This window comes from Eutrigla gurnardus, assembly GCF_963514095.1.
Source record: "Eutrigla gurnardus genome assembly, chromosome: 14".
Classification (NCBI taxonomy): domain Eukaryota; kingdom Metazoa; phylum Chordata; class Actinopteri; order Perciformes; family Triglidae; genus Eutrigla; species Eutrigla gurnardus.
This window is the reverse complement of record NC_139937.1, coordinates 3,865,690-3,987,585: the sequence shown is the minus strand read 5'-3', so window position 1 is coordinate 3,987,585 and position 121,896 is coordinate 3,865,690. Positions and strand designations below refer to the sequence as shown.

The window sequence follows — 121,896 nt, the reverse complement described above, 5'->3', positions numbered from 1 at the left end:
ACAACATGAACCAAAGCTCTCCGACCAGACTCAAACCATGGATGTTGCGGTTCGTGTTCGGGGACCTAAACTAGGCCTGAGTGTAGCTAGGCTAGCTATGTAGGAAGATGTGCCGATTTACAATCGCATCAACGGAGCTCCGATTGGCTGGTTGTTCCTCCAAATGTGCTCATCAACGAGCACAACACCGTTTTGAATCCCCCAACAATGTGACGTGTGCAGTCATTCAGATGACCAGGCTACCCTTACCCTTCTTCTGAACCCCACCGCGGATCAACTGTTTCCCCCGTCCGTCGACGCCACCCTCTTCTGTTAATAGTGATAGCTGCTGTAATGGCGGGAGGTGTGAAAAATCTGTGGCCTGTTCTCTGTGGCGTCACGGTTCTAAGAGACTGTGTCAAATTTAGGCCTCTCTTAACGCAGAGCTAGCAGGGAGTCAAGGTCTTAAGCCAGTTGATGTTTGGCCTGTGTCACTCTTGATTGAAGAGGCAATCGGCTATGTATGTCCACAAGTGGGTGCACCTGTCCTGATACTAACATTTATTAGCGTTCAGCAGCTAATTGCAGTGTCAAAGTGTCAGCACGGTCGTAACGTTTTAAGCAGGGTCGGCGTGTGTCGAGCCCACGTCTTCCCGAGTCAGCTGTCTCCCGTCGCTCAGCTACCATACAGTGAAGTTATATTTGACCAGATATCATGTACTGCACCACAAGGGTGATGAGAACATGACCATGCCATTGTATTTTCACAGTGCTTACTATACAATCATACAATCGCTGTCCTGTCCATACAATGCCACTTTGAGAACTAATTATTGTTGCATTGTTGAAGCACTAGCTTTGTAACACCATTGCATGTGTCTTAAATGTTCCTCATAGTAAAATCTAAATAACCAACAATCTGGACAGTGTCTGTGCCATTATGACTTTACATTATTTTATACAGGCAGTACGAGTGTCATTTTCAGCACCATGAACAGAAAACACCTTTCTGATGCTTTCTGATGCCTCGTGGACTTCAAACCTTCCCATCTCACTTGATGACCCTTTTATAAATCTGCTCCACTCTCCGCAGGTTCTCAGCATCTTGTTTTTCTGAGCTTATCTTCTAAGCCATTTTCTCTCCCCACTCAGCCTTCATGTGTTCCCTCTTTCCCCTCTCTCATTTATTTCCAATGGAGAGCATCGATTGGCTCGTTTGAACCCCTCGGTCTGGGCTGATATTTCACTCCTGTCCTTCCCTCCATCGTGCTTTACTCTTCTCCCTCCATCATTAGTCCTGCCCTCCGACCATTCAAATACAGCATGACTCCAACGTGATGGGTGGAGATCCTGATTGAAACAAGCACTCACTATTGCACACGGACCAACTGGACGGCACAAACATGCATTGACATCTGTAAAAACACATTTGTGTAATTATTGCCAACTTGAAAAGTCGCTGATTGATTTCTTGGCTCCAAATGTAATTATGTGTGTGTGTGATTAAACGTACCTTTTCTTTTTATGAGAATGCACTACACAACCTCCTCTATTGAATTGGGCTGTTTGTGGGGCATTAACAATAAAAATCATTTTTGAGGGACTACACGGAGTGGCTGGCGATGTTGCTGATATCACTTCAGAAACCATCGGTGTCTGACCGGAGACGAGGCCGGATCTAATGCCACACAGAGCTGATTCAGAATGAGAACCCAAATATCAGCATTTGTTCCCAGGCGATCAGGTGAGTGTTATTGCATCACATGAAGTCACTGCTGAAACAACGTGGAGTATCACTACTATGCAGCATCATGATTTTACAACAATCTCTGAAAGAATGCACCAAGAATAGACATTTTCTTCCATACACCCTCATCCTGTTATATGCCTGGAGGGCTTGGCCAGTAAGTCATTGGTCTATTTGTTTATCTTCATACATCTCTGCACACTTTTGAAGCCAATCATGATCCAAATCCAAAACGCTTCCTAAACTAGTCCATAGAAGAGGTTTACCATCGAGAATGTCCTCGCCTTTCAAGGTCTAAAACTATAACGTGTTCACAAGGTAGAAGCACAAGGACGTGAATATACAGACGCCACCTGAAAATGAAAGCAAAAGGGCCAAAAAAAACCCCATAAGCTTGATGAATAATGTAATAATGTAAGGAGCCGGCATAATAAAAGGTGATATTCTGTGGATAAAATAAATCACAGCGCTGCACAGATCTTGAATGATCACCTGGGGCTGATTTAAGTGCTTTCCCCCGCGTGTTCAGCATGCACACAGCCTCCCGCCCGAAGGTGAGGACATGTTTCCATCTGCTGATCCTTCTGAGCATTGCAATGGGCTCCGCGGTTATTTGGAGGCCAGACTGAATCCAAAGGCCACCCTGAGGGAAGGAGCCCCTGCTGTCAAAATGAGCAGCTCGAACTCAACGCAAACTTACCTGGAAAAGCTTTCCAATCATTGTGTCTGTGTAAATGTAAAGAGTCGACAGAAGCAACACTACTAGAGATTTCTTTCAGCCTCCGAAAACACTAATAGGTATATACAGAAACTCTGCTTCTGAAACTGAAACACTGCTTCTCTTTATTTTTATTATTTGTTTTTTAAACTTTCCATGTGTCACTGGTAAAAAAAACAGCATATTCCATTGCAGTTTCATTAAAACAGATAGAAATGCAATTGAAGATGATTTACAAAATATATACATTAAACTTATACACATACATACACACAGACAGTTATACACCGTTATACTCAAACATCCATTTTTGCATACGGTGGGGTCCAAAAGTCGGAGTCCACTACCAAGAAAGGTACGTTTCAATGATTAAAAGTATAAAACAGAGGTTCTTCCAAAGCTTCTTATTCAGATAAATAAGAGCTGGCATAAATCAAAAAGTAATATATTTAAAGAAATGCAACAAATACTAAAAACAACTGCTTTTCTACATTACGTCTATATTATTAGTGTGTAATTACTATTGCAGTGAGTAACTGCAGTGTGATATGATAAAGGACTTCCTGTCAACTTGTTAGAATAGTATATAACACTACTGAAGACAGCCACAATATCCTCCACTAAACTGCACTACACACTGACCAGAGAGCTGCCACTCCACAGCGTGGATCATCACTTGAGGCTTAAACCCTTCCTTTCCATCATAACAATGACTCAAAACCATCATCAAGTCCACACAGTATAAGTGTGATGACTCTCCCTCTGTGGTCACCTCACCTCAAACATCTGTGACAGACAAACTGGCACCTCAAGACACCATAACGTAAGCATTGCTTGGACAATATAGATCCTGAAATCCTACAAAATAATTGAATAAAAATGTCTTTCACCTCATGCACCACAAACAAAACATAATGCAATATTTTGAGAAATAAAGTATTCCCACACTAAATAAAATAATAAATTTAACTTTCTGTTCATTTTCGATATGTTTATTTCTGGAACTGGACACAGGCTTTTGGACCCCACTGTAGCATCTGTGTGTTGATGTATTTGTATATACCTGATGTATATATTGCACCATCCATCTACATAGAACCAAATCAAGAACACACGACACTCAAACACAACAAAACCGTCCTCCCCGATCAGTCCTCAAGAACTGGCCATGCAAGTCAACATAAAAGCCTGTTCCGATAAACAAACACCTAGCATGGCCAGTTACTGATGAACGTTTTACCAGGAGTGAAGAAAAAAAGGAGAAATACTCAAAAATACACAAGAAATAACAGAAATATTGTACTTCTTGGAGGTTGTGACATCAGTAATTCTATATAAAAGCCCCAAAGCACAGATCAATAACGGGGCCTGACCAATGCTAAGGGTAATCGTCTATGCTAATGGTAACCATGGCAACAACATGTGGCTGGATGGACAGTTGAGACAGTGAGTTTAAATTTGACTCAGGATTCAGGAGCTAAAGCCTCCAACGTGGGACCGAGAAAGTTTGCTTCGTCACCGTTCAGTGAATGTTCCTCTTATGTACAGTGAGAGCTGGGACTGATTTCCAAGTTTACTCGTGACATCTATCTTGAGTGCAACTTTCAGAAATCAGGACTCCCGCTGAGAGCATCCCGTTGTGTCTGCTCGCTGTGCTAAAAGCAGCCGCTTGCATTTCTATGCTGCAGAAAAAATACAAAGCGCTTCATGACAGAGGACTTAATCACAAGTACAAACACTGCTACAACGCTGGGTCGCATTAGGTTGAATGCCAATTAGCAGCACTTACTTAACTCTCGTGGAAAAATTAGTCAACAAACAGCAGTCTAAAGAGGCCAAATGATCTGGGTCGGCACACACTTGCAATATTCAAGAGGATCTGAAAAAAGAATAGTTGGAATAGCAAGTCATAGTGGCAGCATATGCCAGACACTGCAATGACAAAAGAGAAACCGATAACCTGCAGGTATAAACCGCGTACAGGAACAAACAAAGTCATTGTCTGGCAAACTAACACAACCCAGATTAGCAGCAGTGTCCTCATGGTGATTTACCGCCTTCACACCAATCTCTGTGTCATGTAGCGTTTACATTGTTCATCATGGCTGTCTCTCTCCTGTGATCCACTCATCCTTCAGGCTATTCCCTCGCCATCTTCCTCTCCTGTATTCTGTCCTTGTCCATCAGTCTTCCTCTGCAGCCTTTAACCACCAGAAGACACACTCCTGGTCGCTGGCTACACAACCTTTTTTCTTTCAGTCCCCCGCCACCCTCAACACCACATGTTTAGATTACCCACACTGCACCGCTCTATGCCTCCTCTTGCTTGAACTCGATTGCTCCTCCGTTTCTACTGCTGCCATATCCCACAGGGACACCTGCTCCATTGTTCACATTTGCCTCTAGTGACTCAAAGCTCTTCTCTTCCAGCGGCTTGCCGATCCAGGCGCCGAAGCCGTGGCTGCTGAGAGCTCGGAAGAACTGCTGCTTGGCGAGCTGGAAGGACATCGCCGTCATCTTGGCCTGGGCGTAGGAGGGCAGGTTGAGGAGGTCGGCGCGGCCACACCGCTGGCACAGAGAGCGGAACAGAGAGAACAAGTTGGACTTGGACACTCTGGACACGCTCATCTTGTTCCTGGAGGGAAGACATTAAAGGGTTGTTTAGTGAGAGTGTTCATTAAACAAGGAAAACATCCCAGTTTGTCTGGCAAGCTGGCATGACGACATTTCCTCTGATCATGCAGCGTTTCCTATTCAGCTTACTTAACTGCCTGCTGCTCACAGTTTTGGGTGATTTAATTAAAATGTAATTCGGCTTGTGGTTACTTGACAGTTTTTACTGAAGCAGAGCACTTAAAATGATCCCCCAAAAATGTGCCAAGTATATTTTTTTGAGTATATTTTGGAAAGTGTTTATTTCATAGTTGGCCACATCTCATATTTCTTAGGGACACACAACGAACCCAACTTCACAATGATGTTTGATTAATGTCACGATGATCACCGTTATAGTTAGCCACTAGAGAGAGACAGCAGGACTACACTCCTGAAATAAGACCTTTTTAAGTGGACAATAACAGACTATATGAACAAACGTGTGTCGACATCAGGAGAGATGGGATTTGGTTTTGTTACATACCCGTCCAGTTTGCCTTTGGTCCCGTCCAGCACCTCCACACTGTGCTGGTCTGGAAAGCTCCAGTTCACACTGGACTCCTTGGTCTTGCCTGTGTGCCGCGTCGAGTCATACACACTCACCCGGCCCACCTGAGTCCAACCAGGTTGGTGAGGGGAAAGGGGACAAAGAGAGCACATTTTGTTCCATCAGCCTAATTGAGCCCTTCAGTGTGAGTCAGCAAATTAGAGCCACAGCATCTAAAATGAGTTGTGTAATGCGTGTGTCAGTAGGACGGCCGCGTTGATTAGACATGCTAGAATTAACAGACTTCACTGATTTGTGATTTTAAGTGTTCCAAAACAAGGAACAAGCTGAATTATGCTCAACTGCCAGCTACTATTTCATTCCATTCCATTACATTTCGCCCGGCGGTATGAGAGTGACCTACCTGCTTTGTTGTTAATTGATGGATGAGCCAAATTTATAGAAGACAAGCGATGAAAAAAGTTGTGCAGGCACAGATAGGAGCGTTGGCAGCTTAATTAATAATTTTTTGAGAATGACCTCAATAATCCTGATTAATGTCCACAATTGACATTGCCAAAGAGCGGTGCAGTTACCTCTGGGTGATTTAGCATGAAGGGAGGAGGGAGACTTTGGGTGAATGCTTCACCGTCTCTGGCCAGCCGACAGCAAACAGCCCGTGTGAGGTGCCCGTGGCTGTACAGATAGCCTGACGGGACAGAATAACACGGTGGAACAGAAAATCTTAAGATGAGGAGCAACAGAAACGTGGGAATTCCTCCAATTTCACTGGCATTACCTCTCAGTAATACATTTTAAAACAATTATTATATGTATATTTTACCAAGTGTGATGGACTTCAGGTAGATGGGATGCAGGAAATGGGTGAGCAGCGCCCCCTGCAGACCCAACACGTTCCAGCGCAGGATCTTATCACTGCAGCTCATGGTTCGCAGCCTCTCACCGTGCTGGATGCCGTCCCAAGTGGGCACAATGGCACTCGACTCCACTGGGATGGTGCCCTCACCTGGCACAAGCAAAACATAACACACGGACAAAGGTCACAGGTCGTGTGCGTGTGTGTGTATGTGTATATATATATATATATATATATATATATATATATGTGTATGTTTATATATATATATATATATATATATATATATATATATATATATATATATATATATATATAGTGGTGGGCAAATTTCTTTAATTTCTTTAATCTAGATTAATCTCACTGTAATCTTGGAATTAATCTAGATTAATCTAGACTAAAATGGCTCATTTGAATTCTGCCGAAGGCATTCATTATATGTATGTGCTACCTAAATAATGACTAACTAATTCCGCATCGCACAAGGTGCAAACAACCTTAGTCTTGTCGAGGTTTCCATTGGGAAGCTTCTTAAAAATAATTTTCCCTGAAGCAAACCTTCATAGCTGCATCCATGTCAGCACGTCACGTTTGATGTGGTAATTTCACAGTAGGCATACACAGGTTCCAAATCTGACTCGCCCCCTACAGTGGAATTCGGCCAGGTATACATCCGCGCTAAAATAAAAGTGAAAGTCATCATAGCTTGCTTTGTATAGACCCAGCTCCCAACCCAACTTTGAGAATAGAGAGATTAACGGCTTTTTTTTTTTGTCGCTCGATAAAAGTCTTGCGTTAACAGGTATATATATATATATATATATATTATTTTATTTTTTTTCTGAAGAAAGATGTGTGTGCATTTCATCTCTCACCGTTCTCCACTTTGGTGCGTAGCTTGCCCTGCTTGGCATTCTCAAACAGAGGCTGATGTCCCTCCACTTCATCCCCTGACTCACTGCAGGACTTGTCAAACAGAGCACCATCCCCACACGGTGCAGTGCTATGGACGAGAGAAAAGGCCGAAACATATGGTATTAATATGACACGCAGTCTGCAAGAGGAGGCAGACCACATCCGAGTGGTGGACACGACAAGATGGAGAGCGAGTGGGGGGGGAGGTGAGCGAGGAGAAAGAAATCCCACCTGATGTAGAGGTGAAAGGTGATGTCAGGTTTGATTCGCAGCTTGTTACTCTCCGCTGTCTCGAATATACTGTCGTCTGTGCCATCATAGTGCTTGAGCAGCTCAATGTACAGAAACCTGGAAAGAAAGGAGACGGTGAGTAAGCCTTATGAATAATGTCCTGCAGACGGAGTCTTGGAGAAGAGTGAGTTTTTTTTACAATAGGGAGAGAAAAATGTATAAAAAGCGAGATCTATTTTTACCGAACAAATCCCCTTCTGGAGATGATTTCAGCGTGGCAATCGTTAACAGTGTCCCCTTTTAGGCTCAGCTCCTCCCCTTTAACACAGCGATTTCCTGACAGAAACAAACAAGACACATTTAATGTCAAAGTGCAGAACAATGCATCGCCTCTTGGTTCTGCAGTGGCCTACTTCTGTTTTAGCTCTCTGAGAGTACATGCCTCCAATTACAAAAATCCTCATCATGGAAAAATGCAGTGACAGGTAATTTGTATGTTGCAACACAATTGCTTATACTCCCTGTTATTACCAACTGCCTTTGCTTCATTGGTTTTATGCTAAGGAAATGGATATACCAGTTCCCAGGCTGACAACAGTCCCCAGGCCCTCCCCCCTCCTCATGACGATGGTGGCCAGAATTTTGCGTCCCAGAAGGCTGTGCTGGATACGTGTGGTCAGGGCGTTGAAACGCTGGTGACTCAACATTGCTATCTGGTCATGCAAAGTGCTGCCACTCACTGGAAGCTAGAGAAAGGGATGTATACAGGACAGGCAAAATAGAAAAAGGAGATGAGGATTATTTAACATTCGGTTTGTCTGAAATTTATTTGACCTTGCAATCCAATGATACATGTGAAAAACTACCATAGTAGAATATTAAAGCTTTCCAAACATAGCCAAAGCTGCTGGAGTATATTGTAGCAAAAAAAACAAACAAGAAAAACACGTGTAATGTTTGTACATCTAATGTTTGGATGCTGTCTCAACAAGCTCACCAGCTTTCTGTAAATGCTACAAAGCTAAAGCCTTCCAGTGAAGAGAACCAATTCAGTTAATGTGAAGCAAACATCTCTTATACTCTCCGTATAGTTGACTTTAGCTCTGTTTTAACTAAGGTTACATGCTATTCTAAATGTGCATATGTTGTCATTTTGTAAGCAGATTAGTCAATTACATGCAGGTGTTGACTGTAATTCCATTATGTCCTGCCTTATCCCCATGTTGAGGCAGAGAAGCTGCATGTTTGGTGATAGAAATTGTCAATGATTGAAAACTCATTACCTCGGCTGGGATAAGCTCCCCAGTGCGGGCTGCCCTCTCAGCCTCTCCAATCAGAACCCGTAGAGCAGCATCTGCTGCTTCCTGTTTTCCCTGCTTCTTGTTGGACGCGCACACTGGAGGGAACCAGCGTCCGCCCAGCTTGGCCTGGTAGGTGAACCTGAGCAGGGGCAACGACAAAGGTGATCGGAGGAGGATTTAACAGGGTTTTCTCACACATATATGCAAGATTCATGTATTTTCCTAACATGTCAGGTGTTAATAAAATAAAAGAGATCCAGGGAAATCAGGCAAAAGGGGCTCAATGTTTAAAAACTTTGAATTATTACATAAATCCTTTTATAATCCTATAAAAAGATATAAATAACGAAGAACAACTGGATAGTAAGAGATGATTTTTATCCCGTGTGTATATGTTTTTATGCATTCGTTCATTTCACATACTTAGGTTCATGTGGTGGCCCAGACTGGCCCACAAGTCGGATTTCAGCAGCAAAGCCACGGGCTCTAGCGTACTCCAGCAGACCTGACACAGCGTTGTTGTTCAGGTGGTTAATGAGGTCCCCGACCCCTGCCTCATGTGCTGCTCGCAACTCATCTGCAGTCAGAGGGGGCAGAGAGGGACATGTAGTCCCAGTACCACTGCCATCACTATCACTGGAAGAGCCCAGGGGCAACTGAGGCTGCAAGGAGAGAAGGGAGTAGGGGGGGGGGGGGTGTTAATGAGCTATTGGAGAACACCAGTGTGACAGAGCCACAAAAACATTTCTTACAGCCTGAGTGATCGGTTGTTTTTCTTTTATTCCACTCATATCGGGGATATGCACAGCCCCTCTCTTTCCTCCCAGATGCACCACCAGAGTTCATATCTGCTTCTCACTCGCTCCTCACCTTATTGAGCTGCAGTCTCCCGTCAGCCATTAACTCTTTGACGGCCTCTTCTGCTGCCAGTTGGCGGGCTGCCTTCTTGCTTGGAGCTGAGGCTTCTGCAAACAGGCTTTCTCCAACCTTGACCCTGTACATGAACCTGAATACAAGGCAGAGACAGTTAAGTGTGTGTGTATGTGTAGCTGCAAAAAGAGTAGAGCCTATGGTGTACAAGTGATCAAGATGGCCGCAACATTTTTAGAAAGTGTCCAGAGGAACACAAACATTTTTATTGAATCTACCAGCTGGCTGCCTAAAGGGAAGGATCGTAAAGAGAAAGAAGAGTGAACAGACAGAGGGGATATTGTGTCTTTGTCAGCTGACTACAGTACCGAGTACAAATTGAACAGAAATAGCTGATCAACTGCTTCCCTGAGGAGTGACTTTCAGTGTGGGGGAGAAGAGTATCCAAAAGGACAGATTCAGGGGGAGGTGAAGGAGCCAGTACCGTGGGTCATGTGGTGGTCCTGCCTGCCCAGTGATGATAAATTCGATGGGGTTGCTGCTGCGCTGGCTGTACTCCATCAGGACAGACACCGGATTTTTCCCACCAGGCAGAGAGCGGGACAGTGGCTGGCGAGGTCCCTCTACTGTCCCCATCCCTTCCACACTAGTAGTCCCAAAAATCCCCCCTGTGCCTTCAGCTGGTCCCTGGGAGGCAGTGGAGGAGATACAAATAATTACAATTAAGGCTGTATGTCTTTGGTGGATGTAGTTTTGAAAATAATAAAACTTGGGTTGGAAAATAATAAACAAAATGTTGGCTTCTACAGTACAACCTCATGTAGTGCTCTCTATTCAGATGTTACATGCATGACCAATCAATCTCAAGTGTTTAAAGCCAGATTTGGGTCTTGATATGGATGATGGTGCCTTATTTTCACTAGAAACGCACCAATCGATCAATTGCCAATCCAAACCAGCTGGTTTTCAGCTGATTGGCCATGACCGACCGGCCAATTTCATATTTTTTAATTTTGGCTGGGAGTAACGAGACAGACACACACACACACACGTCGGTGAGTGAAGAGGTCAGAAAGCTTACAATTTGTCTGCAGCTGAAAGTCCAAATAAAATTGGTGGAGGAACAAGCATCAAAATATTTTAATCAACGAACTTATCAGATACACTTATTATTATAATGAATTATAATGAATTCCCATGCATGCTGAATGGCTAATGATAAGGTTAAAATGCATTATGGTGCGTTCATTCTCTGCACAGCTAAACTGAGTATTTGCTGAGGGAAGCCGGAAACATATCATGATGTTTTCAAATTGTTCTAAAATGTTGTTTTTGGGGAGAAACTTGGAATAAATACAGTGTTTTCAGGAGTTGTTTTCAGAGTAATTATTTTTGTCAGTTTAGACTGAATAAACAGTTCAAAATATTTTGGGGATGTGGGGAGAAAAAAAAACGTTGCTGTCAATTATAGTTCTAAGAAAGAAAAACCTGAAGCAGCAAAAATCGGAATTGGCAGGTGCGTCTTTTTAAAAATAAATAAATAAATTAAATAAAATTGGCCAAGAAAATTGCAGATGGTGCATCTTTCATTTCTGCACATTCAAACAAAAACTTACACTGGTGTCTGGGAGCAAATCCATCACTTGGTCCGCACTAACAGTATTTCCCTCGTCCCCGGTACTTGGCCCTCCCTGCATCTCCCCGATCAGAATGCGCAGGGTGGCAGCAGCAGCATCCTTCTTTGCAACCTTCTTACTGGAGGCTTCGGCGACAGGAAACAGACGCCCGTTGAGCATCACCTGCATACGAAATCTGAGAGAGGGAGATGAGATCGTATGTGTGTGTGTATATGTAGAGAGAGCGAGAGAGAGAGATGAGACACAGTGATCTGCCAATACACAATTAATTGAACAGCTTGATTGAACAACTACTGTGTTGCATAACAAGCAATATAATTGCCATTCTTAATTGGAAGCCTCATATGTCTTGTTTAAGGCAGATTTATTTCTCTCAGACTTTGAATCGATAGGTGTACCTGGTGCTTTACAGAAGGTAACAAACATGTGGAGGGAAAAACGAAAAAACTACACCTATCAGATAATAATAATAATAAAAACAACCATTTTGTCAGTTGATACATGGTTTGGGTATGCACTCATCCAATTATTTATTTCATGATACCTTAACTAAGAGCAACTGCTTTGATATTCTCACTCACTGATGCTCTGTTTTTCCCACATTTACAGTTTACATGAAACTAATTGGGTCAATACTTTCCTCAATTAAACTTGACTTGAACTACTTGAACAAACAGAAGGCAGCGTGACTAACCTCGGGTCATGAGAGGGTCCTGATTGGTCGAGGAGCAGGAACTCACAGTTCTGGCCCAGATACTGGGCATACTCCATGAGGCCACTGACGGGGTTCTTCAGCCTCACCTCCTGTAATTTGGCCCACAGGTTCTGGGGCGGTGGAGCAGCCAGCGACACAGCTACAGTTCCCACAGAGTTGGCCTTCTCTGCTGCCAGTTTCCCAGCGTCCGTCTCTCTTCGAATGGCGTTGAGGAATTCTGGGATGTCGTCAGTAGCCCACTGTCCTTCGTTGGTCTCTTCATCTTTAGACGGGGTAAGGGAGGGGGGCTGGAAGGAGGATTGGGCATAGGTAAAGGATTGATAAAAGGTAAAGGATTGATAAAATCAGTTTATAAGTCAAGTTTTAAAAACTTACCAAAATACTTCTAGGAAAAAAAGAGCTTCTTTTCCCCCCTAAAAGTTGGTTCAACAATGAGCTTTGCATGAAGACTGAATACAGCAATTAAGTGTATTTCCCAAAATGTTGAAGTTTCTATAATCTATCATCTTTGTAGAGACTGTGCTGTATATACTGCGGGAAATATTTTTGATTAGGCTACCTAGATATTCTTGACAGTCATCAAAGTTGAACTATCTAGGTCAAATGCATCCTGTTCTGTTTTGAAATGTAATCCACATTTATGTGAATAAATAGTTGCTCTTACATTTCTCTTTCCGGCATGTGGTATTCTATATTAGTATCAATGTAGACTTTAGACTTTATTGTCCCCGAGGGGAAATTATTTTCCAATTCGCCGTACAGTTTATGGGCAGCACACTGACATTTAATACACATATGGACAAACACATAACATAAACATGCATACAGTAGAGTAGATACAGTATATGGCAGAGTGAGGCTATTTTATTATGTTTCCTTTTGTTGAAGGCTGCCATGGCTGCACATGTAGATCACCTTAATATCATTAGGTGAATACAAAGCACAGAAATGTTACGTACCGCTTCACTCTGACTTTGCTCTGACAGCCAATCCTCGGGGAGGACTGGTTCTAGGCTTGGTATTGGTGGTAATGGTGATGGCGACAGAAAGATAGACTCTCCTCCCTTCTCATCTCTACTGCGGACCTCCAACGTCTGATCCACCTCAGCACGGCTGCTCTTTGCGGCTTTGAGGCTCCTTTCCATCCTGTCTCTGCGGTGGGTGGAGAGCTCCCAGGTGGGAGGGTTAACTTCATTATTCTTAATGACTTCACCTTGCTTCTCCAGTGAGTAGAGGGTGGGATTGACCTGCTTCGTACTCTTAAGACCCAGATTTTTGGCTATGACAAGAGCAGTTGCCTCCCTTGAAGCGAGCAGGTACTGCAGAACGCACTCCTTTTGTTCGGCCATTGTGGGGAGCGAGAGTTCCAGATCAGGTGAGCTGGTAGCGATGGGTCGTTGCTTCTCCTGGTGCTGACCTTTTTCTGGTGACTGGGATTTTTCAGAGTCAAATGACTCTGATGAGGAGCAGTAAGAACAACTGGATTCTGTGTCAGAGTGTTCTTTGCTTTGTCCCCTGTTTTCTGCTGTTCGCTCAACCTTGGCTTCAGGTTCTGGAGGGTGTCCTGAGCTAACACACAGATGGGAAGTTGGACTTTGTGCTTTCGAGTAATGATCTTCCTCGCCTCTGAGAGGTTCTCTGTAAACACTCCACTCAGGAGGGAGGAGTCCCTGCTTGGAGGCTTTCTGTGAGCGCTCCAAAGAGTAGAGGGCCTTGTTGACAATCTTTTTGGGCAGACGCAGTTTTTTGGCCAAGGATTTTGCAGAGATACTCTCACGTGGCTTCAAAGCGACCAAAGCCCTGTGAACCTGATCCTGGAGACCAGAAATGCGAGAGATGTCACCTTGAGCAAAGCTTGAATTTGACGAGCTGCGGTTTGCAGAATGCCTCTCAAACCTCTCTCCTCCTCTGTTGGGCCTGTCTCGATTAAGGGACAGACTCTGATAACTGTCACACAGAGAGTCAGTTGAGAAGTGCCACTTCCTGCTGGAGTGTTGGACGTGGTTTGTAGCTTGTAACTGGTTTTGATTCAGGTGTCGAGGGCCTGGGGTGCCTCGCGAGGCTCCTGGATGAACAAAACTGTAGTCCTGACTAAACCCTCTACCCCTTTGGCTGTTGTTGGGGTATGATGAATATCTACTGTGGCCTGACTGGGGCTGGTATGAGGCACTAGGCCACCTGTCGGGTACCACTCCCCCTCCCCCTCCACGTGGACTGGCTCTAAACTTTGGAGCCTCAGAGCTCTGTCCTCTCAGGAACTCTACCTGTTGGTTCAGAAAGGAATTGGGAGCAGGACAAGGACTGTGATTCTGTGAGCTGTTGTGGGCATCTGGTTTAGGGGCCACTTTACTGTACTTTGGTATGGGTGGGGCAGAGGGGGTGAGGGAAGGAGATGGGGGTGGCTGTATGGGCACTATGGGACGGGTAAAACTATTATAGTAACTTGAATACGGGTTCTGCTGAGGACCAGGTCTAGGGTAGAGTGAGGCTGGGCCAGGCCTGTAGTAATTCCCCTCGGCCTGGGAGTCAGGTGGCGGATGCCTGTGGAAGTGTTCTTTGTAAGGCCCTCCTCTACCTCTGCTCATAGCGCAGGGGTTGCGCGTGGAGGGGGCCGGGGCAGCTTGATGTGCAGCGTCTGTATGAGTGGACGTCCTCCAGCACAAATATTGGCACCTGATGGAAAGTCAGGACAGGCCAATTGCAGCTGAGCGCCTGAAATACAAAGAAAGGACAATGTCAAGAGAATATGAACATGGACAAATAATTTACAGTGTAAAACTGACAAGTTCAGTCACCTGCTGGCAAAACTCCAACCTATCCAAGTGTCCTTGAATCAGTCGCTAATTCTATACCAGCTTCAACAATTTGATCCTCAACTCTTCTTGAAATGCAGTACAAAATAGACAGTGGACTATATAATGTCTGAGTTATACGGAAAAAGTGAAGATTGCATCCAGAGGACAAGCTATCGTACAGCAACACTGTGAACGTTGGCGTGTATATCTTCAGACTAAACCCTAGCCAGTCTACAAGGAGACTCGAGGGTGACTGTCTCTCCCCGTCACATTGAAACTTAATCTCAAGGTAAAAGGATGGTAATAAATAATTCAGACCTCCTTGTGACTATTCTGTTTTATTTCTGGCCTTACGAATTATTGCTGGATCTGGATCCATAGCGGATGGGAAAGTGAGACATCTATGCAGACAAAAAGGACAGTTCCAAGGGCACAAACACAGGGCTGCTTGTTGACAGAAAACCGTGCAGTCCTGACTACGATGAGAAGGTTTTGCAGAGCTTGGTTTATTTCTTACCACTGAAATAAAAACATACATGGAAACATTCAGTAAATAGAAATGATGATCCTAAAAGTGCATTAGTCCATAATTCCAATGTCCTTTGATACCACAAACATTGATTCAGCTTCAAGTGTCATAACTGACAACACTCAATAATGTCTATATCAGTGCAATAGACAAGGAGGAGACACCCAATAATGAGTCAGGTTTCACCCCTTCTGACCCAGTCAGCATCGCTGGTCTGTCACATTGAGCTGAGCAGGCCTGAACACTGCCACATTAATAGAGAACATCATAGTGTTGGTTCATCACAATAATAGGGGCCGACAGCGCCAGCAGCCCAGGGGGCCAAACGGGGCTGGAGCTGACACATCTTGACCCTGATGCAAGGCAAGAGCTGACAGCCAAAATAACAACTCTTTTTTTCTTGGATGCAGTCAATGACGCTCCACTCCGTTTTGAGCCCGGGGACAAGCATAGGCTCCTAGACCGATGAATCAACTATTTTGCACACGCCACACCGTTATGTTAAGACCCAGCAAAAACCCCAACAACGGACAGGATGTTCAAAGTTAGACTCAGACCTCTATGTCCACTGTGGACCTAGCAGTTGAAAAGTAAACCTGGTACACACTCCAGAGTGGGTTCACATACATGCAACACAAACACATCACCACAAGGCCCAGTGGGCTCACAAGAGGATTGTGGAGCTCACCTGAAGTAACCCAAAAGAAAGTTGCAGCAGAGAAACACAGTGGGATTTTAACGATGCTGCTCCCAATGACCAGCTGACACGCAAAAAGAAAAACAGCAGCAGAGAAAACACGTGAAGCAAGCGCGACAGATCAGAACACGTTGTGATTGTTACTTATCCCGGCGGGGATGAGCAGGTCTGTCCTGCAGCTCCGACGATGGGGGCACCGGGGACGTCGCGCGCTCATATATGCGGTTACGTAACGAAAACAAAAAAAACGCGTTGCCATCTATTGAATCACGAAAGTTGGGAGGAAACGCACGACAGAGGACAGACACGACTTAGGTTTCGATTTCACTTCTAAAGACAAGTTAGGTTTCTAGTTCTGGTCACGTGACCCGCAGAGGCCAGAAGGGGCAGACAGACTGACGCACACACACACACACGTAAAGATGGCAAATGTCTATTAAGCGTAAAAACAACAACAACTTCTAGACGTATAGATAATCTTTTGCTGTGCTTTAGTAAAAAAAAAAAAAAAAAAACATCAATGTGTTACTGTGGAGCTACAAGGGCATCCTGTGTTGAACACACGCGGTGGCAGAGGCAGCAGACGTCACGTGATCAGGTCCTCCAAATACATCGGAGGAGGGATGATGCTGGAGTAATGCAATACATTTCGGGAGATACAAATATGACAGTGGTACGTTGAGATCTTGTTACAGGATTGTGATAGGATTAAAAACACAAAAGCAACGTAAGAGTACTATGAGGTGAAGGTCACTATCAAAAAGAAGTGTAGTACGGACACGCGTTGGGTCTAAACCACAATGTAGCATCTTTCACACGTGGATCTAGTAAAACACACAACAACAGTACAGTTGAACCTGAAAGGCAGAGCAGCGAGGAGGCGCCAAACTACCATCCATGTGAGGGATTTCTACCCTTTCTGTTTCTTGTTCATTTCATGAAATCAAATCTGCGCATTCAAAACAAAAATACTGGACACATTGCGTTAAAGTAAATGTCCAAAAGCTTTGAAGCCACGTGGGTGTTAGGATGTGTTAAGTCACACAGTTCTACACTTCATCATACAACATGAGCCATTCAGGAAAAACAAAAGCAACTTAACCGAGGATAAGTCCCCATTCATCATATATCAACAAATAGTCGGCAGCGTGCTAACGCTAAACTCTCGGTGGGGTTTAAATGAGTGGAAAGAGAAAGACGACATATTTTAATAAGGGGACGACTATTTTAGGAGGACTAATCGCCCAGGGATGACACTCAAAAGCCCTCGCTGCTATATCTTGCTTTTGTTTTACGTATTATTTTTTTTAAAGGGCATTACGTCGTTAACTTGAACAGCTACAGGTTAAACGTGTTGCATAAAACCACGTGTAGCAACACTGAAGCCCCTGACTGTGCTACTAAAACCACAGCAACACCTAACGTCGTCCCTCCTCCGGCTAACGTTAGCTAGCATGCTAGCTTGTGACTGGCACTGCACCATTTCCAACTATCGCCCGCCGCACAGCCAATCCGTTGCTGCTCACGCAAATAAACACAAACCACGCTCCCCCGAGCATTTACAGCAATGTAAAGACCCCCAAGGCGCCCGAACTCTTTACCTGAACTCAGAGTGTTTCTCTTGTTGGCGTGCGGTGTTTTAATGTGGTGTTGCCATGGACAAACAATCAAAGAAGTGGCTCGCGAAGAAGAGACGCTTATTGCTTGCGACCGACACAGAGATACGCGTCGCGTGTGGATGACGCGGCCACGTCCGGCAAGGTTCGAATATGTCTCGCCTGCGTCCTTCGCAGCTTTAACAACTAAAGTTTTGAGTCGGATATCTTCACAGAAAAACATGAACTCAGTGTTCAACTTTCACCAGAATCCCAATGTTATTTTCACGTTATATTTAAATATAAAGAGTGGTGCAGAGATGACGTACTTCTGTTGTCCGACCTCGGAAGTCGCTCTGGTTCCCTCAACAAAAAGCCACTGCGATTTTTCCAGTGGATTTTTTAAATGTGATGTTAAACCAATTTAACGGACGTTACAAACAAATCTATAGTACAGTAAATTATATTCGTGGTATATATCCCTGACAGATTTTGACAATTTACTTACACGATTAAATAATTCATGCATGTTTTGAAGAGAAAAACTATTCAACTAAGAAGCAACATAATCCTTGTTAATCAGCTAGATGTATTCAATTGTGCAAATTAATTGAACTTACTCATTTGCGTATTTGTGCTTAAACATTTGCAATTTGTTAAAAGAATGAGGAATTCAAATCTGTTGTGAACCCATGCTTCGTGGTTTGTAGGTTTACTGTTTTGAAAACATTCGTTGTCATTTGAGAATTGTGCAAAAGCAGTTGAGAAAATCTATTAAGTAAAATTCTGACCTGTAGGTGTCTTCTACCACCTTCTTCGGTAAAAACAAGTCAACTGATGTGTGTAGAATTTTGAACGTACAATAAATGTGTTATAATATAACAAGCTTTTAGGAGACCTCAATTTATGTCTTGAAAAATACACTTTGCCAACATATCCAGTGGGTGTCACCATTACTCTGTGAATGATTCCACTCGGATTCTACCAGGAACAGTAAAAAGCAGCATTTGAATATTAGAAAAATGACACACTCTAATAGGGTAACTTGAAACTGTTGTTTTAGCGATATAAAATTGAGTGGGTGTTTTTTATAAAATTTCCTCGCCATGTGCTTATTTTTCTCCCTTCATTTCTTTCCCACACTTTGAGTTAAAGCCTGGATTAGACTCCTTTATAAATTGGACCCAAAGACTCTCCAAAATGAAAAGGCATGGTAAAATAACAGAAGAGGACTGATGCGATGACAGCTAAGCACGTATCAGAAAGTCTGCAGGAATGAATGAGCAGACAAGCATGAAGGGTAAACCTGAGCCGGGGTAAGCCCTCAGTATCAGACTCCGACACACAGCATCTCCTTCTTCAGAGGAGTCTTCATTTCACTGCATCCCTCGCTCTCCCTCCCCTCCCCTTCTCTGCCAGTATCACACTCTCTCCACTTGTTTTCTACAACCTTTCTTCCTCTTCAGACCCTGCTCCCTATCTCAGTCTCCCATTTTTCACCCTTCCTCTTCCACTCTTTCTCTGTTTGTACACAGGAATGCAGTATGTGGCAGGCTGTGGCTCTTTGGCTGTTGATATTTGCTACTCTGCTTCGGGGTGAGTGACTTTCATTTGTGCTTTGAGTGATACTGTGTTTGAGCAAGTGTGTGTTTTCTGCATGTGTTGTATATAAACCGTATGTGTTTTGACATGTCTCGTTCCAGCATGCACTCAGCAGCTCATTTCAACACCAGGAGAGAGTATGTTGGGTTGCTGCCAGACGGAAGGCATTTTAAAATGAGCAAGCAACAGTATGAAATGCAATCATCTTTGACATCTGATTACATTGCTGAGCTATGCATATTTTTGCTATATAAGAGAATACTGTAGATAGATAGATAGATAGATAGATAGATAGATAGATAGATAGATAGATAGATAGATAGATAGATAGATAGATATCTTGAAAGAAAGAGAAGGGTGATTATGAGGTTGCTATGGTTAATTTACTATGGCTGGACATAATGGACAGTGGCGACTATTAATCTGAATTACAGGCAGACCCCATGTGGAGTCATATTGATATTAATGAAGGTCTAGTAAATGAATATAGATTTGACACCATGCAGTAAGTGTATTAATCTTAGCCCATTACTGTCGAGTGGTATGCGCTATTAGCAGCTATTTAAAGTGTATATTCGTTTTGAAAATGCTTGTTATAACGACAGCTCCTTCCACATCAAAGTGATTGCCCCGTGGAGCGCAGATAAAAAAGTGAACCGGAGCCTTTGGTGGAGTTATAGGCCGAGGAGAGGAAGACAGTTCTTTGCTGTCATCGCTGTGAGTGCTGGTCTGTCCGGGGTGTTTCAGTGTTTAACGGCCGCACTATTTCCTGCATGAAATGAAACCGACATTTTTACAGCAGTAGGAAGGGCTGTCTGCTGGTGATCAATCAGAGGTGTAATTGATCAGGAGGAGCATAGTGCTTTCTCTCTGCTCCCCTGCCTCCTTCCCACTCGTTGTCTCACACATTTTCATTCTGTGTTCTCTCCTCTTGTCCTGTGTAATCCACCGTGCCGTATATCTCTGTTACATTTTCCTTTGCCTCCAAAAGCTCACCCTCTGGTTGTACCTCCATTGGAGCATGTCTACTGTCTGTTAGTGTCTTCTTCTCTTCAGTTCCTACATCACAGTTACAATCCATCACTCATTGTAATCACACGCTCTTTCTCTTGAGTGCGTCCCGCTTCTCTTCCCCGACACAGCTTTCTCCTTGTAACCGTCACTTGTTTCTCTTCTTTTGTGATTCAACACTCCCATATTTCCCCTCACCTCCATCCTTTTCCCCTCCATTGAACTCCCTCCTCCTCCCCTCTTCAGGATCAGTGCAGGGTCCTCACCAGCGGGTTCTGCTCAGGGAGCTGCTGAAGGACTACAACCCAATGGAGAGACCGGTGGCCAACGACTCCCAGAGTCTCACCGTCCAGTTCTCCTACACTCTGATGCAGGTTATGGATGTGGTACGCACGACACACCTGCATCGATCACATAGTTATACACCCAAGTGATACATTCAAACAAGAACACACTCATAATACTGTTTCCCAGTGTATCCCATGTGTAAATGCATTCTTCAGGAGAAGCTGATACAAAGTCTGAATCAGTCAAATCTCCCAAACTTGAAGTGTAATGCTACCATGTGTGTCCACGGACAACATTTCCCAGAAAGATGATATGAAAAAGAAGAAATTCCAGCTAGAAAGATTGAAGATGTCCACTTGATTATTCAGAGTGTTAAAGTATTGCATTAGCTTTAGTTTTAGAACAAGGATTCATGTCCTCCGTCACTTAAACTGGAATGATCAATTCAAATAACCTTTATTGTAATGAATGCTAAAGTGCTCTCCTCTGATATGTCTTGTGTTATGCAAGGATGAAAAGAGCCAGATCCTCACCACGAATGCCTGGCTGCAGATGGTGAGTGTGATGAATCAAGTATGTGGTACTGATCTGTGTCATGGAAATCCCCTCATCACTCACACGGCCTTAATATGAATATCATGAGACTTGTCCGACCTCTTTCTCTCTGTCAAGGCGATCTTATTTACATAGGACCAAAACATCACCATTTTGGCAAAGAGGGCTTCACTGTAGAGTGTATGACGCTTTCTACCCTTAAACCCTCGATTTCAGAAAGAGCAACAGAGGACGGATCCTTCTTCCGGGACACACAGGCATGCACAACATGTGTGTGTGAGTGTGTGTGTGTGTGTGTGTGTGTGTGTGTACAGAGTAGACTCACAGAGTAGACCAATAGTTCAATAACCATGTGGAAAATCAGATGGTGACGTTGTCATGTTTATTCATCACCATTATTCTGATATGCAGAAGCAGGGTTTTCTGGCTTGTGTCTCCCAGCAGTGGTACGACCACTACCTCCAGTGGAACCAGTCAGAGTATCCTGGAGTTAAGAACCTCCGTTTCACTCCCGACCAGGTCTGGACTCCTGACATATTGCTTTACAACAGGTATGTGCAGCACACACACACACACACACACACTCACACACACTCTCTCCCCCGGTGTCGGGAGCTCTACACCATCTCATCCCTGTGTTACTATCCTCCAGTGCTCATGATAAGTTTGATGCCACCTTTAAGACCAATGTGCTGGTCAACTCCAGTGGCTTCTGTGAGTATCTGCCTCCAGGTAAGATCAACTTCATCAGCACGTTGTCCTCAAACTACGGCAGTCATTCACACACATGCAGCCTAATTCATGCTGCAGCAGATTAATCCCTAAAAATGTTCATGGAAACGTAATCTTTTTTTATTCACATACTTCCAGATGAGATTTTTTTTTATCTTTGATGATTTAACTTTGATATTAAAGGTTGAGTTTACTTGAAATTTTGACCTGATAAACTATTGTTGACCTTCTCAACCTATAACTTCCCTTTGACTTTGAACATTTTTTCCTCTTTTTTTCCCCAAGGGATATTTGTCAGCACATGTAACGTGGACGTGCGGTGGTTTCCATTTGACATCCAGCGCTGTGAGCTGAAGTTTGGCTCCTGGACATTTGACGGCTGGCTGCTGGACCTCCAGATGAAGGAGGCAGATGTGTCGGGATACATGACCAACGGGGAGTGGGACCTTCTGGGTGAGACCGGCTGTCGAGGCCCCCGGAAGACAAACAAGTGTTGCTTGTCAACAGTGCTTACATTACTGCCACAGATTTTAGAAGTTAGAGTTTGCCTTACCAATATTTCATTGAATGAAAATACTAAAATAAATAAATAAAATTGAGTAATATAAATAACATATTCTGCCTCCCTGCAGGCAGCATCATTGATTTTCATAAAAGCAGCTCTTTCCTTCTGCACTCTACTTCTCTACTATTCAATAACACCCTTTTATGACTTTCATCACTGGTGTTTTTTTATCCATTATAATGCCATATTTGCTCCATCTGCGCATGTCTCTGCCCGTCAGAGGTTCCTGGGGGCCGTCACGAGGTTTTCTACGACTGCTGTGCGGAGCCGTACCCCGATGTTACCTTCGTGGTGACCTTGCGAAGGAGGACGTTGTTTTATGCTCTCAACCTCCTCATCCCCTGTGTGCTCCTCTCTTCCATGACCCTGGTGGTCTTCCTGCTTCCCGCCAACTCGGGGGAGAAGATCAGCCTGGGTGAGGAATAACAAGAGGAGGCTGGAGGAGAACAGGGGGTGAGGGATGGCGTTAGGATGAGTACAGGTGAGAAAATATGAGATGGGGAAAATAAGAGGCGTGACTGCAACAAGATAAGATATATTTCTTTCTACTGCTTCGTTTATGAAAACATGGGCTTCTTTATTCTTATAACATCTCTGTCAACATTACGGGAAACTATCCATCAGCTATGCAGAGCTTTTGCTGTGTCCAGAGGACTGAGGTGGAGGAGAGACAGAGACAGGGCCAGAGACTAAAATCAAATGAGTTTTTCTTGGGGTTGTCAGAAAGGCAGACGACGGTAGTCAAGGAGTACATACCAAATAAACTGTTCCACAGCACAGTCGCAAAATGTCCTTTTCTTGAGGGTTCGCTCTTCTTTTTCCTTGCAAACTCCTCCTCCCTGGTGTCCCCCTCCAGGCATCACGGTTCTTCTTTCTCTGACTGTCTTCATGCTGATGGTTGCAGAGATTATGCCCGCCACGTCAGATTCTGTCCCCCTTATAGGTCAGTGTCTATCCGTGTGTGTGCATGTCTGTGGGTGTTTTTGGTCTATTGTCATTGTTCACCAACACCTAATGAGTGAAATGTGCCCTCCCCTCCTGTCTGCCCAGGTCAGTACTTTGCTAGCACCATGGTGATCGTTGGGATGTCCGTAGTGGCCACAGTCATCGTCCTTCAGTTCCATCACCACAACCCCAACAGTGGACACATGCCGCGTTGGGTGAGTTCAAAGACCTAAAAATAAAATAGTGCAATCAAATGCAAAATAAAATAACAAAAGACTGCTTAAACACAGCGGTTAATAGCATGTAATAGTATCCCATCTCTTAGTTCCCGTTAAATGCCTTGTAGTTCCAGCTTGTACAAGGATATTTGATCAAGGTAAAACCTGCATTGCATAATAATGTGACCAAATAAGGTCTTGTATGAGATTTACTTTGTCCAAGGCAGATGTTTGTAATGTTCCTAACAAGAATAAAGGTTAACAATTCAAATTTAAACTGGAATAAAATGCTATATCAATAAAACTGGATGAGGTTGAACCTGGAACCTGTATGTTAAAGGTCAATTAAGACCATAAACAAACATTTAAGTTCGTCATTTGAAGTGTTTTTATCTCCTGTGTGTCAGGTGCATTTGGTTCTGCTGCAGTGGGTTCCTTGGTTCCTGCGGATGAAGCGTCCTGGAGAGGGAGCTGAGCCGCCTCTCTCCAGCTGCCAAGCAGGCTATCAGAGCAAGACCCTGTCCTCTCCCACCACCACCGCCACCACCACCACCGTCCCCACGCCAGTGCCCTCCATCCTCCCCCAGAGCCTCAGCTCCCTGCAGGCCAGCCTGGCTCAGCTCAACCACCCTCTGTCATACCCCCCGTCCCACCGACCCCACCCTCAGGCTGTTATCCCCCCTCATCCCATCCACAGAGAGGCCAGCCCCAACCCACATCCACAGCCCAACGGCCATCTGCTTTACATGGGCTTCCAGACGTTCCAGACCACAGCAGAGCTGGAGCCAGTTCAGAGGAGCAGAACCACAAGTTACGGGAGGGTTAACAATGGAGTAGGGGGAGGAGATGGAGAGGGTGCAGCAGCAGGAGGAGGACCACCTGGAGATACACCCATCCATCAGCACCTCCAATCCTCCATGTTAGGGAGCCCCCCACAGGACACTCCGCTGTCCCCAGACCCTGACCCATCAACCACATCCTGCGGCCTGGACGCTGTGGCCGGAGCAGGGAGATCAGCCGCTTCACATACCCAGAACGGTGCGAGTCGGTCTGTGGCAGTAGACAACCAGCTGCAGGCTCTTCTGGTGGAAGTGCAGTTTTTAGTGGAGCGCGTTAAGGAGCAGGACCGGCAGCTCAGTTTGTCGGAGCAGTGGCAGTTTGCCGCAGCTGTCATCGACCGCCTGTGCCTGGTGGGATTCAGTGTTTTCAACATCATCTGTACCATCGCTATTCTCATGGCTGCACCCAACTTCGGAGAAGCTCTGTCAAAAGATTTCCTCTGACGGAAAAAAAGAGCGATTTGATGGGGGCGGGAGATGTGCAGGATTTGTTGGAAGCACAATTGCTGTGAATGATCCTTGACACGCAACAGCAAATATTTCATATTCAGTAAGCTGGAGTGGACTTCAGAAATGTTATGCCATTATATTTTGCCATTTTTCCTCCTGATGATGCTCACATTTAATGTTCACACATTCTTTTTTAAATGGTTTCTATGGAAGTCTGACTGATCTCATTGTTTCTCCCAAAAGGCAGTTTTCCAGTCTTCTCTCTCGTGAACGAACCATCGCATTGATCATTTCGGCACGTTTTTTCACAACTGAAACCTTCAACAGAGCAGCAAGTGCTTGATTTGAATGTGGATAATTGTTTGTGGATTTTTAATGTTTTAAAGTTTGACAGTGTTAAATGAGAAATGAATAGTTTTGTGATTAAGGATTCTAAAGGAAAATTGTGCATTTAATAAGGAAGCATGACTTTACCACATGTTCTAAAGTAGGCTATTTGTACTGTCGCCTATGGAGGCTACGCAAAGATGCTCAGTAGAGAAACTGGAAAATGACGTGCATTTCCTGACAGACCAGACTCTCTTCTGTTACGGCTTCCACAAATACTAGTTACATTGTGGTGCACTGTTACAGATTTGATATTTATAATGATTTTTTTTTGAGAATTTCAATTAAATGTTCAAGGATTCCTTTTTAAAAGGTTGTCAAAAATAATTGTACCCCCATGAACACTCTTTATCACCATGATTCAGCCTGGACATCATGTACTGGGACGAAGACATTGGTGATTGATTTCTTCACGTTAGCTGCATAGTGCTTCCTAAGCAGAAAACCCTCCGTCCATCGAAGAAACACGCTGCATGCTGCCACAGAGGTTGGTTTTTCTTTTCTTTAACCTTTATTTGACCAAGATAAGTCCCATTAGGATTAAAAACATCATTTTCAAGTGAGTCCTGAACAAGATATTCAGAGCACAAGATAAAAATGAGCAATTGTAAACAGACAGAAAACAGCAGACAACACCTCAGTATATAACATCCCAAGGAGATGAGTGCAAGAGCAATACAAGTCATGCATCCAAAACCAAGTTCAAGCGCAGACACACAACGATTCAGTCTCCTCCTCTTTCAAAGCCGATTACTAATTCATTTCTATCAAATTAAACTGTGCAATAGCTGATATGAGCTCAGCTGAGAGGGTTGTTTATAGTACTCTCTCTCTCTCTCTCTCTCTCTCTCTCTCTCTCTCTCTCTCTCTCGTTTACAATTATGGGATGCACTGTGAGTCACAGCTCCGGTTTTATGCTTAATGTGAAACAATATTGTCCTTCTGTGCAACCACAGATAAGGTTCAGATTGCAACGACTCAGCTTTTCAAGAGTCCTTTTTGCACTCACATACATACACACACACACACACACACACACACACACACACACCATCTCTACCCTGAATGTAAATGGCGCCACACATTTGGAGAAGTGTTGGACATGAATGCCAGTAATCTGTGACAGACTGAGCTGTAAACATGAAATAAACGGCCTCGTCTTTTGTACTCTCTCAACGTGCATCATATGTCCTATATTCTCTGGCTGCCATCCCTCCGATTGGAGTTGAAAAAGGACGCAGAAACAGAGGACAGGATGAGTAAGGGAGAGGCGGGTGTGAAAGGAGAAAAGAGCCAGAGAGAGCAAAGGCACGATGGAAGTAATGAAGTGCAGCGATAAAGAGAGCAAAAGGAAGAAAGAGACAGAATGAGGGATGGAGGGGAGGGCTATGCAGAGGCACAGACATGGAAACAATGCAGGATGAAAGAGTGCAGAAAGAAAAAAAGATCTGAGTGGTAGTGCATGGCTGAGAGAATCAGAGGAGGGGGGGTAAGAAATTAGCTGAGAAAGCCAAGTGGAGCCGATAAAGTTTTTAACTGATTGCTCATTAATGAGAGAGGGAGAGGAGGAGGAAGAATGGAGAGGAGGAGAAGGAGGAGGAGAGGAGTGACTCTCCCCTCCTTCTCCTCCGGGATGCTGCTGCTAAACTGCACTAAGACCAGGATTAAGGGGTGACGGGACATCTTGGCAAAGAATGCATTAAAGGGTCTTGGCCAATGTAAAATGACTGACTGCAATAATGCAACACTTTATGATGATTGAATTTGGCTAATTGCTGTTTTGGCATGTGTTATTTCAAACCTTCAGCCCCGGGGCTATTAATCAGCCTGTAAACCTTTCATAAGTACAGCGTATGTGCAGGCCGGGCGGTTCACCATCCAACACAGCGGAGAGATGCAACACAGCACAGGTATTACATCTAAAGATACCCCCTCCTCCGAGGGCCCGGTCCTCCCCCTGCTCTGGTGTCCACAGCTCCGAGTCCCACAGACCAGCGGACCACGATGCAGCAGGCAGGAGAGTGGGACGCAGGGGGATTTGGTATGAAAGGGCCCCGCGACGTGTTGCTGCAGTTGTCGCACACATTTGCACCCACGTCAGAAGCCGAGCAACAAACCCCCTCATGCACCAAGTGGCCAAAGTCAGGATGCTGCTGCAGACCTAATGCAGTAACCACACATAGTCCCAAAGCTCAGTCTCTCTCACTCTCACTCACACACACACACACACACACACACACACACACACACACACACACACACACACTAAACTGCTGTCACTTCAGTTCTGTGTTTGCTCATGTGGGAAAAATAAGGGGCGGGAGAGAATATTAAAGATGATAGAAATAGTGAACACAATGTGCCGCATTGAAATATGGTTGAATTAAACTTTAGTTTGATTTCAGTATGTTCAAATGAAAGACGGCTGTGACACAATCATGCAATATTTTCTCAGTTTACCATGATTTTTCAAAGTCAGTCCCACTTTGAAGAGGAGGAATATCAACATTCCAGACAGTTGCCAGACCATCATATGTCCCACCGTCCTTGTGACCGGCTGAAAGTTAACACTTTGCAGCACCCAAATCTCAATTAAAGCTACCACACAATCTACTTGTTTTGGTTTCTTTTTTTTAAATTCAATTATCCGTAAAGGCTGTTACGAAACCGATCGTCACTGAAGCCCGTCCGTTTGTAAAACTCCTCTCAGGACATGCTTTCTGCCCCGTGGTGTTCTCTTCAGAAGTCCGATGTCTCCAGATAACATCCCAGAACACCAACGGTCAATACCTATTAATTACGATGCAGGCCCTCGATGCCGATCGATATGGAATGGCCATTTCACTGCCTGTTGGGTAATTGTTTCCCAGATCTCATTAAAATACATTGAAGTCGTGGAAGGACAGTGAGGAAGAGGGGAAGCAGATGTGGGTACACCAAGTGAACGTGGGAGAACCAGAGTGTAACGTCGTCATAGGTAACTCTCACTCACACACAAATAAAGGGGGAAAAACAACCAAATTTGCATCAATAAATCGGTTTATTTAAAAGAATATGTTACAATTTCTTACAGTAAGCGACGTAACCAAACACTTTGTCTTAAATTTTACATTTCAACATGTCAAAGAATCTGCAGGGTGTCAATCTCCATCCTTTTCTTAGCGCGACTCTCAGAAAGCCAAACCATATCAGGTGAAACACTTGACAATAGAGAAGCTGAATTTAACATAGTATCTTACTGAAATAAATAAAATGAGTGACGCTGAACTTATGTCTGGATGAGTTGAGAGAGAGAGGGAGAGGGAGAGGGAGGGAGGGAGAGGGAGAGAGAGGGAGGGGTGAATGCACACTTGAGAGGGCAGATCAGACCAAATCGACCACGTCAGACACGGCCCAGTGAACGGACAAGGGTTCTGGGAAATGCAGTCAGCCTTAGGGTTGCAATTCTCTCAGTTCAAGGCTCAACATTCAATTAAACCTCCTTTACGCATCCAGAGGTCTGTTGGAGCTCATTAATCACCCAAAATGCCTTTTTGTGAACAGCACCATCATTATAACAAGAGCAACTGATGTCAATCTACGACTCTTTACTTGCTTGTAGACGACAAAAAGACAAAAGGAAATACTTTTGATCTTCTCATCACGAGCTAAATAGACGGACATTCACTGGCATCAGATGCTGATCACAATTTATTTATTTTTTTTCATCTAATGTAAGGCAGCGCAACACAGGCCTTTGCTTTGAGCATCGGTTTGATTATCTTACAAGTCATTTTGCATAAATGATCCATATTATGATATATTGATTTTGGAAAATATTCTTATTACTACCATGATAATAAGCCATAATCACACAGCACTAATAGGAGGGTTTTGTAGAAGCTAGAAGCAACTGAACATTGTAGCATTCCTCAGATTAAGAAAGACATTACAAGTCCTTCCAAATGAGTTAATTATGCAATACATATTTCGATCAGATGAGTAAGGTAGTACCACCAAAATATTGCAATTAGCAATGATTAATCCTTAACGGCAGCTTGGAGTCACATTTTAATTACATTTTTTTAAAGCCTGAAGTCATTATTGCATCGTCAGATAATAATGTTCTACCTTATTGCATTATTTTTATTAGATATGAGAATGTTAACCGGGCTCATTTAGAGGGACATTGAGTGACATTACATTGCAGAGCTGTGATCAGTTGCTACAAAGCCTTAAATGAATGTGACAGTTCATATCTGTCATGTTGATGAAGTGTGCAAACTGCCCTTACTTTTCTTTTTTTGGGGGAAAAGAAATCCTCTTCTCACTTCACCTGAATCTGGAGTGCAAAAGTGGTTCAGCAGTACAGCGCAGAACCAGCTACAGAGATAAATAGTGCTGCAAGTGGAAAGGCCTTGTGAATTACAGGCCTATTATAAATCCTGTGGGAGCTCTCAGCAACAAAGTAATCAGGGCCTGCAGGAGAGCAGAAAGGAGGAGGAGGCCCCCTGCTGTCTCTTATGGGTAATACATTGCCACTAGGACAGTGGCCTCAAACATTTGCATGGAGTGTTTCACGTAATACTATAAATACACAAGAGTTTAATGCATGACACGCAGCTCATGCCATTTGAGGATGCAGTAGATACTCAAACTGTAGTCAGTCAAAAAAGAGTGTGAACTAAGCGCAGGCTAGTTCAGGTATTATGAACACTATCTGCGTCATTTCCCACATTTGGGGGTTGTTAATACTGTTCGATAAAGTGCAACATTAGTCTTAAGTTTAACGTTGTTCCTGCTCACGTGTCAAATCATCACAGCCGTGTCTCTGAAGGGATAAAAAAATGTCCACTTTCTCTCCCTTCTCTCATTTGCCACATTACAATGTTAATAGTTTTCTTTTATAAATGCAAATTGATCAGCAAACAGATGAAAATGTATATAATCAGCTGTGACTTACATTCTAAGGGCCTCAATTTGGTCGGCCCCTTGCCTGTTGGGGCTCCATAGTTAACATGCACAAACACGCTAACGAGTGGCCAGAAAAACAAAGAAGACGCTGCTGCTTTGATCCATAAACGGAGAAACTAAGTGTCTTCCTGTTGTCAAGCCTCAGTATCGCTTATCGGTGTTATCTGTGTTTCCACTGCCAGCATTAACAGCTTTCACTTTCCTTTTAGTCCAACAGTATTTCCACTTAAGCTTTCTATTCCCGGTAGGACTCCTTAAGAGGAGGGCAAAATCCTCCTCAAGCACAAGTCATAGTCCACTTCAAGTCCCTGCCAATAAGAAGAAGGATCACACGAGTCCAGGACCTTAAGTCTAGAGAGACCACCTTTCTTTTTGACGGAGCTCTGTTGAATGCATGATTATGGTGCACTGGATTCAAGAGTTCTGGTTCATGTGTCTGTAGATTGTTGGTTTGCATGAAGAGGGGTAGCGTCTCAGGTTGTAGCTGATGGCGTGTAAATGATGTGTGGTTAATAGCTGAGTGTGGCTGGGTCTGGGGCTAGATGAGTGCTGAACTGAGCCGAGTCCGTGACCACGGTGTCTAGTTAAGAGGTAACGATCTCCCTTCCGACGTGCCGCCATCCCTTCTGTGCCTCAGCAGCTGGAAAATATTCTGAAACGGAAGCAGCAATCAGGAGGAAGACGCCCACAAACTCAGAGACAGAAAACCAAAGAAATGGATAAATGGTAGACCGGACAGAGGCAGGCAGAGCCTTACCTTGCCACACATACCATCTTTACTGCAGTTCTTATTGTCCTTGTCTGTAGCCTCCTCTTCCACCTAGAAACACACACATTGCAGGTATGAGGGAAGGGCATGAATACATCTCTTGCAGTAGAGCAGGTCAGTCTGTTCATAGATGGTCCTTACCTCCTTCCTCCACTTCAGCTCACAGAAGACTCTCTCAAAGCACTCGTGCATGTAGTTAAACTGATCGTGGACCAAATAAGCAGAGAGAAACAGAGATTCAGATTTAAAAAGACAAGTATGTTCGATGTCTGTAAGGTTGACATAGTTGCCTTTAAAACTAATTGCTAGATATTTTGGGGAACGTGCTTATTCGCTTTCTGGCGGAGCGTTAGATAACAAGATTGATAACATTCTCCTCCTGTACTGTTAATATAAGGCTTGGCTTAGCATAAGGACCGAAAACAGAGGGAACCAGTTTGCCTTGCCTTGGTAACAAAATACACTGATTAACAAGTTACATGTTTAATCTGCACAAAAACGGATGTGGAAAGGCATGGAAACACACAGGAAATCCTATGTGAGTGAAAACATTTGCTTCTTCGCTTTCGTGCGAAGTTCAACTTTTTGAATGATGGCAGGCGGCGGTCACTCATCAGCATTGGTGTATGTGTGACCATTTCATTAGAAAGAACATTTGCAGTTTTAGGGGCAGTTACATGGCAGACAATTCCTTGGCTGGATCCTCTAACTTCCTGTAGTCTCCCCCGGTTGCCTGGCAACTGATCATAGCCAAGAAATAGTGAAACAGCCACGTTTTTGTGAGGATTAAACAATCAAGAGACTGTTTATTTCTGTTTTTCTTTTGATTGGTGTCCAGTCTTTATGCTAAACTAAGTTAGCCAGCTGCTAGCGGTTGCTTCATATTAACTATACAGACATAAGAGTGGTATTGATCTTCTCACCTAACTCTCCGCTGAAAGCGTATTTCCCAAAATGTAAAACTATTCCCATAAAATATAAAAGCAACACTGCGGATCTTGAGCATTATTATTTTACTTTATTGAAAAGAAAAGCTCGTTCTGGAGGTATGAAACAGGAATTTAAATCCTGTATCTCCAGATGTCCTTTTAAAAATAAAAAGTTGTTATGAATGTTGCAAGTAAGCAGTAAACTGACTATTTAAGTCTTTATTCTATGAAACTCAACAGATGACACAATCAAAAATACATGTCTGACTGAAGCTTTGAGTACTATAATGCACATGTAATAACATGTGTGATACTCACATAGGGTGTAAATATCTTGACCCAGCGTGGCTTCTTCTCCCCTCGTGCATATTCGAAGCAGAAGGCCATGCCCTCTTCATCTGTGTCCCACCTCTGCATCTCCCCCCAGTCAAATGCGATCACCTGGTTCTGGAATAATAGCTTTAATGAACTCACTCCATTACACATAGCAAATGTGTTTACACATGCGCACGCTAAAGAACCAGCCGCCCCTTACCTCGAGGGTCCCTTCCTCGGTGCAGGCGTGCAGCTTGAAGTGATGAATGCTGATGGCTGTGATGACGTGGCCTTTACGTCGGGAGTCACAGGAACAGTGTGGGAACATGATCTCATTGTAGCCCTCACAACCCCTCAGCAAACTCAGATACTAAGAAAGAAAGAGGCAGAGGAGACAATATGTAGTGCTTCAGCTGACTGTATGTAGATGCAGAGGACAGAACAGTCAGACACCAACAGAACTGAAAACAGGATGTGGGGATTTACCTGCAGGCTCCACAGAGAGGCTAATCTATTCATATTCACAGGCTTTGTCTATGCAGTCAAACCTACACTCTCACTGTCAGACGACCTCCACACACATTGAACGTGGGAGAGAGGCATGACATCCACACTGAGCTATAATACGTAACTCTCTCCATCTCTGTCGGTTACGTTACTCAGGAACAGTAGTAGTAGTGCAGCTGTGTGGAGTCTGTCCACATGTGAGAGACTGACCATGGACATCTTCTTCTGCTCAGCCAGCTTCTGCAGCTGGTAGGACTTCTGCTCTGCTTTGACGAAGCCTTTCTTCACATCATCTACAGCCTACAAAGGCAGGGCCAAACAGGGGACAGGGTTAAAACAAACCTACAACAAAAAGAAAAAGAAAAAGAAAAAGAAAAAGAAAAGCACACACACACACACACACACACACACACACACACACACACACACACACACACACACACACACACACACACACACACACACACACACACACACACACACACACACACACACACACACACACACACACACACACACACACACACACACACACACACACACACACACACACACACACACACACACCTGGTGAAAGAAGTAGTTGACAGCAAGCTGGTTGTCATTGAGCAGAATCTCCTCTTCTGTAGTGAAGAGCCACTTGCGCAGGGTGAGGCAGGTTCCTGGGATGGCTGAGGTATAGTTCTGTACATACAGTTTGTGGGGGAACTCGTTGGGGGCAAGCTTACGCACTGAAGAAGAAAGGGAGAAACAAAGGGAGGGAGGGAAGGAAAGCAGGTGATATCCCATTCTTATGTGGAGATAAAAGCAAGCTATGCCCGCTGTGAAGGCAATTTATTCTATTTCTATTCAACCCACAGAAAACATTACCATTTAGCATTTAGTGTGAAATATGATATTTACTAGATGCATGATATTCTCGTCTTGTTTGTCTGCAGTGACAAGTTGACTTTTCCCTCCAGCATCATCCTCAGATCAAAATCTTTTTTTTTTTATTTGTCAAATTACAAAAGGCTAGCACGCTAACCAGAAGCAAGTAAGCTGTATTAGCATTTAGCTAATACAGCTCACAAATCTGCTTTGCCTTGAAGGCTCGTTTACATTTTAAAATTGGGAGTGACAAATGGTCTAACAGATGACAGAATTCAAGCTTTTTAAGCCGACTAAGTCCAATAACTTTGACCAACTGATGCATATTGGTTTACAGTTGTACACGTTAACACACACATTCAATGTAAGGCAACCAGTGGCGGTTCTAGACAAATTTTACTGGGGGGGCCAAGGTGGGGCCAATGTTTGATCAGAGGGGCACATTAAAAAATGGAAAGTGCCGTTCTCACTCTCATCTCGCATCCGGCAAGGCAGTGTTTGGGTGCGTCGCTCTAATTATTCCGTGTAGAGCGCTGAGTCACATTAGTTCCGCTTTTGGCGCTAGCGCATAAAATCGTAATAACTTGATCAATTTATTTCATTTTCATTTTATCATTCAGTCAGCTTATTCAGTCAGCTCTGGGGGGGCCACAGGGGGGGCCTGGGACATTTTTACAGGGGCACTGGCCCCTGTAGGCCCCCGTGTAGAACCGCCACTGAAGGCAACATCTTCAAGTCAACCATGAAACTAAAAGGTAACCAGTCAGTGTGAAATGACGAGAGTAAGGGTGGTGATTCATCATGTTGTTTTTGCTCCATGAAGGATTCTTCCTCCAGTTTAGAAATAAGAGAGACTTTGGAGAGTGGAAGAACGTGAATATTTATGATAATCTAATCTGCAACTGATAAAAAACATGAATGTTTTCTCCACGTCTGAGAGATAGAACATGTTTAACTTCTTATTCATCTTTTGGCAGAAAGAAGAAACTCTTGTGACCTGCATGCAAACTCTTATTATCATCAAACATGTTTTCTTAGATTTTACTGCTACTGTAGTGCTGCTTCTGTCTTTGCAGTAAGAGACGGAGCACACAGTTCAATGACAAGCAATTCAATGGTGCTGCATGGGTTGAAAAGAACTACAAGAATAAAATGAATATAGTTGTTTTTTTAAATAAATCTGACAAATCTTTATACCACACTAGCCTTGAGAAAGCGAGGACCAGTTGAAGTAGCATATGTGAAAATTCATGCACAAAAAAAAAAGGTGCTCAGGTATTTATTTCTATTTTGAAAAGGATGAACCATAATGCTCTGTCATTATGTGAATACCGGCTACAACTACAGTCAAAATCTGTGTTTTAAAGAAAGATGGGATATATGTTCAGTGGAGAAAAGGAGCATACACGCAAACTCAAAGCTCAATTACATGTTCTTACTAACCGAAGGTGTGGTTGATGACCTCAAACAGAGCAAAGTAGCTGGCTGTTACACTGTCCACCCCTAGTTTCAAAACCACAGCCTGAAAGAGAGATGGGGGAAAACAAAAGGGGGCGAAAAAAGGAACAGAAAGCATAAAACATCTGCAAGATGACTGTAAAAAGGACATGGGTACAAGCGTTAACAGTAACCGTTTACCTGGTAGACCTGGTCTGTAGTCGAATTTTTGCGAACTCTAACAGTGAGCGTGGTTTTGTCAGGCATGGCTATTCTCAACTCCACATCTGACACGCCATTATAATTCTAGGTAATGAGAAGGAGAGACAAAAATGCACAGTGAGTCACAGGCAGACGACCACAGAAGATACAAAACTGGAGGTTTCTCTTCTTTTTACCTCGTCTGATTCAGACAGGAACTCCTGCATGATGTCACTTTCTCCAATTACCCGTACGGAGCACACTGCAGGTAAGAGACAAAATATATAGAAGGTAGAGACTTTTTTATGTGAAATGGTGGTTATTCTATGCAATATAATGAATGGTATAGTTGTGCACTCTGGAGTTGGCAGGACTTCTCCCAGAACCCCCCGCCTGACCTTTCTCCAGGTATTCTTCCAGGCCTCTGCGTCGTGCGTCCAGCTGCTGCTCCGACAGGGAAAAAGGCCATTTCCCAGGAAGCTTAGGGAACGTAAAGTTGGCAAACTCCCTCTTCAGGTTTTGGTGAAGGATCACAAACTCACGGTAACGCTTGGAGCACAGCTGCCTGCCTGCCATGTACACATTATATACCTAGAAGAGAGAGTGCGGTGAAAGAGAATACTGAAAATTAATGTACTGTATATATATATATGAGCCTTATTCATCCATTCATGCTCCCAAATACAAACTCCTCCTCTTAATTCGCCATCTACGAATTCCTCCACATGTTCACCCACCACAAACTTTTCCTGGTTGAGCTCAGTGTGTTTGTAGCTCGGCACGGAGATGGGGACGGCCTGCTTGTCGGAGTAGTCATAGCAGGACTGGGCTGAGACGTCGTCTCCGGGATCCAGGCAGTCGGCCTCCTGGGGCGGGACGGACAGCACGGCCAGCACCAGCTCCCTCTCTCCAGCACGGATCAGGTCCACCACCTGCTTATGTGTTGCTCCCTCAACATTCACACTGTTACTGTTGAGACATGGAGGGAGAGATGTACATATGGTTGGTTTCTTTTCCAGTTATGCAACAATATGAGATGCATCTCACAACAAAAAGCATTGAAATATAATAACCCTAAAAACTACAGCTTCAAAACTTACAATAAACTGGAATCAACACATCTGCTACTGTCAAAAACAATGAGTGAATGCATTCACAGGAGGGTCATTCCGTGTCATTTCATCAAATGCCTCCCACCTGACCATCTCAGAATGTCCTGAAAAAATTCAAGTACAAAGACACTCTTGTTAATAGGACAAATCCAAAATATTAGGTCTCTACTCTCAACAGTTTTCTCATGAAACATCATTGAATGAAGGGTAGTTTAGACGGTTTTTGGCATCATACTCTGAAAAGCCATTTTTAAACGACATTATCTGGAAAACTATCTCACCTGTGGCCTTCAAAATTTCTACAGAGTATATCTGTTACTAATAGCCTCCAGACCTGGAATATCGGGGATGTAGCTCAATGATAACCTAGTATGGTAGGTACTTAAAATGAGGCTTGTTGAAATAAAGTAGTACATTTGAAGAGTGGCTGATCTCCCATGTTTACAGATAAAAGACTTCTATCACTTCTGCCTCTATCTCTGGTGTTAGCTTAAACATTCTACAAAATATGGTCTCTCTTAGATTATTAGTTTCACAGATATTAAGGCTCAAAAATGGAAGTTAACACATCTTTGCCCAACTTCAGAGTCATATTCCAAAAAACTGACAACACGTATCAGGTCCAAACTTACTTTATTTGAAAGATCATATTCTTGTTAAAATCATATTAAAAAATCAGGAGGGTGTTTTGCCTCATTTTGTCGCAGTGATTTTTTTTAAAATCCTGATATTGGTGGGGTTTTTGTGGCTGGTTTTGGTACTGCATGTCCTAATAGCCTACCAGTAAACATCACAGGAGGGCAATTCAAATGTGTTTTTTACCATTTACCAAAGACTTATATGTGACTAAATGCTACTGATAAATTTAGCCTTACGAAAACATTAAAATATAGCACAGTTGTAGTTACAGAGGCAATAAGTCCTTGAATGTGAGTTAAACATGCTGTAAGCAGCTTTTAATGTCTTAAACCATGAACAAACATAGCATAATATTGAAGACTGTACATTTTGTCATACTGTAAGTATATAAATTACACAACCAAATCAAATAATAATCTTAATTTGAGCATGAGATTTTACATTACAGTACAAAAGTCTCCAAAGTTTGATATTGAATAACAGTTTGTCTCTATGCTCAATGAGGGATCACACATTTTTCATCTTTTAGATCCAATTCCTTCGTCACATTCATTAATTTGTCAGTCACTTTATAAATTGTCTAATGTACATCTCTGCTCTGTTGTGCTCTTCTTTTTTGATGGCATACATGCGCCCAGTTTCTGTAGAGGGAACGTCAAATCTTGCAATTCTATGCTGCAGTGGGGCATTGCACATCTTCTCTTCTTGGCCAGTAGAAACTCTTGGCAGGGCCATGTGGGTGCATGAACTGAACCAGTACATCTTCATCTTGATCTGAAACATCTCTGATACTTCCTATCCACCATTTCTGATCATAACTCACATATTGTCTCATAGTGAGCACAGAGACAAACTGTTATTCAATATCAAACTTTGGAGACTTTTCTACTGTAATGTAAAATCTTTATGCTCAAATTAAGATTATTATTTGATTTGGTTGTGTAATTTATATACTTAAAGTATGACAAAATGTACAGTCTTCAATATTATGCTGTGTTTGTTCATGGTTTAAGACATTAAAAGCTGCTTTCAGCATGTTTACCTCACATTCAAGGACTTATTGCCTCTGTAACTACAACTGTGCTATATTTTAATGTTTTCGTAAGGCTAAATTTATCAGTAGCATTTAGTCACATATAAGTCTTTGGTAAATGGTAAAAAACACATTTGAATTGCCCTGCTGTGATGTTTACTTGTAGGATATTAAGACATGCAGTACCAAAAACGGCCACAAAACCCCACCAATATCAGGATTTAAAAAAATCACTGCGACAAAATGAGGCAAAACACCCTAATGATTTTTTAATATGATTTTAACAAGAATATGATCTTTCAAAAAAAGTAAGTTTGGACCTGATACTTGTTGTCAGTTTTTTGGAATATGACTCTGAAGTTGGGCAAAGATGTGTTTACTTCCATTTTTGAGCCTTAATATCTGTGAAACTAATAATCTAAGAGAGACCATATTTTGTAGAATGTTTAAGCTAACACCAGAGATAGAGGCAGAAGTGATAGAAATCTTTTATCTGCAAAAATGGGAGCTCAGCCACTCTTCAAATGTACTACTTTATTTCAACAAGCCCCTTTTTAAGTACCTACCATACTAGGTTATCATTGAGCTACATCCCTGATATTCCAGGTCTGGAGGCTATTAGTAACAGATATACTCTGTAAAAATTTTGAAGGCCACAGGTGAGATAGTTTTCCAGATATTGCTGTTTAAAAATGGCTTTTCAGAGCATGATGCCAAAAACCGTCTAAACTACCCTTCTTTCAATGATGTTTCATGAGAAAACTATTGACAGTAGAGACCTAATATTTTGGATTAGTCCTATTAACAAGTGTGTCTTTGTACTTGAATTTTTTCAGGACATTCTGAGATGGTCAGGTGGGAAGATTTTCAGAAATTTGATGAAATGACACGGAATGACCCAGGAGTTGTTTCCAGGCACTTATTATTCACCTTCATTTGCAATGAAGGCTTATCTTAAGGGCAAAGGGCAAAAGGCATTTAATTGTGAGAGCCATAATAGAGCACGAGTTCTGACGGGAAACGGCAGAAATTGAATGACATGTCATAAAGTGACTCTAATCTGTTTACATGTGGTATAATGACAGAGGCGTTGTCTCCAAAATCCCCCAGGAATAGAATGTTGGGTTTAAGTCATTAGCACAGCTCAGCATGAGTAACACTGGGTGTGTGCCCCTTGGCAGGCCTGTGTCAGAGGCATGACAGTGCTGGTGACAGTGCTGTGGCGTCCTGACCTATAGTTAACTCCAGTCAACACAGCCACAGCATCTCTTCTTACAGCTCTGCTGTCTGACACGGTTAGAACCAATCCCAAATGTATGGGGAGGTTGGGAAATAAAGGTAGAAACCATAAACAAATAACATTATTTTGTGCTTTACGTTTCCTGCTCATGTAATGGACTGTTGCAATTTAAACAACCACTTTAAAATATCGGCACAAATGCAAAACTTGGCCAAACTTCTACTTAAACATGTCACTTATGTCCTGATGTAACTCGGTCACTGCATGGGAAGAACCTTATTGGCAATTTATATGGCATGAATATGTTAGCAAACGCTGGCTGTGATCTTCGAATACAATGGCTACCTCTTTGAGTTTTGCAGAATATGTAAATGTTGGAATATGTTGGTAAATTATGCTTCAAACATCTCAGATAAAATTCAATACTCGAATCCCTGTTCTCGATTTCTACGCTGCCTTACCATATGCAAAAACTGCTAACATTCTTATTAGCTTTTAGGTGTGTAACTGCATGCAAACCATTATATATGGTAATCCTACGTTTAATATTATCTTCATAGCATTCCCATTTTGAATGCAAACATGCCTGACTCATATCCAGGGAGGCTCACAAATGTTTTGTTATGAAAACCACTGAGGCAGTCAATGTTCAATGAACCCAACGTTCACAGATAGGAAACCAGTTAGCGATCACATCCGTGAAATCAGCAAAAAGCGTATGTAGCAGAAGTAGCATGTCAGTCTACCGTCTTCCCAAGGAAGTGCATAGGGAAATGGAAAATGGGGAAAAAGACCTCATCTGTAATCTTAATAATACACTGAAAACAAGGCACTTCATGTCATTGATGCAAGAATGCTGTAAACACAGAGCAACCATACAGTGTTCCTGCTTGTTGAATTGCATTATTTTCAAAGAACTGAGTGATGATCCGTCATGGCATGACTTCCATTGGCAGGGTGACACACGGCTAAAGCTCTCTAATACCCAATAACTCAATGGCAAGAGATAACTTCACATGGACATACAAGCAGGTCAAAGCAGGCCTTTTGAGCTGGGGTGCACATAGCAAGGACAAATTAATCATGTAGGTGGAAATAAGCAAGACCAATAGGGGAGATAATGAGAATAGTGGGAGAAAGAAAGAAATGTCTGCTACAACTCAAAAAACAAACCAAGCATTTTAGCAGCTCTTTCATTCATTTAAACTATACAATAAAATAAATAATTTAAACAGATGTTTTCATGTGTTTTCAGTTCTTTTTTATAATTCAAGGTAGTAGTTATGTGTTTATATCACTGCTGCTTTCTAGTTTACAGGGTGAAAATGTACTTAGACTTATACTTGCTGACACCAAATGCACGAGCATAGATGCATTCATACACTTGTCCTAAAACTCAAAGCTAAATCTGCCACAATAAACCACAATACAAGAGAGAAAGGGTATTGTTCTGACTGTTTAACATACGCACCCTTTATTATCAAGCAGGAGGCTGAAAAATGTACTCTGGCACTATAGATTATTTTGCATCAGAGATTCAGAAGCAGGAGTTGTAAATGTGCAAAGAAGTATTGATTGCATAATAGCAGAGGCTGTATACCACAGTGCTAGGATGTAGGCACTCCACCGTGTGCATACTTGTGTTCATACTGTACCTTGACAGAAAGGCAGTAAGACATGCACCAAAGTCAAATCTCCAGCTGCATACAACATTAAATGTGTATCTAGTCATATTCAGGCCTGTCTTTCTGCATAAGAGACACAGGAGATGAGACAGTCCCAACTGGAGCTCCTAAGCATTGTTAGTTGAAACCCACACGGCTTGTAAACATAAGCAAAGTTATACTTGAACATGTCACTTCATTTGCATAACATGATGTAATCCCGTCAATACCTTGGGGGAAACCTTGATCACAATTTTTGTTGGTATAAACTGGCTTTGACATTCTGCAAATGGTCGGCATGAACAAGCTAAAAAAAAAACAAAAAAAAAACAACATTCATCCTAATGAATAAAACAAATGTGACACAAACAACAGGGCAGGCCGGCCGTCCCGTCTACAACAAACAAAAATGCACATACATGCATCCACATGCACACGGAAATAATGGGGTCAACAAACTGCCAGGTTACTGCAGGCCATCCATTAACAAAGCACTGTGCAAAAGCCAGCCAATGAGATACAGAATTTTAGAGAGCGAAGCCAATCAGAATTGAACTGAAGCACCCCCCTCTGCATCACCTTATTCCACACAAACGGGCACACTGAAGAGCCAGTACTGATGCTGCGCGGTGCTGTGTTCCTCTCCATAGCAACAGAGCCTAACATCAGCAAGCAAGTCCCCATGCATACTAACTGCCAGGACAACCACCTCTATCCTTCATGCAGCAGGCACACCAGTAACACTTGCGTGGCTGGCTGACCAAATGCAGTGAAGCTGATGATAATGTTGTTTCAACCGTCCTGATGAACTTAAGCAAGCCAGATGCAGTTTGGCAGGAATAGTATCTGTTTCCAATAACGTGGATGTGTGCGAGAGGTGTCTCTGGAATATGTGGCGTGCTGTGGATGAGTGGAAGAGGTTTTGGTGTGACTCGAATGTCTAATGAATCTGTTCTCTCTGACGCACACGCACGCGCGCGCGCGCGCGCACACACACACACACACACACACACACACACACACACAGGGATGAACGACTACTGTGCCCAGCAAGACCAGTATGACAGTGCCCCCCAATAAATAATGCTCACGGGTCCTCCTTGCCGGTTTTCATTGACATCCACAGAGATAAAAGTCACGAGTACGTTACTTCCATAATGCTCTCGATGAAGCTAAGACTGTAGCAACTTACACCTCCAGAATCCTGTCCCCCTTCGAAATGCCGGCTCTGTCGGCGGCGCCTCCCGGCAGGACCGCGCTGACATGCTGCAGTGGAGCGTACAGTTCCCCGTGAATGCTCCGTAGTTGCCCGCCTTCACTAACTTGTCCGCGGACATTGAAGCCATAGCCCGAGTCAGATTTCACTATCCGGACTAGCCGTGGGCCCGAAGTAACGGTGGTCGCCGTCTGGCAGCTGCCGCCGGTGCCCGGTGTTACGTTACCGCTACCGGAGCCGTTACGAGAAGAAGGGTGAGGCAACGGAGGGACCGGTGAACAAATCCCTTCTCCCTCGACGTCCGCCATTTTTCTACACTCTTTGTAGCATCCACTCCAATTCAGTCAACAATAAATATCCTACAAACATTAGCTGGTAGTAGCAGGCTAATCAGCTTGGCTAGCTAACTGACCCAGATTACCGGAAAAAGCCGAGAGAGTCCGACAATTCCCGAGACCGCCCCAGGATGCGTTCCATGTGGGTCACTGTGGACCGCCGAGCTTCCTGGGTAGGCCCTTATAATTGTATACAGACAAGTCCGGATCCGTTTTTCAGCTAAATAGTAATAAACATTTCTCAACTCAATCTTTATGTAAGGTAGTGGTTCTCAACCTGTGGACCTACAGGGGCAGGGACCCCAAGGAAAGTCTCAGGGGTCTATGGGATTAGAAAGAAACAGTGTTGCCTAATTCTGTTAGTTCTTTATTATTGCTTTAAATCTCGTGAATATTGGATGGTAGCCCATCTACGATTGGTTATCAAAAAATTAAATGAGAGTACTTATAAGATCTTAGTTTGGATTCCTCACAATTAAAGGTTGAGTAGGTGATTCTATTCAGAAACACTTTCTGTTATATTACTTGAAATCCTCATAACATATCGATAGCAATGAATAAATGAAATGCTATGACATAAAAACATTGTAATCATTGGCCGTGACAGGACTGTAAAAACCCCGTCCAATCAAAAAATTCAGACGGAGAAAATAATTGGACGTCTGCCTGTCTGTCAATGCTTACTTCCTGATTGCAAGCACTCGTTTGGCGTTCTGGGGGAACGGCTTTGCAGAGAGGTCTGAACGAAGGGGGCGGGACTTTTTCAGTTGAGCGATGCGTTCAAAGTCATAGTCTCTGTGGTTTTTCCAAATGACCTACTCAACCTTTAATGTCCATAAGAGGTCCATAACCTGTGATCATGGTTTGCTTCTTTTTGAGTCACAAGCCAACTCAAAAGTCACTAGAAGCCATCGTCCAGCCAATCTTACATAATCTTAAGGCCCTGTCTTTGTGTCCAAATCGACTTTTGCTCTAATTGTTCCTAAATAAATTGTGTTTAATGTAATAAGAATTATTAATTTCAATTGAATCCACTTATATACAGAACATGAGTTGGTTGTGGTTGGTTTCTATGTATTTTGTGCAGGCTAAATTAATGCATAAAGTAAGTCCTTGTTCTCCTTCGAAAACATTTAAACTCTGTGCATCCCCTTTATTTATTAGTATAATTTATTCCAGCCACCAGACCACAGGTGAATAAATAGCATGCGCACTTCAGAGGGAAAAGTCTAAACACAAGGGGGGGCAACATTCCTGCATGAATCATCTGCAGTGTACAACCCAGTGTCTGAACACAGAACAAGGCAGGCTCACTGAAGTCTTAACGCCCACGAATATTACTGCTCGTAAGTTTCGGAGATGTATTTTATACATACTTCATGCAAGCCACTCTGGACTCAGGGACAAAGCAGCGTTGTCACCTGCTTTGCATGTAAAGCAAACGGTGACATAATTGTGAACATTGAACTATGGGACGTGTTCGTTTTCGTTAACATGCTTTGTGAAAAGTTAGAGTATGTTTTGCAGGGATTATTATTTCAAAGGCATTGAAGATTAACAGTAGGGAGGGTAAACAGTCTAAATTCGCACAATATCTGTATTTGGTTTAAGAACACACACAAAACGTTTCACAAAATGTGGCATTGTTTCTTTATTTGTCACTTGTAAAGTTGAAAATAAGCGATACACACTCAGTCAGCACATTTGAAGTCCCTGAAGCCTAAATAATAACTCGTCTAAGATTAATCTGTATATGTGTTTTAACATTGGCACCCTCTCAGAACATATGATCATGACATGTTCATTTTATTAATGTGACTGTCATACCGGTACAAGTTGAATCTTCCATTTATTTTTGTTGGACAGAAAAATAGCCGCTGAAGATAGCGACAAAAGTGGCAAACTCCGTGAAACCAACAGAACCATCCATGTCCGCATCCAAGGCAGCGAAGAACTCTTCCACCTTCCCCTTATTTGAAACCTAAAGAAAGAAAACAGACGGACTTGTCATTAAATTGTAAAAGAGGCATTCACAGCCCTCCATTGCAATAGTGCTACATATATATTATACTTACGGGCTCACCTAACTCTTCATGGAGGAACACAGCAAGCTCAGCCTTGGTCATAGTTTTGGCATTTCCGTCTTTTCCAGAATAATCATTGAAGATTTTATTGAGAGCGGCCATTACCTCTATGAGCTTGGGCATGGTGGCTGCAAAGAGAAAATATTGTTGACTGTAGTCCAGTGTTCATTTCTCCATTCATTTATGTGTGAGGAGTTGGATGAGCAGTTTGCTGAACACACTTCATTGTTTGTCTCATGAATAGACCTGATTCTCTAAAAGAAATGGATTCAGGAGAAGCTCAAATTCTTGTTTCCCCCTTTTTCTAAACCTGGCTCTCGTGTTGCCTCGTCATCTTTTCTCCGTCCCACACCCACTTTACTGGTTGTTTCCTCTTCATGGTTTAGACTCTGCGTCGTCACACACACATTACCCTGCATGCCTCGTTTAAACAACTTTTCAATTGATTTCCCCCCTCCAGAATCCTCAGTAGCTTTGTTTTTCTGAAATCCCACATATTTTAACGATTGTTGCAATTATAATACTCAAATTAGAATTGTTATAATCTTAGCATGGGGTCGACGTGTATACTCAGATGCAGCACTCCACACAGTACAAATGCCACACCCAGAATCTCATCCATTACAACTCATAATAGCACATATTAGGGCATTCAGACACATTCAAAGCAAACATGGTTAATGCTGTATTTAAAAAAAGGGGTTTTAAAATATATTTTCACTTACCAAAATTGTGTGGAAACTTGTGCAGGTAGCAAAGGGTGGAAGAGACAGATTTGAGAAGGGAGCACGGACACAAACATTTTTAAAGGCAGGGTGACACACCCTCTCTCCAAGCCACCACCCCTCTTTGTCTCTCTTTTTTTCTTTTTTTCTTCTCTCCAGAAAATATAAGAAACAGTTTCATACCAGTTTTACCAATGCGGGAAAGCTACAAGTCATAATTGTATACAAGGATGAATACAGATCAATGTCATATCGGTTGATAAGGGACCTGAATCCCATCATCCATAACCTGTACAGATATATTCATAAAAGGCTCAACCTGAAAACAAAACAAAATAGATTTTTCGTGTTTAACAGCAAATATTGACCATACGTTTCAGAATAATTTCCTTCATTAGTCAGACTAACAGAGCTGCCCGTGCTTTTACCAAACTTATGTTGATTTTCACACCAATGCTGATCTCACAGCTGCTACTTGATTATTTTGTCACCTCTGACATTCAGAATCAGAGATTGATGCTGCGTTTTCCTTCTCAGAGCACACGATGATGACCTGTGTTTGCCAAAGTCGTAACATCATTTTTCATTCAGTAAATTGAAATAAGGTGAGAAGGCTCTGAGGCCATTTGTTCAGTCTGTTATTAGTGACAAACTCCCTGAGAGGAGCAACACCATTGCTGTCGACTGAACAGTTTCCTCTCTTGAGCTCGGCGAACGTACCTAAAGAAAAGCATCAGGAGTTGTAAGTAAAACATGTCGAAGTGGCATTTACAGCTTGTTGCAACAGCACTGCTCTTTAATACTCCTGCAGGAAACCTGTTGTGGAGCAGTTCAACAAGTTTAGTGTCCTCTTGTGCCCGCGTATGCACTGAAGGTATTCACGAGGAGGGAATATTTGTGACTGTTTTTTTCATTTTACGGCGGTAGAGCAGTAATATAATGCTTCATGCTACATTCAAACACACGGGGTGAACTGTACTTCTACGACTGCTTTCCGACACATTTCCTTTGTTTTTCTTAGATTCTTCTAGAAATGGGCTCAGGACAAGCTAAAATTCATATTTTCCTTTCCTCTAAACCGTGCTCTTTTGTTGTTGATGTGTCATCCTTTCTCTGTCCCTCAGGGATAAATACCACATTTCTCGTGACCGTCGGTTTTAAAACAAGAGACGTGATCGAGTAAAAGTGGCGCAACGGGCAAGCAAATTGGTAGTTTGATGTGAAAGGCAAGTTTCTAAAAGATTTCAATTCACGGCATCTCAACAGCTGGTTGTTTCTTCTGACTGGCTTTGGTGAATGGACTTTTTATTTTAGGACTAGACGTTTAAGGATTATTTGATTCATTAGTCAAACTAGTACAGCGGGTTTTCCAAGTTTCAGCCCAGGTTTATAATACATAACTGCATGCAGTAACCCTGACAGGTATTTCACAAGTAATGACATGCAAATCGTCTCAAGATTGGTAGCAACAAAATACAGATCTGTAAAACAAAGATCCAGTTCAGCAGCAATAAAGACACGGAGCTCTCAGTTCATCATCCAGATCGAATCTTTATTCAAATTCACATTCAAATATTCAACACAACACATTCCTTTAAGTGTCAGTCTCTGCTTCAGTCCTTCATTACTGTATATTTAGTATGTCCATACATCATATTATTCCATCACATCTCACAAATGTATTCACAGCTGTATCAACTTCACAATTTGTGTGCAAAATACAGCACTGCTTAACTGTATTTATGACATGACCACATACAACTACATACACTCAAATATGAATGCAAAACACTTTAAATGCAACCAATTTCATTTTACATCTCACTTTTTATATCAACACTTTATACAAACAAATACATTCTGAAGCATTTAACTGTATTTATATGAAGTACTTGGCAAACACACTTGTTTGACTCCAACCCATTACATGTGTGTGAGCCAAAATAAACCTCTGCAAAAAACCTTTGTTGTTTTTGGTGACTAATAACCTGTAAAACATGGATAGTTCAGCAACCATGAAGCTCAACTCGTCACCTAGGCGTAGCCGGAAGTTCCCACCTGAGACAGCCCGGGGCGCAACGGCTCCCATGACAAAGGTTCCTCCTGAGTGCTGCTATATATATATATATATATATATATATATATATATATATATATATATATATATATATATATATATGTGTGTGTGTGTGTGTGTGTGTGTGTGTGTGTGTGTGTGTGTGTGTTGTGTATGTTGTTTGGCTCACATTCCACCAAACAGTGAGCTTCACGGAGTCATAAAGCAACACTTCTCCATGTCAGCCACGCCTTCATGGAACGTAAACAACCAACAAGTTGTCTCTAGTCTGCATGCACAGACAATATGTTGCAACGGGGGGGATTTATATAATGAGAGACCGAGAAACTAGTATAGTCAGTAAGAGATCAAATCAGAGGAAGGGCCTGGCATGAGACGACGTGACTCACTGGTGGGGAATGCCTGTGAACGCCGATTGGGCTGAACCATTCTGCATATACACGATACTGTCCTCCCGCCTCAAACACGCCGACAGGAAACCATAAACAAATAACATTATTTTGTGCTTTACGTTTCCTGCTCATGTAATGGACTGTTGCAATTTAAACAACCACTTTAAAATATCGGCACAAATGCAAAACTTGGCCAAACTTCTACTTAAACATGTCACTTATGTCCTGATGTAACTCGGTCACTGCATGGGAAGAACCTTATTGGCAATTTATATGGCATGAATATGTTAGCAAACGCTGGCTGTGATCTTCGAATACAATGGCTACCTCTTTGAGTTTTGCAGAATATGTAAATGTTGGAATATGTTGGTAAATTATGCTTCAAACATCTCAGATAAAATTCAATACTCGAATCCCTGTTCTCGATTTCTACGCTGCCTTACCATATGCAAAAACTGCTAACATTCTTATTAGCTTTTAGGTGTGTAACTGCATGCAAACCATTATATATGGTAATCCTACGTTTAATATTATCTTCATAGCATTCCCATTTTGAATGCAAACATGCCTGACTCATATCCAGGGAGGCTCACAAATGTTTTGTTATGAAAACCACTGAGGCAGTCAATGTTCAATGAACCCAACGTTCACAGATAGGAAACCAGTTAGCGATCACATCCGTGAAATCAGCAAAAAGCGTATGTAGCAGAAGTAGCATGTCAGTCTACCGTCTTCCCAAGGAAGTGCATAGGGAAATGGAAAATGGGGAAAAAGACCTCATCTGTAATCTTAATAATACACTGAAAACAAGGCACTTCATGTCATTGATGCAAGAATGCTGTAAACACAGAGCAACCATACAGTGTTCCTGCTTGTTGAATTGCATTATTTTCAAAGAACTGAGTGATGATCCGTCATGGCATGACTTCCATTGGCAGGGTGACACACGGCTAAAGCTCTCTAATACCCAATAACTCAATGGCAAGAGATAACTTCACATGGACATACAAGCAGGTCAAAGCAGGCCTTTTGAGCTGGGGTGCACATAGCAAGGACAAATTAATCATGTAGGTGGAAATAAGCAAGACCAATAGGGGAGATAATGAGAATAGTGGGAGAAAGAAAGAAATGTCTGCTACAACTCAAAAAACAAACCAAGCATTTTAGCAGCTCTTTCATTCATTTAAACTATACAATAAAATAAATAATTTAAACAGATGTTTTCATGTGTTTTCAGTTCTTTTTTATAATTCAAGGTAGTAGTTATGTGTTTATATCACTGCTGCTTTCTAGTTTACAGGGTGAAAATGTACTTAGACTTATACTTGCTGACACCAAATGCACGAGCATAGATGCATTCATACACTTGTCCTAAAACTCAAAGCTAAATCTGCCACAATAAACCACAATACAAGAGAGAAAGGGTATTGTTCTGACTGTTTAACATACGCACCCTTTATTATCAAGCAGGAGGCTGAAAAATGTACTCTGGCACTATAGATTATTTTGCATCAGAGATTCAGAAGCAGGAGTTGTAAATGTGCAAAGAAGTATTGATTGCATAATAGCAGAGGCTGTATACCACAGTGCTAGGATGTAGGCACTCCACCGTGTGCATACTTGTGTTCATACTGTACCTTGACAGAAAGGCAGTAAGACATGCACCAAAGTCAAATCTCCAGCTGCATACAACATTAAATGTGTATCTAGTCATATTCAGGCCTGTCTTTCTGCATAAGAGACACAGGAGATGAGACAGTCCCAACTGGAGCTCCTAAGCATTGTTAGTTGAAACCCACACGGCTTGTAAACATAAGCAAAGTTATACTTGAACATGTCACTTCATTTGCATAACATGATGTAATCCCGTCAATACCTTGGGGGAAACCTTGATCACAATTTTTGTTGGTATAAACTGGCTTTGACATTCTGCAAATGGTCGGCATGAACAAGCTAAAAAAAAAACAAAAAAAAAACAACATTCATCCTAATGAATAAAACAAATGTGACACAAACAACAGGGCAGGCCGGCCGTCCCGTCTACAACAAACAAAAATGCACATACATGCATCCACATGCACACGGAAATAATGGGGTCAACAAACTGCCAGGTTACTGCAGGCCATCCATTAACAAAGCACTGTGCAAAAGCCAGCCAATGAGATACAGAATTTTAGAGAGCGAAGCCAATCAGAATTGAACTGAAGCACCCCCCTCTGCATCACCTTATTCCACACAAACGGGCACACTGAAGAGCCAGTACTGATGCTGCGCGGTGCTGTGTTCCTCTCCATAGCAACAGAGCCTAACATCAGCAAGCAAGTCCCCATGCATACTAACTGCCAGGACAACCACCTCTATCCTTCATGCAGCAGGCACACCAGTAACACTTGCGTGGCTGGCTGACCAAATGCAGTGAAGCTGATGATAATGTTGTTTCAACCGTCCTGATGAACTTAAGCAAGCCGGATGCAGTTTGGCAGGAATAGTATCTGTTTCCAATAACGTGGATGTGTGCGAGAGGTGTCTCTGGAATATGTGGCGTGCTGTGGATGAGTGGAAGAGGTTTTGGTGTGACTCGAATGTCTAATGAATCTGTTCTCTCGCGCGCGCGCGCGCGCACACACACACACACACACACACACACACACACACACACACAGGGATGAACGACTACTGTGCCCAGCAAGACCAGTATGACAGTGCCCCCCAATAAATAATGCTCACGGGTCCTCCTTGCCGGTTTTCATTGACATCCACAGAGATAAAAGTCACGAGTACGTTACTTCCATAATGCTCTCGATGAAGCTAAGACTGTAGCAACTTACACCTCCAGAATCCTGTCCCCCTTCGAAATGCCGGCTCTGTCGGCGGCGCCTCCCGGCAGGACCGCGCTGACATGCTGCAGTGGAGCGTACAGTTCCCCGTGAATGCTCCGTAGTTGCCCGCCTTCACTAACTTGTCCGCGGACATTGAAGCCATAGCCCGAGTCAGATTTCACTATCCGGACTAGCCGTGGGCCCGAAGTAACGGTGGTCGCCGTCTGGCAGCTGCCGCCGGTGCCCGGTGTTACGTTACCGCTACCGGAGCCGTTACGAGAAGAAGGGTGAGGCAACGGAGGGACCGGTGAACAAATCCCTTCTCCCTCGACGTCCGCCATTTTTCTACACTCTTTGTAGCATCCACTCCAATTCAGTCAACAATAAATATCCTACAAACATTAGCTGGTAGTAGCAGGCTAATCAGCTTGGCTAGCTAACTGACCCAGATTACCGGAAAAAGCCGAGAGAGTCCGACAATTCCCGAGACCGCCCCAGGATGCGTTCCATGTGGGTCACTGTGGACCGCCGAGCTTCCTGGGTAGGCCCTTATAATTGTATACAGACAAGTCCGGATCCGTTTTTCAGCTAAATAGTAATAAACATTTCTCAACTCAATCTTTATGTAAGGTAGTGGTTCTCAACCTGTGGACCTACAGGGGCAGGGACCCCAAGGAAAGTCTCAGGGGTCTATGGGATTAGAAAGAAACAGTGTTGCCTAATTCTGTTAGTTCTTTATTATTGCTTTAAATCTCGTGAATATTGGATGGTAGCCCATCTACGATTGGTTATCAAAAAATTAAATGAGAGTACTTATAAGATCTTAGTTTGGATTCCTCACAATTAAAGGTTGAGTAGGTGATTCTATTCAGAAACACTTTCTGTTATATTACTTGAAATCCTCATAACATATCGATAGCAATGAATAAATGAAATGCTATGACATAAAAACATTGTAATCATTGGCCGTGACAGGACTGTAAAAACCCCGTCCAATCAAAAAATTCAGACGGAGAAAATAATTGGACGTCTGCCTGTCTGTCAATGCTTACTTCCTGATTGCAAGCACTCGTTTGGCGTTCTGGGGGAACGGCTTTGCAGAGAGGTCTGAACGAAGGGGGCGGGACTTTTTCAGTTGAGCGATGCGTTCAAAGTCATAGTCTCTGTGGTTTTTCCAAATGACCTACTCAACCTTTAATGTCCATAAGAGGTCCATAACCTGTGATCATGGTTTGCTTCTTTTTGAGTCACAAGCCAACTCAAAAGTCACTAGAAGCCATCGTCCAGCCAATCTTACATAATCTTAAGGCCCTGTCTTTGTGTCCAAATCGACTTTTGCTCTAATTGTTCCTAAATAAATTGTGTTTAATGTAATAAGAATTATTAATTTCAATTGAATCCACTTATATACAGAACATGAGTTGGTTGTGGTTGGTTTCTATGTATTTTGTGCAGGCTAAATTAATGCATAAAGTAAGTCCTTGTTCTCCTTCGAAAACATTTAAACTCTGTGCATCCCCTTTATTTATTAGTATAATTTATTCCAGCCACCAGACCACAGGTGAATAAATAGCATGCGCACTTCAGAGGGAAAAGTCTAAACACAAGGGGGGGCAACATTCCTGCATGAATCATCTGCAGTGTACAACCCAGTGTCTGAACACAGAACAAGGCAGGCTCACTGAAGTCTTAACGCCCACGAATATTACTGCTCGTAAGTTTCGGAGATGTATTTTATACATACTTCATGCAAGCCACTCTGGACTCAGGGACAAAGCAGCGTTGTCACCTGCTTTGCATGTAAAGCAAACGGTGACATAATTGTGAACATTGAACTATGGGACGTGTTCGTTTTCGTTAACATGCTTTGTGAAAAGTTAGAGTATGTTTTGCAGGGATTATTATTTCAAAGGCATTGAAGATTAACAGTAGGGAGGGTAAACAGTCTAAATTCGCACAATATCTGTATTTGGTTTAAGAACACACACAAAACGTTTCACAAAATGTGGCATTGTTTCTTTATTTGTCACTTGTAAAGTTGAAAATAAGCGATACACACTCAGTCAGCACATTTGAAGTCCCTGAAGCCTAAATAATAACTCGTCTAAGATTAATCTGTATATGTGTTTTAACATTGGCACCCTCTCAGAACATATGATCATGACATTGAATCCATTTATTTTTGGTCGCCACAACAAATGACGCTGAGGATAGCGACAAAAGTGGCAAACTCCTGGAAATCAACAGAACCACTGCCGTCGTGATCCAAGGCAGAGAAGAACTTTTCCATCTCCGCCTTACTTGAAACCTAAAGAAAGAAAACAGACGGACTTGTCATTAAATTGTAAAAGAGGCATTCACAGCCCTCCATTGCAATAGTGCTACATATATATTATACTTACGGGCCCAGGGAACTCTACACGGAGGAGCTCAGCAAGCTCAGCCTTGGTCATAGTTTTGGCATTTCCGTCTTTTCCAGCATAATTATTGAAGATTTGATTGAGAGCGGCCATTACCTCTATGAGCTTGGGCATGGTGGCTGCAAAGAGAAAATATTGTTGACTGTAGTCCAGTGTTCATTTCTCCATTCATTTATGTGTTAGGAGTTGGATGAGCAGTTTGCTGAACACACTTCATTGTTTGTCTCATGAATAGACCTTATTCTCTAAAAGAAACGGATTCAGGAGAAGCTCAAATTCTTGTTTCCCCCTTTTTGTAAACCTGGCTCTCGTGTTGCCTCGTCATCTTTTCTCCGTCCCACACCCACTTTACTGGTTGTTTCCTCTTCATGGTTTAGACTCTGCGTCGTCACACACACATTACCCTGCATGCCTCGTTTAAACAACTTTTCAATTGATTTCCCCCCTCCAGAATCCTCAGTAGCTTTGTTTTTCTGAAATCCCACATATTTTAACGATTGTTGCAATTATAATACTCAAATTAGAATTGTTATAATCTTAGCATGGGGTCGACGTGTATACTCAGATGCAGCACTCCACACAGTACAAATGCCACACCCAGAATCTCATCCATTACAACTCATAATAGCACATATTAGGGCATTCAGACACATTCAAAGCAAACATGGTTAATGCTGTATTTAAAAAAAGGGGTTTTAAAATATATTTTCACTTACCAAAATTGTGTGGAAACTTGTGCAGGTAGCAAAGGGTGGAAGAGACAGATTTGAGAAGGGAGCACGGACACAAACATTTTTAAAGGCAGGGTGACACACCCTCTCTCCAAGCCACCACCCCTCTTTGTCTCTCTTTTTTTCTTTTTTTCTTCTCTCCAGAAAATATAAGAAACAGTTTCATACCAGTTTTACCAATGCGGGAAAGCTACAAGTCATAATTGTATACAAGGATGAATACAGATCAATGTCATATCGGTTGATAAGGGACCTGAATCCCATCATCCATAACCTGTACAGATATATTCATAAAAGGCTCAACCTGAAAACAAAACAAAATAGATTTTTCGTGTTTAACAGCAAATATTGACCATACGTTTCAGAATAATTTCCTTCATTAGTCAGACTAACAGAGCTGCCCGTGCTTTTACCAAACTTATGTTGATTTTCACACCAATGCTGATCTCACAGCTGCTACTTGATTATTTTGTCACCTCTGACATTCAGAATCAGAGATTGATGCTGCGTTTTCCTTCTCAGAGCACACGATGATGACCTGTGTTTGCCAAAGTCGTAACATCATTTTTCATTCAGTAAATTGAAATAAGGTGAGAAGGCTCTGAGGCCATTTGTTCAGTCTGTTATTAGTGACAAACTCCCTGAGAGGAGCAACACCATTGCTGTCGACTGAACAGTTTCCTCTCTTGAGCTCGGCGAACGTACCTAAAGAAAAGCATCAGGAGTTGTAAGTAAAACATGTCGAAGTGGCATTTACAGCTTGTTGCAACAGCACTGCTCTTTAATACTCCTGCAGGAAACCTGTTGTGGAGCAGTTCAACAAGTTTAGTGTCCTCTTGTGCCCGCGTATGCACTGAAGGTATTCACGAGGAGGGAATATTTGTGACTGTTTTTTTCATTTTACGGCGGTAGAGCAGTAATATAATGCTTCATGCTACATTCAAACACACGGGGTGAACTGTACTTCTACGACTGCTTTCCGACACATTTCCTTTGTTTTTCTTAGATTCTTCTAGAAATGGGCTCAGGACAAGCTAAAATTCATATTTTCCTTTCCTCTAAACCGTGCTCTTTTGTTGTTGATGTGTCATCCTTTCTCTGTCCCTCAGGGATAAATACCACATTTCTCGTGACCGTCGGTTTTAAAACAAGAGACGTGATCGAGTAAAAGTGGTGCAACGGGCAAGCAAATTGGTAGTTTGATGTGAAAGGCAAGTTTCTAAAAGATTTCAATTCAAGGCATCTCAACAGCTGGTTGTTTCTTCTGACTGGCTTTGGTGAATGGACTTTTTATTTTAGGACTAGACGTTTAAGGATTATTTGATTCATTAGTCAAACTAGTACAGCGGGTTTTCCAAGTTTCAGCCCAGGTTTATAATACATAACTGCATGCAGTAACCCTGACAGGTATTTCACAAGTAATGACATGCAAATCGTCTCAAGATTGGTAGCAACAAAATACAGATCTGTAAAACAAAGATCCAGTTCAGCAGCAATAAAGACACGGAGCTCTCAGTTCATCATCCAGATCGAATCTTTATTCAAATTCACATTCAAATATTCAACACAACACATTCCTTTAAGTGTCAGTCTCTGCTTCAGTCCTTCATTACTGTATATTTAGTATGTCCATACATCATATTATTCCATCACATCTCACAAATGTATTCACAGCTGTATCAACTTCACAATTTGTGTGCAAAATACAGCACTGCTTAACTGTATTTATGACATGACCACATACAACTACATACACTCAAATATGAATGCAAAACACTTTAAATGCAACCAATTTCATTTTACATCTCACTTTTTATATCAACACTTTATACAAACAAATACATTCTGAAGCATTTAACTGTATTTATATGAAGTACTTGGCAAACACACTTGTTTGACTCCAACCCATTACATGTGTGTGAGCCAAAATAAACCTCTGCAAAAAACCTTTGTTGTTTTTGGTGACTAATAACCTGTAAAACATGGATAGTTCAGCAACCATGAAGCTCAACTCGTCACCTAGGCGTAGCCGGAAGTTCCCACCTGAGACAGCCCGGGGCGCAACGGCTCCCATGACAAAGGTTCCTCCTGAGTGCTGCTATATATATATATATATATATATATATATATATATGTGTGTGTGTGTGTGTGTGTGTGTGTGTGTGTGTGTGTGTGTGTGTGTGTGTGTGTGTGTGTGTGTGTTGTGTATGTTGTTTGGCTCACATTCCACCAAACAGTGAGCTTCACGGAGTCATAAAGCAAGACTTCTCCATGTCAGCCACGCCTTCATGGAACGTAAACAACCAACAAGTTGTCTCTAGTCTGCATGCACAGACAATATGTTGCAACGGGGGGGATTTATATAATGAGAGACCGAGAAACTAGTATAGTCAGTAAGAGATCAAATCAGAGGAAGGGCCTGGCATGAGACGACGTGACTCACTGGTGGGGAATGCCTGTGAACGCCGATTGGGCTGAACCATTCTGCATATACACGATACTGTCCTCCCGCCTCAAACACGCCGACAGCTACGGGGAAATGTCTGCTGGGTACATCAGCCATTAAAAACGGTCTCGTGGCTTTTTAGAATAGAACGAGTGTGATCAGGATCTTTCAACAAAATCTGTGTTGTTGGGCTGCAGTTGGGCTGATGTGCATGTGGAACTCGTGTTTTGGGTGTTCCCATGGTGCAGCACAGTCCCTTGTGACTGGTTGCTTGTGGATAATCCAGTGAATTCAAAGGGCAGGCCAAACATTTACTGTCAGTTAGGTTTTCAATAGCCTGCCATTATGACACATTTCATCCAGTCTACTTTGGGGGAAAACATTCGGAGGAATTCATGAGGATTCTGACATTATTTCTGTCTGACGTCTGTGAAGAAGATACTGATTTGATTGGGTTTTTTGCCATGCTATTATCTGTCTGGTGGACAGTCAGTTGGTCAGCCACTTCGGACCAGACACTTTGGACCAGACTGAAACTAATAACCCAAAACAACTATAGTGTGTTCACTTATATAATAATAATTTATCTACTTGATGGATTGTCACAATAGTTTGTACAGACATTCATGGTTCCCAGGCAATTGATTCATCGTCAGGACTTTTGTGATCCCATGATATTCCTCCGACGCCACCGCGAGGTCGACTTTATTCGTTTTAAGTGAAACGTCTCAACAATTATCAGATGGATGAATATCAGGTCAACATTTCACATAAGCCTCAGCTGTACTTTAAAAAGAATCCTTATTAAAGTTTGAGTAGGTCTTTTGACTTTGAACGCATTGTGGAACCAAAAAAGTCGCGCCCCTTCGTTCAGACCTCCGTTCAGAACCGCTCCCCCAGAACGCCAAACGAGATCGGCAGAGTGCAATTAGGAAGTCAATATTGACAGACAGGCAGACCGTCCAATTATTTTTTACAGTCCTGCCACAGATGACACATTTTATGTTGGAGCATTTAATGCATTCATTGCTATCGGTATGTTACGAGGACTTCAAGTAATAAAACAGAAAGTGTTTCTGCACTTTAACGAATGTTAGCATGCTAACAAACGGTGATCTCGGTAACCGTGTTAGCATGTTAGCATGCTGGTGTTAGCGTTGGGCTCAAATCAACACAAGTGACGCCTCTCGGGAGTTACTCATGTGGCTTTTAAGCTTGTTAATATATTTTTGAAACCTGAAAAATGACTTGGCATGTGTGTGAAACGAGCAGTACAGAAGGTGCAAATATTTAACACTTTAACACTAATAGTATTAAAAGTACGACTAAACATGTTTGCAACTCCGGGAAAAGTGCACTGTGTATGCCTACTTTTGGTTTTCATAAACAATTTCAGCAGTTTTTCCTGTGCATGAAAGTCTAGAGTAATGTTGTTCAGAGCAGGGCTCTTGTTTTTGTCAAAACAGGCTGCTGTTGTGTGCTATGTAGCCGGCTCCTCTCTCATGGTAACACTAAAAAGTTTCCACTACAACCCGTGGTTGATTGTTCGTGCATGTGCGTGTGCACGCTGGAATGTTTGTTTACCACCAGAAGACGCTTCACAATGGAAGTTAAATCCCCCTTCATTCTTTCTCCGCCCTTTTTCTTCTCAACGTTCGGTAAAAGTTTCTCCTTTTGGTTTAACATGCAGAAACCGTTCACTTCCACATTCCTGCAAAAAACAGCATATGATTGCAATCACAGCAGCTTGATTAAAAAAAAAACAAGAAGAAGCTTCTAGCCGTTAAGCAGCTCCGCTTGCACAAGAGTGTGTCACAACCCGGTTGAGTTCATTACGGTTTATGAGCTATGGTTTGGCTGAATGTATCCCTGGAAAGGAATGATAGAAACCTGCAGCTTAGTTCCCGCTGCAGTTGTGTGGTTTCAACAAGAATATTGCTGCCGCTACCGCGCCTGGTTAACAATGAGTAACCGTTGGACAGCAGGAAATATGAGACCCACTGGAACAAAACGTTTATTCTGCCCCCGACGGTTCCTCTCTCCCTTTCATTGTGCTCTGTTGGCTCTGCTCTCCGTTGCTTCTGTGCTTCGTGAGTTTGTGAAGCTGCTTGTGTCTGTCGGTAACTGGACTTTTTTGCAGTTCAGGTGCAGCACATCCATGTAGCACAGCCATCTCTAACAAAGCACCAGTCATAGAAACGTAGTGAGTTTGGAGAGTTTTAGGAGTTTTCAAGAGTCTCCAAAGCTCATTGCCTGCTTGTGCATGTTGATTACAAACATCTGCCAATTATGCATTTATAGCCGTTTTGCTGATAGGAAGTTGCCAGTATATATATATATATATATATATATATATATATATATATATATATATATATAAAATCATAATCATTTATGGTGCCACCTTCCCTTTACAAGACACAACATGCGGCTGCTCAAAATAAGGAACAAAGGCGCCGCCATCTCTCCCACATCAGAGCAGGGCGTGGTCCCCTCTCTGCCCGAGCTGTACTCAGGTGATCAGACGTAGTATTAGTACACGTACCACACCCAGAAGCTCATCCATGCAGCATGTGCCACATAAGCAATACATCCACTATGCATCCAGGCAGGTTGACAGTTTCATTATGCGATTGAGAGATTCTTTCTGACTGACAAAGGAGTCTGTTTTAATTCATGCCTTTGTTTTTTTTATTTACATACACGACGGTTGGTCCATTTACACTGACTTCAGACCAGGTGCATTCTGTTTGTTCAAACTGGCTCAAACTGGCAGATTCATAAAGGCGGTGCTTTCAAACAAATAGATGCAAAACGTGGGTTACATAGTCAGTGACTAAAGCAAGGTGAAGACTGAACTGAATGTGTAAAAAAAAATAGTACAGAAGTCAACATAAGCGACGGTTACATCCACACAGACTTATTTATTTGAGTTTGAAATTTGGTTTTCAGAGAAGTGTCCATTTAATACTGACAAAAAAAAGTTTTTACCAAATCATGTACAGATTTTGAAGCATGGTTCCTCCTCCTTAGGTTTAACTGAGCCCCAAATATTTACAAAATGTATTCTTATCAGAGAACACACTTCCTCTTAAGTCACTTCCTCACACACACACACACACATTGCATGCATAACAACTGATCTATTTATTTTTTGTTGAAAATAACATATTGATAGTTTGTGCATAGTGGCGTGGTGGTGTAGTGCAGTCATGCTGCATTCATGATGCTTTACTACATGTCTAGGCTACTCTTAAGCTATTTATCTTTAACGTCAATATGACTCTGTATGTTGAAGGGAAAATAGCTTTATGTGTAAATAAAATATTACGCTGCTGCATTTTCAGAGACAGTTATTTGAGTTAACTGTGTTCATGGAAGCCAGTCCTCACTGTATGGGAGCTCAGCTCACTGGCTCCCACCTCCCTCCAACACTGGCTAATAGCTTTCCACAGGTGGTGCCCGCCTTCATGAATAAAGGGATTTGTGTTCATTTATTCTTACACAATTTATAGCGACACACTATCAATATCTTTGCGTCCACAGCCAAAATATGTCCAAAAATATGATGAACTACATTTCAGTACAAATGAGTTCATTCAAACGGACTTACAGAACATCAGAGAAGGGAGGTGCTTGTGCTTGTCACTTCCTATACAGTAGTTGAATGCACGTGCTCCACCTGGCAGGCAGAATGCAGTAATACACGGCTGAGCAACGACTCTGATTTAGAAAGGGAGGATACGGAAATGAGACGTGACTCAACCGTCCCCCTCCATTCCTCCAGTGTTACATTACACTCTGTGGTTGCAGAGCTCCCAAAAACAAACATCTGTATGGAGGTTTAGAACGTATTCAGCTGACTACCTCACATGTTACCAATAGATATGTATGTGAGTTGCTAGATAGGCAGGAATTTCAGTAAGTTTGATGCAAAATGTAAATAAATGATATTAAAAGTGGTATGGACACATTGCCATGTGTGCTAATCTAACCTCTGAGGGGATTATTAGACAATAAGAATGCAGCTTGCTGTGTGCTCCTTGGCCTCTGGCTCGGGTGTGATATATAGAAAAGTCCACACAGGGGTTGGTCCAGGAGACTGCTGTTCGTGCCCCTTGTGAAACTAAAAGGAAAGTCAACTACTTCTAATTAAGTGGTTGTGTTGCCTAAATCTAACCTTCGAAGTCCGATTTTATTTTGAAAAGACACTATGCATGTAAGCAGCGTGTTTTGACATGCCGGGGCTGACACATGTAAAGGTGATGCTAGAGGGGAAGGTAGAGTCCCGTAGTTTGAAGCTTTGGAAGCTGCTTTATTTGTCTCAAAGCGACGACGTGTTGCCAATAGAGGTGTAACGATTCATTGGATGAATCCATGAATTGATTGTCAGTCATACCGATTCTACTAAATCAATCTGCTAAAATAAATAAATAGAATGAATCGTTTTGGCTTCACCAATAATCGATATAAATGCGTTTAATCGTATGAACCGTGATTCTTACTTATGATTAATGTTTTAATACGTTTAAGACACTCTCTCCCCTGCCAGCATGTAGTCTATTGAAAAATGTTAAAAATAACTGAGCATATTTTAATTACATTTTTGTATTTAGCATTAAGATATTATGCAGGACTACTTTTTTTATAGAATAAATATGTTAAATAAGTAATTCTCTGGTCTGTTTATTTTTCACCTTTCAGAAGAATACAGATAGTCTCACTAGCATTATTGCATGTTTATTTCATGGATATAGAATTTTGGTTACAAGTTACTGAATCAAATCGAATCGTTAAAAAAAAAAATGTCCTTGAATCGATTCGCCAACTACTGTATCGTTAATCGAATCGCTGTGAAGCCAAAGATTCACACCCCTAGTTGCCAACAACAAAACCTGGAGGAAACCCACAAAAACTTCATCGCGTGTATTTATTTTGTATGAAGGCGGTGAGAATATCACAACAAGCAACGAGAGATTTATGATGGATGTGCAAACGGCCTAATACGAGCAGCATCTGGTTTCAGGGTCAGTGGGGTCACATATAACACACAGGTCATGTCTTGTGGTGCTAGAAGGGTTTCTTCCTCAGTCTTCTTGTTCACATTCACCCTCTTGCCCCTTGCCCTTGCCTCCTTTCTTGCAGCCTTTGCCTGTCTTCTTGTTGTAGTAGCATCTGGCCAGGACACACACACACCGACAAAACTCTCGGAAGTTGACCTCACCGTCGTGGTTTTTATCCAGCATCGTCATGGCTTCGTCGATGTCACCTGCGTTGATTTTGTCCTGGAAAGACACATCCTCACGGTTACCAAAGGCCCAGTTGGATGAATGAGAGGCCTTACAGCCGCATGTCATGTAAAGTGAGTGTTCAGTCTCTTACTTTTAACTCAGGACTTTGTATCTCGTGCTCCAACACCTTCTTGAGCTCGTCTTGGCTTAACTGCTTTTTCTTGCCTTCGTCATCAGCGTACTCCATAAATATATCCACGATGTTTGTGATGACCTGGTCCAAACGAGCCATGGCTGCAGCTACCTGATGGACAGGAAACACAGTTCTGTGCTGTCAAAGCTTATGAAGCCTCATGATACTAGCACAGACATGCTGCATGTGTTAGTATGAGCACAGTTCAGGAGGTCCAAACACAATAAGGTGGTTGGCAAATGCTCAGAGCGCTGAGTGAAGCTTTCATAAATGCCATGTCATTACTCTCAAGCATCTTTTGTGCTCAAAATCTGGATTAAATGCTTTCTTTCTCTCCTTCCTTCCCCGACACCTCACCTTCTCGTCAGGACTCACCTTAGAGTTCACACGATCCGGGGGCGAAGAGAGATCACGTCTGTTCCACCAGCGCTCCCAGGTGAGACTGCCGCCAGACTGAGGTGGAAGCCTCCTCTTAAAGAGTGGAGACACACACACACACACACACACACACACACACACACACACGGACTTATACAACCACACCACCAGTGATTCATGCATTGGAAATGATCCCCCTTTCCACCCAAACTAGTTTTACTAGAGCTTTGCCAGAAAAAACACATAACATAACATAAACTTAACAAAAGACAGCCACAGTGTTTATGTTTGTGTCGTAGATATCAAATGGTTGCTGTTGTTGACACTGTGTGTGTGTGTGTGTGTGTGTGACTTTTCATTAAGGAGCTGCTCATTAAGGAGTGCCGTGTGGAGAAAATGTGTCAGAGCAAATGGAAAGTTACAGTGAATGGGTTTTACTCCAGCCCAAAACTGTGAGTTTAAAGGCAGAATCGTGTGTGTGTGTGTGTGTGTGTGTGTGTGTGTGTGTGTGTGTGTGTGTGTGTGTGTGTGTGTGTGTGTGTGTGTGTGTGTGTGTGTGTGTGTGTTCATAAATAATAAATCTATGTCTGCAGGGTGTCTAGGCTGCCCTGTTGGCCCGATAGTTTTGCTAATGTCCTATAATAAGGTTGTGTTTGATTAGCTACAGGCAACCCATCAGATGTTTTTAAGATCAAATCAATGCGTAATGCTAATCACAAGGTTAAAAGCGGTTTATATTCATTTTGGAAATTGTATTTTGCCAGCTAAGAAATAAAGACATGCTTTAGAGCTGGTCGTATTTAATTTCAACTGGAATAAAGTGAGTCTAGTTCAAACGGATGTTTTTGACTTAAATTCATCTGTGGTGGTTGAATAACCACCGGAAACAAATGTAATACTTTGCTGTCCTTCTGTAGTCCAACTAAACTAAATTAAAAATCAGTCACGGGTCTGGTGGATATGAGTGTGGATATGTTGGTCGGGGTCACACCCCATTCATCCTGCTCAGCCGTTATGTAACTCAACCTCCGTTTTCCACTTGTTTGTTCCAAGGCAGCAGAAAAGCAGCATTTTCTCCCTCTTCCCCTCGGCTGCCCCCTGCCAAGTCCCTTTTAGTACAAGCCTCTCTTCACTCCGACCTCATTACTTTCATTTATTGAACACGATCAGATTCTCTTTGCAGGGGAGGAAAAGAAAATGGAGACGAGGGATCGTGTGGTGTTGATTACACACTAAAACGAGTTCCACACTTCTGGCTGGGGTATGAGCTCCAGTTTCACTGCTCGGGAGGTCCTGCACCTCCGCGGTCTGCACCCTGAACATGAGCATGTGTTAGAAAACAAAGTAGAAGAGGTTTGAATAAATGATTGAATGTAATCTAACAGATGTGTGCTGCTGCTGCCTGTTATTATCAAAATCAAAATATCCACCAGAAAAGCAAAAAGGTAAGATAACACCTGTAAAAAAAACAAACAACATGAACAACACTGGCAACTAAAACGTGGTAACCAAGCTGACATAAAAGCCATGAGTAACGCAGCTTTAGAGAGAATTTCCTTTCATAACAAGAGTACTTCATTTTCCTGAAACGTCTGGGTGTGGGGTTCAGGTTCCTCCACACTGTGGAATGCTCAAACAAACGTCCAAACAAGGCTAAAGCTATTGCCATAGTCATTTTTCAGTGTGATGTGTATTTAGCAGGTCGTTATAGCCGTGAGTCTGACAGGGTGTGGGAAAAAACAAAAGCACACTCAGAAAAAACAAACCACCAGTTAAATACTACAAACCGGCTGCTCAGGCTGTCAAGTTCATGTTATCATCAGCACCACACTCTGCAGCCCAATGTTGTATCTGCATCTAAGTGCATCTATGTGTCTATATACTGTATATCTCTACAAGGGGTAGGGGTACAAGGGGTACTCAGAGGTAGAGCGAGTCGTCCTCCAATCAGAAGATTGGTGGTTCGAATCCCGGCTCCTGCATGCCTCTTTGGGTAAGAAACTGAACCCCCAATGGCCCCCGATGCTACACTCGGTGTGTGTGTGTGTGTGTGTGTGTGTGTGTGTGTGTGTGTGAGAAAGTGACTGAATGTAGTGTAAAGCACCTTGAGTAGTTAGTTAGCTAGAAAGATGCTATATAAATGCAAGTCCATGTGTATTTGTATGTAGGCCTATGTGTATAATCTCTATTCAGCTGATGCATGAACAGGTAAAGACAGCATGCATAAACATACATAAACATGCATAAACATGTATAAACATGCATAAACAGCCGACTCAAAGGCTGCAGTTATGTGAGACTTGAGGGGTTAAAGGTGAAAAATTGAATTCATAGATGAACCAAAAATAACTGAAAATGTCTGTAGTTCTAAAGAGAAGGAAGAGAAACACAGACCCCTGCTGGATGGGAGGGGTCATCACACAGTACACATTTTGTATTAGTATGTTAAAATATTTGACACAGTTTCACTGAAAGCAGCAACGCTTACTTTTATTAAACAGTGTCTTTCCTCCCTCTGGTGGTGGAACTGTTAGTCAGTGGGTGTGAATTGCAAATGGTTAAGCCTTTGGTGACATCTAGTGGATCAAAGACCTGCTGATCAAAAAAGGCCAAATCCCGACTCTTCAATATTATCTCCGAGCTTGTTAAAGCCTTCCATGTTGGCCGAGCTGTGAACATGACCCTCCCCAAAAATGGATTTTGAGTACATTTAAGTACAACGATCTTTTTGATAAAGTAAAGTCTTATTCTGGCATCCAATTTAATTTCTTAACAAATGTTCCTTATTGGAGAAAAAACAACGCTTATAATGAATTACCAGGGAAAATATCATGTAAACGTACTGTCACTTAAATATATTTTACTCAAGTAGAATTATTGGTGTAAAATGTGGATAAAATAATAGATTGCATTCATTATTGTCTGGACTTCATTTGTCTTTCCCTCCTCTCAAAGCACAGCGACCAGCCCACTCAGCCTCTGGTCCTCCAAGCATTCAGACACGTGGAGCTGAATGAGAGTTTGCACTCACATCAGGAATGATTGTCACAAAGAGTCCCTCAGTGAATGAGGGGTCACGGCCGGAGAATCCATCGTGAGCATTTTAGCATTGAGCCAGATGTGGGTGCGGTGGATTTGGGTCACGTGGCAATAAAATACGTGGCGTATAAAATAAGTGATTATGGTCGATACAACTAGATACCCAGGTTCAACTTACTAACCATAACCAACAAAGATCTCATCAGGTTTCATGGCATTGTAGGATATTAATTCACCCCCCCTTATCTCCAACAAACCATTGTTGGGAGTTGTTGGCTCATAAGTGAAACATCCCCATGCATCTTGAGTGTCAGCTGAGTGCCTCCTCTAGCTCCGCCCTCCTGCAGCCGCAGACACACCAGCAGCTTCTTCTTCTTTATTTCATCAGGACTTTTTCATGTTCTCACTCTGGAAACTTGAAATGTAGCAAACTACACTTACAGTATTAAGTATTGAGAGTAGAATGTGATCCGTCACTTCAACCCTGCAAATAACAGTCAGGATATTGTTCAAGACCCAGGGCTGAAAGTTCCTTTTTAATGTTTAAAGTGATGGTGTTTGTTTCCATGACCTCCCATATGTTCTGACTTTTGTGCAGCATTTGATACTTTTTTTTGTTCAGATTTCAGCAGCGAGTTTTGTCCCAATCAAAGCAGCTAAATGGAAACAAGCCATCATTCATTATTTACACCTGTGCTTTTACACTGTTACACTTCTCCTGTCCCGCTGTCCTGCCTGACACAAGACACTAGTAACACATATGCATTTATTTTACTACACGTCTGATGCGCCTACTGACGGTTAAATCACCACCCATTGGATTCAGCGCTGACGTTAAATATTTGGTATAACTTTTATAGCATGAGAAGCGTGTTTCTTCCTCTATGCCATGTATTTGAGGGTGTGCAACATCTCTCTGCTGGTGAATGCCAACTATCCCAAGAATCAGGCTGAAAGGACAGGGAGGGCTTTTGTAATCATTCCCTACAGGCTTTATTCTTCCCCTGGGAATGAAAAACACAGAGTTGCTTTTTGTCTTTTATTATCTCCCTTATATTACTCACATTGCTGAGAGATTACTGGACCGACTGCTCTGCAGTGTGCCATGTCCTTTTGGTGTACTTTAGACTTCTTTCATGTGAGGTATTTTCTGTAGAATTCTGTGTTGATAGAAGTGCCGTCAAGGATGTTCATACTTAGAATAAGTGAAAGTAAGTCAGTGTCACATGGAGATAACGGGAACACAGGGGGATGAATGCCTCTCCAGAAGGACGAGGATCATGAAAACCACCACTATCACCCAAAAACATATCCCGTCAAACCCCACCAAATCGTGTGAGCACTCAAAAGCATGCTTATTTGGCATCGAGGCGCTGGCTGCACCCACGTTCAGGCAGCATCTGATAACCAGCACATTCCCATACTGAACCACTTATCTGCCGTATAAAAACGTCTGCCTTCATTGAACGTTCAAGGAGGATTTGTGGGTGAAATGATGGGCTTCAGATGGGATCTGTAAGGCACATCTGTTTCACAACACTGATGTCAAGAATCAACATTCTCTGTACTTTCGGAGGTATTTTCATCGGCACTGGCAGAGCTCTTCTAGATTATAATGGTTCCATCTGCACAAGAATTAGATGACACAGAGCGTATGAAACTATATGCATTAATCATGAAAAATGATTTCCCTAAAGTAAATTATATGAATCCTAGTCTACCGGTACCTACATCATCAGTCCATGTAGGTGAAATGGGAGGTTCTGTATCGGAACCAGTTCTTGTTGGTAAGAAGTTCGTCAAGGTGGAATTTTGTCTCCTTTTCTGTTTAATGTGTATATGGATGAACAGTTGAATGAGTAATACTCTCATTAATCACCTAATGTACGCAGATGATTTGGTCATCTTTTGCCCATATAGAGCTGGTTTACAACAACTTCTGAGGGTTTGTTCTCAATATGGAATGGCTTTTTCATCCATCCATCCATCGTCTACCGCTTATCCTGTATTCAGGGTCACGGGGGGGGGGGGGGGGGGGGGCTGGACCCGATCCCAGCTATCATTGAGCAAAGGCAGGGTACACCCTGGACAGGACGCCAGAACCCACGCGTACACGGGGTCACCTCTTGCTGTGAGGCGAGAGTGCTACCCACTACACCACCGTGCAGCCCTGACTTTTTCATATCAATGCTAATAAGAGCAATATTATGATTGATAGAAGAGAATTAGTATTCCGTGACTTCTTTTTACCAGTTAATGCCGTTAAAGTGTGCGATATAAGATCATGAGACATCACACTGTGAATGATTTATCAGATGATAAAGACATCAAAAGACCATAAGATGTATGCTCAAGCTAATATGCTTGCATGTAAATTTGTGTTCTGTTGATGTGAAAGTAGCCTTAATTAAAGCATTTTATTTATATGAACTGTACTATGTATTAATTGCTACATTTTTGAATATATTGTGCCATTTTTTCTACTGTACTATAGACCTTCCGTGTGTTTTGAATAAAGTTGATTATAAGATTATTATATGCACAGAAAAGCTCCCTCATTAATTAGAGACAGAGAAAACATATTAAAGAGTAATCAGACAAACAGAAGGAGAAATCTTGTCAAAAAGGTATTTTTACTTGTGAATCACACATTTGTGCTCCGTAATACGTTCACTCAAAAACAGTCAACATCATGAGTATCCCGGCTACTTGCCCCTCACTTCTTGCCCTTCTTCTGTTCGTGCAGCCTGTAACACTTCTCACAGGCCATCGAGAGGCCGACGACGAGGGGGAGAAACTCTTCAAAGTCCAACTTATCGTCTTCGTTTTTATCCAGGTCTTTCAAGATGTGGTCCACGGTTTTGGGGTTCTTCTGGGTCTGAAAGAGTAAAGAGAGACAAGTTCAGCGTGCAAAGTGGAAAAACAATGACCCTGATAAGTGGTGTGCATGGATCAGTGCTGAGGGGAGAGATTAGGTTTGATAGAGGAGGTTCGTACTGCCAGGAAGGTGGGTAACTCAGTCTCTACTAGTTTTTTCAGTTCCTTCTTGGTCAAGGTTTTTCCGTCCCCGTCCTCATCAGCGTAGCGGTGGAACAGGACGATCAGGGACTCGATGCACCTCTCCATCTCAGTCATGGCTGCAGAAAACGGGTGCTGAAAGTAGGAAAGACAAGTCTGGGCAAGAGTTTTCAGGATATAAGACTATCAGCTGTTATAAGTTACAGTGCTCCATTAGAGCGAATAATTGACCTTCCCTCAATCAATAAAGAATCAATAATGTATCCATCTACCATCCATCCATCTTTCCATACCAGCATAATTAATGTAAAGTGGAGCATTCTCTTTGGATACTTTGTAATGGGATGTAATGGGATGTAATGGGATCGTGCCAAATTAACTATAGGCCTAAAGGATGAGGCTGCAATAAAGCAGTAGGATGCCCAGTGGTGGAACGTATATAATAAATACATCAATAACATGACATACTTCTAAAATTGGTTATTCGGCATGATGAGAACCTTTTACTTTGATGCTCATACTGTTGTCTTGGATGCAGGCCTATTACTTGTAACAGAGTAATTCCACACTGCAGTACTGCTACTTTTACTTGAGTAAAAGATCTGAAAACTCCTTCCACTGCTTCATCCAAAACTAACATATGAGTGAGGGTGTTGGTCTTATTGGCACTCAAAGGCAAATTCCTTTGCTCTTACATCCTTTCCTGGCACAAAACTAAAAATCCTTATCTAAAGCCTCCCACTCTTCCTCTGCCTTTCCCTTCTATTTCACCATTTTCCGGTTGAGTTATAAAAAAATGGAAAATGAAATGGAAGACAAAGGAGTGACGTAAGTTAAAAGGAAGATGAACGATGGACGAGCCGCTACTTGTCCGCGGAGGAAAGTCGTGCGTAATGCGCCAACAACGCCCAAGTTCACCCGAGAAACCACGTCGAAGCAGACTAAACCTCAGATGCCACAACGAAAGCTACGTTTGCATTTAGCCTCAAACGGCAACTGAGAACAACAACTTTCTAGTTATTAAAAGTGATCTTCTTTTAAAACAACGACCAGTTTCTGTCTAAACTCATGCGACGTCGAGGAGATCAGCGAAGGCAGAGAAACTAGTGCTGAAGTAAAGATAAAGAACTTACCGGGACGCAAAGAGGCAGGAGTTAGAGTTGAGGTTCAGTCAAGAGTGCAGAGGCTGGATGGGAGTTAGATTTCAAGATTTTATAGTCAGCGAGGCAACGCCCGATACGATGAGAGGGAGGGTAGAGGGAGGGAGGGAGGGAGGGGGGGGGGGGGCGATAGAGAGGCAGGAGAGAGAGAGAGAGAGAGAGAGAGAGAGAGAGAGAGAGAGAGAGAGAGAGAGAGAGCAAATAACTTGAAGAAGCTATGAACAAACAGTGCCCTGCCCAGGTTTTGTATACCTACATGAATCCATAACTTTGAAATGCAACACTTTCTTATAACAGCATTATAACTGTAACGTTTCCACATCTGGAATATCATCCAGCAATGGTTATTCCATGTAGTTCCTACTACCATGAATCCTAATCAGCAGCAACAGGCACACACATGTACTTATATGGTGTTGGGACATGTTGAAAATGACCAAGTCTGGGTCCAATATATTGGACCCAGACTTGAAAAAAAAAAAAAATACTGAAATAGATTTTCTTTTCCTGATCCAGTCTTCTATCACACTTTTCCTCCAGGTTTATTTTACCCCCCCCAAAAAAAAAGACAGCTTTGTGTCAGAAATAATAAACAATAAAACATTTTATTTCATTTGTTTTGCAGGCCCGCTCTAACACAAACAGTAAACCCATGAAAGTGATTTGATATTAAACAGCTCCATGAAGCCTCTTGTTTATCTAAGGAAGGTTCTCTTCATCAGGAACACCCTGTTGACACTGACACTCACACCCGGAGCTGCCCAGCGATGTGTTGGCCAACGAGCAGCTCCACTGGAACTGTTGCTTGTTTAAGCTTTGCCATAAAAACCTAGAAAACATTACGTTTGATATGAAAATCCCTGACTTACCGACTATTATTTTTATTCTTAGAGTGTAAACCTGCCAAAATAAACGGTGGCATCACGTACAAATTATTTCATGTTCACACCAGTGGTCAGTTTCTCACTGAAATATGACGTTTTTAAAAAAAAAAGGCACATTTCAGATATACATTTTTTGCCTTAATACATTTATCCGTTTATACACACACACACACACACACACACACACACACACACACACACACACACACACACACACACACACACACACACACACACACACACACACACACACACACACACACACACACACACACACACACACACACACACACACACACACACACACAGCTGGTGGAAAAAGGAGAGAAACAAGAACAAAAGTCTTTCATAGAATTTAATTACAAAACGAATTAAACAAAAAAGTAACTTGAGGTGCTGATGAACACGCGGATAACATGATGGGATGTTTGAATCTCTTTGCAATCAGTGTTAAAAAAAGTGCTGAAGGTAAAAAAGGTTATCAATGGAATGGTGACAGCAGTTTAGCTTTTTATGGCCTTGATTCAAACCAAGATCCCGGTAAAAACGTTGGTATGTTGTCATTGAAATTATCTCTTTCCAAGCAGTCTTTAAAAAGCCTGCGGAAATACACACATTATTACTAAATATCCGACTGCTGTGTTGCACCAGCCATCAACACTGGGGTAATATTAACTGATTCACTGGATGCAAGTGGGATCCAACGGATTCATCAGTTCTTCCTTTTGCCCTTGCTGGCAGCCTTGGCTGGTGTTACTGCAGGTGCAGCTGCTTGGTAGAGAGCAGCAGACACTTTGTTGATGTAGTACAGCGCGAAGAGGGAGAATATCAGGCTGGAATAGAAAGGAAGAGGAGCGGAACAAAACATTCAGCTGCTTTTAACGGTGTCGACTGAAGCTAAGTAGGAATGTGTGATCTGCAGAGGTACTGTAACCTACCATGTGGTGACACAGACACGGTGCACCAGCCCAGAGGCAAACAGTGACAGGCACAGGCACAGCAGAACTGGATGTTGAGAGAATAATACACAAGTGAGGAACAGAGTCTGAAAGATGATCTACTGAAAAACTTGGAAAAAGACAAAAAAAAGATATTGTTGACAGTATGATTGATTTCAGTGCAGTCACTACTCACTCTCTGGGAATATCTTGGCTTGGAATCCCTTTCCAAAGATTAGATTTTCCATATTATTAAATGCCTGAAGAAAAAAGTTAAGGTGGAACACGCTTCATTGGTATCATATCATTAATATGCACACAAGAAACCAGGTTAGGCAGATCATTCAGGATCGGTTGAAAATAAGATTTTGCTGGAGACAACTCCATGGTATGTTTATCAAGATAAAGCAATTCCAGACAAAGCATGACATACTAAAAGAATGGTGTAGTTTCGTGATTGGCACCAGTTCAATAGGATACAGTGAGGGAGCAGATGAAGAGGATCGAGCCCAGGAAACCTCCCAGGATGGTGAGCCACTCAGTGGATCCCAGCTGCTTACTGAACATCTGCATCCCCGCAAATACCAGCACCGACAGCAGACTGGACAGCACCAGGGAGGTGCCTGTGTTCACCGCTGCAGGGCCAACACAGTGTTAGAACTCAGACACGGATGCAAAGTCCGTATTGTGCAGTGAAATAGCGGGGAAGACTTCCTCTTTAAATGGAGAGTTCATGGCATAGCAAAGCAATTCACCTAACGTCGTAGATGAAAAACAAGACGTAGACTAGGGAAGTTGTTTCCGCTAATAAGATGTTTTATGAGAGCGGGTGCTGGAATGACTACTATCTGATTTATAACATAATTACAGAAGTCACAAAATCATCACTTTATGAATACATCAACTTCAAAAACACGACTTAAATCACTTAACTCAGCCCTGACCGGCTACGTTAACTCTTAGTAGCGTAACGCCACGTCAGTGTTCCTTCATAAACGTTTCCGTCAAGTCGCCGTTAGCTTTAAGCTACACAGACGAAGTTAACAGCAAAACATCTGGCTAATATAACTCTACAGACAAACTGTGATAAAAAAAAATGCATCTCCTCTCTATCTAAGAGTACTACATATACACACAGTTAAAATGCTGCTTGATTGCTATCGGCCTATTTCTAAACGTTAACGTTAGCTAGCTAGCTTGACAGGCGAACCACTCACTAGTTATCTTTCAGTTAATGCGAACTCAAACGCGCCGGTGATGTAACTGTAATGATAAATGTTGCAATACATACCCATGATTCAACGTCAACTTAAAGTCCCTGTAGTGAAATAAACGTGAATTCGATTTAACTTGGTTGAACCAGCGACTTGTCCCGTCTCTAGGAACAAAAAAACCCTCACCACCCGGACCAGATAACAGGTGGCACCAGTGGGCGGAGTCGGGAATGGAGGAAGAGCGGAGCTAGAGAGGAAGCGCTGCTTTGATTGTACTTTCACATGTTGATTGCTAAACAAACTGCAGTTATAGGTCATGGTAAATGTATGTTATTTCAGTTTTAATTTAAAATTCATCAATGAAAGAGATTTTCCCCGTTTCACAACAAATATGTAGTGGTGGGCAAGTGAAGCACTGAGGCTTTCCTAGCAATTGTGTTGAAAAAGATTCAAAGCTTCAACGCTTCAGTGATGGTGACATCTGGTGGACAACTGAAGCAATAGCAACCTCTCAAGAGCGCGACTGAAGCTCTGACACCGTTTCAATCCCATGATGTCAGCAATAAAAGTTTAGAAAAGACTGTGTGGTCATTAACATGTTTTGTTCATTCATACTCGCCCATACTGTAAATCATCCCAGATTAAGCCAACGGATCAATCTAAATGATATGAAGGGTTAAATGTTGGTTAAGATCGTTTTGTATTAAGTCTTTTACACCAGAGTCCAGATAATAGTTTGTCATAGGAGAAGTTGTATGGTCGAGGGGGAATGTGTATGCACAGAACAGACAGGTTTTTGACCTTCACAGGTTTTTATTCAGAAATAGAATTGTTTCCACTGTGGCAGGCTTCAGTCTGCTCCTCTTCTGGCTCACGACGCATGAACACTATGAGCCAATGAAACGCTTCGAAACATTTCGAAGCAATGAAGCACTTTAGTGCTTCGGTCAAAGCCTCGGTATCATTTGCCCATCACTACAAATATGAAATGGATATTAAATCCTGCAGCAATGAGAAAGCCTTTACTGTGTATGAGGATGAGTGCAATATGTTTGTTTATGGTTTGCAAGGTAAGCACTATAGATATCTCTCCACATCGTAGTAAAATATCTTGACCATAAATCGTTAATAAGCTGTTCTATTTAAATGATGTGTTTACTGAGATGTTTGTCTACCACTATGATGAAGTGTTAGGATTTATAACCTGGTTTTATACAAGTATGTCGGCCATGATTATGGCTAGCTTTTTTACATGGGCACGCACAGTAGGTATAGAGGAAGGGCAGCAGTGTACAGTGCAAGAATGAGCCAAAGCAATGAGAGACTGTAAGAGGTCAAGATTGACATTAATGCACAATTTATAACATCCAGGAGTTGTGTGTCAGACATAATGATTCATAGTTTAGAGTTTTACAATGTCATTGTGTCAGTTATGTTATTTCTTTGGATCTATCCCTCAAAGAATTGTAGCCCTTCGTCACAAAATGATTCCTGTTGAAGATATTCTTTGTTGTCAACATTGGACAGAACGAATGAAGACGTCCTCTCAGTCACCAGCAAGAGTCGACTGCTGGAGATCAGGGGGTGAGAGTGCAGCTCCCGTTTCTCCACTCGATTTTTTTACTTTTTATTTTTTTTGCTCTGATTTGTTAGTACTTTAGGGAATGCCTTCAGCTCTCCCATTAACTTACAAAAAGCAGTTCCCTCCTCCCAGCTTCTGGGATGGATTTCGTGAATTGATGTCCCAACCTTTTGGTGTGATCCGTCCTAGAGAAGATCCATCCTTGGTTCCTCAGACACCAGAAGATTCCGCTCCGTCAACCTCAGGCTGCAGCTCGTCCACAAAGAGAAGCAGAGAAGATGACGGGGAGGTAAGTATGAAGAGGCAGAGGATCTCCGAGGACAGCGATGAAGAGATAGTACTTGCGACTTCAGGCCCCCACTCCTCGACATTCAGAAGATACTTTTCTTGGCCAGATGATGACTTCAGACCTCAGCAGGACCTTCCTGTCAGCCTCGTGCAGGACGTCATCGGCCGTCCTGCACGAGGTGGTGGTGAGTATGAACTTGTGGATGAGGTAGGTCAGGGTGGGGTTGTTTTTGGAGACTTCTCCGAAGATGAGGACAGCGACCAGGAGGACGTTCAGGACGAAGGCTTCAACTTCATGTTTCTTTATTCTGATGAAGAGGAGGACGTTCTGATACCTCCAGCAGCGTGATTGGCGTCTCTGTCTTTTTCTTTTTTTAAGTTAGGTGTTGGTGGCTGTTCCTGACAGAGGTACGGTCATAATTACTAACCTGAAGACAAGTCTCCAAGTCTCTTTTACTTAGATGGCAGCAGCAGACCTTCAGGATCTCTCACACACACACACACACACACACACACACACACACACACACACACACACACACACACACACACACACACACAGGAAGCTATTCATGATTATTTATAGTTTATATAATATTAATATAAATCTTTTTATTGGATTTTTCGTTCATGTACAACAATTTTTCACACATACAATGTTATAAAAAAAAGGAGTAGAGGTTAACAATTAGTTGTACTGTACAGTGTATGTTGAAAGCAACAACGATTTAAAGTCTAGTCACTCTCTGGGTGGATTGTGGTTTTGTCCAAATACTCTAGAAAGGGCTGGCCGGTTTTGTTAAAAGTGTTGTCAGAGCCCGCCAGAGAAAATCTAACCTTCTCAAGTTTGATATGAGTCAGGACCTCTCTGAGCCAGCTAAAGGTGGAAGAACATGTTTCCATTGAAACAAAATGTTTATATAATTATTATTTATTTTGTAGTAGATATCTGTCTGTGTAAATATATATTTTTCATCTCAATCTGTACAGTATTGCTTGCTTTGTTTTGTGTCAACATTTATTATTGTACAGCTACTCTGTGTGCCTGTTATTGCCCTCGGGGACAAATAAAGTTTTTTGAATTTAATTGAACAAACTCTTTGCATCTGTGTTCAGAAATTAAGGAGACCATTTGTATGCATTATTGAAAAATCTAGAACAAATGCATGCATATTCATATTCATAGTATGTCAAAACAAGTTGTAGTATGTCAAATATGCATGAAATAGACATTGTATAGTATGTGGGGAAAACAAATCTGTCATGATCTGTGTTTTCATGTTTTGATTCCCTGGTTTATTTTGTGATTTTTGCCCTTGGTGTGATTTCCTGTCTCGTACTTCCTGGTCCTTGTTGTTCCGCTGTCTTGACTCCCCCATCCTCTCGTGTTGATTACCTTGCCTGCCCTAATGTGTTTCACCTGTTCCTCGTCAGCTCCCTGCCTCCCTGTGTGTGTATATAGTCTGTGTGTTCCCTTGTGTCCTTGTCGGATCATTGTTGCTGTCGATGTCGTTTGTCGCTACCCTGCACCACGTCATGTCCCTGGAGTTTGTTTTTGTACCTCGTCCTGCCTCCCGTGTCCCTCCATGTCTTGGTTTTTCGTAAGTGTTTCTTTCATGACCGTTTTTGCCCTTGTGGTTTCCTTTGTTGTTACTTTGTTTTAGTATTAGTTTTTGGTTTTGTATTTAGTTTATCATGGAAATAAATCCCTTTTAACTGCACTTGGGTCCTCACCTCCTGTTTCTGAGTCCACGCCTGACAGAACCGTGACAGAATGATCCGACCCCATTAAGGACCCAGCAGCTAATATGGACCTAGCAGCCTTTCTTTTATGTGGCTCAACGCATGAGCTCCGGGAGGCTACCTATAGACTCCAGTGTCTCCAGGCCGAGCACCGGCATGCTGAGGGAGAGGAGGAGAGGCAGTCGGCCCTGGCGAGGGCCAGGGAGCTGGTTTCCGCCAGCCCGTGGCTCAGGGGCTCATTGCCTGCCTGGGTCAGGGGCTTCCTCCTAACCCCTGAGCTCCAGCCATCCTCAGCCACAGCCAAGCCTCCAGTCCAGGCCTCAGCCACAGCCAAGCCTCCAGTCCAGGCCTTAGCCACAGCCAAGCATCCAGCCAACGCCTCGGTCACAGCCCTTGTCTCGGCCTGTGGTCTTCAGTCGGCGGCTCGGCCGACACCTGCCAGTGGTCTTCAGTCGGCGGCTCGGCCGACACCTGCCAGTGGTCTTCAGTCGGCGTTCCGGTCGACACCTGCCAGTGGTCTTCAGTCGGCGGTCCGGTCGACACCTGCCAGTGGTCTTCAGTCGGCGGTCCGGTCGACACCTGCCAGTGGTCTTCAGTCGGCGGTCCGGTCGACACCTGCCAGTGGTCTTCAGTCGGCGGCCCGGTCGACACTCTCCTGTGGTCTTCAGTCGGCGGTCCGGTCGACACCTGCCAGTGGTCTTCAGTCGGCGGCCCGTCCGTCGCCAGTCCCGGCGGACGATCGTCCGGCACCAGCCCAGACAGGGGACCGTCCCACACCTGCTCCTCGCAGCCTATTGGGGGTTCGCCTGTCACCAGTTCCTGTTCCGACGGGGGGCCGTCCCACGCCTGCTCCACGCAGCCTTCGGGAGGTCCGCTCGTCACCAGTTCCTGTTCCGACGGGGGGCCGTCCCGTGCCTGCTCCACGCAGCCTTCGGGAGGTCCGCTCGTCACCAGTTCCTGTTCCGACGGGGGGCCGTCCCGTGCCTGCTCCACGCAGCCTTCGGGAGGTCCGCTCGTCACCAGTTCCTGTTCCGACGGGGGGCCGTCCTACTCCTGCTCCACGCAGCTTTCGGGAGGTCCGCTCGTCACCAGTTCCTGTTCCGACGGGGGGCCGTCCCACGCCTGCTCCACGCAGCCTTCGGGAGGTCCGCTCGTCACCAGTTCCTGTTCCGACGGGGGGCCGTCCCACGCCTGCTCCACGCAGCCTTCGGGAGGTCCGCTCGTCACCCGTTCCTGTTCCGACGGGGGGCCGTCCTACTCCTGCTCCACGCAGCCTTCGGGAGGTCCGCTCGTCACCCGTTCCTGTTCCGACGGGGGGCCGTCCCACTCCTGCTCCACGCAGCCTTCGGGAGGTCCGCTCGTCACCCGTTCCTGTTCCGACGGGGGGCCGTCCTACTCCTGCTCCACGCAGCTTTCGGGAGGTCCGCTCGTCACCAGTTCCTGTTCCGACGGGGGGCCGCCCCACGCCTGCTCCACGCAGCCTTCGGGAGGTCCGCTCGTCACCCGTTCCTGTTCCGACGGGGGGCCGTCCCACACCTGCTCCACGCAGCCTTCGGGAGGTCCGCTCGTCACGCGTTCCTGTTCCGACGGGGGGCCGTCCCACTCCTGCTCCACGCAGCCTTCGGGAGGTCCGCTCGTCACCCGTTCCTGTTCCGACGGGGGTCCGTCCCACGCCTGCTCCACGCAGCCTTCGGGAGGTCCGCTCGTCACCCGTTCCTGTTCCGACGGGGGGCCGTCCCACGCCTGCTCCACGCAGCCTTCGGGAGGTCCGCTCGTCACCAGTTCCTGTTCCGACGGGGGGCCGTCCCACGCCTGCTCCACGCAGCCTTCGGGAGGTCCGCTCGTCACCAGTTCCTGTTCCGACGGGGGGCCGTCCCACGCCTGCTCCACGCAGCCTTCGGGAGGTCCGCTCGTCGCCCGCTCCTGTTCCGACGGGGGGCCGTCCCACGCCTGCTCCACGCAGCCTTCGGGAGGTCCGCTCGTCACCCGTTCCTGTTCCGACGGGGGGCCGTCCCGTGCCTGCTCCACGCAGCCTTCGGGAGGTCCGCTCGTCACCAGTTCCTGTTCCGACGGGGGGCCGTCCCGTGCCTGCTCCACGCAGCCTTCGGGAGGTCCGCTCGTCACCAGTTCCTGTTCCGACGGGGGGCCGTCCTACGCCTGCTCCGCGCAGCCTCCGGGAGGTCCGCTCGTCACCCGTTCCTGTCCAGACGGGGGACCGTCCGACGCCTGCTCCACGCAGCCTTCGGAAGGTCCGCTCGTCACCAGTTCCTGTTCCGACGGGGGGCCGCCCCGTACCTGCTCCACGCAGCCTTCGGGAGGTCCGCTCGTCACCAGTTCCTGTTCCGACGGGGGGCCGCCCCACGCCTGCTCCACGCAGCCTTCGGGAGGTCCGCTCGTCACCCATTCCTGTCCAGACGGGGGTCCGTCCGACACCTGCTCCACGCAGCCTTCGGGAGGTCCGCTCGTCAACCGTTCCTGTCCAGACGGGGGTCCGTCCGACGCCTGCTCCACGCAGCCTTCGGGAGGTCCGCTCGTCACCCGTTCCTGTCCAGACGGGTGGTCGTCCTATGCCTGCTCCACGTCGCCTTCCTGAGCGGCCACGTCAGCTAGGTCGTCCTCAGGCCCGGCCTCCTGAGCGGTCCCGCCCGCTAGGTCGCCCTCATGCCCGGCCTCCTGAGCGGTCCCGCCCGCTAGGTCGCCCTCACGCCCGGCCTCCTGAGCGGTCCCGCCCGCTAGGTCGCCCTCACGCCCGGCCTCCTGAGCGGTCCCGCCCGCTAGGTCGCCCTCACGCCCGGCCTCCTGAGCGGTCCCGCCCGCTAGGTCGCCCTCACGCCCGGCCTCCTGAGCGGTCCCGCCCGCTAGGTCGCTCTCATGCCCGGCCTCCTGAGCGGTCCCGCCCGCTAGGTCGCCCTCATGCCCGGCCTCCTGAGCGGTCCCGCCCGCTAGGTCGCCCCCATGCCCGGCCTCCTGAGCGGCCCCGCCCGCTAGGTCGCCCTCATGCCCGGCCTCCTGAACCCCCCCTCCTGGCCCCCTCCACCCACCCTACGTATCATGGACCTTGGGGACGTCTGGGATCCGTCCCTTAAGGGGGGGGTACTGTCATGATCTGTGTTTTCATGTTTTGATTCCCTGGTTTATTTTGTGATTTTTGCCCTTGGTGTGATTTCCTGTCTCGTACTTCCTGGTCCTTGTTGTTCCGCTGTCTTGACTCCCCCATCCTCTCGTGTTGATTACCTTGCCTGCCCTAATGTGTTTCACCTGTTCCTCGTCAGCTCCCTGCCTCCCTGTGTGTGTATATAGTCTGTGTGTTCCCTTGTGTCCTTGTCGGATCATTGTTGCTGTCGATGTCGTTTGTCGCTACCCTGCACCACGTCATGTCCCTGGAGTTTGTTTTTGTACCTCGTCCTGCCTCCCGTGTCCCTCCATGTCTTGGTTTTTCGTAAGTGTTTCTTTCATGACCGTTTTTGCCCTTGTGGTTTCCTTTGTTGTTACTTTGTTTTAGTATTAGTTTTTGGTTTTGTATTTAGTTTATCATGGAAATAAATCCCTTTTAACTGCACTTGGGTCCTCACCTCCTGTTTCTGAGTCCACGCCTGACAGAACCGTGACAAAATCACAGAATAGTACATCTCAAAAAGACATAGTGTATCATATTGAAAAAAAGTGGTAGTATAGTATGATGATAAAAGTAATACAAAAAAATCATAGTTTATTTTGTCAAGAAATGTTATGGAAGTGTCAAATTATAATATGGCTTTAAAAAATCAATGGTGTAAAATGTGAAAAAATAATTATATTGCAGGACAACAAAGTTGTGATATAGTATGTTGAAACAAGTCTTATAAGAGTCATGACATTGTGTTCCATTAAAAAGTGATATTAAAGTATTTTTCAAATAAATTCATAAAGTCATTGTATTGTGTCTAAAAAAAGTTAAAGTATAGAATTTTGAAATAATTCATAAAGAATATTGTATTCACATTATAATATATCAAAAAAGGGTCATACACGTCCTCTGTCAAATAATTCATAGTAAAGTAGGTTAAAAAGTCAGAGTAGAGTTGGTAAAAAAAATAGTCAAATAAAAATGGAAGAGTTGGTATAAAAACACTCCAAAGAAGCCACAGTGTTGTTTATACAAAACATTTAAAAAGTGATGGTGTAGTCTGTCAAAAGAGTGATAGTATATAAACTAGAACCAGGCAAGCCTAGTAAAGCCAGACCAGCACACATACCAGTGGAGATATGTGTGGATGAATTAGGATTAATGTAAACAACTATGTGTGTATCGTGTGTCTAACACAGCAGCCGGAGTCAGTTTTTGAATATGCAACGTCTTTCAAAGCCTAAATTGGCGATCAAATGTAATGTGGTTTGTTTGCCGAATAGCCCACTAGATGGCGGTATTGGTGCTCAGATGGCCAGGAAGTTGAAATCAGTAGCCGTTTAATTTGATGTGATATGTTCGCCACATAGCCCACTAGATGGCAGTAGTAGTGCACAGAGGGCAACCTGTTGCATTTGAAGCTTTGATGTAAACTGTTAACATCAGTAAATGGCAACACTTTAGTGCGACCAATGGCTTCTTTAATGTATACATTTGTTGTTTAAATGTGCTTTATAAATAATTGTCTTCAATACAGCATGATGTTCATTTGGTAAATGAAGGTTCCATTTAGAGTCAAATAGACAACAGGGTATGCTTTAGTGCGAGGCTGCTGTCTGATCTCTGAACACATTCCAATACCAGGCTTTATAATCTTGACTCATTTGGACATAAACTTATTCTGGCTTTCAGGTGTGGCTGCCCTGAGCATACAGCATGCACACATGGGGACACTATTTCTGGGCAAAGCAGCAAGTACAAGCACTATCATTAGTGGTTCATGTGATCAATCACCATTGTTGGTGTTGTTTGTAACTTAAAAGACCATTAAATAGATGAAAATGTTACGGCTGCCACTTGGTGGATGGTACTCTGTTTTTAATGTGGAAAAGGAACAGTGAACAGTGTGAAAACTGTGGGGTTAAAGAAAATGCTGAACATGTCATATTGCACTGCATGAGGTGGAAAGACGGCTATTCCCAGAGAAGGTAGTGTGGGAGTGGAATCTGATGGGGACACTGGGAACAGAAGGAGAAGGAGGGGAGATCAGAATCACCAGAAAGGCACTATTACGATTTTTAAAATAGAATATAAGAACAGTGTAAAATGAAGTGATGTTACACACAGGATTTCCAGGAAATGAAAAAGTGGATAAGCTAGCAAAGGAGGCTATCAGGAAAGAATATGTAGAAATGAATATTAAACTGTCAGTGGCAACAATACTAGGACCAAACAGACTCACTTGTAGTTAATTCAGTATTTAGACTTGTGTAGACATTTGATAGGTTCTGCTTTATGTTTGTGTGTTATGTCCAACTTTAAGTCCCTGTCCGTGCAGCTTCGTGACCGTCACCGTGGTGATGTGGTAGGTCAACGTCACTTGACTGACAGATGGTGCAACTTGATCACTCAGTTACTTACTTACTCAGCCACAGAGCCACTTATAGGACTGGCCGTCTACGGTCCAGACAAAAAAGGTCACGGCATTGTATATTGAAGAAGTAATAAAAACTCAGTATATGATGTCAAATAAAGTCATGAAAAAGTCTTGGTTGAACACTTAAGTATGTTGAAGGTCTAATATCATATGTCAAAAAAGTAATTTAGAAGCAATATTGCAGTGTGTCATTAAATTCATAGTCAAAAAGGTGAAAGTATACCTTCTTGGGGGGAAAAGCCTTAAAAATGTTCAAACGCTTGAATTGTCCAGCAGTATTCATCATTCAAACCACGAATAATGTATTGAGCATGAAGAAAACAAAACTCGTGTTATGGTGTTTTCTTGGACACCCAGATGTTTCTGGGGTTAACAGGGGAGTCCAGAAGCCTGAGCTGGTTCTGGTTTCTGTGGACCGACTCCATGGAGTTCATGGTTGTTATGGAGGACAGGAAGTAGAAACCTTTTGTTGTTTTTACGTGATCTTTATTCGGCGTTCCACAACATACACGAGACAACACAGCGCAGAACCGGAACTCCCGTTCCTCTGATAACAAGCAATAGAGAACAGCACCATCTATTGATAAAATTACGGTACTACAACACTCCCACTTAATTTTACAATAGCATTTTAAGGCTTTAAATAATATTACACAGCCGTGCTCTTCTTCACAAAATAAACCTTTAAACAACAACAAAGGCTTCCCTTTTTCCTTTTTTCAAAATTGCCTTGCTTAGTACTATTAAATAATTTGCAATTAAACTCTTGCCATCTGTCTTTAAACACAATTTTTTCATTTACAGTCACTTTCTGGAACTCTTTCTCACATGTTTTTAGACTTGCTTTAACCCGGCAGCGTTCGGCGTTCACCTGTCAAACACAAACCACTCTACAAATCCAATCTCTAACAGGGAAAAGTCCAATCTCTCCCCTGAGATACTCAAACTTCTGTTTAGTCAGTGGCTTGGTCAAGATGTCCGCTTTCATGTCATTTGTTGGACAATATTGCAGTTCTATTTGTCCATTCTGCACACATTCACGGGTGTAGTGGTAGCGGATGTCTATGTGTTTAGTCCTGGAGTGGTTCACTGGATTCTTCCCGATTGCGATGGCTCCTTGGTTGTCCTCCAGGATCACTGTGGACGTAGCCTCCATTCCAAGATCACTCAGTAATCGTCTCAGCCAGATAGCTTCTTGAGCGGCTTGACTGAGTGCGACGTATTCAGCTTCTGCAAAGTGCAACTGTTACCTGTTTCTTGCTGAGCCAGCTCACTGCTCCTCCACTATGTAGAAATAGATTGCCTGTCGTAGAGTGACGGTCATCCTGATCACCAGCCCAGTCAGCATCTGAGAATCCCATCAAAGCTCCAGAGTCTGACTGCTCATACTTGAGAGCAAGGTTCACTGTCCCTTTCAAGTATGGAAATATCCTCTACACAGCAGTCAGATGTGCAGCATCGGGATTGGCGTTGAACTTTGACACAGCACTCACTGCTTGAGCTATGTCCGGTCGTGTGGCCATTGCTGCAGCAGACTTCCTACCATTGACTGATAGGCAGGTTGGTGCACAGACTTACGGACACCATCACTTTTCCTCAACTTGACGTTAGCATCAGCAGGAGTTGCTACAGGATTTGCACTATCCATTCCATACTTCTGAAGTATGGCTTCAATGTAATGCTTCTGATGAAGAAAGACACAGTTCTTTTCTTTGTCTTGGACCACAGAGATGCCCAGAATATGGGACAGCTCACCCATGTCTTTCATCTTGTAGCGCTCCTTGAGAGCCATTTTCAGCTCGTTCATGCTCTCAGTCGACTCCGTTATCAGAATGAGATCATCAACGTAAACAGCGAGTATCTCAATCTCTTGTCTTGATCTCACAAACACACAGGGGTCTGATGTGCTCTGTGTGAATCCCATTCCCGTAATGAATTCTGTGAAAGACTTGCTCCAGCAGCGAGGAGACTGCTTCAGTCCATAGATTGACCTTTTCAGTTTGCACACTAGGTGTTCCTGCCCTGGTTTGATGTATCCCTCTGGTTGCTCCATGTAGATTTCTTCTTCCAGATGTCCATTAAGGAATGCAGTTACAACATCCATCTGGTGCACATGTAGATTATTTTGGACAGCAAAGGACAGTAATGTACGAATAGAGCTGAATCGTACCACTGGTGAAAACGTTTCATCATAGTCAGCACCATACAACTGTAAGTAGCCCTTGGCGATGAGTCTGCACTTGTATCTCTCCACTCGTCCATCACTATGGCGCTTGACTTTGAACACCCATCTTGATCCTACTGCCTTTCTTCCTCTTGGTAACTCAACTAAGTCCCACGTCTCATTTTCCAGCAGCGATTCCTATTCCAAATCAGCCGCCTCCTGCCATTCCTTTGCATCAGGACCCTCCATTGCTTCTTTCAGAGTGATTGGTTCTGTCACACAACACATATTGGCATGATGCTCAACAGTCACTGTATCTGCAAACTCATCTGCAAACTCATCATATCCATGTCTCCTTGGTGTCCTTCTGATTCTGCTGCTTGTTCTGACTGTGCTATCGACAGTGGCCTCACCATCTTGAGTTTCACTTTCATTTGTTTCCATGGTTATCTCACTCTCTGTGCTGGGAACTTCAGCTTCCTGTTTCCAGTCGAAGTTTGATTCATTGAAGATGACATCACGACGAATTAGAATCCTCCTTCTCTCTTCATCATACAGGCGATAGCCCTTAGCATTGTTTGCATACCCCACGAAACGAAGCTTCACAGCCTTTTTGTCCAGTTTCCTTCTCTCTTCATCTGGGATATGTGCGTAAGCAACACAGCCAAACACCCTCATGTGACTCATGTCTGGTTTCTTTCCACACCATCTCTCATAGGGTGTCTCTTGCTTCAGGACAGATGTAGGCAGCCTGTTCTGTATGTAAGCTGCGGTGGCTACAGCCTCTGCCCAGTACATCTTCAGTAACTTAGCATGTGACAGCATGCTTCTAGCTGCTTCTACTAACGTCCTATTCTTTCTTTCTGCAACCCCATTTTGCTGTGGTGAGTGAGGTACAGTCATTTCATGGTGGATGCCTTGAGCCTTCAAATATTCCTGAAACTCCTTTGATGTGAACTCACCACCGTTGTCTGTTCTCAGCCTTGTGACGCTCTGCCCACACTCATTTGAGAATGTTTTTTCAAATTCCTTGAATTTGTTTAGCACCTCATTCTTTTGTTTCAGAAAGTATACCTTGCAGCATCTTGAGTAGTCATCAATGAAAGTGACAAAATATTTTGCTCCACCTATAGACTCAGTCTGCATGGGACCACAGACATCACTATGAATCAGCTGCATCTTGCAGTTTGGAACGAATTCCTCCAATCGACTTGAATGGCTTTTTAGACAGCTTGCCTTCCACACATCCTTCACAGAAAGGAACCTCTTTCTCTGCAGAGAAGTCCACTCCATTCACCAGATGTTTCAGTTCCTTCAGCTTGGTGGTGTGACCCAGACGCTGGTGCCAGAGGCTGGCTGCTACTGATGCTCTATGACAGACAGATGAGCTTCCTTCAACATCCAGCTGATACAGTCCGTCAGCTCTCTGTGTTCCCATTCCTTGAAGAGTTCCACCTGTTCCCTTTATGTAGCAGCGAGACTTCCTGAACTGCACTGAATTTCCTCTTTTTGTAGCAGCAGAATAGATTCCCAGAAAGCTTTGGAACATACAGCACGTCATACATTGTGACATTTTTTGGTTTGCTCATTTTGAAGGTCATTTTCATTTTGACAGTTCCGATTCCTCGGGTGTCAACCACCCTTCCGTCACCGAGTTTCACTGACTGTGCTTCTGAGAATTGCTGGTAGTCTTGAAGAATCTCTTTATCACATGTCATGTGCTTTGATGCTCCCGAATCAATCAACCATTCGACCTGTTGTGATCCGTCAGCCGGGTTTGCCTCGTTGGCGACAAAAGCACTTTCAGACGAATCTTCTGCATTGTCACACATCATGCTTTTGGCCTTGTGAGTTTTGTTTTTGGGTTTATGTTTCCAGCTTGGACAGTCACGTTTAATACGACCTTCTTTCCCGCATTTGTAACATCTCCACGAGCTTGGCCTTTCTGCTCCCACTGACCTGGAGTTATCCTGCTCATTTCCCTTATATTGTGATGACATGGCTAATCCACCTGACATTGCACCACTGGAGTTATCATTGGCATTCACTCGCTTTTGTTCTTCATTTATTAACGCTTGCTGAACAAACTGCAGTGTCAGATCGTCAATCTTTGTTTCTAGAGCAGTGACAATTGTAGCATAACTTGGTGGCAAACTTCCCAAAAGTGTTACAATTTGGTCTTCCTCTTCAATTACAGCTCCTATTGCTGATAACTGGTCAGTCAGCTCCTTCATTTGTTTTAAATGCTCATTTAAACGGTAGTCAACCTTCATTTCACATGGGAAATATTTTTTCTTCAGGAACAGTTTATTTGCCAAAGTATCTCTCTCAAAATGGCCTTTCAGCGTAGTCCACGCCTCTTTGGGAGTCTGGCAGCTTGTTATCAGGTACAACTGGGGTGTACTTACATTCAGCACTAACATAGAGAATGCTTTCTCTCTCCGTTTAGCAAACTCAGCACGTGCTTGTGCGTTAGCATCAGCGGCTAGCGTCTCCATTAGCATGTCCCACAGTCCTTTAGCTTTTAGCAAGTGTTCCATCTGAAACTTCCACGTTGCCCAGTTCTCTTGTCCGCTCAGCTTGTCAATAAACATCTTATCATCCATTGTGAAATCCCACAACACTGTTTATCTCACCGATATAAAAGATCCTTTTTTAGCGTTGGTCTGGGCCCATAACCTGTTGTTTTTACGTGATCTTTATTCGGCGTTCCACAGCGCAGAACCGGAACTCCTGTTCCTCTGATAACAAGCAATAGAGAACAGCACCATCTATTGTTAAAATTACGGTACTACAACACCTTATTTCATGACGAGGCAGAAGATGCTTGATGTCCTGTCACAGTGTCCTGAACGAGTAATGACGAAACAATACAAGAAAATTAACATACATTTGACAAATATGAGAAAAAAAAATCTCTGTCTCTTTCGGACTTGCTCAAGCGCACGCACGCACGTCAGTAGCCTAATTGTCATGGAAACAGAATGTTGAACCCGTCCGAGCAGGTATAAAAGCGCTGTCCACCATCTGGAGTTCTCTTTTTGCACTTGGACTACACACTATTTGGATAAACTGAGAGTTGACCCAACCTGTGACAAGTTTAAAGCGCTTGAGGAAAAACAATCGATAACACACATTTTTGGAAAACCAGTCGTAGAGGATCGTCAACGAGCTACTGTTTGGAAGAAGAGACCGGCGACGACGACGACGATGGCCCACTGGGATCCACGGATCCTGGAGGATCCCCTGGGCCTTGTTTTGGACCTGGACCTTGATGGTAAGACAACTTTTATATTTATTTTAATGTTATACTTGTTGATTCATAGCCTTAGAACCTTAAACATCGCCCCAAGTCCAGAAATCAGTGAAACTATTGTTTGAAAGTTTGAAGGTGAACAGTTCATTTGGTGAAACCAGACACTCACTCGACGGTTCTCCGTTTAAAATAGTGATTTGTGGGCCAGCATGTCTTGGCGGGAGAACCGTGGCGTGTCTTACGAGGAAGTGTGGTGGAAACACTTTGGTTTGAGGGCGTCAAAACGTCCACATCTTAGGGCTAAATAGAGATTTGTCAAAAAACATTGCGCCGACGCCATATTTCAGAAAATGCCCAAAGAGTGTTTTCGGTCTGCACCATGGAAACGATATGAATGTTCGGCCGAACGTCACTGCGTGAGACTGCGTGTGCGCGTGCCGCCTCCACGATGACACCGTATCCTGCACGCGCTGCGACCTGCAAATGATAGACGGGGTGATGATGATGAGTTCTGGGGTAAAGAGGTCGCTGTGGTCATTTTGGATGAAAAAAGCTACGTTTCACTGCGCGTAATGACGTACAGGCGACATCTAATCCATCCACTAATACATTGATCAGAAACCACTGATCGTTTCACAAACTGAAGTCCTCACTATTCTTTGGTACAGAATACATGTCTTTGCACAAAGTAATCACTATTGATGATTATAATAATATTTATAGTATTATTGAGGCTATTTACATTGCTATATAACAACAACATTAATATTTACACTTTTGTTTTAATTATTATTATTATTATAAAAGCCCCGTGTGTTGGTGGCTTTGTGACAGACGTAGTGCAGCGATAGTTGGGATATAGATATGCTGTCTTCTTGGCTCATTTAAACAGGATTATTGCTTTGTTTAAATCAATGAGAAATCCTCATACTTTGAATTTTCTTCCCCCTCAGTTGGTGCCAACGAAGTCATCGGCCGTCCTGCACGAGGTGGAGGTGAAGGTGGTGGTGAGTATGGACTTGTGGATGAGGTAGGTCAGGGTGGGGTTGTTTTTGGAGACTTCTCCGAAGACGAGGACAGCGAGCAGGAGGACGTTCAGGATGAAGGATGGACGAGCGAAGATTCTGGCTCCAGCTTCATGTCTGAGGATTCTTATGAAGAGGACGATGATGACTTTAGAGCTCAGCAGTTCCCTCCTCCCAGCTTCTGGGATGGATTTCGTGAATTGATGTCCCAACCTTTTGGTGTGGTCCGTCCTAGAGAAGATCCATCCTTGGTTCCTCAGACACCAGAAGATTCCGCTCCGTCAACCTCAGGCTGCAGCTCGTCCACAAAGAGAAGCAGAGAAGATGACGGGGAGGTAAGTATGAAGAGGCAGAGGATCTCCGAGGACAGCGATGAAGAGATACTTGCTACTTCAGGCCCCCACTCCTCGGCATTCAGAACATACCTTTCTTGGCCAGATGATGACTTCAGACCTCAGCAGGACCTTCCTGTCAGCCTCGTGCAGGACGTCATCGGCCGTCCTGCACGAGGTGGTGGTGAGTATGAACTTGTGGATGAGGTAGGTCAGGGTGGGGCTGTTTTTGGAGACTTCTCCGAAGATGAGGACAGCGACCAGGAGGACGTTCAGGATGAAGGCTTCAACTTCATGTTTCTTTATTCTGATGAAGAGGAGGACGTTCTGATACCTCCAGCAGCGTGATTGGGAGATCAGCCTCCCTGATCTAAATCCGAGTGGTCGTTTGTTATTGGACTTCTGTCGGTCAGAGGGTGGGGGAAACCTTTGGACAGACCTGGGTGAGGCGTATTGTGTTATGTATTGTATGTGTTTAAATTGTAGATGGCGATAAGACAAAGGTAAGTTAACATTTAATTACAGCAGTAACACGAGTCTCCTGAAAGTGTAATTTACTATTGATTCAAAGATTGTTTATTTGACTAACTCTGTCTTTTTCTTTTTTTAAGTTAGGTGTTGGTGGCTGTTCCTGACAGAGGTACGGTCATAATTACTAACCTGAAGACAAGTCTCCAAGTCTCTTTTACTTAGGTATTGATGGCAGCAGCAGACCTTCAGGATTACACACACTGCACCACAGTGGCGAGCGGTGACCGTTTACTGTGGTCATGCTGAAGTGTCAATACCATGCGCGCCCGTGGGGGGGCATTATATTGTTTAATAAAAAATATAATATGGTTAGTGGAAACAGCTTGTAGTGATCACGTTGGTCCAGAGTACATTTGATCACTATAAGCGGTTGATTACTAAAACCGAATTGTTATTACAGTATTTCACTTATTTTTTTTATGGAGAACATCATCTAAATGCCAGTTATATTATTTTACAGTAACTCACTGACACGTCTCAGATCCGTAGGCGCTGCTGCCGGTGTGTTTTTAAAACGAACTAGGCTAGTAGCGCCGCAGATTTCTCATTCCCCACCTTGTTTGACTGAGAGTGTTTCGAGATGGTTTTCATGAATGAACAGGCAATATGTCGCTGTCAGACCGGATCGTTTGACGGGAGGGGGGTCGGCTAGCTAGCCATTTATGTTTCTCATACGCGCTAGCTTGAAAGTGACGGACGGAATTCTTTGCAGTCTTTGTGATATTTACTTCAGGAGTAGGCCGTCCACTTGAAATTATAGCTTTCTTTTCCTCAAAAGGTCTCCGCGAAAACGGCACTGAACGCAAAGCCTGAATATAATTAATATGTTCAGCCATTTTGACCAGGCTACACAATGAATGAACCACTGACAGTTTCCCGCTGAACAATTCAAACAAGTCATTTTTGCGCATGCGCGTTGGCAGATAAGCTGCTTCACTGACAGCTTTTTTGCCATTCAAAATGCTCATCTACAGTAAACACAGCCTTTAGCAGTAACTGTACTAGTCGGTGTCACATTGCGCATGCGCGAAACAAGCTGTCAGCTTTCCAGCTTTTCGCAAGCAAAACGGGACAGATTAGGCACGGATTTAAGACCAAAACAGTAAAACTAAGGTATTGTATAATTGAACACACTGCCAGATTAATATTTTCAATTATTTTTATTGAAGGGCTTGGGCATGCACTGCATTTATAGCTTATTATGACCGCTCGCCCATGCTGCACCAGCCTCCCAACAAGAAGAGACCATGTGGAAGACCTACTCAGCTTCCAGGACCAGATGAGAAGGATGGAGGACTACAGGACCAGATGAGAAGGATGGAGGACTACAGGACCAGATGAGAAGGATGGAGGACTACAGGACCAGATGAGAAGGATGGACGACTACAGGACCAGATGAGAAGGATGGAGGACTACAGGACCAGATGAGAAGCAGAGAAGACGACAGGGAGGTAAGTATGAAGAGGCAGAGGAGCTCCAAGGACGGTGACTATGTGACCTTCACAAGATACTGTGCGTGGCCAGAAGACAGCGACTCGGATGAAGACTGACGGCCTGTCTTCTGCAGGATTGTAAATCCTTTGTGTCTGGCAGGACTGATAAAGCCCCAGACAGCCTCTTGCTTGCTTTTATACACCTGTGGCCATGGAAGTGATTGGAACACCGGATTTCATGGCAATATAGCGTGTCTCTTTTTAAATGATTTACCTTCTGAGTCATAGTTGTGTTGTATTGTGTTATGTATTGTATGTGTTGAAATTGTAGATGGCGATAAGACAAAGGTAAGTTAACATTTAATTACACAGTAACACAAGTCTCCTAATTTACAAGTGATTCAAAGATTGTTTGTTTTACTCACTCTGACTTTTTATTTTTTTAATTTAGGTGTTGGTGGCTGTTCCTGACAGAGGAACGGTCATAAGTACTGACCTCCTCAGAAGGATGGAGGACTACAGGACCAGATGAGAAGGATGGAAGACCACAGGACCAGATGAGAAGGATGGAGGACCACAGGACCAGATGAGAAGGATGGAGGACTACAGAACCAGATGAGAAGGATGGAGGACCACAGGACCAGATGAGAAGGATGGAGGACCACAGGACCAGATGAGAAGGATGGACGACCACAGAACCAGATGAGAAGGATGGAGGACCACAGGACCAGATGAGAAGGATGGAGGACCACAGGACCAGATGAGAAGGATGGACGACCACAGGACCAGATGAGAAGGATGGAGGACCACAGGACCAGATGAGAAGGATGGAGGACTACAGGACCAGATGAGAAGGATGGAGGACTACAGGACCAGATGAGAAGGATGGAGGACCACAGGACCAGATGAGAAGGATGGAGGACCACAGGACCAGATGAGAAGGATGGAGGACCACAGGACCAGATGAGAAGGATGGAGGACCACAGGACCAGTGGGCTGAGTAAGTAATCTCCTACAGAGACTAATGTAATCTCCTAAAACTACAGTACCAGTAATGACATAAAAATGGATTGTATTTATTATAGGAGCCTAATAGTATTCCATTGTTCATAATATCATTTCATAATTGGTGGTCATATTCAACACTCTTGCTAGCAACCATGTAAATGTTGTCTAGTTGAGTTCATAGGTTTTCATCTCTGGTGGTTCTGGTTCATAGGTCAGGACTCCTCTATGGTTTTGGCTCTCCTGGGCAGCTGAGAATGGACGTCAACCAACACATCAACCGATGAAGACCCAGCACCACAGCAGACCCTGAACTGCTCCCTTACATTAGTGAGCCCGAGACCCAGTGTGTGCCATTCCAACCTCCCTGCCCCTCCGCCCATCCCCCGACACCACCCGCCTCACCCACCAGCCAAAGGGTGAGGCGGCTCCTGAGCACCACAGAGGACGTTTTTGTTGTTTTTGGGAAACTCCTCACACACACACACACACACACACACACACACACACACACACACACACACACACACACACACACACACACACACACACACACAGGAAGCTATTCATGATTATTTATAGTTTATATACTTTTTATATATATATATATATATATTTTATTTTATTTTTATTTTTATTTTTTTAAGTTTCCATTGAAACAAAATGTTTATATAATTATTATTTATTTTGTAGTAGATATCTGTCTGTGTAAATATATATTTTTCATCTCAATCTGTACAGTATTGCTTTGTTTTGTGTCAACATGTATTATTGTACAGCTACTCTGTGTGCCTGTTATTGCCCTCGGGGACAAATAAAGTTTTTTAAATTTAATTGAACAAACTCTTTGCATCTGTGTTCAGAAATTAAGGAGACCATTTGTATGCATTATTGAAAAATCGAGAACAAATGCATGCATATTCATATTCATAGTATGTCAAAACAAATTGTAGTATGTCAAATATGCATGAAATAGACATTGTATAGTATGTGGGGAAAACAAATCACAGAATAGTACGTCTCAAAAAGACATAGTGTAACATATTGAAAAAAAGTGGTAGTATAGTATGGTGATAAAAGTAATAAAAAAAATATATATAGTATATTTTGTAAAGAAATGTTATAGAAGAGTCAAAATATAATATGGCTTTAAAAATCAATGGTGTAAAATGTGAAAAAATGATTATATTGCAGGACAACAAAGTTGTGATATAGTATGTTGAAACAAGTCTTATAAGAGTCATTACATATTCCATTAAAAAGTGTGTCTAAAAAAAGTTTAGTTATTTATTTAGTTTATGTATAGAATTTTGAAATAATTCATGAAGAGTATTATATTCACTGTATGATATGTCAAAAAAGGTCATACAATTTTTATGTCAAAGAATTAAGTAGGTTAAAAAGTCATAGTAGAGCTGGTCAAAAATAGTCAAATTAAATTGGAAGAGTTGGTATAAAAATCAATCAGGGTATAAATGTGGAAAACAGTCCTAAGAAGCCACAGTGTCGTTTATTAAAAAAAGGTAGGTGGACAATTAAAAACATCAGAATCCAGGCACTTATTAATATGGGCTACAAAACATTTAAAAAGTGATGGTGTAGTCTGTCAAAAGAGTGATAGTATATAAACTAGAACCAGGCAAGCCTAGTAAAGCCAGACCAGCACACATACCAGTGGAGATATGTGTGGATGAATTAGGATTAATGTACACAACTATGTGTGTATCGTATGTCTAACACAGCAGCACTGTTTGCATGCTCTTTATGACTTCACACCTTTGGTCACTTTGGCTTTTATGCAGGTTTTTCCTGTGGCTCCCTCTAGTGGATGGACTTACATAGTCCTGCTGGAATTTATCAATTATTTCACATTTAAAATAAAACAGCAGCGCAGGCTTTCAGGAACTAAATTATGTATTATAATAGAATTAATTATAGAATATTTACACAGATATATACTATAGTTTCTACTGTAAAATATTATGGTTTAAACAAGGGAAAGGATTACTGAATGAATGCACTGAATAGTTCAGGGGTTTCCAGGCAGGTGGTGTCCGTAGGTGTGGAGCTGAGTCCGGCTGAAGGCGAGTTGGAGAGTGGGTAGGCAGGCTGGAAGTTAGTTTGCCGCCTGGCAGGCAGGATCTGAAGGCAAATGGAGCCCAGAGAGGGATGAGGCGATGCAAAAACACACAGGTTCAAAAACCAGAGCTTCAAAAACGAGTTCATAAATCAAGTTCATGAAGTAGTTCAGAGCTGCAAATTCAAAAAGTGAGCGGCTGTTTCATTACCACAAGTGCAAGGCAGGAACAGGAACATAACATAATGCTCTCAGGCGTTACGCGGTTGTTGCTGTTTGTCCTTTACAGGACACGTGATTACAGGTATTTGCTCCGCAGGCTGCCATGTTGGTCTTTTCTTCTGTTTTTGTGTCTTGGTTTATAATAGTTCAATAATTCTTCATGTTAATGTAATGTATATACAGTTGTTGGCCTGCTTAATTTGGCCCTTATCTGTAATTTTTTAAATGTTATGTTTTAAAGTTTTGTTAAGGATCTGCTAACTGGGTGAAGGAGGCAGTATTTTACCATGCTCACACTGTGACACAGATGTGCCTGAGAGGCAAAAATAGACTTGAGTGCAGGAGGGGTTAAGAGCAAGGAACAGACAACCATCAGCAGTTTAACAAAGATTTTATACCAAATGCATTTGAGAACAGAAAACCACATCAAGGTTTACTCACAACAGCGCACCCATTTCAAAGTTATTGTATTTTCTGTGTCTATCTAATTCAAAATATACAGAAAAACATTAGAGTGTGACCTGTATGTCCCTTTGATGTTTGCGGGCGCAACACATAAGATACATGTTTCTGTCCATTCCTCATGTACCTCATTAATGAATGATAGATCTCCTGTAGTTACAGTATCCGTCGATACTGACTGATCTCTTGAGTGAGAAAGCTGCTCACATCCACGGTACATTGCTGCATTTCACATCGAGGCTGTCTTTCATAACGGTTTCTTCTTCAGTCCAAAAACAGCCAGAAATAGAAGAATCTCCACGAAAGCAGGTAGCACACTGGAGGGAGAGACAGACAGAAATGTGCCACATTGCTTACATGCATTCATACTTCATAGTCTCCAATACTTCATTGTTTACAGAGGCTTGCTCTCTGAAAGCCGATACATGCACGCACGTTGATACACACACAAACCTGCAGACGGCAAAAACAACCCAATATGTCCAACATTCCCACTTCTCAAACACAAAGAAAGACAGGGACACGGATGCGCTGCAGTGGACAGCCAGTGCTGAGTGTAATATCTGTCAGGGAAAAAAATAACCTTTGGAAAAACAAACAGACAATATTAAGAATATAGATACAAACCTGCAAATGGCAAGGATCCACCAGTAGATGTCGCACTCCCACTGCTCAAACAGAAAGAAAAGCAGAGCCACTGAGGCACTGGCATGAACTCCTGTTGCTATAGTAGACGAAGAGGTGAATATACGGGAGTTTGAAGTCATGGAATTGTAACTGACAACTAGAATTACTTTTTAATAACATGTATCCCCTTTTATATTCTTTATATTTATAGAGATCTCTTATTTGACACCAATTTCCTGGATCATGTTGAGTCATCAATTAAGCCAAAATGAATCCCCCCTCCCACTCTTTATCCAAAAGGTGAACGGGATTGAACTTATCTAATGGGTTGTCTTTTTTTGCATAAGAGCCTCATATAAACATCTCAGTGGCTTCATGGAATGTGTGTTTTTTAAGATTACATTTTGGCATGTCAGAAAGTAAACAAATGGGGAGAGAGGGGTATTAAAGCATTAAAAGGCCCCCAGCTGGAATTGAACATACCAATTACATTGTCATGTATCGTACATCAATAATGATGGACCCACAGCATCAGTCCAAAGGATACACAGGAGACCTTGGCTGCAGTTGAACATGGACACGCCGGAGAAAAACCCAGCCAGCTCTATAGCAAACAGACCGATAGTGACTGCCAATGCCACCACCAACCTGCGACAAAGAGAGGGAGTAGAGAGTGAGTATGCCGGTGTGGCAGTGTTGTATATAACTCAACATCATTCTCGTCTCGAGTCTGTGGGATATCACTATTTGCCTGTGCAAGGTCTGGTAACATAATTACTGTGATTGCTCATCAAAAACCCATAGCAGTTTTGGTCTTGCCTTGAGTTAGTCTCAATCCCTAAAAAGTCTTAATCTTCTTAGTCATGGCGTGATCCGGGTTTAAGTGGTCATGACTACAACACTGTTGTGTGGGTCACATTATTTTGTGTGATGGTGCGCTTGTCAAATATTTCCTTACTTCCTGTCTTCATCGTCATACTGCTCTTGCGTGAAATCCAAAGGCAGGCAAGCCTTCACGTTGTTCTCCTGTGAAACAGTTTGGTATGAGGAACACTCATTATAAGTAAAGACATTATAGCGATGATGACCTAGAATGCGTAAAAACGTCTCTCTCTTACCCTCGACCAAAAGATCGTGATAACGATGACAAGGTGAGCGGTGATAGTCAAGAACCGAGCGGGGACGAGGCTGCTGACGGCCGACATCCTAACCCGACGACGCTATTGGCTGCAGGTTAAATGGCAGCTAACGCTAAACCAGTGTTCGCTTAGCACACGCTTAGCACATCTTTCCTCGGCTAGCGTTAGCACTCAGCCGTCTCGCTAGTAAGCTACGTTGTCTAAAGCTAACGGAAACGACGCCACGTTAAACGCAGACGCGTTTTCGCGAGCATATCGCTACTTCAACAAATAGCCAAGTTAGCTAACTAAGTCGCGCCTTAACACGGTTGCTACAACAACGTTGGAAGCCGGTGCATTGGTAATTTCGGTCCGGTTTCCCTCAAGACCAACACTCAAAGGTTCCGGACTCTTCTCGTTTTTTTTACAGAACACTGCCATCTAACGGCTCAACGGAAATTGGGCCAAAACGATTTGAGATACGAATTTTGACAAAAAAAAAAATAGAGGAAGGTAGCGTTTTAATTCTGAAATATATTCTTCTGAAATATGTTCTGTATATATATATATATATATATATATATATATATATATATATATATATATATATATATATATATACAGAACATATTTCATATATATATATATATATATATATATACATATACATATACACACTATGATGAGACCGGACATGATGTTCTAGCATAGTCAGATGTGCATGTATTAAAATGTAACTTAAAGCCATTTTCACAGTGTAACATTTGAATCGTTCCCCGGGCACTGCGGCTGTGATACAAGCCAGACCTTTGCCAGTCTCCCCTCCCATCCTGTTTCCACGCCGACTCGACTCGCTGCTTTTAGACGAGCCACAGAATCCGCGTGCGCGCAACAGCAGCACGCGCTGAGCCCAGACAACCACCAGCAGCCAGTCAACCAGTTAATGCCCAGGGTCGCCTTTCTCTCCCCCCTGTCTTTCTCCTGTGTTTTATTCTAAGCTGTTGTATCGCAGGGCCGCTGGCATCTTGGAGGGATGGCAGAAGCGGAGTTACAAACCTTTACCTCGATCATGGACGCGCTGGTTCGCATTAGTGTGAGTACGACGATCATTTTTTTATTACGCTTATTTATTTCAGTCACGTGTGCTTATTTAAGACGATGTACTATTACTACCCTTTGTCCCCCACCCCTCATATTTATCCGCAACGTTTTGCCACATTTGCCCTCCACCCGTCTACCTCTATGATGAAGGATATCGAGTTGTTTTCGTCGTCGGAGCATTTTTTCTTTTTTTGGCATTAATTCAATCAAAGAGAGGTTTGCTTTCTGGCAAGCCTCCAGTGGATGGAAACATACAAAAAACAAAAAAAAACGAGGCCACTGATGACATGCATCCAAACGTTGCAACAGATACATGTGTGGTGATTATGATAAAAAAAAATATATGTATATATAGTATATATATGTTGGCTAATAGCTTGATACGGGCCGCATACGATGATCCAGAGCGGATGTGCGTTGTCATAGAAACGGGATGCTGCGTTTACTAGGCTAGCTGCAGCCAGAATAGGGCCTGCACAATCAGTAGCACCTCAAACCCCTGAGCAGCAAAAACTGAGATTTTTTATTTATTGATTGAAATGTTCCCCTTGGACTGGTGTCCCATGGTACCCTATACCAGAGCTTAAAGGTCTCCATCTGAGCTGTTCAAAGGGAAGGGGAATATAGAGTCAGGCTAACACCTGTAGTCAACACCTGAAAGCTATTTTCTCCCCCACATCTTCCCTCCCTGTACATCCAACATCAGTCATACGTAACCAGTGTCTGCTGCAGCTGCCCTTCTCGCTTTTCACTCCCACACATCACCAAAAAAGCAAATGCTCACAGGTCACAGCGGGTGCAGAATGTGAAGTGCAGCGGGTTCTCCGTTTGCTCTCGTGACTCAGCCTTTATCGACTCTGACTGCTCACTCCTCACTTCTCTTCTCGAACCTCTCCCCTCCAGTCCAACATGAAGAGTATGGAACGGGAGCTGCATTGCCCGGTCTGTGATGAGATGGTGAAGCAGCCCGTCCTCCTGCCGTGTCAGCACAGCGTGTGTCTGCTGTGTGCGGCCGAGGTGTTGGTACAAAGAGGCTATCCTCCTCCGGACCTCCCCGGGGAGCCCAACTCGCCGGCCTCCACACCCAACACCCGCTCCCCACGACAGGCACGGCGACCCACACCCAGGACCCCGGACCGCCTGGAACGGGTCCTCAGAACAGGTGGAGAAAATATCTTCACTTAAAAATGCAAAGTCTGAAAGCACTGTCATGCCTCGCGGCCTGCATTCATCTCACAGCTTATATAAGTGCAAGTAGAGCAAAGGCTACAGAGGCAGAGAGAGTCGAGGAGGCACTGTCAGGCAGGTGTGTGTGTAAGCTCAAAGTGTTTCCTCCACAGTGAACTAGCCTTTATTTATGGAGGACAACTAAGAGTTCTGCTTTTTTCTTCTGCATCTATTAATCTTCCTCCGCATCTCCTCCGACTCCCCTCCTCTACACCTGTGTCCTTCCCTCAGTGTGTGGGACGTACCCTGGGCGTAGGCGGAAGGATGCAGCCCCTCCCCCCATGTTGTTCCCGTGTCCTTCCTGTCAGCAGGACGTGGAGCTGGGAGAGAAAGGCCTGACAGATTGCCTCCGCAACCTCACACTGGAGCGGATTGTGGAGAGGTATGCATACATGTGCACAACCACCATAGACACAGTTTATGCTGGAGCAGACGGAGTCACAGGTGGAGCCAGTGCTGACACAACCACGTATCGTGGTGTGCTGTTATTTCATTCTATGATGTTGCCTCATCCTCACTAACAGAAATCAGGAAAAAGTTTCCTTTTACCAAGCATGCAGGAAATAAAGAAAGGCAGCAAATGAAGGACTTAGTCAATACTGCTTTATAAATGGGACAGAAAATCGTTTGCTGGAAGGACTTTAAATAATGAGTCTTTCCTTTGCTCCTAAGCGAAGGATAACCCTAATAGCAGATTGCAGGGACACCTCAAAAAACTGCAGTGTACTGTTACTGGACTGCGACCGTGGCAAAATGGACCAACAAACCAGAGTTGTGTTGTGGAAATTCAGCGTGAAGTGAATGTTAATCCTCCTCTTCCCTTATCAGTTCAAACAGTGAAGATCAAAGTGTGAGTGTGAGGGGTAGGGATCGTCAGTTTCCCTGTTTCACATGCAGCAGTGTGATGAGTGCAGCTGCTCCCTCCCCCAGATCCAGTTATGTTGGTCAGGAAAGTGTGACGGTGCATGTTTTACTGCGCAAGATGCAGTAACAAGGCAGCTGCTGGTGACGTTTCCAGGTCAGACCGTAGAAGAGTTGGAATCTGAACTCGTGAAAAGAGAGCAGGGCAAACTCCGATGCTCCATCTTCCCTTTGTGGAGTTTTATGGCCTCCTCCTGTTTTCTGCTGCAGGTACAGGCACACAGTTAGTCTGGGCAGCGTAGCCATCATGTGTGGTTTCTGTAAGCCTCCCCAGTCTCTGGAGGCCACCAAGGGTTGCGCAGATTGCAAGACCAACTTCTGCAACGAGTGTTTCAAACTCTACCACCCCTGGGGAACCCCTCGAGCTCAGCACGAACACATTCTACCCACCAACAACTTTCGGCCAAAGGTTTGTGCGTCTTTTGCGTCGTCGTCTTCATGGCGTGCAGCCGTGCCGCTGTGCCTCATTTCTCTTCTGTGCTCCAGGTCCTCGCGTGCACCGAGCATGAGCAGGAGAGGCTGCAGTGGTACTGCCGTAACTGCCAGAGGTTACTGTGCCCACTGTGTAAGCTCCGTCGGGTCCATCATGGACACAAAGTGTTGCCCATAGCACAGGCCTACCAGGCCCTCAAGGTGAGCCCGTTTCCACGGTGTTTGGGTCCTCATGGCGGCAGTCTTGTCATCTATTTGTTTTGGTTCTTACAGGAAAAGGTTACCAAGGAAGTCAACTTCATCCTGGCCAACCAGGAGACGATACAGAGTCAGATCACTCAACTGGAAGCTGCCATCAAACAGATGGAGGTGAACTCTTTTCTCTGCTTTGTCAAAGTAACCGTTTCCTCTTACTGTATTTTTTTGTACAATATTTATACTGAGATATCAACACTCGGTTCCGCTCTACACAACCAAGCATTGCTTTTATTTTGTGTAACAGGCTGAAAGCAGCATGTTGTCTTGGATTTGAATCTAAATGCAAAAAGCATCACTCATGAACAGGGGGTCCGTGACCCCTAGGGGGTCTGCAGAGTTACTGCAGGGGGTCTTTGAATTGTTTTTCTTCCACAAATTAAAATATGTCCAAAAATCCACAATAACGCTAATACAACCTAAAATAAATCTTCATTTGTTAAATGTTTTGTTGTGAAATTATGATGTAGAAATGTCAATATAGAATTTAAATATGTTCTATAAATATATGAATCTGTCAACAATTATTATTTCAATGGCTTAGCATTGTAGACATACATCATTACAAAGTACTGTTATACATGGCTCTATAGGCTGCACTACATATTTGTATTGGCCCGATTAATAAGCAGCACAATTTTATACAGTATATAATAGGGGGTCCCTCCACAGGGCCATAATTTGACGTTGAAGACCTCCCAGCTTACTTTAACTCCTACTGTAACTAAAAGGGACAGGTGGTATTGGTGGGCCCTCTAGGGGCCCGGGATTCTAGTGCAATGGCACACTTCTGTGTGGGAGATCGTGATTCTCATTGCTTTTCACTCAGCACTTTCCCGCCACTCCTTCTGTCTCCAGGCCAACAGTGCCGTGGCGCTGCATCAGCTGACCCACTGTATCCGAGAGCTGGGAGCAGCTGTGGCGGAGCGTCAGGGGGCCTTGGCTCTGGCCCTGGAGGGGTCCCGCAATAGGAGGGAGGACGCCCTGTCTGCCCAGGTCTCAGAGAGGCGAGGCCTGCTGGAGCATGCAGGCCTGATGGCCTACACACAGGAGCTGCTGAAGGAGACCGATCAACCCTGCTTCGTACAGGCAGCCAGAGTCACTCACAGCAGGTGACACACGTATCAGCTGAATCCCAAAATCAGGAGGAATTCATTGGTTGGATTTTGCTTTCTGACGTGTTTTTTTTCTGTCTCCCCTTCAGGCTTGTGAAAGCCATAGAAAACCTCCAGTGTTTCTCCCTCTCAGCTGATCCTTCCTTCAGGCACTTTCACCTAGACGCATCCAAAGAGGTCAAGCTCATCCACAGCTTGGAGTTCATACAAGGTAGGCTCCTTTTTTGAACCACGTAAAAGTGGAATTCTACCTTTCTACCTTATTACAGTAAATTAATGTAACCTGCATCTGTTGCTTTGCCTCCTCTGCAGCCCCGCTGGCTCCAGTCATCGACACCCAGAAGACGCTCGCTTACGACCAGCTGTTCCTGTGCTGGCGCCTCCCTCAGGACTCGGCCCCAGCTTGGCACTTCTCTGTTGAATACCAGCGGCGAGCAGGAGGGGCCGCGGCCACGTGGGGGGGCACCAGATCCCCCAACGCTGCAACAGCGTGGCTGCGTCTGGATGAAGTGAGGGGCACCAACGCCGTGATCGACCGGCTGCAGATAGACAGTGTGTACGTGCTCCGGGTGAGAGGCTGCAACAAGGCTGGCTTTGGAGAGTACAGTGAAGAAGTGTACCTCCACACTCCACCAGCACCTGGTGAGATACGGACATCATTTTACCTCAGTTCATTTGGACATTTGTTCACTACACCCCCCCCCCCCAACAAAAAAACACTCCTTTCACAAGGCCATTCCTTGTTTCCATTGCATTTTAACTGAATTAATAAATTTACTGTAAATAGATTAAAATGCCTCAAGATTATTATTTTTTTAATTCTTGAAATAAGTTGACTTGCATTTGCAAGAAACTACTGTATCTGCCAACAGTTCCAGTATTGCCATTTCTTCAGTTGATTTACTAATCTTGATATTTTACTTCTCTCCATCCTTTCATTTCCTCTTTTCCCATTTTTGTTTTGGCTTCTGCACCAACCCCTCTGTTTATTCTGCATTCCAGTTTCATCGCAGTCACTCTTTCCAGTCTGTCCTTCCACACTAACCCCTTCCCCCCAAAACACTGGGACATATTGAGATGAAACGTTTAAAAAAAAAAAAAGGCACTAAGTGTAGGCACTTATACCAGGTGTGGCTCCCAAAGCCGACGACCCAGATCCTGCAAGACAGATGAGCCAGGACACGGGGACACCTAGTGGAGCGGAGGGCTCATCATCCCCCCATAAAAAGAGGAGAGGGGGCTGAAAGATTTCACACTGACAGTCCTGTAGTGCATTTCCCAGCCCCCCAACCAATCTCCACGCTGCAACCCACCAACTTGGTCATGGTTCAGCGCTCCAGTCCCTCCTCCGACAGAGCTCTGGAAAAAAAAGTCGTCAACACTAGCCGTGACTTCAGAAATACAGCTGAACTTACCTGCATAAATACCATCTAAACTAATGGACAAAGCCGCAGCACACGGAGCTCAAACAGCCCAGAACACACACCTTCACCACAGCCCCGTCCTCCAAAGGGCCTTTCCAGAAGTCGAGATAAACTCTCCCCGGTCTTCAGGCATCATTTGTTTTGGGTACCGACACACTTTAACCCCGCAAGCCAAGTGGAGCAACCCAAGCACCCGCAACCTCAGATGTGCTTTAGACAACGGCTCTTTCATCACCACCAAAAATCCCTCAACACATAAAAGAGAATTAGCTTTTAAGCTTAAGAGGGAGAGAACAATCACATTTACTATGACCACACACAGGACCGGCCCGGGAATCCCCAACGTAACACAGCTGGGCCACACAAACACACACACGACAGCCTGCTGAACGCTCGCCCAAAGAACCAGATTATAAACTGACACCAGGTCAACAAGCATGGAACAAGACCGTCACACTAAAAGTAGATTTAAACACACTGAGCGGGTTTGCATCCCAGACAAGCCCCCGTTTGTCTGAGACCCCCTCAAAAGCTGTAACAAAGGGAGACGAGAGAAGTCTAAAAGTTCTACATGAAACGTGAAAGTCAGTGATTAGTGGTGTGTGAAATGTCTTGAACAAGCAAACCAGCATCTACATGAAGGGAAGCCAGAGCCTGTGTAGGGAGCCTCTATATCAGAAACCACACCAGGACCAGGTGCGGCTCCTGAAGCTGACGACACAGATCCTGGACACGGGGACACCTAGTGGAGGGGAGGGGTCATCACATTCCACAAAGTCATTCCTTCACAAACTAGTAAAAACAATATGTAGTATGTAAGTCACTTTATCCTGCTCTTCCTCTTCTCTGACTGTGTGTTCTCCCTGCACTCTTCTGTAGCTCTTATTCCATTATGTTGAGACTTGCTACACCCTGACCGTCACACCTTCAGGATCTAACCCCTCCTCCCTCTTGGCTCCTTTCCGTCCCCGTCCCCCTCCTCACCCCTGCTCTCCCTCCCGGTGTGCCTCCTCTTCCTGCCCTCCCAGTGTTGAGCTTCTCCTTGGACTCTCGCTGGGGTTTGCACGCTGACAGGCTGGCGTTGGGTCGGGGCCAAACCTACGCCCGCAGCGTGCCGGGCCTCTCCCTCCTCCAGGTCGCCGACCGCACTCTCACTTCCTGCCACTTGACTTCTGACCTGCTGGTGGCCGACATGGCTGTCACTCAAGGCAGACACTACTGGGCATGCTCTGTGGAGCCTGGTTCCTACCTGGTGAAGGTGAGCGTTGCTGTGGAATTATGATGCGTATTATATACACAGACTCAGCTGTACTCAACATGCTGATTCAACATGGCTGTGACCAAACATGCGTGTCTTTCTGATTCTCTGCCTTGCAGGTGGGAGTAGGGCAGGAGGCTAAGCTACAAGAGTGGTTTCATCTCCCCCAGGACATAGCCAGCCCTCGGTAACTACATCGCACTCTCTTAAATATAGACATCCACAGTCACACACAAGACCACCTTCCTTTTTTTCACTGAACCACAACTACAGGCGGAGTTTAACCTCTGTCACTGATTGAACGAGCTCTTGATGTTGACGGTACATTCATTGACACACCACTAAAGAAAGCGGTTTACTTTCAGCATGCTTAAAGCACCATTAATTGGATTGTTTGGCACAGTGGGAGACGCTGTGGTTCCGGCACATTCAGGCCACAAGGACCAAACTGGGGTCCACTGTACTATTCAAGGGGCCAATGGGCAATGCTAAAGTACAACAGTAGCACACGTAGTCAGCAGCTGATGATTGAGTTTAAATGAAATGGCTTTTACAATAACATAGAACACTTCAAATGGCACAGATGGCCAATTTGAAGTTCTGCCTTCCTCACCTAAGACCTCTCCAACCTCGCACTGCTTCACTATATTAGCATCAGCCTATAAACAGGTCATGTTCATGTTGTGATTTGGTTCGCGAGAGGTTTGTGCTGCACCTGCATCTACTCAAAGGGGTGATCACTCGAAAAGTCTATCGTTCTATTTGGCGGAAATGAAATCTTCCATTTATGCCGTGTCCTGTCTTCATTTGCTCTGACCCATAACATTTAGAATGGTGCTTACACCTCTGCAGAACATCTCCCAAGTGTTCCCTTTATTGTAATGCTGAGATTGTTAGACTAGCTAGCTCAGTTACCTGTACCTACATGTTCTCTGTTTCCTCCTCTTTGGGTTAGTTGGCAGTCGATCCTTCACCACTGGACCACAAAGTAACACAGGGAGAGAGAGGCCAGTTCATAGACTGAAACCTATTTACTCTGAAATGTTCACACCACTCCTATCTTTCCTTATTATCCCTTAAAACAATGAAAACATGCAGATAATCCATTAAAACCCTTAGTAGGAAAGATGGATACGTATTTAGAGATAACTAATCAAATCCCTCTAACATATTGGAGTCCATTCATTTACCCATTAAATCATCTGAAACCTACCTCAAAGCCCCACAAACCTGAAGCACCTGCATTCATTGAGGAGTTATTTCGGTCCCGTTAGCTCAGCTGGTGGAGAAACGACCTCATAGTCTCATTGTAGTGAGTTGAAATCCCACCGGTCCTCTTCGTGTTTGCCTTGAGGCGTCGTGTGTTTGGTTCTTCTTTTAGGTCAAAGAGTAATTTCACCAACTTTTCCAACTTATGAAGTGACTGGTACCTCCGACGTGCTGCAGGGAGTTTTAACCATAGCAGCTGCTGATGGAGCTCACGCTCATGTTTTGCATGCTTTTCGTATAATTTAAGATGATTTTTACCTCCATCAGCAGCCGCGGTGAAAGCATACACATCCTCGGAGTTTGTTTTGATGAATTCAAGCTCTGATCATGGAGCGTCTTCATGAAACAGGCTGATTCGTTAGGCTCATTCGAGGCAGGATTTTCACTACATGAGATTCCTTTAAGAAACATCAGAGAAGGAAACACAAACAGCACAGCGTGCAGAATGTGGAGGAGTTTTTCTACCAGCTTTCCCATTCTCTGGTAATATAACTATATGACTGGATTCTATTATTTTTTATATACTTTTTGTAGTTGCAAAAATTCAGTATAGATGCGTAAAATAGAAATGTTATTGTCACAAGGTGGAAAGCTAATGAGTATGAAGTGGAGCATCTTCAAGTCCTTATGTACTCAGACTGTTTAAAACAGGAGCTATATATTCTCCTTCGTTTTTATTTGTTCTACAGTCTAATCTTCTCCCCCCCTCTACCCCCTTCTGCCTCCCCTCTGCCCCCCCTCAGCTGCGACCCAGACAGCGGCCATGACAGCGGGGCAGAGGACGGCCAGGACTCTCCTCCCTTCTGCTTCCTCACAATGGGCATGGGCAAGATCCTGATTCCTCAAGGACACGGTCCCACTCCGAGCCAGGGGGACAGCCAGAGCCAGGGGGGGCTGCACTCCCACAGTAGCTGCCACAGTAACCTGTCTCACCCTCACACGGCTCCTCTGCCACCCCGACTGGGAGTGTGTCTGGACTGTGAGAAGGGACGCGTCACCTTCTACGATGCCCACTCGCTGCGGATCCTGTGGGAGGGACACATGGACTGTTCGGCTCCGGTGTGCCCGGCGTTCTGCTTCATCGGGGGAGGAGCCCTGCAGCTGCAGGATCTGGTGGCCAATCGGAGCATCGAGGAGCCGTTGCCACGGAGGGTAACTATCCAAACACATGCTACGAATCTCAGCAAATAAATTGTGTCGAGACGGAAGTTTGAGTTCACATTTCAGTCAGCAATCAGACGTTTATGTCTGTAGAGGTAAAGGTGGTTTATATTCACCACTTAATGTAAGTTGATGATTATTTTGAAGCTTCAATACTTGATTGAATTGTCACTGCTGAATATGGTTACGTTTTTCCTCTCAATGTGGTGTTGAGACCTTAATATAAATATCTGATGTTCTTTTGCACTTGGCCTGAATATAAAATCTCTTTTTTTGTTTGTTCTTTCTTCTCAACTGCACAATGCTCCCGTGGACATTGTGGTGAAGGGATTTTAGACTATGCAGAACTCTGCTAACAGGGTGAGCTTCTTATCACAGGTTAAATGTGTTGTCAGAAAAAAAAATCGGCCACCTTTTTTTACACTTATTTTCATTTGTCCTAGAATGACTTGACAACAAAGTTGCATGCAAGTGTAACTAGGATCATAACTTATATGCAGATAGCTGACTGTCGCCTTGTAAAAGCACCTCAGATGTACCGTATGTCTAATTTTATAGCTTGATTTTTTTTTATGTTGTGTTAATGATGTGTATATCATTCAGAATAAGAGAATGTGAACATTCTTCAGCTGTTAAATTGTAAAGTTCTGCTGCTCACGTCAGGATCGCAGTGTCTCAACAGTCCCAGGTGGTATTTGATATAGTCGCTGTTTTGCATTTCAAAAGGACTTGTGTGGCATTTCATTGGGTGAACACACTCACGGTTAAGAAAAGGTTCTGAAGAATGGTGTTCTCATAATGCTGATTGAGTTATTAATGTGAATACATTTCAGCATTTTACATTTTGACGTATATAAGAAAAAAGACAGCAGCTGCGGCCTACTTGTCCAGTTTGAAACTGTGGTGTCAGTGATTTGCACATATTAATGATGAGATGTGACTTTACAGGAAGTGAAGGGATTTTTTAATGAGCTGTGATTGACTTAATTGTTTTCTTTACTGCTTTGTTTATTGACTAAGCTGATTGAAAGTAATGTCTGTGGAAGAGCCCAGTAATGTATCATTTCAGTGCAAGAGATTGTCTATATTGTTATATTTTCAAATCGACCGGCTCCGTCTGTATTTTGATATATAATATGATTTTTTTCTGGTGTGTATGTGAACTCTGGCTATGACTTTGATGCTCCCTGTTGTGTGTGTGTGTGTGTGTGTGTGTGTGTGTGTGTGTGTGTGTGTGTGTCCTGATTAATGTGTCTAGACTCCTCTACTTGTGTTACAGCACAGCACTTGAATGACTTCAGACTGTAGCATCCCAGAAATCAGATTCTCTTCATTTAGATTCAGCCTTGGCTGGAGGAATGTTTCTATCATGTCATGAAAAACAATAAATGACTGATAAGTGTAACATGGAGTCACTTTGTGTCAAATAATAGCTAATAAGTGATGTGTGTATGTTTTCATCCTCGCCCTGTCATTTGAAAATGATAAACATGTTTTCGGTCAAATGCAACAGTCCACATAATTGTTGCGTGCTATTAAGTTGTCACATTTTAATTGACTGTAAACAGAAGGGATTCAGGAATAACACTCCTTGTTTAAAGGCCACACGTGCCCTTACATGCAGGCGTGCCCTACGCTTCATCACTCAGAGGTGCCAGATCTTGATGAACAGGTAAAGTGGCTCGTTTGTGCCACGGGGTTTGAATATAATAAACTTATTTTGACACACCCAGGACAGAAGGAAAGCAACAGGAGGAGTCGAGCTATACTAGCTACATGACATGTGAGCAGAAGACAAGGCGGGGCAGGGGGGCAGGTTCAGTAGGCGAGCCAGTCGGACTGGTAGAAGTGGAACACGTCATCCTCCAGACGGAGGGACAAAGGTTCATGATGGTATTGCGTAACAGCGGGATGCTGTGCATTTGTTTTTAAATCAACAGGGAGCCGTGTTGGACCTGTCTGCTGCAGGACTACGCAATAATAAACATCAACCATTAGGGGGCGACATTGTTTGTGCTTTGTTGATGTCTACTTGAAAAAGGTTAGTCATCAACAGGTGCACAATGTGTCAACGCTGACTTGTCTGTCCACAAATCTGATGACAGGTCAGATATGAGCCGAGTGTTTGGCTGTCTATCTTTGTGCTATTCATTGTGTTCCACCTGGAGGAATATTCCTCTCCTTGTTCTGCCACAACATGTAGAGGCAACTACATTTATGCCTTATTAGATTTTAAAACGGTCAAAGTTCAATCTGAAATGTGGCACTGAAACAGCATTTCAGTGTTGTCTCTGTGGCTGTCCAACCCCTCGGGGCTCTGCAGGTAGAAACCGTTCTTCGCTACAGCTCAGTTCACTTTACACTTGTTTACCCCGACAGAACTCCTCCCCTCAAGTTCAGCCAGTGTTCCACTGTTCGTCTGTGTTTGCACACGGCGTGTCGAAGCTTACAACGTCTTCATTGTTCTCGTAAATGGCTGTATTGGAGGAGTTTGCAAATAAGTAACGTAACTCTAACGGGAAACCTGCATGTTTTATTCCAGGTGTCGCAACATGAACATCTGAAACTGATTGTGTCATTACCCAGAATGAAACCATTGCATTTGAATCGCCAATGAAGCTTTTGTGTCGAGTGTTGGAGTTGACTGAAGCAAAAATGCTGAGTGCCATGCAGAATAAGTTCCACACGCGATGAGATACAAACTTTCAAATGTGCACACGGTGCAGGAAGCTGCAGAAATGTTTGCTCATGCAAGCAAAGACTCCGAGTCCCATAAACAGCTGTGTTTCCCCCAGTTTCTCCTCAGCACCTCTGCAACATCACAACGGACATGTACACGTCCTGTACACACGCGCACACACACACACACACACACACTCACACACACACACACACTCCAGCCTCCGAGTTACTTTAGTCAAGTTTCAACCATGGCCGACCACCTTTTCTGTCTGTAAAACTGTCAAACTAAATGGATCTCTGCCGCTCAAAGGGGTTCATGAACATCACCAAAAAACATTTTTGTGTGTCAGTGTTCCCGTACACACACACACACACACACACACACACACACACACACACACACACACACACACACAAATACTGCCACATGCATGTGTTCTGGATGGATGCCAAAGTGAAAAGCATGCTAAGACAAGGCCGCAGCCCTCCAGCTCTGTGAGTGTTTTTGTGCGATTGCGTGTCTTTGACTGGAAAAACATTAACTCTCAATAAAGTCATTAGCTGTACTGAACCATGTCTTCAGCTTGACTTTATTGTGCATTCATGACGAGTTCGATGATCATTTGAAGGAAGAAGACGTTTGTGAGTTTTACTGCAAATCTTTTTTTCTTTTCTTTTCAAGCCGGTTAAATGAAACTCGGTGCGTGACACATGCAATTCTGCTGTCGGGTCCAGGGGTGTCAAGCTCAGTTATTGAATCTGTGAGAGGGGGATACCTGACAGATGATTTATATCGAAGGTGAAATGTGTATGTTCATCCGTGCTGACAGTGTTTTGGTCCATAGGCTGTCCTCTGACAGATTAATGACTAGCTGTCCACATATCACTTCACTCACAGAGGGAGGAGGAAGGAGGAGGAAGGAGGAGGACGGGAGACAGGACATACTGAACCACACAATATAACCCTTAGGACACACCGAGGGGGCTGCCTGTAAATCTATTTCCGTACAGAGCAAAGGTCTTTCAGCGCCAACTGCTAACAGTTAAAGAGCTGAAAAGTCACATTTCCTCTGCATGTGGGTATGAGGAGGAAGGGGAGTTTGCATGCTACTCTCTTCACACGGCCCCCCATTAACACCTACAGCAGCATGCATACACATGCACCCCAATAAAAAGCTATGAGAGAAATCTTCGTGTTAATCGAGGGGCTTTCAGGTGTCAATGGAATTAGCTGCATATCAAAAGAGCTTAAAGTGTTTTTTCATGGGTAAGAAAGCTGGTGTTGCACCTCTCTTGTTAAATCGATATAAATCTTGGCTGACAGTTTCATGAGACGGGACTCGATTATCACTGCAGATGATCTGAGCGTTCAAAACATGGCGGTCGGCTTTGTGACTGCTTCATGAGTGTGGGAGCGGGACCGCGGGACCACCGAGGCGTTAGAGAGGAACGGAAGGTGAAGGAGGTGACTGATCAAGTTGAGACGGGGGTGTAAGACGATATTATGAGTTAGAGATGCGATTTGGGAACAACTAAAGAAAACCACGACGACAACGAGAAATAAAGGAGCTGCATGTGAGAAGAGCCGACCGTGGACATATAATGAGATAAACCAGCGGAGGGAGGAGGGCTACTGGGAAGGGCGAGGGGGCCGACAGGGAAACTGAGAGAAGCACATTCCTTCTTTCCCTCTTCAAAACAGCAGCTGGGACAGGTGTGTTTTTTACTGATGGTAGAAAGTGCACAGGCTGCTCCAACCCCCCCGTTGTGCTGTGTGTATGCTGAGTGTGCACACTGCCGGCCTGCAGACTTGCCAGCAGAGACTTTGTTGTGTGTAATTACAAAACCCCAGGATCAGAAAATACCCATAATGACAAAAATAGACATCTGAGTGTTTGCGGGGGAGAGAGATTGTGGGCGTGTCTTAGAGAGAACCTATGGACATACAATGTGTGATACAAGGGTCAGCTGTGTGTGTGTGCTGTTATGTAGACCACTAGTTCAGGAAACAGAGGGATCCTGTTTGTGAGTTGTACTCATTGTTCAGCTGATTGCCCCCCCCTACTCCTCCACACATACTCATGGACACAACATAGGCCTTGTAACATTCTGGCTGTGGAACAAAGACGTGAAGCCTACACATCAGCATAAGGGCCGCGCTCTGATTTCCTGTCCAACACTTAACGCGTTGTCCCTTCACAATAAAGCCATAGTCTGGAATGAGGGGTGTGTCCGTCCAGTCTATCTGACTCCATGCATTGTCCCTCCAACCTAATGTCAGATGGGACAACACCCATACTCCTTTATCTTCTCCTGGACTCATCATTTACTCCCTTTTTCTTTCTTACCAGTAAACGTCCACCCACCTTCCCTTTCCTTATTAATGACTCATTTCCATCAGCAGGGCCCCCACTTTTCCTCTGTATCTGGTTAAGCAGATCTGATGAGTCAATCGTCTGCACTATCCTGTCCCTATTTCCTTTGTAATACTCTAATTTAAATTTCATCATGTTCTAATTGAATTATACAGTTCAAGGGAACTCCATGCAATCCTTTTATTATTCTCCCAAGTTTTCTCTTTTTATACACCTTTCCTCTCTGCTTTCTCTTTCTCCGGTGGGAACAGCGGTCTCTCAGTAGTGACACCACAAAAATAGAGCAACTCGGGTACCCAAGTCTCATTTATTTACCCGTATTCTCAATACTTCCCAAACACATGCATCTTCGCTTAAACCTAAAACCTCCCGCTTGCACGAGTAGAGTCCTGCCTGTTTGAATGAAAATGCATGTGTTTAGGTAGTGAGCAATGCATATAATTAGAATAATGAGAATTACACCAAAAGAGTGTAGCGTATCACGGCCCATTTACTGTAATTAGTCAAGAGTCAAGGATTGAAGGTAACATTGGGTAATTGATGTACAAATGGTTATTCTGGGGGGTAAAGGAGGCTGTTACGTTAACATTGAGGAATCCCTCAGGATGAATTGTATTCACTGATTGCCTGACCTCCTATCTAGCTCCATCATCAGGTAACATTTTTAAATGCGTCTCAATCTTTGTTTATGACCAAATACCTGATTATACCATGAAATTCCCAGCTGTATGCTGTGTTGAGTGCTAACTAGTGTTAGCATGCTAACGGTGAACAGTACACCTGCTAAACACTAAACAGCATGTTAGAACAGTCACTGAGCACTAGCATGCAGGTGTTAGCATTCGGCTCAAATCCCCACTGCATCCGGGTGGGAGCCACGCAGCTAGCTTCTAGCATGGCTGGAGTCTCTTTGTTTTTTTAAACATTCATCATACCACAGAAGTATTGAACTAGCCAAACCTGCATTTCTCCTTTGTGTTCATTCCTTCTTTTTACCGTTTGCTACCTGTCTCACATTCTTCCTGTCTGCTTCTCCTGCTCAAGTGTTTCCTTTTCTTTCTTGTTCGCTCTTTCAACTGCAGCTCATTTACCTCCTACCTAAGTTGTTTTTTTTCTTCTACTACACAACACTCAATTCCAGCACAATACTGTGTTGTGTCTGTGTTCTCTGTCAGGCTCTTTGAACCAGGAAGAGGCCGATGAACACACACACACACACACACACACACACACACACACACACACACACACACACACACACACACACACACACACACACACACACAGAGACGGGATGAGAACCTCTGGTGTGGCCTTTCCCAGCGCTGCCCTCTCTGTATCAACACGCTCACACAAACAAGCTCATTCGCACTGCTGCACCATCAAACAGGCTTTTGTCTGCTCTTGCACAACCGAACACGCACTCTTATCTCCGACACATCTGCATGTAAGCTCATTACTCACGTCCAAAACAAAAACCTCCAGCTCAACTACAGCACAAATCTTCCTACTTCAAAGGGTCGTGGGCAGCTTGCTGACTCTGTTGACCCCCCCAGAAGAAGAAATAAAACCTTCATGTCCACCACAAGCAAAGACACGTCATTGATGGTTATGGTATGTTTTATTTACATCCTTTAGAAGCCAGTGAATGAACGCTGACACTTGACTGTTATTTTGCATAACATATGTCCTTATTACAAATAATAAAACAATTTAGATTGTTACCCATGACAACCAGCTACAAGGGAAATAAACATGATCTTGTAAACAGACCCTATGTTGTTTATGTCTTTTCTTTTTTATTTGATCCGATAAATTTGCTTATAAAAATAGCGATAACAATACAAGTAGACTATATCTGATAGGATACAAGCCAACATACAGATTCTGTATCAAAAACACCAGACCTATAATATATAGAAAACACTAATCTGAAGAAATATAAATTACTGCCACTGATAGGATTCACATATTAATATTCATATAGATGCATCATCATTGCTTCACCAGGGAAAAATATGAAACTACACATTTCATACATGTGATATTGAAATAGCAGCTAACAAGATCCAACTCCACATAAATCTTTGGCTAGCACGAGATGAGGGCGATACATCCGATAACTGGATTGTGAACAGATTCAAAGTCTGCTGACATGTTGGTAGATCAGGAAATGCCATTAATCTTTCATGGCAAACAGGATCTAACAAAAAGGCACTTGAAGGACACACAGAGGAAACACAGGTTTGACAAATAGGTGCAGACAGAAAAACTGTAGAATCGCAGACTTACTTTGTTCACGTAACAGGGTTACCGACATACCTCACAGATATGAAAACAAACACAAGGCACTGCCCTCATATCTGCATAGCTTTATAGGCAGGTGAGCTTCGATTGACGGATGCAAATCTCCAAAAGAGGTAAAATCTGACGAGGCTGGTGAGGATCCCCGGCGAGTTAGGAACCTGGAAAGAACACAAACGGGAAGAAGAATTAAAGATACTAGCTTTTATTTGAATTATAAATACACGTTTGAAAGCCGAGTTTACGGCTGTGATTCGGGTGCTTTACCACGATGTAGTAGTCGTTGAGCTGGAGGCCGTACAGCACCCAGGAGGTCGACGTGAAGAAGGTGGCTACAGTCAGCGGGAAGGACAAGCACTTCACGTCACCACTACGCACGATCTGTACCTACAAGGGAGGAGACGATAGTACGATACAGTAACGATGTTTGTGTCATGTTCAGTAAAAGTAGTGTCTGATACTCTCATGAATATTAAGAATAAACACATTAGTTTGTTTTCCCACTGTTACAAATGAAAATGCCAAAGACTGGAGATAATAGCGTTTTATATGTGCAGTTGGTCTGTGGAAGAAGCTATTTATTTAGTGTGTGAAGTTGCAGTTCAAAAATATATTGAGCAAACGTGATATAGATATGACATATGTTTTTGAATGAAGTGGGAAAAGTTGTAAGATATTTTGTGTTGTTTTTTGTGTATAGAGTTTCAACAAAGAGGGCCCTAGTTTTTAGAAATTGTGTTTTACATGGAAGCTTTGCTAAATCCAAGTGAAAAAAACAACTCAACAAGCAACAACTACTACAGCTTTAATACAAGCAGCACTGAGATGCCAGTACACTGCAACAGAGACGGTTGTCAGATGGTCGAACAGCGTCAGAAATCCCCGGACCCCCGCTTTCCAAATCCGACGGCGGGACATTGTCGCTTCTACCCACGTTATTGGCCAGGTGTGTGGATGTGACTAAGTATGCTGGGTTTCAACCCCTTTTTCTTTTTTTAATTGCTAACACAATTATTACCGTCGTGTTTGCAACACCATGCCTTCCAGAAGAGGACAGTATCTGAAACAGGGTAGCGTTATCCCCATATTTAAATGACTAAGCGCTAACATAACATCTAAAATGTAATGAGAAAACAGTGTGACTGAGGGGATGAGGCACAAACAGACAGAGACCAAGAATAACAGGAAGACACAGATGAGGGAAAGAAAGGCAGGAAACTGAGGGTCATTTGGTGCCTGTGAGGCAGATGGAGGGAAGGAGACAAACAGGATAGTCGCCGCAGCGACAAGATGATACAAAAAGACAAAACGGAAGAGAGAGAACGGGCGGCTTATTCCTCCGCGGGTAAATAGCTGCACGTGCAGAGGTGACTAAACCGACCAGATGCTGCCGGCTGTCTGTGCAGGAGTTCACGTATGGTCAGAAAAGAAGACTGAATATGCAGTTTACAGACGGCCTGTTGAAGTTAATATTGTGAAGTTCACATGATCTTTGACACGGGCAGAAAAAAGCTGTAACAACACCCGGTGCTGTGAGATCAGTCTGCCTAAAAACTGAAAGTGGAGGTTGCACAGTGGAGATCTTTTCCTACGAGGCTATATCTTTTTTTATTTTTGTGAAAATTGCATTAACGTGTTATTAAAATAATCATTTTTTTCCCATTTTAGATTCATTGTACAGCCCTGTGGTGTGTATTTGCCTATTTATCTGAAGTGCTCCTGAACACGAGCACATTTCAGAGGTCTTAGAAACATCATTGACTGGTTTGATTTCTTCAGGGTTTTAATGGGCGGAAAAGAAGCCATGACTTGTTACCATGAATTACCGCTTACACATTGAGCTGAGCAATAACTCACCAAACTCATTACTTATCCTCTTTCACTGAATGATTGGCTGTTAACGGAACTATGGGGATAACAAAGCAAGATATGTAAATGAACTAAATCCCTTACAATATGAACTATGACACTAATTAGGGAACTGTTACGATGAAATTAAAAGATTTTATCTTGCTTGCTATTACCATGCCTTGAAGATCATGTGGATGTATATCATCCATGCAACTAATATGCTTGTGTACGATTGACTAATGAAATGATAATGATATTAAGATTAATGATATTTAGTTTTGTCCCACCGTACAATTAACAGCGATATAAATCACAGAAAAGCATCAAATCTTAATACTTGAAAGGGTGGAACTGGTGAATGTAATGCATTTTAGGATTATGAATGACTTCAAAGACAGAAGCATTGATAATTAAGTCAACTAGGCTTTTAATCGTTTCATCCCTTATGTGTGTCGCTATGATAATGTGGACATTAGCAGCAGTGGTGGAAGAACGACTCGGATCTTTGACTTCAGGAACACCAGTGTAGAAATCCTCAACTACACGTACTGCTTTCTAAATATGACTTGAGGAACAGTAAAAAAAATATGAGCATCAAATTATATTGAAAGTACCAAATGTGCTCATGCAGAACGGCCATTTTCAGGACGATGTTTATTATATTACGAGATTATAATGAGTGATTTATGTGTATATATCACTTTCCTATTGCAGCTAAAAGATATTTTTCCATCTTCTTGGATTTTCTGAACATGCTGCCTGTATGTTGGCCGTGATGCGTGTGAGCGTGTACCAGGTCGGTGAGCGGGGACAGGTACATGCTGACAGTGACCACGCTGCAGGTGAGGCCGAGCTGGCTGAGCCGAGTGTCTCCCTCGGGGAGAAACATGGTGAAGTAGAACCACCCGCAGGTCAGCACCGTCCCTGCTGCTAGGGTCTGGGACGTCACCAGCCTCTGAAACACACACACACACACACACACACACACACACACACACAGTCAGGCACCTACACGGTGTACTCAAACAAAGATGCGTCTGACCTGAGTGACCTCTGCCACTTCGTCGCTGACCTTTTGTGTAGTGTAGTGGATGTACGTGAAGATGTAGAGGACCTGGAGGAGAGCTCCAATAACGTTGACAAGGATGATCGTCTGATCTTTCTTCAGCATCCCATAATACAACCAGCCCATGTTACTATGGAAACGGGGAGCATTAGATGTGCTGAACAGGACGACAATGCTACTGAGGGATCCACACACACACACACACACACACACACACACACGCACATACTCACTTAAGACATGTGGTGAGGAAAGGGAGAAACTGGATGTTGTCGGCACTTTTGGATTCTCTCATCTTCTTCAGGTCGGTCCTAGATGCACGCGCGCACACACGCGCGCACACAATCAAACAAGTGGACAAAGAAGGAGAAACCGTTTCCTTCACAAGCTGCTACGTGTGGCTGATATGCGTTCAGACATGCATCTTGCTGCCTTCATATTTCCTGTCAAGCAGTAAAGTAACAAATGACGACGTGTCATATAAACTCGACAATAAATTATTATCAACTTACAGTCCAGTCGAGAACATCCCGACAGTGAACACGATGCAGGCCCATGACAGAAGCGGCATTAAATCCATAGGACGAGAGAAAAGTCTAGAAGCTACCCGCTTGTCTGTTTTACGTACAAGTTGCGCGTTTAAAACGCGGATGCTTAATTTGCATGCGATAAAAGGGGAATGTATCTACGCGGACGGCTCCTCGTCTCGCTGTATTTCCGTGTTTGCAATACGTGTACTCAGCGTTTCCGCGCTCTGATTGGCTGTGATGGAGCAGGTGGGTCGATTTGCTCCAATGGGGTTGGGGACGTTGAGCACACGTCATCACGTTGAAAGAATTCTAAAACGTCCAGCGAGCCGACGGCCGGACGGAGCAGGTTCAAAGCAATCCAAAACAGTTGGATTGCTTTAATTAATGTCTTCATTAATGGGCTGCTCCAGTGTAATTTGATTTATTTGGTTCCATGTCATTTGTCAACTAGTCCGTCAAACATTCAGTCTGATTTTATTGATGTTACATCCAGCATTTAAGATCAAGCGTCAGCCTGTAAATTAGAAAGTTTGCTGGAATTGTATAAATCAACTTCACTTCTTTGTTTTAGCTTTTTTTTATTTTTTTTTTATTTGTTTGGTATTTAATTTTATTCACACTTCATCTCTTATGTCATTATCTTTCCTCCATAGATGCTGTATTTTCTCCGGTTTCTATTATTAAATTGTCCTTCCTGAAGCTCCTCCAGGTCCTTTAAATGCACCCATGTAGATTAGATTAGATAACCTTTGTCCTTTCAAACATTTTAAATGCAATCCAATACAAAATCACCAGTATTTCCAGACAGTTTAAATATTTCAATATATTTCAAAAGTACACTTATTTTTTCTAATCATCAGAGATGAAAGTAACTAATCTTTGTATTATATTTTTCGCTCCAGCACATTGAAAAGGGAAATTACAACTGGCTGTACTTCGTAGACAGTTTGTAGATAAAGATTTTACATGAAACAGTGCACACTTTCAGAGAATGCAGAGCTCCAAATGATCTAAAAGCCTGGCATTCCCAATAAACTGGAGATAGGAAGATTCTTGGATCTCCAGTTTGGGAAGATGTCCATTTTGTTGTTGTACAACCTTCTGATTTAAGCGATTCTTGCTAGTTAATTTCATTTTTTATTTGTGATGTTTGGCTGTAGATGTGTTGATAGCTTAAACACTGACAGGCATATTTCACAATGGGTGCTTTTCCTTTGGATATTTCCTCATCACCCAGCAATTGTAGCTTTTACAGGCTATTCATTGTTTTTCAGTGGCACTCTGATGGTATTTCATGATCTTTGCACATCTTTGCAGTATGACATCATCACACACTGTTAACACCACCATGTTTGGTTTCATCTCGTGAAAGTCCTGCTGCAGAGAGCTAAACACATTTCTGGCCGTGTGATCATCGGTGGTAAAGTTAAACTATGACGTGATTGTGGAAAAGCAAACAACTGGGTTTCGTGTCCTGGATTTTGAATGTGTGTGTTTGCGTGGATTTACAGGGGATGGTGACTTCTGACAGTTTTCAGTCAGCTCTGAGGTCTGCAGGTATGAAGGTGTGTGCTCCTCTTCATTCCAACATACCGCTGTGTAGATGGAGTACGTAAAGAGCAGGGAGAGAGAAAAAAGGGGCAAACAAGGGAGAAAAAAAGAAAAAAAAAAAGGTGGGCGAGGAGGCGAGAATGACACCCTCACACCCAGTTGTCAGTTTGCCTGTGAGCCTCTCTCTCTGCACGATCCCGTTCTCTCGCCCCGTCATCACCCCCCCTGTTGGTTCTCGTGTTTGGTTTTCAAACTGTGAAATTTACGTCAGGGCAAGCCGTGTAGGCATGAGAGACGAGAGAGGGCAGAGAGGAGGGGATCAGAACGGAGGTTGGGAAAGACCCGTGGGTGGGGGGGGGGGGGGGGTGGACTGCATCGGACGGGAGATAAAAATATTGTGTCATCCATTACCCATCATGAATCTTTATGATGTCAGCTGGATTTGAAGGCCCAAACTTAATCTCACTAGAGCTGATAAAAACCAGAGAGAATTACGTCACAACCATTTTTTATTTCACTAAAGATTTTCTTTCACATCTTAAAACAGTTTCTTATAGTTTTCTCTATGTACACATTTACATATAAACATTTACAAAATGAACAAAAACAAAACGACTGTAAATGTAGTCGGGAAGTCCCTTCAGTTTGAGGCTTGACGACGTGCACGTGGAACCCCATGTGCACGTCAGCCAGTGTACCAGCAGAAATGAATGAGTACAGAAAAAGCTCAGCTCCCGAGAACCCCTGTGAGTTTAAATCCGTATCTTAACCCATCTGTCTCTTGATCAGTAGCTCTCAACCCCTCGTGCTCTTGACAAACGAGGACTTGTGACATAAAAAATAAGTGTAATTGGCCTTTTCTTCTAATTTTCTTTATGAAATACTTATTTAAATGTGAAGATGAAATAACTTTGCTGTTCAAGCAGCAGTAGACATCACTTTAAGAAGGGGGGAAAGTTTGAACACCACTGTCGTCGATAAGACAACTTATTTTATTGTGTTTTAATTAAAGTGAAAACTGTGTGATGCCACTGTGACTGTGTTTGTGTCACAGTGGTGCTTTGACAGACTTGGAAAGATTGAACGGACTGGAGGAGATCCAACAGGGAGCTGAGTGCTACACAACAACATGACACAAATCCTACATAATGTATACCACTTTGGCAGTAGACGTCAACATTTCCAATACAAAGAATGAATAATTTCTCCACACGTAGAGACAGAAACATGACATTAACAGCTGGAGATGAGGAGCACAAAGCAAATCTGTACCAATGGTGAAAACACAGGATCGTTAAGACAATGTACGCCTCTCGTCATTTTCAATTTGCTATCAATCCACGAAGTATTTTGATCGGTTTGCTTGCAGTTTTGTTCGTATTGACAAAAAAAAGAGTGCATCATAAAAGGGTCACAAATGAGAATTCCTATCCTCATAATAACGTAATAAAAAAAAGGTCCTCTTCTTTGGAACGATCCACGTTCCACATTCACACACACAAACGCATACTGACAGCATTGTCCGTGCTCGTATAAAAAAAATCTGTATAAAAAAAAAAAGTGTTCATTCATGGTTCCAATGACCGGCATTGGGTTAGCATTGTCTCTGCTCGGCGTCTCGCCTCAGCCTCGGCCTCAGTGGAGCATGTGGGCTAATAGGACCGGGATGGTGGTGAAGAACAGTGAGACGGACACCAGCTGTGCTCCTGAGCTGCCGATGCTCCTCTGAACGTTTGGCTCCAGCACAGCAGGGTCATCTGAGGAAAGAAAAACAGGGAGGGAGCGTCAGTGTTGGGTTTCATCATCCAGGCATGGTAAACACACCCAGCTGAGCTCCTCAGATGTGGGACTGCTGGGATTATATATTTTGCATCTGTCTGGTATTTCTTTTGTGTTTTTTAGAAGAATCCTCACCTGCTGGGAGCCGGTTAGAAGGGTTGTGAACTCCTCCGGCAGCAGGTAACTTCACTTTTCCTCCGTCGAAGCCTTTTCCTGTACCTTCCCCCTTGGATTTATCGAGATTGTTTTTCACGGAGCCTGTATGCCCGACAACATCCACTTTCAGTCTCAGGCAGTCCTGGCCGTGGTGATGCATTGGCTTGGCTGTGGAAAAGTCATAAAGAGGGAAGGTTTTAATGCAAGAAACCTTCTCAGGATCACCACAAGTGGATCAAAAGTGTTTTATTATTCATACTTACAGATATAATAATAGCTCTCTCCTTGTCTGAACTCCTTGCCCAGAGTGAACGGAGTAAAACGCTGGAATTTCTCGGAGAACTTCTCGGGAGCGTGGGGGGCAAACGGCCGCGAGCACTCCCAACGGAGCTGGTCGAAGGAGTGGGGCTTGCACACCTCGTAGTCCTCCTTCTCCACCATGTACAGCACGTAGCGCTCGGCGGCGTGCGACGACACCTCGCCGTGGGCGTAATGGGGGCAGACGATGTCCAGATAGTCGTTGATGCGCACTTCCACGGCGTACTCGTCTCGCAGGAAGCTGCAAGGAGACAGGAGGAAAGAGGTGGTTACCAACCAACGTCTCAATTTTTACAGAATTAATACCACGGGTTGTTGTTGTCTGTGTGACAGCTCGGCTCATACAGCACGTGTCGAGAATAACAATGAGGGCGTACCACACAGCAATCAGGCTTCCTCATGAGTCCACATGTCCCCACACTTGTGGCACACAGGTACGGTGTATGTACATGTGCAAACACGTCACTTTGACAGAATTAGAAAGAGGCCGATCAGGCCGGACTTGTTCATTTGGTTTTACAAACGAGGCCAACACGCCTACGATCTCATGTCGCCCTACCAACATCCCGCTCAAACACCTTCCTGTTTTTTACCTCTTGTTTTGCCTTCTGCAGACATTCACCAATCTCCCTTTTCACCGTCTTTCTATCAAGTCTTTTTAAACCATCTCTGTCTCAATGGTCTTTAAACATGGATGTTTGTCCGTCTGTGATTCCGTTGAGGCTCCTCGCACTAATTTGCCTCCTCTCTCTGTCTCTGAGTGTCTCTCTGATTTCATCAAAGACAGAGACAGAGTGGGTGGAGACAGTCAGACTGTCGCTCTCTTATTCTCTTTTCATCTTTACCCTTCATTTAGTTTTATGGCTCTTTTTGAGCCTTCCTGTCTCCTCTGCGCTGCCTTCCTTTGCCTCAGTGTCCTAATGAAGAACATGGAGATGTTCAGACTGTTAAAGCTTACCTCAGTAGAACTTTTACGTATGGTTAGCAGGTAGCTATTTCTCCTTTCCTCTAAAGTAAACACGATGCACATGTGTTCGGCCGAAAGCCAGGAGTTGAAGAAAGATTGACCCTTGTGTCCTACTCTGATTGCATCCTGGAGGGGAAAAGGCTCTAATCCTCACATCGAACTGAACGTCTGGCTGTGGATGCTTGTATTTAGTTGCGGAGAGCGAGAGTGACAAGAAAACAGCCCCCGTGTGTCTGCTTGTTTATGTGGGCTGTAAGTGTGTGTGTCCCGGCATCAAAGTGTGGGACGCGGTGGCCCCAGCCCCCCCGCCCTGTTGTTGTGGCTCCTGTTCGGACCCCCTGGCCCAGTCACAGACACGGTGGCTCCAAACAGGGGCCTCTAACCCCTCCTTCCTGCCTCTGTGTGTGTGTGTGTGTGTGTGTGTGTGTGTGTGTGTG

The 121,896-nt window shown here is 43.6% G+C and overlaps 10 protein-coding genes and 2 long non-coding RNA genes across 17 annotated transcripts in view; 2 read left to right on the top strand and 10 right to left on the bottom strand.

Annotated features, from left to right (window-relative positions):
* Positions 1–2,557: 2,557 nt before the first annotated feature.
* adar (adenosine deaminase RNA specific) lies at positions 2,558–17,878 on the bottom strand. Of its 2 annotated transcripts, none has more exons than XM_084026806.1 (16): positions 17,755–17,878; positions 13,092–14,844; positions 12,112–12,419; positions 11,397–11,592; positions 10,265–10,467; positions 9,781–9,916; positions 9,334–9,572; positions 8,893–9,049; positions 8,187–8,355; positions 7,852–7,945; positions 7,610–7,726; positions 7,339–7,466; positions 6,431–6,613; positions 6,183–6,295; positions 5,584–5,711; positions 2,558–5,079 (listed from the first exon to the last, which is right to left on the bottom strand). In XM_084026806.1, exons 2-16 carry the CDS (start codon positions 14,715–14,717, stop codon positions 4,755–4,757), a joined length of 4,122 nt encoding a protein of 1,373 aa, XP_083882932.1. In that variant the 5' UTR covers positions 14,718–14,844; positions 17,755–17,878; the 3' UTR covers positions 2,558–4,754. The 2 variants fall into 2 exon arrangements, with proteins under 2 accessions (XP_083882932.1, XP_083882933.1); XM_084026807.1 differs by lacking the exon at positions 17,755–17,878 and adding an exon at positions 16,145–16,461.
* A 1,286-nt stretch (positions 17,879–19,164) lies between these two features.
* On the top strand, positions 19,165–26,334 carry LOC311024196 (neuronal acetylcholine receptor subunit alpha-7-like). 2 transcript variants are annotated; one of them, XM_084026499.1, is made up of 10 exons: positions 19,165–19,344; positions 20,608–20,747; positions 21,160–21,204; positions 21,649–21,755; positions 21,857–21,936; positions 22,222–22,389; positions 22,722–22,916; positions 23,358–23,444; positions 23,552–23,661; positions 24,072–26,334. In XM_084026499.1, the coding sequence occupies exons 1-10, from the start codon at positions 19,293–19,295 to the stop codon at positions 24,945–24,947; spliced, it is 1,860 nt and encodes a 619-aa protein (XP_083882625.1). In that variant the 5' UTR covers positions 19,165–19,292; the 3' UTR covers positions 24,948–26,334. The 2 variants fall into 2 exon arrangements, with proteins under 2 accessions (XP_083882625.1, XP_083882624.1); XM_084026498.1 differs by having other exon boundaries at positions 21,646–21,755.
* Positions 26,335–29,631: 3,297 nt separating this feature from the next.
* On the bottom strand, positions 29,632–42,704 carry snx27b (sorting nexin 27b). 2 transcript variants are annotated; one of them, XM_084026102.1, is made up of 13 exons: positions 42,202–42,704; positions 36,059–36,290; positions 35,720–35,912; positions 35,519–35,583; positions 35,322–35,426; positions 35,127–35,205; positions 33,381–33,544; positions 33,024–33,113; positions 32,527–32,676; positions 32,310–32,438; positions 31,204–31,263; positions 31,051–31,113; positions 29,632–30,945 (listed from the first exon to the last, which is right to left on the bottom strand). In XM_084026102.1, exons 1-13 carry the CDS (start codon positions 42,531–42,533, stop codon positions 30,874–30,876), a joined length of 1,734 nt encoding a protein of 577 aa, XP_083882228.1. In that variant the 5' UTR covers positions 42,534–42,704; the 3' UTR covers positions 29,632–30,873. The 2 variants fall into 2 exon arrangements, with proteins under 2 accessions (XP_083882228.1, XP_083882229.1); XM_084026103.1 differs by having other exon boundaries at positions 31,065–31,113.
* A 1,489-nt stretch (positions 42,705–44,193) lies between these two features.
* Positions 44,194–45,495, bottom strand: LOC311024036. The gene is made up of 3 exons (XR_014598266.1): positions 45,370–45,495; positions 44,636–44,772; positions 44,194–44,541 (listed from the first exon to the last, which is right to left on the bottom strand). It is a non-coding gene; the product is annotated as an uncharacterized lncRNA (long non-coding RNA).
* Positions 45,496–52,658: 7,163 nt separating this feature from the next.
* Positions 52,659–53,919, bottom strand: LOC311024033. The gene is made up of 3 exons (XR_014598265.1): positions 53,794–53,919; positions 53,060–53,196; positions 52,659–52,965 (listed from the first exon to the last, which is right to left on the bottom strand). It is a non-coding gene; the product is annotated as an uncharacterized lncRNA (long non-coding RNA).
* Positions 53,920–60,924: 7,005 nt separating this feature from the next.
* Positions 60,925–62,189, bottom strand: s100w (S100 calcium binding protein W). Of its 2 annotated transcripts, none has more exons than XM_084026264.1 (3): positions 62,054–62,189; positions 61,637–61,785; positions 60,925–61,539 (listed from the first exon to the last, which is right to left on the bottom strand). In XM_084026264.1, exons 2-3 carry the CDS (start codon positions 61,775–61,777, stop codon positions 61,342–61,344), a joined length of 339 nt encoding a protein of 112 aa, XP_083882390.1. In that variant the 5' UTR covers positions 61,778–61,785; positions 62,054–62,189; the 3' UTR covers positions 60,925–61,341. The 2 variants fall into 2 exon arrangements, with proteins under 2 accessions (XP_083882390.1, XP_083882389.1); XM_084026263.1 differs by having other exon boundaries at positions 61,637–61,789; positions 62,054–62,180.
* A 5,520-nt stretch (positions 62,190–67,709) lies between these two features.
* On the bottom strand, positions 67,710–69,376 carry s100a10b (S100 calcium binding protein A10b). The gene is made up of 3 exons (XM_084026859.1): positions 69,247–69,376; positions 68,093–68,248; positions 67,710–67,973 (listed from the first exon to the last, which is right to left on the bottom strand). The coding sequence occupies exons 2-3, from the start codon at positions 68,228–68,230 to the stop codon at positions 67,812–67,814; spliced, it is 300 nt and encodes a 99-aa protein (XP_083882985.1). The 5' UTR covers positions 68,231–68,248; positions 69,247–69,376; the 3' UTR covers positions 67,710–67,811.
* A 1,122-nt stretch (positions 69,377–70,498) lies between these two features.
* On the bottom strand, positions 70,499–72,531 carry krtcap2 (keratinocyte associated protein 2). The gene is made up of 5 exons (XM_084026570.1): positions 72,387–72,531; positions 71,576–71,730; positions 71,292–71,355; positions 71,096–71,162; positions 70,499–70,990 (listed from the first exon to the last, which is right to left on the bottom strand). Exons 1-5 carry the CDS (start codon positions 72,388–72,390, stop codon positions 70,870–70,872), a joined length of 411 nt encoding a protein of 136 aa, XP_083882696.1. The 5' UTR covers positions 72,391–72,531; the 3' UTR covers positions 70,499–70,869.
* A 21,353-nt stretch (positions 72,532–93,884) lies between these two features.
* On the bottom strand, positions 93,885–96,065 carry LOC311024269 (transmembrane protein 107-like). 2 transcript variants are annotated; one of them, XM_084026594.1, is made up of 5 exons: positions 95,718–96,065; positions 95,558–95,625; positions 95,147–95,247; positions 94,600–94,696; positions 93,885–94,289 (listed from the first exon to the last, which is right to left on the bottom strand). In XM_084026594.1, the coding sequence occupies exons 1-5, from the start codon at positions 95,802–95,804 to the stop codon at positions 94,220–94,222; spliced, it is 423 nt and encodes a 140-aa protein (XP_083882720.1). In that variant the 5' UTR covers positions 95,805–96,065; the 3' UTR covers positions 93,885–94,219. The 2 variants fall into 2 exon arrangements, with proteins under 2 accessions (XP_083882720.1, XP_083882721.1); XM_084026595.1 differs by lacking the exon at positions 94,600–94,696 and adding an exon at positions 94,426–94,522.
* Positions 96,066–96,647: 582 nt separating this feature from the next.
* Positions 96,648–107,241, top strand: trim46a (tripartite motif containing 46a). Its single transcript, XM_084026496.1, has 12 exons — positions 96,648–96,810; positions 97,722–97,980; positions 98,277–98,427; positions 99,177–99,375; positions 99,453–99,599; positions 99,672–99,767; positions 100,512–100,765; positions 100,858–100,979; positions 101,081–101,410; positions 103,221–103,450; positions 103,570–103,637; positions 105,463–107,241. The coding sequence occupies exons 1-12, from the start codon at positions 96,751–96,753 to the stop codon at positions 105,908–105,910; spliced, it is 2,364 nt and encodes a 787-aa protein (XP_083882622.1). The 5' UTR covers positions 96,648–96,750; the 3' UTR covers positions 105,911–107,241.
* A 5,306-nt stretch (positions 107,242–112,547) lies between these two features.
* slc50a1 (solute carrier family 50 member 1) lies at positions 112,548–116,868 on the bottom strand. The gene is made up of 6 exons (XM_084026533.1): positions 116,671–116,868; positions 116,392–116,469; positions 116,165–116,288; positions 115,886–116,047; positions 113,509–113,628; positions 112,548–113,402 (listed from the first exon to the last, which is right to left on the bottom strand). Exons 1-6 carry the CDS (start codon positions 116,736–116,738, stop codon positions 113,295–113,297), a joined length of 660 nt encoding a protein of 219 aa, XP_083882659.1. The 5' UTR covers positions 116,739–116,868; the 3' UTR covers positions 112,548–113,294.
* A 1,862-nt stretch (positions 116,869–118,730) lies between these two features.
* Positions 118,731–121,896, bottom strand: part of efna1b (ephrin-A1b) — a 10,350-nt gene continuing 7,184 nt past the window's right edge. Inside the window, exons 2-4 of the mRNA XM_084027132.1 lie at positions 120,438–120,733; positions 120,154–120,342; positions 118,731–119,996 (exon numbers count right to left, since the gene is read on the bottom strand). Of these exons, the coding sequence (XP_083883258.1) occupies positions 119,875–119,996; positions 120,154–120,342; positions 120,438–120,733 (607 nt within the window). The 3' untranslated portion in view covers positions 118,731–119,874. The remainder of the gene's footprint in view (positions 119,997–120,153; positions 120,343–120,437; positions 120,734–121,896) is intronic.

Bases quoted from the DNA above. Each gene is read 5' to 3' on its own strand.
- slc50a1 (XM_084026533.1), bottom strand. From the start codon at position 116,738: ATGGATTTAATGCCGCTTCTGTCATGGGCCTGCATCGTGTTCACTGTC. The intron at 116,289-116,391 runs GTGAGTATGTGC...CCGTTTCCATAG, and splicing joins TTCCTCACCACATGTCTTAA to TAACATGGGCTGGTTGTATT. The intron at 116,048-116,164 runs GTCAGCGACGAA...TGTGTGTTTCAG, and splicing joins TCCACTACACTACACAAAAG to AGGCTGGTGACGTCCCAGAC.
- snx27b (XM_084026102.1), bottom strand. From the start codon at position 42,533: ATGGCGGACGTCGAGGGAGAAGGGATTTGTTCACCGGTCCCTCCGTTG. The intron at 35,584-35,719 runs GTCAGGCGGGGG...TCTTACCTGCAG, and splicing joins GGAAGAATACCTGGAGAAAG to TGTGCTCCGTACGGGTAATT. The intron at 33,545-35,126 runs GTTAGTAAGAAC...TTTCTTCTTCAG, and splicing joins GGTCATCAACCACACCTTCG to TGCGTAAGCTTGCCCCCAAC.
- s100a10b (XM_084026859.1), bottom strand. From the start codon at position 68,230: ATGACTGAGATGGAGAGGTGCATCGAGTCCCTGATCGTCCTGTTCCAC. The intron at 67,974-68,092 runs GTACGAACCTCC...TTACTCTTTCAG, and splicing joins AGTTACCCACCTTCCTGGCA to ACCCAGAAGAACCCCAAAAC.
- s100w (XM_084026264.1), bottom strand. From the start codon at position 61,777: ATGGCTCGTTTGGACCAGGTCATCACAAACATCGTGGATATATTTATG. The intron at 61,540-61,636 runs GTAAGAGACTGA...GTGTCTTTCCAG, and splicing joins TACAAAGTCCTGAGTTAAAA to GACAAAATCAACGCAGGTGA.
- adar (XM_084026806.1), bottom strand. From the start codon at position 14,717: ATGAGCAGAGGTAGAGGAGGGCCTTACAAAGAACACTTCCACAGGCAT. The intron at 11,593-12,111 runs GTTAGTCACGCT...TCCCTCTCTCAG, and splicing joins GGACCCTCTCATGACCCGAG to ATTTCGTATGCAGGTGATGC. The intron at 6,296-6,430 runs GTAAAATATACA...CTGTCCCGTCAG, and splicing joins CCTGAAGTCCATCACACTTG to GCTATCTGTACAGCCACGGG.
- LOC311024269 (XM_084026594.1), bottom strand. From the start codon at position 95,804: ATGTCGGCCGTCAGCAGCCTCGTCCCCGCTCGGTTCTTGACTATCACC. The intron at 94,697-95,146 runs GTATCCTTTGGA...CGTCTACTATAG, and splicing joins CTGCAGCCAAGGTCTCCTGT to CAACAGGAGTTCATGCCAGT. The intron at 94,290-94,599 runs GTTTGTATCTAT...CTCTCCCTCCAG, and splicing joins TGGATCCTTGCCATTTGCAG to TGTGCTACCTGCTTTCGTGG.
- krtcap2 (XM_084026570.1), bottom strand. The intron at 71,163-71,291 runs GTGAGTAGTGAC...CTCAACATCCAG, and splicing joins AGCCAAGATATTCCCAGAGA to TTCTGCTGTGCCTGTGCCTG. The intron at 70,991-71,095 runs GTAGGTTACAGT...TTTCTATTCCAG, and splicing joins CGTGTCTGTGTCACCACATG to CCTGATATTCTCCCTCTTCG.
- LOC311024196 (XM_084026498.1), top strand. From the start codon at position 19,293: ATGTGGCAGGCTGTGGCTCTTTGGCTGTTGATATTTGCTACTCTGCTT. The intron at 19,345-20,607 runs GTGAGTGACTTT...TCCCCTCTTCAG, and splicing joins ATTTGCTACTCTGCTTCGGG to GATCAGTGCAGGGTCCTCAC. The intron at 21,756-21,856 runs GTATGTGCAGCA...ACTATCCTCCAG, and splicing joins GACATATTGCTTTACAACAG to TGCTCATGATAAGTTTGATG.
- trim46a (XM_084026496.1), top strand. From the start codon at position 96,751: ATGGCAGAAGCGGAGTTACAAACCTTTACCTCGATCATGGACGCGCTG. The intron at 98,428-99,176 runs GTATGCATACAT...TTTCTGCTGCAG, and splicing joins CTGGAGCGGATTGTGGAGAG to GTACAGGCACACAGTTAGTC. The intron at 100,980-101,080 runs GTAGGCTCCTTT...CCTCCTCTGCAG, and splicing joins CAGCTTGGAGTTCATACAAG to CCCCGCTGGCTCCAGTCATC.